This window comes from Talpa europaea (assembly GCF_964194135.1).
Source record: "Talpa europaea genome assembly, chromosome: 4".
Taxonomy (NCBI): domain Eukaryota; kingdom Metazoa; phylum Chordata; class Mammalia; order Eulipotyphla; family Talpidae; genus Talpa; species Talpa europaea.
The window spans coordinates 140,404,409-140,548,587 of record NC_140070.1 but is presented as its reverse complement, the minus strand read 5'-3'; the positions used below and the strand labels follow the sequence as shown (position 1 = coordinate 140,548,587).

General features: G+C 41.6%; 4 protein-coding genes across 9 annotated transcripts; 3 read left to right on the top strand and 1 right to left on the bottom strand.

The window, feature by feature from the left end:
• The first annotated feature begins 35,125 nt into the window (after positions 1 to 35,125).
• On the top strand, positions 35,126 to 60,486 carry CRYZL1 (crystallin zeta like 1). Of its 2 annotated transcripts, XM_084231837.1 has the most exons (12): positions 35,126 to 35,295; positions 37,804 to 37,881; positions 39,932 to 40,004; positions 44,762 to 44,806; positions 45,921 to 45,989; positions 50,625 to 50,758; positions 52,262 to 52,373; positions 54,421 to 54,519; positions 55,859 to 55,980; positions 56,690 to 56,795; positions 59,513 to 59,561; positions 60,044 to 60,486. In XM_084231837.1, the coding sequence occupies exons 1-12, from the start codon at positions 35,230 to 35,232 to the stop codon at positions 60,141 to 60,143; spliced, it is 1,053 nt and encodes a 350-aa protein (XP_084087963.1). In that variant the 5' UTR covers positions 35,126 to 35,229; the 3' UTR covers positions 60,144 to 60,486. The 2 variants fall into 2 exon arrangements, with proteins under 2 accessions (XP_084087963.1, XP_084087964.1); XM_084231838.1 differs by lacking the exon at positions 44,762 to 44,806.
• A 317-nt stretch (positions 60,487 to 60,803) lies between these two features.
• On the top strand, positions 60,804 to 71,706 carry DONSON (DNA replication fork stabilization factor DONSON; the record flags this gene model as incomplete). Its single annotated transcript, XM_084232747.1, has 10 exons — positions 60,804 to 61,067; positions 61,475 to 61,555; positions 62,323 to 62,526; positions 65,274 to 65,452; positions 66,964 to 67,142; positions 67,721 to 67,802; positions 67,920 to 68,024; positions 69,618 to 69,816; positions 70,901 to 71,113; positions 71,569 to 71,706. 10 exons carry the CDS (start codon positions 60,804 to 60,806, stop codon positions 71,704 to 71,706), a joined length of 1,644 nt encoding a protein of 547 aa, XP_084088873.1.
• A 1,652-nt stretch (positions 71,707 to 73,358) lies between these two features.
• On the bottom strand, positions 73,359 to 102,394 carry SON (SON DNA and RNA binding protein; the record flags this gene model as incomplete). Of its 5 annotated transcripts, none has more annotated exons than XM_084231745.1 (12): positions 102,308 to 102,394; positions 99,277 to 99,443; positions 91,734 to 97,637; positions 90,330 to 90,490; positions 88,275 to 88,421; positions 87,911 to 88,099; positions 81,291 to 81,401; positions 80,014 to 80,130; positions 75,849 to 75,996; positions 74,228 to 74,305; positions 74,012 to 74,127; positions 73,359 to 73,517 (listed from the first exon to the last, which is right to left on the bottom strand). In XM_084231745.1, exons 1-12 carry the CDS (start codon positions 102,382 to 102,384, stop codon positions 73,359 to 73,361), a joined length of 7,374 nt encoding a protein of 2,457 aa, XP_084087871.1. In that variant the 5' UTR covers positions 102,385 to 102,394. The 5 variants fall into 5 exon arrangements, with proteins under 5 accessions (XP_084087871.1, XP_084087872.1, XP_084087873.1 ...); XM_084231746.1 differs by having other exon boundaries at positions 74,234 to 74,305; XM_084231747.1 differs by having other exon boundaries at positions 73,511 to 73,570; positions 74,234 to 74,305.
• A 3,672-nt stretch (positions 102,395 to 106,066) lies between these two features.
• Positions 106,067 to 117,092, top strand: GART (phosphoribosylglycinamide formyltransferase, phosphoribosylglycinamide synthetase, phosphoribosylaminoimidazole synthetase; the record flags this gene model as incomplete). The annotated part of the gene is made up of 10 exons (XM_084231750.1): positions 106,067 to 106,514; positions 109,011 to 109,106; positions 109,560 to 109,734; positions 111,056 to 111,167; positions 111,873 to 111,941; positions 112,644 to 112,769; positions 113,856 to 113,943; positions 114,154 to 114,239; positions 115,102 to 115,270; positions 116,857 to 117,092. Exons 1-10 carry the CDS (start codon positions 106,328 to 106,330, stop codon positions 117,090 to 117,092), a joined length of 1,344 nt encoding a protein of 447 aa, XP_084087876.1. The 5' UTR covers positions 106,067 to 106,327.
• Between the last annotated feature and the right edge of the window lie 27,087 nt (positions 117,093 to 144,179).

The window sequence follows — 144,179 nt, the reverse complement described above, 5'->3', positions numbered from 1 at the left end:
ACGAATTTCAACTGCATTCTGGACTATAGAAGTTTGGGAGAACCGAGTATGTTAAGGTGAAGCACATACCCAATAGCATTACTATTGCAAAATGTGTTCAAGTTCTAAAAGATACACTTAACCAATAACAAATCCTTTTCCTATACTGGAGACCGCACTGTCCTAAATCTAACGTGGTTCCAAATCTAGTAACTTCTGAACAGTAAAGATGTAAAATGTCCCAAAGAAAATCATTCAGCTTACTGTTTATTTTTCTTTCTTTTCAAATGTGTAAATCAGGCACTTCATACTTTTTTTTTTAAATTATTATTATAAGTGCATTTAACATTTTCACTAAGGCATTGCAATGTTCTCTAAGTTTCTGGCCTCGGGACTTTTTTATACTCTAAATTTTTTTTTTTTTTTTAAGATTTATTTTTATTTATTTATATAAGCACTGGGTACAGTCAGAAGCACGGGAGGGTGAGAGAATTCACCAGAGCCAGAGTGGGGAGCAGAGCAGGCAGAAGGACCGAAGCACACTGCTGAGGGGAGCAGCGGGCGGCAGGAGAGGTCTGCACACCATGTGGGACCCTCCTCCCGTGGCTGGGGAGCAGCCGGGGATCGAACCGGTGCTGCAGAGGCTGCAGGCAGCTTCGCAACCCAGCGCTTAACCACTGTGCCACCAGGGAGGCCCTACTCTAAAAATTTTTAAGGAGCCCAAATAGCTCACCGTAGAAAATTCTAAAAAAAAAAAAACAACATATATAAGCACTTAAATCATCAGCCACCAAAAAGACTATGTCTTCAGACATCACACAGTCACTGGAAAACTGCACTGCACACTGATAGTGAATGAGAGTAAAAGAGCGAAAAAACATCTTAACTATCATTATGAAAATAATCTGAATTTGCAGATTATTAATCCCCCAGAGAGTCCAGACTGTACTTTGCGACCCTGTGTACTAAGGGAAGTTTACCTTAGAAAATTCTGCTTTGATACTAAGGTATCAAAGTTCTCTTGACTCCTGTTTTCTACCTTTTCTAGATCTGTAAGAGAACAATTATGATACATTTCATTGAAGTACATAGGAACTGAAAATAATCGTATCCTCAAATTGCAGAAATGGCTTAAGAAAATACCTCGCCACTAAGATAAACTAAATGTTGTTTAATTTTCACCCTTATCATAAACTATGGAATAATACATATTTATAGCATTAAATTTAACATTTAACCACTTTAAAGTCTACAATTCAAAGATATTTAATATATCCACAATGCAACTATCACTAATATCTTATTTCAGAATATTTCATTATCCCCCAAAGAATCCATTATCCTGTTCCCAGCAACTATTCAACTGTTTTCTGTCTCTGTAGATTTGCTCTTTCTCAGATTTCATATAAATTAAATCATCACAGAGCCTCACTGGTGGTACAGGGGTTAAAGTCTATCAAGCTATTGGCAGCCACTGCTGTATGAATTTGATCCCCAGCCAGGGAGCTAACCCATATGGTGCAGCAGACCTCTCCAATCTCACCCACTGCTCTCCTCAGCAATGCATTTCAGTGGATCCACCTGGTCTGCTCCCCACTCTGTCTCCAGTGAATCTTCTCACCTCCCGCACCTTTGGCCTACACCCCAGTTCTTATATGCATAAATAAATCTTTAAAGTAAAATAAATTAAATTAAATCATCATATAGGTGGGTCTTTTCTGTCTCGTTTCTTTTATTCACCATAATGTTTTCAAGGTTTACTCATGTTATAGTAACTACCTTTCACTCCTTTTTATGACTGAATAATATTCCATTTATGAATATACCACATCTTGTTTGTCCACTGATAAACAAAAATTGATGGCCATCTGGATTTGTCTACCTGTTGGCTATTGCAGTGTTATTAGGAACAGTCTTGTATAAGTTTTTGTTTGAACACCTGTTTTCAATTCTTTTGGGCCTGTACTAGAAGAGGGAATGCCAGGTCACGGATAATACTGTGTTTTCTACAGCAATGGCACCATTTTACATTTCCACTAGCAATGTACAAGGATTATGGTTTTTGTACCTCTTATCAACACCTGTTATTTTCCTTTTTAAAAAATATCTATTTATTTATTTATTTATACAAGAACTGGGGTACAGGCCAGATGCGCGGGAGGGTGAGAGGATTCACCAGAGACAGAGTGGGGAACAGAACAGGCAGATGGACAAAATACACTGCTGAGGGGAGCAGCGGGCATGACAGGAGAGGTCTGCTGAGCCATGTGGGACCCTCATTCGCCGGCTGGGATCGAACCAGCGCTGCAGAGGCTGCGGACAGCTTCACAGCCTTGCACTCAAATGCCTGCGCCACCAGGGGAGGCCCTATTTTTTTTTTTTTTTTTTTTTTTAATGTAATAGCCATCCTAATAGGTGTGAAGTGGCTTCTCAGTTTTGGTTTTCATTTCTCTAATGACCAAATGCTCTGAGCATCTTTCCATGTGCTGAGTGGCAATTTTAATACTTTCTTTGGAGAAATGGTTATTTGTGTCTTTTCCCCATTTTTAAAATTGGGTTGTTTCTTTCTACTGTTGGACTGTGAAGAGTTTTCCCATCTACTTTTTTTTGTAAGTAAATGAAACATACTACACATTTGGTCCTCTTCTCTATCAAGCTTAAGAAAAATGCCAACTCTCCAGATGATGGAAGAAGCAACTGAGAAGTTAAAAGAAGTCAGAGAAGCAATTGGCAAGAAGACTATTTAATATCTTCATTTTTTGTCTTAAATTATAAATCCAGTTGGGCCATGATGATGAGGCTAAAAATGATGGTCATTTTTTTTATATAAAAATGGTGGCCTATTTTAATGGGCACCATGCTGGGTGCTTTAATAATTTCACAACCCTGTAAGTACTAGAACCTTGATCAGTTCCATCTTATACACAAAGAAATAGGGTTCATAGTTATATGATCAGTAGCTAAGTTTGGCTTCTAAATTTGTGTGCCCTTGGTTATACTGCCTCTCAACCAGAAATAATAACAAACCTTGCCAAGCTGTCAAACTGAGGGCTTTTTTAGAAAATGCTAGTTGCTACATCTTGACATGTCACTTTCAAGTTCCAACTCTACTGTCTACACATATGTTTTAAATAACTCTTGGTTCTAGAACTTGCCTCTTTAATAAGGTCTAGTAATATCACCAAAAAATTAGCCCAAAATCAGATGTGTGTGAATGTTATTTTATCATTCTATTTTAGATCTTTTCTAACCAGTTTTAATGTGGTCAGAGACCATTTAGAATATTTTGACTCAATCGTCTATTTTCATGGACGTCTGGATTGCACAGTGCCTACAATTATGAGGTTACAGTTACCAGCAATGCCAGGCCCTCAAGGCCCATCTAACTCAAACCTGTAATTTACAGTATAATTATACGTCAGTTAATGGCTTTGTAAACTGAATCTCAACTTCAGAAGAAATCTAAAAGGTAATATATTTCATAATAAAACCAACCTGAACACAATGCTAGTTTATAGATTTCATTTTCTGAGCAATCATTATAGGCATAAATTGTCTGATGAATCTAGCACTGATGCAATTGCCAAGAGTTAAGGCACCTTAGAATGTGGAGAAACTTTAGGTCCTATCTAGAACAATCCTTTATAAATGATTATGGCTCTTTCTAGAATTAAAAGATAGGGGCCACCCTGGTGGTGCGTTAAAGCCAGCGTTATCAAGCTATTGCCAGCCACTACAGCACGAGTTCGATCCCTGGCAGGCCAGGGAGCAACCCACATGGTGCAGCAGACCTCTCCTGTCTCACCCGCTGCTCCCCTCAGCAGTGTATTTCAGTATATCTGCCTGTTCTGCTCCCCAGTCTCTGGTGAATCCTCTCACCCACCCATCTCTGGCTTACACCCCAGTTCCTGTATGCATAAATAAATAAACCTTTAAAAAAAAAAAAAAGGTAGACTAAAGCTCAAAAGCTCAAAAATGTGCCTGCTTGACAAATGTTCATTTACACCAAACGTCATTTTATAATGTTATATTATTCCCATTTACTCTTTAGGTAACTCAAGATTTTTTTATTTAAGTTCAGCGACTCCAAATGTCATTTGTAATGTTTTCATTACTACAGATGGTAGGTAGCAAATGTGAAGTTCTTTTTTTTTCATCTGTAACATAAGAGTATTTACCATATATCTCACAGAAATGTGGAAAACAAATTTAAAGAAGAAAATGTGAACATCGCTTACAAAATGACAGAGACATGACAGTACTCAGCAAACATTCCAGTGTAGGCTAATGGCTATGGGTCAGATAGTCCTCTGAGGCCAGGTGACCCCAGAAGTCACCTAAAGTACTCCCCAACTCTGATTGCTGATCTAAAGGTCACTTATCTAATGAACTTAGTCTAGATGATACCAGGAGAGTTTCCAATCAGGAAAGATGATTGTATTGGTGTTGAAGGAAATAAGCTTATTCCTTGGGCCAGACCCAACTAGAACCGCATTTCTGATAGAGGACAAGGCCCCCCAAAAGTAGACCATAACCTATTTGCATGAATGTTTCATTTAATTAGGGTTAAGAAGGTTCAATGTGCAAGATATTAACATTGAATACATTTAAGAGCCAAGAGAGATGGCAAATACTTTCCTGTTAAAATGGAATGTGAAATTAAGGATAAGTGAGAGGGAACTAGAAAATGGAAAATATTCAGTCAAAATTTGGGGTGTAGGGGTCGTCAGAGAGAAAGTAACCAAATAGTAGAGCAAGAGCTTTTACTTCTGTGAGATACAGTTGGTCTAGAAGGATAATAAGCCAGAGACAGACTGAGGGAAGCAGAAAAGGGTAAAGGAACATTATAGGTTGAAGGAAATATGAAAGTGCATGTGGCAAAAAGACCATATTTCTAGGGCCTCCCCGGTGGTGTAATTGGGTTGAACGCAGTGCTGTGAAGCTGTCCGCAGCCTCTGCAGTGTGGGTTCAATCCCAGCCAGCCAGGGAGATACCCACATGGCAGGGCAGACCTATCCTGTCTCGCCCGCTGCTCCCCTCAGCAGTGTACTTTGGTCTGTCTGCCTGTTCTGTTCCCCACTCTGTCTCTGGTGAATCCCCTCACCCCCTGCACCTCTGGCGTGTACCCCAGTTCTTGTATAAAAATAAATAAATCTTTTTTTAAAAAGACCATATTTCTAGGTACAGAGGGTCAGGCTCCAAGAAGGGGGGTATAGACGGAAGAGAGGAAGAGGAAGAAACTAGAGAAGTCCACAGGGACAGATCACCACGCCCTTCATTACAGGTTGGGACTTTATCCTATACAGCAACAACTAATGTGTTCCTCGAATCCCTGGAATTCCTCAGGCCCTTATAGGCCATCAAGAAAGTCAAATGATTATCTTAACAGTAGTCAGACATTATTTCCTCTTTTCACATGTTTATACTGGCACTGATACAAAAACACAGATGGGCACAACCGCTGCCACTTTGGCACTTAACTGTCCTCAAGGTCACAAAATTCTTCACTGCTACACACTCGTGTCCTTGTCGGGTCATTAAAATTTATCACTTTATTAAATCCTGGCCCTGGAGTACATGTCTGAGGATACATTCATGTACCAGTGAGTCACAAGCTGAACTAGCCACTTTTTTCATGGAACATAGTTTTTATTTGGCAGAATGACGACAGAAAAACTATGCTTATTCAGACATAACTATTTGACAGGTGGTTGCTTAAAACTGAAGCAAGCCTGTTGCTCAAGAACAACAACTGGGGCCTCCCTGGTGGCACAAGGGGTTAAGTCTCAGTACTGAGAAGCGAGTTTGATCCCCACCCCGGGAGATGACCCACATGGCACAGCAGACCTCTTCTGCCCTGCCCACTGCTCCCCTCAGCAGTGTATTTCAGTACATTTGCCTGTTCTGCTCCCCACTCTGTCTCTGGTGAATCCTCTCAACCCCCTGCACCTCTGGCCTGAAACCCAGTTCTTATATGCATAAACAAATAAACCTTAAAAAACAACAACAACAACAACAACAACAATTGACCATATCTGCTGCTAATGGTAACATTAGAGTTTTGGGGTGGAAATCAGAACTTTGGAGTACCTGTGTCTACCACTGTGAGCCAGCCTGCTTCCCAACTAGTAGACAATTTTCTAATAAAATGAGTGGTGATATTATAAGTGAGATTTTTGCTTCATGGAACATATCAGCATACCTACAATACTCGGTGATGCAGTATTCGCCAGATGACCGACACAAGAGGTTACCAAAAACCACATGGGAGTAAAATATCCACTCCAACTGCAAGATCATCAATAGATTTTATTGGAAAGAGCATGAGGAGTTCACTGAAATGGTATCACATTCCACAATTCAACTAACTCTTTAGAAACTACCAGAGTCAACTTTGGGTATAGAATCAAAGGAAAAAAACAGCAATTTTCTGGGAAAAAAAAAACATTGAAAATGCTCCCCAACTACATTCTTCCTGAGGTCAGAGTTTCTTCAACCACTTCAAAACATTTCACACCCAGATAACTATGGGAGCAGGTCTGGGAATTCAACTGCCTTCCATTAAGCCAGACATCATAAAGATCTGCCAAAATGTAAAATGATACTACTCTTGATTTTTTGGTTTGTAAAAGTTTTCATAAAGACATGTTATTTATGTAGTCATTGTAATGGACTTATTAGACATTTTCAGTAAATCAATAAGCATTTTTAAAATTTCTCCATTTTAAGTTCTCATCTGGCAAATACTGAGAGATTCCTAAAAACCTACCTACAAAAAGCTCCTTGGGGTCCTCAGTAACTCTTAGAAGAGTATCACCAGTATGGGCCACACAGAACAACAGAGATAACACAAGGGTGATGGCAAAGTCTGCAGGCATCACCGCAGGAGAAGAAACCCCTAGGAAAGACTTCGGGGCAGCACTTGAGCAAGCTCATTCCCCTGGCCACACTGTGTAGGTAACACCAAGTGGGTCAGGGAAGCCAGCCCATTGGAAAGCAGCAGCTGAGAAAAGCAAGGGAGGAAAGTAAAAAAAGATAAAGGTCCACACAAGAGTAGTGAGGCTAGATAAAAGGGGATGAATTCAAAAGGCACTTCAGATGCAGAACTGACACAATCCCGTCACCCACCAGAGAGAAAGCATCCAAGCTGCCATCTTGCACAACTGAATTGTAACTGCCTGTCCACCTACCTGGCTTGTGGGCAGGCACAGTCTACATAGAGCACACACAGGTGATTAGAAACACCACAGCCAGGAGTTCTAACAATGGTTCTTTGTCACCAACTGGGCGATCAAATCACTCTGACACTAACTACCTGAAGTTAGTGCAGCCCTTAAGGCGCAGTTCACAAGACTGTCCTCCTCGATGCAGCCACAAATCTGCCAGGCTGGTGACAAATTCCAGGGGTCCCACAAGTCCTCACGCCCTAGTCCATGAGACTGACTCACAGAACTCAGGAAAGTCCTACCTGCGGCAATGGGGAGGGGCAGCACTTCCATACCTGCTCCTCCTCTGTGGGATACGGGCCCCCTCCTTTACATACCAGTGTTCACCAAACCAGAAGCACTCCAAGCCTCATCATTTTAGGATTTTTATGTGGGGCTTCATCATGCAGACATAATTGATTAAATCATAGGCCACAGGGCTTAAAGTCCAACTTCACTCTGCTCCCTTCCCAGCAGGTGTGGTCCGGGAGCGCTGGAAGTCATTCTATTAGCATACACTCAGCTGAGATCCAAAGAGACACTCCCATCACACAGGAAATTCCAAAGGTTTTAGGAGCTCTATGTTGGAGCCAGGGACAAAGATCAAATGTAATGTTTTATTATCCCAGAGTATTTAACACAGTTACTGATATGTAGTAGGTTCTCAGTAAGCAACTGCTGAATGAATGAGCAGGTACATAACAGTATTGTGAAAATTAACATACAGAGACTATTAAATGCAGCCAGGAGAGCAAAAAAGAGTTCTCAAGCATCTGCGACCAGCAAGCAACAGGAGCCAACCTGCCTTCCACCCCTGATGGGAAGTGAGGTTGCTTCCAGCCCGAAGAAGGAAGGAGGCGCCACTTGGTCCAGCAACAGCGCAGCCAACGAGAGACTGTCATAAACTGAACAGTAAGAGGACCCCACACATCAGAGCCCCGGTTTCCTGCAATGAACAGTCCCTCTAAAATCTACAAAAGTTGGTTCGGGCTTCAGTGCTATGAAGGGGCCACCAGGAAGCTGTACTTTCCAATTTGACTTTGTGTTGTTTCTGAATAAACCCATTTTGTTGGTGAATTGTTTGACAAAATGGTGAATTGACAAAATGGAAAACAAAGGCAGTGAAAAAAGTGTGTCATATGTGTTAAAACAAACTGAGTGGTTTTCCAAGATCTTATTGGCATTAGTCAGTGATTCATGAATCAGGCATTATCCCACCTAGCAAACGGGAAGGAGGCCAGACAGCTGTGCGAAATATAAGACTTGCATAGGCAGAGGGAGCAAGAGCAAGAAGTTATACTAAAAAAGCAGCTTGCACATGGTAAGGTCACCTTCCTTTAGGGGATGTCATGGGAGGGTCTATCTGGCAGATGACCCTACTAATGCTGGTTAGGTGATTCCCAACTGAATGGTTTAAGATTCCACTTCTGGGGGAGCCAACGTGTAATTAAGTTGGGTGGCCTGGGGCTTAACATAAGTGACTCCATTTTAGACATACTGTCTTGTTTTGTCTTTGAGAGAAGAAGGGTGGTGATGAGCTATGTCTTATATACAGTGAATGTAGAGTACTCAAGGCTCTGGCAGGTAGGGAGACGAAGCTGTGTCCTCTGGACATGGCTGCAGGTAAGCACAGATGAGGGGATTTACTCAGGGTAGCTAAAACGAAGAGTAGAGGGCCTCCCCTGGTGGCGCAGAGGTTGAGCGCTGGTTTGCGAAGCTGCCTGCAGCCTCTCCGGCGCAGATTCGATCCCGGGCCGCCAGGCGAGGGTCCCACGTGGCGCGCAGACCTCTCCTGCCACCCGCTGCTCCCCTCAGCAGTGTATTTCATCAGTCTGCCTGCTCTGCTCCCCGCTCTGGCTCTGGTGAATTCTCTCACTCCCCCGTGCTTCTGACTGTACCCAGTGCTTGTATAAATAAATAAATCTTTAAATAAAAAAATAAATAAATAAATAATTAAAACGAGTAGAGATGACTGTCCTATAAGACAGTGCAGAGTCAGAAGAAAGGAGTAAAAACCAGCCTGGGAACAGTAAGTTTAATGATAAGGAGTCCTCAAAGGAGATTTCCAAATCCCCCATGTAACAAAGGAGAGAAAACACAGATCATGAAGGCACAGAATAGAAAGCCAAAGGAGAAAGGAGAGTGTTTCTCTAGGATAAATGTGTCAAATGTCATGGAAAGGTCAAGAAACAATAGTGAAAATGTGCCTGGGAGTCAACATGGAAGGCCAGGGGTGTGCAGAGGCAGCCTGCAGAGGGGAGCGGAGTAAAGTCAAATCAGCCAACAGATGCTCTTCCCAGACACATGGCTGAGATGTAAGAAGCTAATGGCTAAAGGAGGCAGTCGCGTGAGACCAACCTGAGCAGCTGGGAAGGAGGGCGTGGGGGGAAGACCAGGAAGACTCAGGAGAAAAAGAACGAGCACCGTCAGGCTGGGAGCCTTTGGATTGACCACCAATCCCGTTTTTTACATGCCTAACGGGCCCTGGGTGGTCAGCACCAGCGGCCTTCTCAAATACCCTGTACTCCTTGACACTACAAGCCCAGCATGCCAGCGGGCATGCTGGCCCCTTGGCTTGGAAAGCCACCTCTTTCTCTTCACTGATTAACTCCTGCACCACCTTCACATTGCAAGTAGAGCCACATCATCCTGACTCCAGGACTAGGACTTACAACCACTGGGCATCATTTACTTATGTGAATTTGGGGGTGGGGGCATGTGCATCTGCCCCAATAAAATGTAAGAGTGTGGGCTTCCCCGGTGGCGCAACGGTTGAGCGCTGGGTTGCGAAGCTGCCCGCAGCCTCTGCAGTGCCGGTTCGATCCCCGGCTGCTCCCCGGCCATCAGAGGAGGGTCCCACATGGCGCACAGACCTCTCCTGCCGCCCGCTGCTCCCCTCAGCAGTGTACTTCGGTCCTTCTGCCTGCTCTGCTCCCCACTCTGGCTCTGGTGAATTCTCTCACCCTCCCGTGCTTCTGACTATCCAGTGCTTGCATAAATAAATAAATCTTTAAAAATAAATAAATAAAATAAAATAAAATGTAAGAGTGAAGGCAGGACCCGCCCCCTCTGTCCTTGTCACCATCACAGGATTGGCACATGGCAGGCAAGCATAGCTCGTTGCGTAGGAATGGAAAAGAGCATCACACATCGGGAAAGGAAGGACACTCGTCCGTGTCCCTTTCCTCTATGGAGGCGGAGGGAGTGCGAATAAAAGACCTCCAAGTGCCACCTGGAAAGTGGGTGAGAGTCCCAAGCAGCAGTCAGAGTCACTCCTGAGAGGAAGGCTTGGATGCCTCTGGAGGGACAGGGAGGCTGGAGGAAAGGGGCCAAGTGGGGTACAATATCGGTGAGGCCTGGAGAGGAGCCCGAGGGGGCAACTCAGCAGGACACAGCCAAGCGGGTAGGGACGAAGGTGCAAAGTCTGCCTGATCTCCTACAGGCCGCAGGTAGTGGGAGGGCAGACATGACAGAAGGCCAGCAGGGTGAGGAAGTCCCTGAAGTGACCACGCTGAGGTCCCAGCTGCACAGGGAAGGAAATGAACTAGGAGGAAACTGAGAATCTGAGCTAAAAGGAAGAAAGTGCAGGAACTAGAGTTTGGGGTTTGAATTGTAATCAGAATGTGTGAAAGAAATTAAGTTGCAGAACTGTCATTTAAAAAATAAATGTGGGGCCCCTCCGTGGCGCAGCGGTTGAGCGCTGGGTTGCGAAGCTGCCCGCAGCCTCTGCAGCGCCGGTTCAATCCCAGGCTGCTCCCCGGCCACCGGAGGAGGGTCCCACATGGCGCGCAGACCTCTCCTGCCGCCCGCTGCTCCCCTCAGCAGTGTACTTCGGTCCTACTGCCTGCTCTGCTCCCCGCTCTGGCTCTGGTGAATTCTCTCACCCTCCCGCGCTTCTGACTGTACCCAGTGCGTGTATAAATAAATAAATCTTTAAAAAAATTTTTTTAATAATAAATAAATGCGACATTTTTCAATAAGCTCTCCCCACCGCCTGCGGTCAGTCTTTAAAGTAGTAACCAAAACCTCCAATATAGGTCCCGTGCTCTTCTGAGGACGGTCAGGTTGCTGTCTTTCCCGGAGCCTAATTCAAAAAACAAAAACAAAAAACAAGCAGATGGCTGAAGAGAGGCTACCTCCCAACAGCTCTAACTTTTCCATAGTCTACACACGTTCTTCCAGCAGCTCCAGATGAACAGTAAGTTCAAAAGTCTTTAATTATGAGTCAAGAGAGAATGACACTCCTTTGGACACTGCACACCCAAAGTAAGTCTACAATTATGGAAGCAGCCGAACTGGCAAAAATAATGTGCATGGCTCTAAAGGAAAGGGGATGGAGCCAGATCAGAAATCTCCCAAGCTTCACTCTAGCTAGAGCAACGGCAGGACAGTAAAAAAAAAAAAAAAAAAAAATTTTTTTAAGTGACGGAGAAGCAATACAAATTCTACTATGGGTGGCAAGTCAAGGTACTTTGGGCATTTAAATTCAAAAGCAAGCTTAACTGGGAAGAAATGTCATGTGTACTTTGGGTTGCTTTGGTATTTTGTTACAGACTATCACTTGAAGGGAAAAACAATCAGCCCCTTTCTGGTGGTCATATGAGGGATGTGCGGGACATCCCTTTCACCTGCCCAGCATTCCTTTTTCCCATAACTGACCCCACATCTCCCCTCCCCTTCTGTCAGTGCCAAGAGTTTGGTGCCAAATGGTACAAAAGGTGAACCTCAGGCCCTGGACAGCGACAGAGAGTAGCTCCCCCAATGTGCTAATTGGTTCCAGCACGTGATTAAACCAGGCCAATCAGAACCCCTGGGTTCCGGGGGCTTGTAAATCACCCCACCTCCCTCTTCTCTTAAGCCAACCTGTGCTTCCTCCATTTGCAAATGAGAGCGTTCTGAGGAATACAATTATGACTAACAATTATGACTAAGAAAACTGTGGCTCTGGAGGCTGCTTCCTTCACCTTTCTTCTCTCTACTGCAATCCTTTCCACCTCTTCCCATCACTTTTATTTTCCCAACTCCTTCTAGAGACTAGACTACTTAGCACAGAGGCTTTTGAAAAGTGGGGGACTCCAAATGTATGTCACACCGAGGCAGAAAGCTCTAGCCCCACATATATAACATTGGGATTCAAGGTCTTAATAGTCAGCTGTCAGAGTGAGGAGTCTTGTCTCAGTGGTTTCAGTGGTTACACGCTTGAACAGACCTCAGCCTCAACCCCTGCACAGACACACAAGCACTATACACTGTGAATGTCTATAGGACCATTTTTTGCATGAAATCAAAATGTTTTATGTATGTGAAGGGAAATAACACAACTGCAATTCTAGGACATTCGGAAGCAAACCCAAAATCTCCTCCTTCCCATTTTTTCTCAACTAGAGACCTGAACTGGTTTAGAAGAGGTGAAAGGCAGCACTCACATCTGCAAAATGACCTCTCCAATAAACAATGATTACCATAATCTGATTAAATTTGTGTATTTCTAGCTATTCTTGTTTTCTGATGTTCTTATGTGGAGAAAATATTAATAAATTCATAACTTCTTTGACCAATAATGAAGAAATAAAAGAGACAAGGCAGTATTTTAAAAAGAAGATAGGAAGTGGCTTCTCTGGTGGCACAAGGGGTTAAGTCTCAGCACTATCAAGCTATCAGTAGCCACTGCAGCAAGAGTTAGGGCCCAGCAGACCTCTCCTGTCCCGCCTGCTGCTCCCCTCAGCAGTGTTTTTCAGTGGATCTGCCTGTTCTGCTCCCCACTCTGTCTCTGGTGAATCCGCTCACCCCACCCCCCACACCTCTGGCCTACACCCGCTTTCTTGTATGCATAAATAAAAATAAATCTTAAAAAAAATAAAAAGAAAACAAACTTAAACTAAAAGGGCAGGGGGAAAGGTAAGGAAGGGGAAAGGTTAAAGCTACCAGGGGCTCAAGTATTGTTCTCTGTACTGTCTCTCAAGAGAGACATGCTTCGCCCAGAAACCACCTTTCTCTGGCCCCAGACACCACAGCAGAACATAAGCACCTGCAACTCCCAATTTTAAACCTCATAACCCTTAAGCACGCACAGATCAGATTCCTCTCTTGAGCCCAATTTCCAATTTCCAAGAGAGGGACACTGATTGGTTACCTTGGGTCAGGTCCCAACACCTAATTTAATCTTCTGAGCCTTTTATTTGGAGGAAAGCACTGGAGGGAATGGAATGTTTGCTCAGAAAGACACTCCAAAGGTCCCCATATCACAGCCCAGTTTTGTACCTTCATTTTTTCATCATCAAACCAAGGAGCTGCTCATTAATGTCGATTCTAGACTTCTGTTAAGAAATCTAAAGCTTAACAGAATAAGAGAATTAAATTGAAGACATCAAAGGGTAACTAGCATCCATCACTGTTTGGGGTGTATACATCAATAAAGAAATACGACACAAAGTAAATTATAAATTCAAGAAACAAAAATTGCCTTTTATAAATATAGCCTATAGGAAGAACCCAAGAGAAGGGGAAAAGGCAGGTCTTAGGGGGCTGAGATTCTGTCGTGGTTCAAGATTGGATACAAGAGCACAGCCAGGGCCTCCCCGGTGGCGCAGCGGTTGAGCGCTGGGTTGCGAAGCTGCCCGCAGCCTCTGCAGCGCCGGTTCAATTCCCGGCTGCTCCCCGGCCACCAGAGGAGGGTCCCACATGGTGCGCAGACCTCTCCTGCCGCCCGCTGCTCCCCTCAGCAGTGTACTTCGGTCCTTCTGCCTGCTCTGCTCCCTGCTCTGGCTCTGGTGAATTCTCTCACCCTCCCGCGCTTCTGACTGTACCCAGTGCATGTATAAACGAAACAGACGAACAAACAAATAAATAAATAAAACATGCCTCTATAAAAGAAAAAAAAAAAATTAAAAAAAAAAAAAAAGAGCACAGCCATTCACTGATCCACTGACTAAATCAGACCTCCCCACCCACGGTGCTTTCAATGGATCACAGATGTACTCAAGACTCTGCTGCCCTCAGCTCTGCAGGAAGATGCCAGCCACTAGTACGAACATTGCATGACACTGAAAAGGTTGAGAGGCAATGAATTCATAAATGACCCAACACTACTGGAACCAAGAGTTCTAGCATGGTGGCTGGTTACCAAGTCGATCTGTAATAAAGCCAAAAGCATTGCTGAATGTTCAAACTCATTGGTAGTGCCAACAAAGGCAAGTTAAAGCAAACAAAACTGGCTTCAAGTCTACCCTGTACACGTCAGGGAAGAGGAAGGTAACAGGTACACTCCACACTGACACTGTCAGGGGAATGCAAAGGGTAGGGGGAGAAGCAGTGGAGAGACACACACACACACACACACACACAGCCAGACCCAGGAACACAGTGCAAAATGCCACATGGAAACAGGCGACAAAACTGTATGTAGCTGAAATCCTAACTGGCAAAGAAACAGAGTGGGGTTCAGCCCTCAGGGATGCTTTGCTTGAATTCCAGAGTGTTAATAATAAGTGTGGCCCACATAAAAATTGGAAGATCTGATTTTTTTTCCCAAAGATTTATTTACTCATACATACAAGAACTGGGGTACAGGCCAGATGTGCAGGAGGGTGAGAGGATTCACCAGAGACAGAGCAGAGAACAGAACAGGTAGACTGACTGAAATACACTGCTGAGGGGAGCAGCGGGCAAGACAGGAGAGGTCTGCCATGCCATGTGGGTATCTCCGCGGCCAGCCAGGATCGAACTTGCACTGCAGAGGCTGCGCAGACAGCGTTGCGCTCAACCGCCTGCGCCACCAGGGAGGCCTGGGAGATCTGGTATTTAATCCACATTTCTATTGAGTCAATGTTTTTGTGTCCTTTGGGTAGATCCCTAGGAGTGGAATTGCTGGGTCGTATGGTAACTCCATTTTTCGTAGACTGAGGAGCCTCCAGACAGCTTTCCATAGTGGTTGGACCAGTTTGCACCCCACCAGCCATGCAGGAGAGCTCCTTTTTCACCACATCCTCGCCAACATTTGTTACTGCTTGTTTTTTTGATAAGTGCCATTCTTACTGGTGTAAGGTGGTATCTCAATGTGGTTTTAGTTTGCATTTCCCTGATTATAACGGATGTTGAACATTTTTTCATATGCCTGTTGGCCATTTGCATTTCCTCTTTGGAGAAATGTCTTTTAAGTTCTTCTGCTCATTTTGACAAGAACACCTGTACCCCTATGTTTACTGCAGCACTATTTACAATAGGTGAAACCTGGAAACAACCCAAATGCCCAAAAATAGATGACTGGATCAAGATGTGACACATATACACAATGGAATATTATTCAGCAATCAAAAAAGATAAACTCATACCATTCACAGCAACGTGGATGGAACTAGAAGGAATTATGCTCAGTGAAATAAGGAGAAGGAAAAAGAAAAATATCAGATGGTTTCACTTATAGCAGGAATATAGGGAAACCAAATAAGACATCAGTGCGAAAAAATAATAGTACAAAACACAACAAAGCAAAAACGGACAATTATAAACCAGAGACATCCTGCAGGGGAGGAGGCGGGAGAGGGATCAGAGGGAGGGAGGGAGGGAGGGAGGAGCACAGGGGACTGAGGTGATGGTGCACGGGTGCATTGGTGAAGGAAACTCTAGGAGGACTACACCTAAGGGGGTGGGGAGAAGCAAATATTGTTTAAAAATGAACAATGATGTAAAAAAAATAAATAAATAAAGGAGAAAAAAATGATCCACATTTCTAGACTTCCAGCTACCTTCGAAGACTTAGCCATTCTAGTTACACCAGAACGTGCTGCCCAGGGTCAACAGTGTCTGTGCTGACTGGCCCCGGGCTGTCCCATCCATAGGGTCCCCTCTCATCATTAATAAGTGACCCAGGTCACCAGGGCGCCGTAGCCTCCCACACCCAGCCTGCTGGGCACTGTGCTCAGGCCGCCCAGCACCAGACCTGAAAAATCATTATCACTGGACAGTGAGACTCTGGGTTCGCTTTTCCTTCCTTCCTTCTCTATATTTTTAAGAGTGATCTTCAATAAATATGTGCTGCTTCTGTAGTAAGAAAAAACATGCTATTTTTTTAATTACTAAATCACAACTGCAATATCACGTCATCTAATGAGATCAAAACAACTAAAATAACAGATAATGACTGTGGTTTAAAACTAATTGAACTAAGGAAGCAATGTCAGGTTACAATTAGGGCAGTTATCTCCCTCCCTTTGATACTAATTAAAACTAGATTGGACAATAGCAGCATTCTACAAATTAGATCTGCTCAAACTGAGTAGCTTCCATAGATATGTAATTCACAAAACAGTTATTTAAGGATTTGTTTCCATATATTTAAGTTTTTTTGCCAAAAAAATTATAAACAGAAAGTTGCTCCTATCAGAAACCTATATTCATAACCTCAATTAATTTAGTGTTTGAAATGGTAAAACAATTCCCAATTTCATTTTAGTTTGTTAGGTTATTTGACAATAATAAAAGTGGTTTTATGGGAGTCTCTTTCCCTTAGAGAACTTCAAAACATTTGTACATATCCCCATTAGTCAAGCCCTATCTCTGAGCCCTCAAAGAGTGAAACATAATAATCCTGCTAGATGGACAAGACTGGTGCTTTATGTGTCATCATCCACATATAACCAGAAGTGGAGTCAATTCAACATTTCTCTCTTGCTTTCCTCCAACCCAGTCCCATGTTATATCCTGAGTGATCATTTTAAAGAGAAGTAAATCATGACACCCCCCCCATCCCCCGCTTAAACTTATACTCCTACGTCACTGACTCAAAACCCAAGTCCCCCCATCTCCTTTATGCTTCACCTGTTCTCACTCCCTCAATGGCTGGAGTCGAGCTGACTTCCAGACAATGGAGTCCTCAAATACCAGTGTTTCCCAACACGCCACTATGAACGTCCTCTGTGCACCAGGCACGGGGCCAGCTCCTGGGATAAGGTGGGGAACACCAACAAAACTCCCTGCCCTCATGGAGCTTACTTACATCCTAGGAACCTCTATCAAGTTTTCTTCATCCTTAATTTCTCTAATCCTCTAAAGACTATTAAAATGACAACTGTAATGACTATACCGGAAGGTGCCTGAAAATAAACAGTACTACCTAAAATAAAGTTATTATCACTTAGTGACATAGTTTAGTATTATTTATCACAAGAAGAGTAGAAATTGAAGAGGGGAAAACCTTTCACTCATTGAAATCTGCTGTATCCAGAAGCACTAACTTTCTGGCCCATCTTTCAAGTCTTCTGTCACAACTGGCTAAACATCTTTTATATCAGTGACCAAAATACCACACTCCAATTCTGCAAGACTAGAGCAGCTGAATTTCAAATAACTCCAGAAACTGGAAGCCTGCTAGCTTTTAAAATCTATTATCGGGCCTCCCCGGTGGCGCAGCGGTTGAGCGCTGGGTTGCGAAGCTGCCCGCAGCCTCTGCAGCGCCAGTTCGATCCCCGGCTGCTCCCCAGCCACCAGAGGAGGGTCCCACATGGCGCACAGACCTCTTCTGCCACCCGCTGCTCCCCTCAGCAGTGTACTTCGGTCCTTCTGCCTGCTCTGCTCCCCACTCTGGCGAATTCTCTCACCCTCCCGCGTTTCTGACTGTACCCAGTGCTTGTATAAATAAATAAATCAATCTTAAAAAAAAAAACTATTATCTTGGGTTGACAGCAAAAATGAATTAATTTTTATAAACACCGGGTCTGCAACAAAAAGACTCTTACCATAGATAGCATACAGAAATGGTGTGTATGTGCGTTTCTACACTGGCTGGTAATACAACACACCAGCCTGGTGAGAACAATAAAACAGCTCAGGAAATTTGCCTTGGAGAGAATTAGCCTTACACACACACACACACACACAACACAGAGAATGACCCCCATGTCATCTCACATCTCATTTGTATGCTTTCATCATAAGCATCAACGATCCCCTTAATTAGGTTGGTTTAAAGCCTGGCACCAAAGCCAGTTGACTTGTACATTTCCACATGTTGTACCCATGCTTTGCAAATGCATGCCACCAATCACCGGAAGGAGTTGCAGACAAAATTCAAAGATGAACAGATCCATCACTGGCAGAGAAATAAGTTAAAATGTTCACCAAAGCAACAGAGGATCAAAAGCACTGCCCTCCTGTACTGAGAAGATGCTTCATTTTAGCCACTGGGGAGATAAAAAAACTTTGCCCAACTGCTATGACCTTGTTATTTTCACAAGTTCAGCTCCATCCCAGACTCAGTGCAACTCCTGGCTCTACCACTCAACCGAAGATTGAAAGTACTTGGTACCGTCCCCAACTGGCCCAGTGGAGCTCTGCACCACAACCACCAGGTCAGACTTCGGTGGCCCACTTCATCTCACCCAATCTCTGAGGCGGAAGAGTAAACCACAGTAACTTCCTAATAAAGATAAAGCACCAGGCTCAAGAGAAGAGTCAACATCCACATATAACTGAGCCCTAAGTCTTACCTCACTCTGCAGGCAACAGGCGGACAAACTCAGGTCAGTGATCTTAAGTCTGAACAATTTCACCACAGCTCTCTGAGCAGTAAGCTAGTAAGGCAAGACAGCTATCATCAACTCCGCTAGAGGGAGGTTAAGAGAGCAGTGAGGGCCTCCCCGGTGGCGCAGTGGTTGAGCGCTGGGTTGCGAAGCCGCCCGTGGCCTCTGCGGCGCCGGTTCAATCCCCGGCTGCTCCCGGCCACCAGAGGAGGGTCCAGCATGGCGCACAGACCTCTCCTGCCGCCCGCTGCTCCCCTCAGCAGTGTCCTTCGTCAGTCTGCCTGCTCTGCTCCCCGCTCTGGCTCTGGCGAATTCTCTCACCCTCCCGCGCTTCTGACTGTACCCAGTGCTTGTATAAACAAAACAAACAAATAAGTAAGTAAAACATGCCTCTATAAAAAAAAAGGGTATTCTTTAAAAAAAAAAAAAAAAGAAAGCAGTGATTTCACATGGATTAACCTGCTTGAAATTCACTTTATTAGTGGGCTACCAACTCGAGCAACCCAACTTGAGTGTTACTGTACTATCAACCTTCATAAAACAGAAGTTTATTCTTTAATGATCTCCTAACGGATCTGTGACATCTCTCTACACTGAGGCCTTTGAATTCCTGAAGTGACTTCCGTGGGCTGCTTCAAATCTCCAAACTGGCCCCCATGGAAATGCGTGGAGAGATGCCGGTGGCCTTCCTAATCACACTTGTCTACGCAGGCCCATGTTTCTAAGGCAGGTCCACCCCGCCAGCAAAATGCCTTTTCAGCGGCACTAGCCTTCTCCCAGGCTCTACCCTGCTCTTCATGAGGGGCATTTTGGGAAGATCACTTCAGAGTACAGGATAACAGGCTGCTCTAGGGACGAATGCTGGACAGTAGGGAAGCTTATCGGTGAGTTTATGCGACTAAATCCTCGTTAAGGATTCCATTCTGGGCACATATTAAAAAAACTAGCAACAACAAATGTTGGCGAGGGTGTGGAGAAAAAGGAACTCTTCTGCACTGTTGGTGGGAGTGCAAACTGGTCCAACCACTATGGAGAGCTGTGTGGAGATTTCTGGACCTACTAAACATAGAGCTTCCATATGATCCAACAATTCCACTCCTAGGTATTTACCCAAAGGACACAGAAACATTAATTCCAAAGAATACCTGCACCCCTATGTTTATAGCAGCACTGTTTACAGTAGCTAAGCTTTGGAAACAACCCAAATGCCCAAAAATAGATGACTGGATCAAGAAGATGTGGTCCATATACACCATGGAATATTAATCAGCATTCAAAAAAGATAAACACATGCAATTTGCAGCAACATGGATGGTGCTGGAAGGGATCATGCTCAGCGAAATAAGCCAAAAAGAAGAAGAAAAATACCGGATGGTCTCACTCATAGCAGGAATATAGAAAACTTAAATAAGGGACCAGGAAAATGAGTAACTATAAGAAAGTGAAAATCAGAATCAACAAAAAACTATGAAACAGAGACACTTTTGGGGGGTGGGGGGCGGGAGGGGAGGGATTGTGATCAGAAAGGGGGGGTTGCAATTGTATGGGGAATATAAAAATAAAATTTATTATTAAAAAAAAAAAGGATTCCATTCTGTGCCCCACCTCCTTTGTAGATTCACACATATCAGGGTATACACAACTTATTCAAAACAGAATACACAACTTACTCAAAACAGAAATCAGGAGTGGAAAAAGTACCCAAATGCCTATAAAGCAAGTCCAAGAAATTGGCAGCCCAGCCCTATGGCTAGGAGTTTGGGGATGTGGGGTTAAAAATCTGTCCAGGGCCTCCCCAGTGGCGCAGCGGTAGAGCGCTGGGTTGTGAAGCTGCCCGCGGCCTCTGCGGCGCCGGTTCAATCCCCGGCTGCTCCCCCGGCCACCGGAGGAGGGTCCCACATGGTGCGCAGACCTCTCCTGCCGCCCGCTGCTCCCCTCAGCAGTGTACTTCGGTCCTTCTGCCTGCTCTGCTCCCCGCTCTGGCTCTGGTGAATTCTCTCACCCTCCCGCGCCTCTGACTGTACCCAGTGCATGTATAAACAAAAACAAAAACAAACAAGCAAACAAATAAAGAAAAACATGCCTCTAAAAAAAAAAAAAAAAAAATCTGTCCAGCCACTTGCTGGCACTCCATTACTGACCAGTTACCAAGAGTTTTTCTGTGACAACTGAATCAGTGCTGATAAAATGCTGCAGAACAGCTATCACTATTACAGGTGTATGAATTTTCTGATTGTCCGTATCATATCACTACACAGATTACAACATCCCATTCTCCCTGAAAGTAAACTCACTAGGTTTGTCACTGGTTAAGTCAAACAAAAGGAGAGGGATGGGGGCAGGGAAAGGGAACTCTCCTAAGCCAAGGTAAGAGTGTAAAGTGCTACAACCTTTCTAACTGGCAAATTGGAAATAGGTATCAAAAACCTGATAACTTAGTCTGTACATTAATCCTGCCATTCTATCTCTGGAAACATTTCCTAAGAAGAAAAAAAAAACAAAAACCTCAGGAGTATATATAGAGAGGTACATGGGATAATCACTGCAGAGTTATTGATAATAGCAGGGGGCAGGAAGAGAAAAAAGGAAACAAACTAAAGTGTAATAAAAATTAATTGATTGGGCCTCCTTGGTGGCACAAGGGATTAAGCACAGCACTGTGAAGCTATCCACAGCCTCTGCAGCACGAGTTCAATCCCCAGCCAGGGAGCAACCCACATGGTGCAGCAGACCTCTCCTGACTTGCCCACTGCCCCCTCAGCAGTGTATTTCAGTCAGTCTGCCTGTTCTGTTCCCCATTCTATCTCTGGTGAATCCTCTCACCCCCCCCACACCTCTGGCCTGTACCCCAGTTCTTACAGACATAAATAAATCTTTAAAAAATTAATTGGTTAAATTATCACAGATCTATAAAACAAAATATTATCCATTTCTAAAATATTATAACTGACATTACAGATGTGGATTCATGATGTCAAGATAAAAAGTTATAAAACAATTCTATGTATAGCAGAATCTCATTTTTGCTACCAAAATTTTATATAAGAATAGCCACAAGCACACAAAATGTGTTTGGAGATACATCATTTAGGTAGTAGAGTTATGAGTCTTTTCTAGTTTTCACTTTTCTGTATTTCGGTTTTCCTACCACCAACATGCAGTTCTTTAAAATAGAGGGTTATCAGCTGACCATCATAAACTGATTCTCAATCTGAAATCATACAATTATGCTAAAAATAACAAGATTTATCTTTATTTAGAAAAAACATTTATATAACATTTAGTGGTTTACTGAATGCTTTTAATGTTTAGTTATTATCCAATTAAAAATTATACAGGGCCTCCCCGGTGGGGCAGCGGATTCAGCACAGCGCTATGGAGCTGTCCGCAGCATCTGCAGTGCCGGTTCGATCCCAACTGGCCAGGGAGATTCCCACATGGCGCAGCAGACCTCTCCTGCCTCTCCTGCTGCTCCCCTCAGCAGTGTTTCAGTCCTTCTGCCTGTTCTGTTCCTGGCTCTGTCTCTGGTGAATTCTCTCGCCCTCCCGCGCCTCTGGCCAGTACCCCAGTGCTTATATAGATAAATAAATCTTTAAAAAAAAAAATTATACATCTCTGGTACCAAGAAATTAGCAAGAGATTTCTTATTGAAGCAATGATCTCTACCAACCACCACAAAGTAGAGTACCAATTAAATGGGTTGCTTTTGAGTTGAATATATTTTAATATACCCAAATTCTTTATCATCGTCACTACCATTTATGAAAATGATTGTAACTCAAGAACTTATGTAAGTACTGAGAAGTATTTAATCTTGATCTACTGTTATTTCCATTTCATCTGAGAAAAGAAAGGCCCTGAGGGCTAAGTACTAGATCAAAGTCACAGACTAGGTGTGGTCAAACCCAGTCTTCTCTGGAGCTTGTGCTCTTCAGAGCTGTTACATGAGGTGCTATGCTGGACTCTGAAAGGAGTGAAGGTCGTATTTTATCAGTATGAAAAAGGAAATCGGAAAGCATACCAATTCACTTTTGGAAAGCAATTTTTACAGTGTTAGGTCTGGGTTTATCATAGCTTACAAAATGGCATTGTGATACAATGATAACAGTCATTCGCCACTTTACTGTGACTTAAATTTACATTTTAAGTCTCTAAGCGAACACCTTGCCAGGTTCCTCACCCCGGGCATGCTTGAGAAAGGTTCTCGCCTTTCAGACTGAACCAAAGGCACAAAATGACCAAGGCAGAGTACTTGTAGTTCTCAATTTATAAAATCAGTTACTACCAAGTGATAAGATTAACTTTACAAGTAAAGGCTTAAAAATGTGTGCAATGTAGTTCGCTCATAAATTTTGAGTTCCTCCTTATAGTGAAGACACTATAAGGAACCAAAATCTCTTCCTGCCATGTATTATTACAGGTGCATTAACATATCTGAAGGTCACAGTTTTTATTAGCAACCTAATAAGACCTATTCTGTCACTTGAGAAACTTGCTCTCCACTTCAGGAGACGTTCTGTGAAAAGGAAGCCACAATGCCAGAGGTTCTCCAGCTGTAATGTACAGGAAACATTCCTAAAAATATTGATACCAGGACTCCACTCAGGAGATGCATCTGGAGGCAAGGTCACCAAAATAAATAAATAAAATCTGTAAGTGACTTGAGGTTTCAGACTTTGAGAAACCAGTAAGTGGAGTCATTCAGAAGGTACTGATCACACAGAAGGGAAAAGCTCTATGGCAGTGGAATTTGAACTGAGTAATATAAACTGCACGTCATGTAATTAATTCTTGCTAATTCACAAATCCAGCAAATTAAAAAGATGAATAAGAGTAGAGGAATTTACCAGCACCTCTTTCTTCCCCCTTAAAGATCTGCATTTGCCTGCATCTGGGCATTTGGGCAAAAGATGAATTTAAGCAGGGTTCCACCTCCAATATTAGAGATAAGCATTAAGAAAAAGGAAATTGCTAGTCAACAGCAAAAAAAAAAAAAGCTAAGAGGGACAAACATTGCTACCATTCATTTTATGCCCTATTTCACAATGCCTAGTATCTGAACAATCCACCGAGTTCCAAAGTACATCAAAAATTTGTTCATTTCCTCTCTCACTCAGGCAGAATAATAATAGCACATCCCTCAGCAATTTCAACAGATACAATTCTTAGATAAAGAAACCTCTACTTTTTTAATGTTCTCTAGAAATGTTCCTTACTGGGGCTTCTTAAAGTTTTAACTAGTTTTAACACCATCACTAAACGTGTTCCCCTCATGTCTTCATTCGGATTACTGAAAAGTTCTTGGATTACTTCAAAATTCTCCTACAGAAAGACTTCTCTTTAATATTAAATACACAGATGTAGACATATAAGTAAACACCCATCCTAAGATAAATGTCTCCAGTAAATCACTTAAAAACAAAAGCAAAAACGTGGTATGTTGTTCCAGAGCCAGAAATCGTAAATTTGAGGGGGAATCTAAGCCTCTGCACCTTCAGTCACCTACAAAAAAAGGCATCCCAATAAATACACCGCCCCTGTCTGAGGGGTGAAGAGCAGCACTACACACACCCGCTGGCCCGCTGGATCCTGGCCCCGGTACCTGCCCTCAGGTCCTGCCCACCACCTACTCCAGGAGCTTTCAGCCAGTTCCTCGTCCACGCAAAGGGATTAGAGAAACTGCCTCCCCCGTGGACAGAACCGAGATTTTCCAGGTGCATCTGTTTGTACGTGTTGGTTTTTTATTATCCATACTTTTTACTGGACTTGCTTTTATTATTCCTAGCATTCGACCACGCCGACAGCCAAGAGTAAGATGCCCGCAGACAAGCACAAAGAAAACGCATCTAGCCGGAGTCTGCAAAAATCTAAATTTTCAAGCTGGTGTTGCCTCCAAAAACAGCACTGACAATGGCAAAGTTCTAAGGGAAACTTCCACATTGACGACGCACTCCGGAGCCTCCAGCAGCCTCCAGCTCCGCGGAGAAGCCGTTCCTCGGTTTCTTCAAAAGCAAAGCCTCCCGCAGCCCGGCTCCCAACAAAAGATGCCCGCAGGGAACGCAACCCGCGAAGTTGCTCTTCCAGCCCAAGGGCGAACAGGAGTGCAGGAAGGTGCCACCCGCCCCTCGCGGGCCTCCCCTGCCCGGGGACCCCGACTGCCTCGCCGCGTCCCGCAAGCCCCGCCGGCCGCCCGGGCCCCCGCCGGGTCTGCGCGCGGAGCCGGGGCGCACGGGCGGGCGCGGGGACGCGCTCGCGGCCAGGGGCGCCGCTTTCCGCGGAACAGCGCCCGCCGGCCCGGCCGGCGCCCCGGGCCGCAGCTCGGCGCGTCCTCCGCGGACAGGGCGCCGCGGGCGCCGGCGGGGACGGGGCGCGCCGGGACCGCGGCCGGGAGAGGCGGCGGCGCCGGCCCCGCGAGCTCCGTCCCCGGGAGGCGAGGCCGGGCCGGGCCGCCCCGCCCGGCGGCGGAGGGCACCGAGGTCAGCCCGGCCGGGGCCGCTCGCCCCCGCGCCCCCGGCGGAGGGGGCCCCGCGCGGCCACCCGGGCGCGGACGCCCAGCCCGCCCGCGCCCGCCCGCCCCGCGCCGCCGCCCCGCGGCCCGCCGCGCGCCCCGGCCTCCGCCGCCCGGAGGATGGGGACCGGCGGGGACCAGGGGGGAACCGGGCGGGGACCGGCGGGGACCAGCGGGGACCGGGCGGCGGGCGGGCGCCCGGCCTCCGCGGGCGCGGCGGGGGTGAAGGGCGGCCCGAGCGACGCGCGCCGGCCCCGGCCCCGCGCCCGGGCGGCCATCGCGCCGACCCCGCGCCGACCCCGCCAGGCCGCGCCGCGCTCACCTCATCTCCGCGCCGCCCGCCGGGCGCAATCAGGGCCGCGCACTCGCCGCCGCCAGGCACGCAGGGGCCGCGGCCCCGCACACCATCCCCGCCGCCCGCTCGCCGCGCGCCCCGGAGCCGCTCGGGCTGCGCCCTCGCGAGCCGCCGTACTACGGAGCAACCAAGCCGCGCTCCCTCCCGCGCCGCCGCGCCGCTGGGCCTCCCGCCTCCCGCCCTCGGCCCGCACGCCCGCCTCGCCCCTCAGCGCCGCCGGCGGCCGCCTCCGCCCCCCGCAGCCCCGCCAGGCCCGCCCGCGGTGGGCGGGCCCCAGCCGGCAGCCAATGGCAAGAAGGGGCCCGCACCGCCTCCCCGCCCCCTGCCGCCAGCCCCGCCCACCACGGGGACGCAGGGCGAGCGAGCCCAGGGAAAAAGGCTGACGACGGAGTGACGGCCGAGTGAGCCAATCGCCACGCTCGGAGGGGGCGGAGTCGGAGCCCCTCCACCCCGCCCCTTCCCAGAAGGCGTAACCGGAGCCTGCGGGACTGGCCGTTCCGTGGTCGCGCTTGTGGAGGTTTTGTGCCGCCAATCGGTTTCTTCTGTCCGTTGCCGTGCGAGGCGCTAGTGAGAATGCACTCCACTGAGGGACGGGCCGTGCAAAGGAGAAAATGTGGCGGCGAAAAGAGAGGCGGGGCACAACCCAAGAGAGGCGGTGGGGGACACGCTTGGAATGAGGAAGGGTGTGGTCTTTCTTGCAAATTTGCATAAAACGGGCCCCCTCTGGCAACCAAGACTGCGCCCAGTTATTGGCCGCCCGGCAGCGGCGCCTCACAGCTCCGCCCCCCAGAGCATGCCGGGAGTTGTAGTTTCCGATTTCGTTGCTATGGCGTCCCCCACAGCCTCCGGGATTTCAAGAGTGACGGGCGGGCTGGCCAATGGGAGCCGCGCCCAGGCCAGCGGGGCTGCCCGTCGCGGAAGGGCTAAGGTGGCGGAGGCGAAGGCGCAGGCCGTGGGAGCCGCTCGCAGGCAGGTGAGCCCGGGGGGCGCCTGGCGCGTCCTTGGAAACCCCCTGGGGGCGAAAGAGCGGGAGGCGCCCCGAGGAACCGTCGGGTCCTGGGGGCGGAGGGCGGGAGGCGTGTCCCCCTCAAGCCCGGAGCCCGCGGGCCGGGCCTGGCGCCGCGGAGGCCGCCGAGGGGCGGGAGGGACGTGCGCGGCCGGCGGGTCCGGGTCCTGCGGGCTCGGCCCGCGGGGGTCGCCCCTGCTGCGTCTCCCCGCCCTGGGTGGAGGCAGCAGTCTGGGGGTTCCCTTCCGCTGACCTCCGGGCTGGCCCCCAGCCTTCCTTTTGTTCCTCCAGCGGAGCTGCTTGGTTTCCTCCCACCCGGCCACTGTCTCTCCCCCCGCGCTTTCCTTCCTCGGCGAGAGCTGCCTGCAGCGCGGGTGCCGGCCGGGGTGCCCCGAGGCCACCCCCAGGGGTCCCCGTCTGCGGGAAACTGAGCCGCTGGCCGCCCCGGGGCTCGCTGAGCATCGCCCGCGCATCGGGTTGAAGTGCTGTGGGTCAGGGCTAGGACCAGAGAACCTGCATTTCTAGCAAGCGCCCAGCTGCTGCTGTGGTGTCCATCAGCTCTGCCCCAGGCATAGTGAATGCCAGCTGCTTCTGGCATTTTTCTGGCAGCCCCATTAAAAAATAGGAAGACAAACACGTGAAATTAATTTTAAGAGTGTGTTTCGTTTCACCCATTCTATCCAAAATATTCTCAGCTCATCAGATATGAAAAAATGGAAATAATCGCTTTCATATCAAGCCTTCAAAATCCGTGTGCTATATTACACTTACAGCACATTTTGGTTCCCACTAGGCAGTTCAAATGGCCAGTGGCTAGTACTGATGGACAGTGCAAGTGCCGTGATCTGATAACCCACTGCAAAAAATAAAAGGTGCTAAAGCTCAGGTAGCACCTGACCAAAGCCTTTGCTGAGGTGGACTCAAGCATTACTTTCACAAAAATAATAGTACAAATAGCCACCATTTAGTGAATGCTTGTTTTGTGCCAGGTGATATACTGAGTGCTTTGCATACATTATTTAGTACTTACAGCAACACTTTGAAGTAACTACCAATACAGCAATGGAATGGAAGGCCCATCAGTGGCCCAAAAATCAAAGGGCAAATAAGTGGCCGAGCCAGAATTGAAACTAGGGTCAGATATGACTTCTAAATCTCACCCATGCGCCACTTCGGGGTTAATTACTATCTTCTATCACCAATTGTGCTTCATTGATGCCTCTGTACCACTTTATGGCACAAATGGGATGTTTGTTTAGATTTGAAACAGAAAGTGTTCTCCATACAAGATCAGGTTGTCTGTATTTTTTCAGTGAAATATTTTGGTAGTTTTACAATTCTCAATGCATTCAAAATCAAGGTTCTAAATTGAAGAAGAGTGGTTTAAAACCACCAGATAGATGGGCCTCTGGACCAGTACTAATCCTGGACAGTAGTGTGTCTCCATCCCTTTGTATACCTCCTTGCAGGATGGGAAAGCATAGGAATTCTTGAAGTCTCACTATGGAACCACAGTGTCTTTTGGGAGGTTTGTGGTTTAAATCTCTCTTGATTGACAGAAATGAATGTTTTCTTTCTCCTGTTAACCTCATAGAGATTATTTCAAAGACAACTTTACTGATGATTTTTCTAGCCCCAATGAACAGTACTAAATTGAACTAAGGAGAGTTTTTTATGAGTCGAAGAGCAAAAATACATTCTCCACACATGCTAAAATGTGATATTTGGCAAAATCATTTTCTTCCATTTTGTATATTTTAAAAAATATGTCTTTTGAATTATTTTCTCTTGATCATTTATTATTAAATATTTAATGTTAGATTAATAAAATTACAATTCCTGTTTTGCATCTGAAGCAAGAAATTGTCTTTTTAAGATCCCAGAGGGAGCTGGAAAATTAAATAAGCATTTACGAATTGCCATGTTAGTTGGTAAAAGAAAAGATAGATTAAATCAATTGGGGAGGAAAGAGAGCGTGTGGTAGAGATTCTGGCAGGACCCCTCAATTGCTTTTCTCTCTCATCTCCACCTGCATTGTCCCAGTGTCACATGATGAAGCCAGCATACTGGGAGGACTGTCATCACACCATTGGTTCCATTGTTCCCCAGTAGTACATATGGGAAAATATGATGCTAATTCAGAAATATAAATGAAAGTTAAGTTTCTGTCCAATAGTAACTGAACCTAACCTTGTAACCTGCAGTGACTAGTAACTGCGCCAAAGACTTGCCACTTTTAAAATAATCCCCATCTCACCTTCTCATCCCAGCCACTCAAGTGCTAGGTACCAGGTACTACCAGTAAGAAAAGGAAAAGGTATTTTGTGAATCAACAGATAACAGTGAAACACTCTTGAGGCAGGTAAGTTCATTGAAAATTCTTCTGCGATTCAAGAGGTCATTGTTGTGAGCCTCTGGTCTAGGTAGACACTTAGCAGCCAAGTGTATACATAGGTAATGGTTTGATATCTCCAGATGCCCCCCACCTCCTGCCTAAAGTCTATATCAAAAAGAAAATTTGTCCTTTTCCTAATTCATTTATCTTTAGATCTCAGATTGAGCGAGATGTAAAGGTTATGCCACATATATGTAAATTCTGTCATGCATGTCTTGAAAATGGTCATAGAAATCTATCAATAGACTATCATAATTAGAAGAGTCTTTAATATGGTCACATCTCCCTTCACTGAGCCTTGAAAATCCCCTTTATGAAAATCCCCATATTGGGTCTATGTAAATCCCTCTAGTGATAAGGACCATGCAGCTTCATATAGTGCCCCAAGTTTTAAGTTATATACCTCAAGTGTGAATGTAAAAAGATGTTACAGCACATGTTATTAGCTAGAAGTGCTTTCCAGACTTAGCCAGTTTGCGAGTCACTATCAAATGGTCTTCTGTGCCCATTGTGGAATAGGTGCGGGATAGCAGTACTACGTATACAGCAAAACCCTGGTGTGCTCATTTTTTATGCAAAGTGTCCTTGGCGTACACACATTTCTAGAAACTCGTGCCTGCACAGAGTTGGCCTATAGAGCTGCAAAATTGGATACTTGAACTAAACCTCTAGCTGGCCACTTTGCTTGTGCTCACCGTAATTTTCAACCAAATATTTGGGCACATGGTTCACATGCTTCTTTATCTGATATGTGGATATGTATGCAACATCTCACAGATGAGTAAGAACTTAATTAAAACTTACTATAAAGACACCTCTTCTGTCTAACGGAAGATGTGCCCCTGCCATTTTAGCTAGGCTGCTAGTGCTGGCAGGATGAGGGAACGTGGAGGCCACGTTTCAGACTTGATGTCACCTGGTTGTTTTTTTTCTGTAGCCTAACTGCTAGACAGTTTATCTTTGTTTTCCTTAAAATAAAAACAAGGATGGGTTAGAGACATTATAGTTGGATATTCAGCCACAATATTGCAAAGTTTGTGTGGGGAATAATAGAAATTTAAGACGAGTTTGGGCTTTGAGAATGAAGTTGTCCTTAAGGGTAACAAATGGATCGGATGAGAAAAAGAAATGAGGCTATTCAGCAGCCTAAGACCAGAGCCCAGACCTGAGACGTTTCAGTGTTAACCTAAATGATAGTGTGGTGGAACGGAAGATGGCCGCCCCAGAGCACATCTTTTTGGTGAAGGATGGGTCTCTGAAGGCTTGATATTTATTTGCAAACTTCTCTCAGTAGGGCCTCTTCCAGGAAGCCCTACTTTCCTTATCTCTTTTCTAAGAAGGTAGAACTTAAATCTGCATCTTTATCTAATGTGTTTTTCCCAATAAACTTCCTAACTGACCTTCCTGCTTGTTCCCCAACTTCCCTTGTCTCAGCTAAACTTTTCAAGATAGTGTCTGAGTGACACTCAACAGGGGTGAGTTTTTCCCCTGTTGGATATACAAGATATCTATATGTTATTATTAAATTTCCATTTTACTTTCTCTCTTTCTTATCTGTCTAATGCTTATTTGGTTATTTGGCAATCTGGAAGAACCAGGAGGGTGGGGGAAGGCTTCCATTGTGCCCCAAATATATGCTAATCATCAAGACCGAAAAATGAGCAACTGAGCCAGGACACTAGGAAGGAAAAGGAAGAAGCTTCATGGTCAATACAGAAGAATGAATTATGTAGACTCTTAAGCTATCCTTGGTGACCACAGATTGATACAGCAAAATCATATTTGGGTAGAAGATGTGTCCAGTTTTATGCCAGTTGAATTTGAGGTTGAGCTGATGCTTAGAACACTGAAAGTATACATAAGGAATGGTCTGTAAGGTTTTATTTATAACTGTTTATAAATGAGCTCCTTGGGGGGTTAAATGTAGCAGGAGAAAAGGAGTGGAGTTCATGTTGCTTCACAACCAGCCTCAAACCACTTGGTATTTCTTCCTGTAGATTTTTTTAAATCCTTTAAAAGACCAGTACTTTTATTAAACTACTTTATGGAAGTGTTACAGTCAAGTGTTTAATTTATGCAATTACTTAAAATTAGGTACTTTGATTTTTGCTTCTCGTGCTTTTTTAATAAGTCTAATGTATGGCCATTCTAAAACTGTAAAGTATCACATACAATCCTCAATTTGTGGACCTATGTTAAATATATTTAAAATCTCAAGTACCTGGAAAATTATAAAATCATTAAGTTTTTTAGAGGGCTTATCAGCCTACATTTTAAACAGGTTTATTTTCATTTAAACGTTTTTTGCTAGCACTTTTTTGAAAAAGAAAAACTTACAACAGAACATAATTTTGAAGTAATGTGACATTATTCTTGGAAATGACACAATGACTACATAATTTATAGTATTTAATAAAGTATTCACATATTTTAGTTCTTGTGTGCAAATGTCTTTACATTCACTAAAAGTCTTATTAAATAATGGACTGAGTGTTCCATTTCATCTGAACTTGTGGCTGAGAAACCAAGTGGGCCTCGGATTCCATCCATTCTGCCATCTTCTTAGTGTTAAGAACTCAGTATTCCTTTTTAGGGTTTACAAAACAGATGATATTTCCACAATTTTCTTCTGGCCCTTTTTGCAAAAACACCTCATTTTGTAACTTTTAGGGTATTTTCGTCCCTGTATGATTCTTTATTGAGCTAACTAAACATTACTTTTTTCTACCAGCCTGGCCAATTTTTAAACTAATTTGGAAGAGCTCTTGAGGCGGATCTGACTAAAAATATTGGCATGATTATGTATGTAATATTTGCTTTAGAGGATACCAGGACTACAAACGAGTCTTTGGAATTGGTGTGCACATCATATGAGGTCCAGGTGACACTGATCTGGGAAGGTATGCCATGATTTACGATGCAGTGGGCAGGGAAAACAGTGCTTCCAAAATTACAAAGGGAGATGCTTTAAAATCAGGGCATTGCTGGTGCCCCATGGCCGCCGAGCAGGAGCCCGGCGAGCCCGGGAAGGGAAAGGTAGAATTAGAAGATCATGTGATGTTAGAGTAGGAGGATTTTTCTTAGTGACTTTAGGATGCTGGTTCCATTGTAGGTATACCTATGCAAAACAAAGAATCCAGGAAAGAATTGCCAGAGAAGGAATTAAAAATAAGATTTTATATGAATGTACCCACCTTGATCCTGAAAGAAAACAAACCAATGGCAACAGCAGCATCTGAACAATCTCAGGCATAGAACACCCAAATACAACAGAAGTCAGTGTGAAAAAAGCTGAGAGCAACTATTAAAAACCTACCTTTTATGTACCATAAAGCCTTCAATCAAGTAAATAATTTGTGTAAATTGTATTTTATTTACCTACTGCCACTATGTCATATAGTGGACTATGCTTAGAAGTGTTTCCTTAAACTAAATAGTGAGCATACATGACAACATCAAGAAGTAAATCTCTCCCAATTACAATTTAAAAAAAAAAATCAGGGCATTGCTATATAATTGTTCCATTTCTCAAAAAAGGCAACCCTGGTAGCTCCAGACTGAGTCCAAGCAGAGATGAATTTACTAACAATGGACGTTGATTCTCCCAAGCAATAATTGGGGAAAACCCCCAGTTAGTAAGTAAATAAAGCAAGGTCTTATTCATTAATATGTGAGGAAATCTGGAGGCATGGAACAGATGGGGTGGTTTGGGTGTGCTGGGGGTAATATTTCAGAGAATAGGGCTTGAGCTTAGTTCACTTGGCAGAATCTGTGGAGTTAGTGCAGCACAGACTCAGAACAAGCAATGCCTGGGAGCCCTGAGACAAGGGTGACCACATGCTGTGAGATCTGCCTGGGTCAGAGGGGAGATATGTTGGGAAGGTGAGGGGTAAGATAGACTCGGGCCAGTGAGCATGCACCTCAGACTGCCTTGAGACTTAGGAAGAGATTAGATGTAATGTCAGGGGGATGACACAGCTGCTGTATCTATTTAGGTTGTTCCCTCTTTCCTACCACCCCCACCACCCCAACAGACACATTGACACACACACAAAGACCTTCCGCTACCAAAGGGTTCAAATTCATTTAATAATTGAGCCTAGCTCGACTGTTTTATGTACTTTATTGCTACGTACAACATACATAATTTATATGTACACACATATGTAGAATATATTTTTTTATTATTTATTTATTGATACAAGAGCTGGGGTACAGGCCAGAGGCACGGGAGGGTGAGAGAATTCGCCAGAGACAGAGCAGGGAGCAGAACACGCAGTGACCGAAAACACTGCTGAGGGGAGCAGCGGGCGAGACAGGAGAGGTCCACCGTGCCACGTGGGTATCTCCCTGGTTGGCCGGGAATTGAACCCGTGCAGCAGAGGCTGCAGACAGCTTCACAGTGCTGTGCTCAACCCTCTGCGCTACTGGGGAGGCCCTATATGCAGACTATATATTCATTTCTGCTAGTTCCAACATATGATTATCGCATTTTAGAAAGCAGCAACCATTGAAGTGCTCACTAAAAACCCTTGATAAGGATCCATCAGATCCAATGAGATTCGGCACATGGGGAAGGCTTCACAGGCACGGGTCCTGTGCAGACACACTGGGCCTCACACTCAAAATGAATCATGCTTGGTTTAATGTTCTGCACCATCTTGAAATTTTAATAATTTCTGGATAAGATTCTCTACATGTTCATTTTGCACTGGGTCCTACAAATTATATAGCCATTTCTTTCAGTAAGTACTTAATAAAATTGTCAATCCTGTACTAAAGGATATAGTACTCTAGTTTTACGTGATAAAACTCATGTTAGCAGCTCAGTTAAAAAAGCAGCTAAGTAGAATGGTTAAGGGAAATACCTTTGGAACTGGTAGCACCTGCTTTGTCCCAACTCTGAACTGCTGGTGCTGTGAGACTCTAGGTGTGTACCTTTAAAAAGAAAAGATTTATTTATGTATGCATACAAGAACTGGTGGAGTGTACTCCAGAGGTTCAGGGGGTGAGAGGATTCACCAGAGACAGAGTGGGGAGCAGAATAGTGGATTCACTGAAATACAGTGGTGAGGGGAGCAGCAGGCATGACAGGAAAGGTCTGCTGTGCCAAGTGGGTCACCTCACTGTCTGGGGATCGAACTCAGACTTCAATGGCTAGCAATAGCTTGATGGCATTGAGACTTTAACCCCTGCACCACCAGGGAAGCCCTAAATGCATACCTTAACCTCTATAAGACTCAGATTCCATGTCCATAACATAAGTGCAATGATAGTACTTCCACCAGAAGGTATGTGCCAAATTGTGCTTAACAAAATAGTTTGTAAGAGTCTCAAATTGTAAATAACCAAACGTCTATAAAAGAGATAAATTGTAATTCATACAGTGGAATACTATATAGCAGTGAAAGTGAACAAACTACAACTACAAGCAAAAGTGTGTGAAACTCACAGAGAGGAAGCCGGACATGAAGGAGTATGATTTCATTTATAGAGTCAAAAATAGACAACACTAATTTGCTCTAAAAATCAGGATATTGAGTATTCTTAGGAGGGCAGGTAGTGACTGAAAGGGGAATAGAAAGCCTCTGGATTCCTGGTGCTGTGATGTGACTGCGCTTAGTTAAATTCCGTGAGCTGCACACTTGAGCTCTACATGCTCTTCTGTGTGTATTTTCTGCTTCTGTAAAATTTACATTAAAGAAAATAGTCTTGCCATACATTTATTATGGGAATTTAAGAAATGACTGTGGAATCCTTGCAGACTCATGAAGAAATTCCCAGAATACAGGTTTACGTAGTTTCATGAAGTGGTTTATACATTGATACAGAACAGGGCCACAATTTCAAGGAGCATCTTGATGTCTGCTTTTTTACATTTTAGTGTTTTTTTTAAGACTTTGAACACCCTTTATATAACATCTTAGGTAATTAAAATTGTGCTTCTCTAGCCCTGATAAAGTTCGGTCCCCCCTTCCCCAGTACATCTAATAAGTTTTATTGAATAGCAAAATGAAATTAAGCACTTGCTCTCCCTTGTAGTGAAAGGTTGAACTCTAACTCTGTACTCTCAAGAGATGGTTACATAGTCTCTTATTGGATCACTTTCTCGAACTATTTAAATGTATTTGTTTGAAGACTACATTTATAGGTGTTATGTTATCCTTTACCACAGCTGTTTTTCGAGCTTTGCTTTCTTTGGTCTCAAAGACATTTATTGGTTATTTCAGGTATACTAATTTTTGTTGTTCTTTTGTAGGTGACTATGAAAGGCTTATATTTTCAACGAAATTCTACAAATGAAGAAATTACATTTGTATTTCAAGAAAGGGTAAGAAAAAATATTTAATCATTAAGTAAAAGTTTATTTTTGTCTTATTTAGTTGACCTATTTGTTTGAATTCTGTATGTTACATAGGAGTGAAATCAGATGATTTTGTCTTTGACGTACTTCATTAAATATAATAATAACATGAACCCATCTATGTTGTTGGGTTTCATCATTTTTTATAGCTGAGTAGTATTCCATGACTCACACATACACCTTTTTTTTTTTTTTTAAGACTATTGCATCTTTTTTTTTTTTTAAAGATTTTATTTATTTTTGCATGGAAGTGCTGGGGTGCAGACCAGAGGCTGGGGTGTAAGAGGATTCACCAGAGACAGAATGGGGACCAGAACAGGTGGATCTACTGAAATACACTGCTAAGGGGAGCAGCGGGCAAAATAGAAGAGGTCTGCTGCACCATGTGGGTCACCTCCCTGGCCAGGGATCAAACTCATACCGTCGAGGTGGTAGTGTTGAGACTTAATCCCTAGGCTACCAAGGAGGCCCAAATACACCTTTTTTGTCCAATCATCTGCTAATGAGCACTTAATTATAACTACATCTTGAGATGCCACAAAAAGAGTTTTTAGGGTGTGGATATGAAAGATATTAAGGGCCTCCCCGGTGGCGCAGCAGTTGAGAGCTGGGTTGCGAAGCTGCCCGCAGCCTCTGCAGTGCCGGTTTGATCCCCGGCTGCTCCCCGGCCACCCAGTGAGGGTCCCACATGGCGCGCAGACCTCTCCTGCCGCCCGCTGCTCCCCTCAGCAGTGTACTTCGGTCCTTCTGCCTGCTCTGCTCTCCCCTCTGGCTCTGGTGAATTCTCTCACCCTCCTGCACTTCTGACTGTATCCAGTGCTTGTATAAATAAATAAATAAATCTTTAAAAAAAAAAAAAAAAAGAAAAGAAAGATATTAAGAAAATAGAACAACTTTAATATTCTTGTATGTTGCAAAACTAACCCAGATTAACCTGAATACCTCAATAAAATGAGTTTTAAGATTGTAATCATAGTTCAGAAAATATTTCCTCTTCTATTATAAAATGAAAAAGTAGGAAAAGCATTACTTTCCATTCTACTATCTGGGCTTTATACATAATTACCTCATTCACTAAACTTTATGGGGTCTCTAGTTTTAACTGCTTTAATTTCATATATAGATGATTGTTGGCAAGGGGAATTTAGGGATAAAAACTGAGGCTACATATATTTCATCACAGTATACTTCAGAGTAATAATAATAATTTCTAGATTATGAACACAATCCAGTTTTTCTCTGTTACCTTTCATGAGCTCCAAAATCAGTTAGATTGGGAGTTAAATTTCAGGCAGTTAGAGGCCTCCCTGGTGGCGCAGGTGGTTGAGCGCAGTGCTAGGAAGCTGTCCGCAACCTATGCAGTGCCAGTTCTATCCCTGCCGGCTGCAGAGCAACTCACATGGCGGGGCAGACCTCTCCTGTCTTGCCTGTGTATTTCGGTCATTCTGCCTGTTCTGTTCCCCGCTCTGTCCCTCCGTACATATGGCCTGTACTCCCATTCTTATATAAATAAAATAAATCTTAAAAAAGTAAAATAAAAAATAAATTTCAGGCAGCTTGACTTCTACCATCGTGTTCAAGACATTTGATTGGCACTAAATACTCAATCCTGAGTAAAATCCACAAATTCATCAATATTGTTGAGTGTCTTCATAATATCACCAAATATCAAATCTGATTTTAAAAGACATGTTCCCATAATATTGTGTTCCTGTCAGTCAGATAAAGCACAGTGATCCCCTTAATGGGTCCCAGGAGAGACTAGGCAAGTAACTACCCTTAGGTGGTTTTAGACCTAATTTTGGGGGTATATCAGGAATTGAAAAGAGTGTTTTAATTATTGGTGCCAGGATATGGTTGAGGGCAGTGTTGTTATATTTATTAATAAGTGTAGATGACATTGAGTACCTGAATGTGAGAATTTTTGTTGTTGTTGTTGCTGCTGAAGTGACATCTGACTCTGTAGAAAGAGTGAGAGGGGGTGATTTTATGCCTAGGTTTGTGTTTTGACCCTGGAACTCCTTGGAGCTTGCCAGGATATCCACGACGTGTTAAATACGAAGTAAAAGGTGATTCTAAAGAACTTCATTATAACCTTAAGAAAATTTCAGAATCAGTACAGGTTTTATATGTATAGGGTTATTCCTTTGTGAAGGTTCTATGTGTTTAGGTTGAAATAAAATACAGTATTTGTTGCTACTCTTTGTTACAAATATATCCTCTGAGTATCTGAGAACCTTTTCAAAATAGGTACCCTGCATTTCTATAAAGCTTTTAAAGAAACTTTAAAACTTTTACCCCAAAATTCCCTTTATTCTGTTTTTATTATAAACTACTGGTTAATTACTTGTAACTTTTTCAATTAACTGTAAGATTTGGGGTCTGTTTAATTTTGCTCAATTATATATGAAGCCTTTCACAACATAAAGGCATGTACTCAAAAGAATGTGTAATTTTATTTTCTTTGGGTTCTAGGAAAATCTTCCTGTTACAGAGGATCATTATGTGAAACTTCAAGTGAAAGCTTGTGCTCTGAGCCAGATAAATACAAAGGTATTTGTTTTTTATTTTGGCCAAAACTCTATTTCTACATTAAATAAATTTATTAGTGTAATTGAAGTAATATATTTTATATATTATTTGATAGTATTTTGTAAACTAAGGACTATAAAGAAAGAAATTACCTTTATAAGTATAGTAAAAATAAAAGCTAGAAACCTATTTTACTAATTTATTAACCTTCTGGTCTAGACATAGTTCTAGTTAATATTTCTAGATAGGGTTCATATTCTAGTCATTTCTCTTTGTCTTCCTCTCCCATGTACACACATTCCCAACCTCACAGCACCCCACAATCATCTACCATTATTGATCATGGAGTACAAAGAAAGTCTTCAAATATTAAAGTGTGGTTAAATATGCCATGATGAATAAATCAAATCCGTTAACTCATAGTTTTGTGAAGTTTAATGCCATAGTTCCTTTGGGCCATTATATTGGATATAATGTCACCATAATTTCTAAAAATCTGAAAGTTTTCTTCCAAAATGTCACATCTAGGGAAACTGCAGATCAAGGTTATAGACTTCCATTGGGTTACTTTGTAACTGATCATGACCTGAGAAGTGAATCAGTGAGATGCCCTGAAGTCCTTTCCCGGGAATACTAGTACTCCTTGTCTGTAGTAGTTCTGTATTCCAATGTGTTCTTTTTATTTTTTATTTTTTATTTATTTTTTTTTTATAGAGGCATGCTTTATTTATTTAGTTTGTTTGTTTGTTTGTTTGTTTGTTTATACATGCACTGGGTACAGTCAGAAGCGCGGGAGGGTGAGAGAATTCACCAGAGCCAGAGCAGGGAGCAGAACAGGCAGAAGGACGGAAGTACACTGCTGAGGGGAGCAGCGGGCGGCAGGAGAGGTCTGCGCGCCATGTGGGACCCTCCTCCGGTGGCCGGGGAGCAGCCGGGGATCGAACCGGCGCCGCAGAGGCCGCGGGCAGCTTCGCAACCCAGCGCTCAACCACTGCGCCACCAGGGAGGCCCCAATGTGTTCTTTTTAAAAATATGAAAAATCCATTAAAATCCCAGACTAGGAAGTTAACTTCACATCTAACAGAAATCAATGGAAAATCAATTTAATGAAATACCACACAATTTTTAAGCATAGTGGTTGTGAAAACTGCGTAGTTATATTGGCAAATATTTTGGCAAGTGACAGAGACAGGATGGTTACCATGATTACAGGTCTGTATGGGTGTATGTAGAAGAACTGTTAGAGACCCAGTATTTCCAAAAGAATGACATGAACATCTTCGAAAAGTGTGAAGTTCCAAACTGAAAAAGCCTTTTTGGGCAATCAAGTATTCACAGGCAATAAAAAAAATTGAAAAATAAAAAATACATATATGAGAAGTATTTCAATTTTTTTTTACTTACTGTTCCTAAAATACCAATATACCCATAAACATGTTCAAATCAAGTGTTATAAAGCTATAAGTGTAAAAATTTAAACTACAGGTTTATCTGTGTATATTCTGCCCCTCTAAAAATCAGGTACTTCATTTGGTCAGAATCTAACACAGGTGTGCTAATCTCTTAATAATGAATTATTTATCCTTTAAAAGAAGAAACTCCAATCTGAAATTCTGTAGCGGTCTCCCTGTGTGTATCTGTCACATCTTCCTCCTGCTCCCTAACCCAGTACTTTCAAGATGGAAAAGAATATGGGACTGGAGAAGCTCTCTAGTCTCCCCAGATTCTCCTCACCCCACCAGAGAGGTGACGGGTAGTTAGTGTTTAGCCAACCACGTGTTTGGCTGCAATTTCCCTTCAATACTTGGCAGATTAAAGACTTTAAAGTATGTCAGTGGTGATTTGAATAATAATACTCACAACTAAGCCCTACATACCAATTAATTCCTCAGCATAGTCTTGGTTTCATACTCTCTGGAGAAATCTGTTTTGTGAAGTTATATGCTTTGACTTGATTCCAAAAATGGAATTATGTTTGTTTTTTGTGGTTTGATTTTTGTTCTTACTTTCCTCATGTATGAGAAGAGGCCAGAATTTATTCTTGACAGTAAACAGCCTTTGTCCTGATTAGCTTCTAGCAGAAATGAAGATGGAGAAAGATTTCTTTCCTGTTGGGAGAGAAATTGCTGGAATTGTGTTAGATGGTAAGTTTACAGATAAAAATATCTGAATTTGTTTTCTAAGGTAAAGGAAATGATAGCTTTAGTTTACTGACAAAATTATATACACTTCTTCAAATATAAAATTTAATTATATAGAAAATTTTCCTTTTAATTAAAAAGACAAATAGAATTTCATTTGTGTTTTATAACTGAAAAGCTTGTCACAATTTAGTGAATATTTAGAGGTTAGGAACTTGTTTTTAAAGTTTGCCTAAAATTTAGCATTTAAAAGCTAAAAATGGGTTCTGGGAACAAATAACCAGTAAGATTTTATAATTGTCTTAAGTTTAAAAAAATTGTTTTTAGTTTTATTTACTAAAGAATGATTTTTTTTTTAATACAATAATAAGATTTTATTGACTCTTGACCTGGTTGGAAATTGCTTTGGGAAAAGTAATTGTAGCTGTGGTGTCTAGACCTTGGTTATCTAAAAATATGTATATGGAGTAAAGACAGTAATTGGGGAAGGAAAGCAAATACAAAGAAATAAACATACATCTTGGGAAAAATAATTTATGCCCTAATTAAACTATCAGATCATTGCTTATGAGGAACAAAAGACATAAAATTCCTAAATATCATAGAAATCCGTGAAGGAAATGGAAAAAAATACATTTGCAATTTTCAATTATTTTACTAAGCTGAAGTACAAAATTTATTAAGAAATTTAATTGAAATTTGAATAGTTCAGGGAAGTTTTGACTAATCCTTTCAAACTTCTTAAATTTTCATCACTTCCGTTTGATGGTTCATAGTCTGCCTGGAATGATATAAATCCTAAAACTAATTTTTACAGATTTATGTAACTTTTTATTTTGATTCGCCATGAATGCATATTGAAGCAATGCTGTTATTTACTGTGTTAGTATTAGCTTACTTATTATTTTTTAAAGATTTATTTATTTATATAAGAACAGGGGTATAGGCCAGAGGCGTGGGAGGATTAGAGAATTCACCAGAGACACAGCGGGGAGAACAGACAGACGGACGAAATACACTACTGAGGGGAGCAGCGGGTGAGTCAGGAGAGGTCTGCTGTGCCATGTGGGTTGCTCCCTGGCTGGCTGGGGATCAAACTCATGCTGCAGAGGCTGCAGATTGCTTCATAGTGCGGTGCTTAACCCCTTGCACCACCAAGGAGGCTCTTTAAAATTTTAAATACCATAATTTTGAATAGAGAAAATGATATAATGACATTAAAATTAACATCTATTAAAAACTTTCTTTGCTGGTCCAACCACTATGGAAAACTGTGGAGATTCCTCAACCTACTAAAAATAGAGCTTCCATATGATCCAGCAATTCCACTCCTAGGTATTTACCCAAAGGGCACAGAAACATTAATTCCAAAGAACACCTGCACCCCTATGTTTATAGCAGCACTGTTTACAATAGCTAAGCTTTGGAAACAACCCAAATGCCCAAAAATAGATGACTGGATCAAGAAGATGTGGTACATATACACCATGGAATATTACTCAGCATTCAAAAAAGATAAACTCATGCAATTTGCAGCAACATGGATGGAGCTGGAAGGGATCATGCTCAGCAAAATAAGCCAGAAAGAAAAAGAAAAATACTGGATGGTCTCACTCATAGCAGGAATCTAGAAAACCTAAATAAGGGACCAGGAAAAAGAATAGCTATAAGAAAGAAAAAATAAAATCAACAAACAAATATGAACCAGAGACACACTATGGGGGGAGGTGGGGAAAGGAGAGATTGGGGTCAAAATAAGGGGGTTGCAATTGTATGGGAAATATAAAAATAAAATTAAAAAAAAAACTTTCTTTGTTCTAAGTATTTCATGAGTATTATCTCACTTAATCCTTACTGCCCTATGAGTGAGAACTGTCCAGTTCTTTTTTTTAGAAATTGTATGATTAAATCTCGGAGACTTTAATTGACCTGCCCATCACACAACTGGTACATAAGTGGAGGACACAAGATTGAACTCATTCTCTCTGGCTTAGGTGAACAAACATACACTGTATAAGAGTTCAGCACTGTAAAATAGGGAATAACTGAGTTGTTCATCGAAAATAAAACTTTTGAGAGAATGATAATTGAAAACTAAAAACCTGATGTCAGTTTCCTATCTATATTGATTTAGGGGCATCAATTTGCCTAGAGGGTAATTTCAGGCTTTTTAAAATGGTGCACAAGGTATAAAGAATGGTCATAACAGGCATCAGATATATACACTTAAGTGTTTGAGATAATTTGTTTCTAAATAGACCTGCTGTTCATAGTCACTGTTAGCCAGTAGTTTGTGACCAGTCAGTATGCAGTTGTTCTTTCTCATGTAAGTGAAAGAATGGGGGAGTAATAACATAGGTTAGACTATTTGATTTTTATCTGATTTTACTTTATGTGTAATACTCCTCAATGTATAATTTCATTATAACATAATGAAATCCTAATTTCTTTGTCTCTCCTTCCTCTGATCAGACTATAGGAAAATAAAAATGATAATGGCCAGAAGATGGTCAGTCATTCCATATTTAACATATACCTGCTGAGTATTTGGAATACAAAGATAAGTAAGACGAAGTCCTGCCCTCAAAGAGTTTACAGTCTAGGAGAGAGGTATATACCTTTGAGCAGATTATTGTGTAAGCTCCAAGGAGAAGTGCTTGACCCATTCAGGAGAAACAGGAAGGCTTTCTTGGAATAAGACAGCCTGATGGTTGGGCTGCAGGAGGAGATTCACACTCAGCAGAGAGGGTATCATGAGCAAGAAGCGAGTAATAACATACACATCACAGAGTTTGGTGTTGCTAAAGCAACATAAAGCTCTGGCTAGGAGTTGGAGGTATTTGGCAGCAGAGAAACATTTTGTCAAGAAAATTCTCCTTCAAATATAGCAGAATTAAAGTTATTGAACTAAATATTTTCATTCTGATATGAACATTGATTCCTTCACACACGCAACCAACAAAAAATGCAGCAGGAGGGTAGTCGTGGACCAGATCTTAATGTGCCTCATGTGTCTATGGGGATTACTAGAGTGACCATGTGAAGGGCAGCTGTGAAGCACGCCAGGACGTATGCCAAGGGCTAAACGGGTCATGAACCAACATGCAAGGGACAACAAAATCCATTTCCTAGGCATTGCTGGCTGGGTGGAGACAAGGGATGTCTTCAAGAAATAGTGAAGAAGTAAAGTCAGCAGGGCTTAGGAATTGATTGGAATAGGGGAAATAAGACAGTTAAGAACCAGGATTGATTTACAGGATTCTGGTTATGGTATTAATTGAGCAGGGTAGAAAACCAGATTTAGCAGATGATGAGTTTAGATTTACACTTGTTGGGTTCAAAACACCTAAGTGACATTTCACAGAGATATCTAGTAATTGTGTGAGTTTAAGCTCAAAGGTGAGAGATCTGTGCTAGAAATGTCAATATTTGAGAGTTGTCAGCATGTAGGTTATATTTGAAATATTAAGAGTAGTTGTGCTTTCCCAGGGAGAGGGTAGAGATGGAGGAAAAACAGAAAGATCTCATGGAACCCTTGGGAATGGTACTGTTCAAAGCCCAATTAAAGTGAGTGTGAGGGAAGCCAAGAAAACAGGAGCACACTGATTCCCAGGAGGATGAGGATCTTACCTACTACAGAAGGGAAGAGAAATGTGCAATGGCAAGAAGCCAAGTACAGGAGGCTGGTGGCACAGGAGGGACCCAAAGAAGCAGCAGAGTGGGAAGGAGGCCTGGAAAGCAGGACTTTAGAACTACTTGCTGAGTACCAGGGTCATAGTGCCCACTTCTAGTTTTCAGGCTGCCACCTTATGGCATTGCTTCCCTTCAGTTTCCTTGTCTATTAAATAGGAATTATAATGCCTACCACATGGATATACTCTGAAGGGTAAATGATATAATACCCTAAAAATGATGAACACAGTAAGCATTCAGTAATGTTTGGTTTTCTCCTTCCTCTTCCCCTTGTAACTCTCTGTGCAAAAATATTCTAAAGAATTAACTGATGAGGGCCCCTGGTGGCACAGGGGTTAAAGACAGCACTATCAAGTATCACCAGCCACTGCAGCATGAGTTCAATCCCCGGCCAGGTAGCTGACCCACATGATGCAGCAGACCTCTCCTGTTTTGCCTGCTACTCCCCTCAGCAGTGTACTTCAGTCAGTCCACCTGTTCTGTTCCCCGCTCTGTCTCTGGTGAATCCTCTCACCCCCCACACCTCTTGCCTGTACCCCAGTTCCTGTATACATAAATAAATCCTAAAAAAAAAAAAAAGAATTAACTGATGACAGTTAATTTTTGCTTCACATACAGAGAAAATGTGACTGATTTATATATAGCTCAAAAAAATTTCTGGACACCAGTCTGAATTTTTTCCATAATCCCACATTAAAGTAATTTTTATGTGACTCTTAACCAGAATTCCCTGTTAACGTGTCTGAGATTCTGCAACGAAAATAATAATAGAAAAGTGGGCTAGCCTCAGGAGGGCTGGAGAGCAACACACTCATCATAGTAGCCGCACGATGGATTCTTTCCCTCTGTTCCTCACGCTTACCTGAGAACAGAGGCATCCCCTGTGATGTCAGCAGCCACATGGCTCAAATTTCGTGGAGAATTCATATTTGAAATGAATATAACACCATCAAGATATCCTAGAAGTTAGTGATTTTTATAAATCCATGTCTCTTCTGATTTATTTTAACAAGAATTACAGTAAAAAACTTGATAATACTAAATCCTCATTTTTCTCTACTCTCTAGTTGGAAGCAAAGTATCATTCTTTCAACCAGATGATGAAGTAGTCGGTAAGTTACAGTTTATAGTTCTATTTTAAGGCATCTGTTTTAAGTCATTTCTTCCTTTTTCCTATACAATTTTTAGTGTTTATTGTGGCCTTGCTCCATCTATAAGTACTTTTTTGATTTTTGAGATCTGCTCTCAAATAGCCACTGATGAAGAGAATTGGGAATATGATCTCAATGGAGTATTTATTCAAAGCCTCTGCAGTTTGACGGCTGTGTATCAGTATCACAGAGAGGAAGATGGCCACCCTGTGCTTGGTGAGGCCCTTTCCTGGCCATACATCATCTAAGACTAAATCGAAGCCTCTAGACAGAAAAGTCACAGGTCTCTGCTTGAAGACCCTCACTGACCTGGCCACACAGAAGCTCCAATCTCCAAATCAGAGAGGAGTTGTACCTGGCCCCTCCCTTATTCTTATAAAGCTAAAATCTTACTGGACATGTTCAATTTACTGTTCTTTTCAATCCATAATTAGTACTATTTTGCAAATATATATACTGTATCCTAGACAAGCATATAATAAACATAAATATGACTTTAGTTGTCTTTAAAATTGCTATTTCTCAGTGGGCAATAGTCATTGGAAGGTATTCATATAGCTTAGAAGATACTTAGCCTAAAAAGGATTTGTAGAAAAGTTTTCATGAGCTTTCTAAGGTATTGCCTTTGACTCAAGTGTTTCCTGGAGAATTATTATTTCTCTCAGTGACACTGTGTCCTCAAGATTCTTAGGAGAGGTTAAAAATAAAATAAGACTGGCTTAGGGGAAAAAATGGGAGTTATTGGAAGCAAACTGAAGCATATTATGGAACCACACTTGGAGGGTAGCTAAGTGTCAGGGGTAATTTTAATGAGGGAACCTGGGTGCCCCAGCACTCTGACAGGGCTGTACACTTGGCCTCATGTTTAACTTACAAGTGAAACAAGAAAAAGGATAGTTGGTAAAGTGTTCATATCAGGCACCAAGCTGGCTGCTTCCCTTCCCCACACTAGTGACTACTAGAATCTTCTTCAGGATTCCTCTGAACAAAGTTCAGACCAACACTTACCAGTATCTCATTAGACATGGATTCAGTTTTATATTGTTTCCCTTTGACTTGTCATTTAAACTTTCAGGAATTTTACCCCTGGATTCTGAAGACCCTGGGCTTTGTGAAGTTGTTAGAGTACATGAGCATTACTTAGGTACGTAGCGGTTCAGTCTTCCAGAGTTTGTTTAAGTCTTTTCCCATGTGTGGTATTTAATAACATTTGACTTCTTTGCATTGCCATGAGCATACATAACAAATAACTGTTGGCTGATCGTGTGATACTTCTAGTTTACATTTAGTATCCAGAAAGTTCATATTCAGACTAAGTGATATGAAAATTCATATTCATACCAAACAGTATACAGACCTTTAGCTTCACTTAACACTTCTCAGAGATTGAAAAGCAGTTTCTCCCTTGGCTCTGAGATTATGTCTCTAATAAGAATTTTTTTAATTGTTCCTCTATTAATTAATCTAATGTGTAAGAAAAGGATATACTTTTATTGTAAAATGACTTTTAGATTATGGAGCCTAATCTAAAAATGGGATTAGAAATGGAAGAAATTTGTTAAAAACATTCTTTGGGGATAGAGAATATTGTATTTTTTGATATATCTGGCCAAATAGAAGTTGTGGATAATATTCCTTAGGTTTATTTATTTTATCATATTAACTATTCAGACTATTTTTCTTCTTATTTTTGGTCATTAACTGAAATAAAAGTGAATGAAATTTAGGTAGTGCTTGTAGGATTTGAGACAGAATTAAGAAAATTTGTCTTTGGTTTCTGTTGCTTATATCTTTTGGCAAGTGTTCATTTTAATGGAAATGCTAATTTTATATATAAATATATTTATATAATGTTTCTTATTGGCATTTTCTTCTTAGATTTTTAAGTTTAAAAATGTTTATATATATATAAAATATGTTTTATATATATATATATAGCTATGCACAGTTACTTCAGGAAACCATAATGAAAGATGATGTTATCTCCTAAGTAATCAGGGTAAAGCAAATTAAAACCACCTTAATACCATTATGTACCCGTGCGACTAACAGAGTTATAGTCTTACCATTCCAAGCTTGGGCAAAGATATGGAACAGTGGACTCTTTATGCGCTGCAAGTGTAAGTTGGTACAGATGCCTTAGAAAATAAGTTAGTATTACCTTAAAAAAGTAATAAGATATATATATGTATATATGTATGTATGTATATATGTACCCGACAAACTTGATGTGCACCAGTGAACATGCACAAGAGGTCACAGTAGTCCATCCCCAGCAAAACAGATAACTGAAGATACTCCACATTGTAATTCAGCTGAGTAGTGAAAATGAATAACAGGCAAACATATCAAGATGGATGAATATTACAACTTATATTGTGTGAAAAAAGCAAGTTTCAGAAGAAAACATGTAGTATATTTGTTTCTGTAAAGTTAAGATCATACAAAATTAAGCATATCTTATTTCAGAATATAATGAAAAGGTAGAGATGAAAAGCCAGGTGGACGCTGGTTACCTGGTAACCCACGGTAGGGGAGGGGAGGGGAGGATTTGAGAAATCCTAGGTAGGGGAAGAGGATGTGATCAGACTAGATCCATGGCACACGGGTAGAAATGCCACCAGCTACTTCTTGTGCTGGGATTCATGTTCTTCATATCTTATTTATAGAGTGACATATAATTACTGTGTTTGTAAACTAGTTCATTAGAACTTTGCCTGGCTTTTTTCTTCAGTGATAAAATCCCTAATCAGACCTTGTAAAGACAGAAGGCCAATTTGGATTTTGAACTATTAAAAGTGTGTAGGATTATACTATTAAAAGTGAGAAGGATTATACTCCAAAAATCCACCAACATGTAGAGAAAACAACGCCAAATATTCCCTGAGAAGGAAAATGTAATAAAATGTTTCTTTTTAAAAAGTACTTTAAGACAGACCTGGAAGCAAGACCCTGGCACATTTACTTTACATAATAAATGAGGGTACAGAGCTAGAGAACCCCTAAGCTCTGCCACAGCTCTTGGATTTTGTGAAAGAGGAAATAACTTCAGTATGTTCCCTGAGGATTTACAAGGGAAAGTATTCCTTTTTCCAAAGCTCTATTTTAGTTCCTGTTAATTCTTTGCTGATTTTTTTAAAAAAGATTATTTATACAAGCACTGGGATACAGGCCAGATGTGCAGGAGGGTGAGAGGACCCACCAGACAAAGCGGGGAACAGGACAGGCAGATCTACTGAAATACACTGCTGAGGGGAGCAGCGGGCGAGACAGAAGAGGTCTGCTGCGCCATGTGGGTATCTCCCTAGCTGGCCAGGAATCGAACCCTCGCTGCAAAGGCTGTGGACAGCTTCACGGCGCTGCGCTCAACTGCCTGCGCCACTGAGGAGGCCCCTGCTGATTTTTTTATATGAAAGCGCACAATGACCAGTCACCTTCCAGTAAATCTGTTCTTTGACCAAACAGAAAAAAGAGCTTCTAACCAACTCCCCTTCAGATTTTAACAATCCTGTTGTAAAATATTGAGGGTAGATTAAGAAGTTGAGTTATTCTTCCAGTTCTTTTGTGCTTTCAGTTCTCAAGCTATTCTGTCAAGCCTGAGAAATAATTTTACTTTTCATTCGTAATTTGACACATTTTCAGGGTTATTCCTTTGGACCTAGGGTAGAAAGAATTTAAATTCTAATTCCTGGTTTCTGATAACGCTATTGTTATTGACCCATACATGGTTCTCTTTTATTTTTTTCATTAGTTTTTATAACTTAATAAACACTTGTGGATCACCTAATAATACAAAAGCAAGGATTAAACCACATTTAACTCTGTTTTTCAAGCCTTTGTTATCTTAAATGTAGTTTTTATTGTAGCATTTTTTGTTTAAGGACTACATGTTTGACATTCTAATGAAAATATACATGGTTTAAATTCAGAAGATGGAAGAGGTTCCCAGAAAATTCCACATAAGTACGTTGCACACAAACTGGTCACATACACATTAGCATAGATGTGCTGTACAGTCATGCATTCAAACTTGCTAGCTCTGTGGCCTTATACAAGTGAATTAATTATTCTGTAGTCCATTTCATGGCCATTACGATTAGAAGAATAGCTATCTTCAAGAGTTTGTTAAGGAATAAAGTACTGTGTGTAATATCACCTGGTGTTTAGTGTGATTTACTAAAACCTCACTGGTCTCTGAACATTTTCAACAGATATACTTAGATTCTCTCCTTTGCCAGTAGATGGCACTAGTTAGTTGGTAAGTGCGATGTTGACTGTCCTACACTAGCTAAACCATCTGAATCTATTGCTGTTACTGGAAAAATATTTGAAAGAGCTGGTAAAGACTATGAAAACTGTTATAAAACTGGTTTTAGGTAAAATGAGAAAGCATTGCTTCTACTGTGAAAAAATCACATGTGGTTGAACAACATTAAAAAAAACAAAACTTAAACATGTTAAGACACAGTTGAATCAGATCTTATAGAGCTTTAAAACTGTATTAGCAGTTTGCATTTTTGTTCCAAGTGTGTTAGAAAACCATTGATAATTTTTAAGCAGTTTTGGATGCTGTTTATGTTTTTCAAAGATTATTCTGGCACGTCTACTTTTCAAAGACTCTTAGTGAGATTGAAAAGAGAAGCCATAAAGTTGAAAATATTTACAATACATAAACATGACTCATCTAGAATATGGGAATAATTCCTGTAAATCATTAAGGGAAAGATAACACAATAGAAAAATTGATTTTAAAAAAAACATTTGAACAGCCTTCACAAAAGGAATTCCAGATGGCCAAAACCAAAGAAAGATCTCAACTTCAGTAGTCAAGGGAAAAAGCAAATCAAAATCACAGTAAGAATCCACTGCACATGCACATGATTGGCCCAGATGTGTAAATCTGATACTACTGGGGGTGACCAGGCTGTCACAGCCTTCAGAGCTCTCTGCACTGCTGAGGGGATGGAAACTCATCCATCCCCCTTGAAAGTATGCAGTAAAGTGGAAGGTAATAGAAGCTGGGGCCTCAGATTTCCATTCCTCAGTAAGTACCTTGGAGAAAAACACGCATTCATGCGACAGTATCTTTTACACAGAAGCATTAGCCGCATTATTTATAACTGCCCCAACGGGAAACAACACAAATTTCCCAATGGGAGGACAGATCACCTACCAAAGTGTCTCTCACAGCAGAATGCGGTAAGATAACAAGGGGAAGCACTACACCAAGTATGGCAAAGGAGGTCTGAAAAGCGAGAGAAAACAACAAGTGTGGGTTCACCTCCATTTAGATAAAGTTTAAAAACAAGCAAAATTAAATCGTGTTGTTTAGGAATGCACACCTGACTCATTAACTGCAAAGCAAATAAGAATTTAAGTTAGAATGGCAGTGGCTTCTGATGTCAATTGTATGAGGTTTTAAAAAGGGAAGGTGCCCTCCGGTGGGGGAGAGGCAGCTAGTTGGGTGGCGACAGTGTTCTCTCTCAATCAGAACAATGGTTATTTGCATATTTGCGTTTTATTTTTTCACCCAGCAGCAGCTCTACTTTACTTTCATCTTTCATGTACTTCTTTGCATGTGTTTTCTTTCACAAGAAGAAGATTTCAAAAGCGCCCACTGGCTCCTCTGTTGAGAGTGGGTGACACATGGGCAAGACTGGGAACTTGGGAACAGTAATGTAGGTGAAAGAGGAGCTGGGGTGGACACAGACAGAACTAGGTCCAGGAGGAAGACTAAGGGAACTTGTCACAGGTTGTTTCCTCTTGTTCTTTGTGATAGTTCACAAACCAGAAAAAGTAACGTGGACAGAAGCCGCTGGAACGGTTCGGGATGGTGTGCGCGCCTACACGGCTCTGCATTATCTTTCTCATCTTTCTCCTGGGAAGTCGGTGCTGATCATGGACGGAGCAAGTGTAGGTGCTAATCGTTTTGTTAAAGAACCAACCAAACTGTACCCGAATCTTAGGGCATTTAGAAATGGGCCATCCATTTGCTAATGCAATTCTTTGCAGTGAGTTTATTTTGCTCTACCCATTTCATTGAAATAAGCAGTCTTTCTTCGAATGTTGATGTGTTTAGTTTCATATGACACTGGTTCTGCTGGTACATTAAAAAAGCAGACAGACCTTTCTTATCCACACCTGTTCTCCAAAGCCTGAAATAGCTCTTGAAGTCCTTAAAGCCAGACCCATTCATAGACGGTGCACACAAGAAATATGCTAATGTAAACATCATATCTATCATCCAAAAAAGAGAATCCATAAAAATATAACCTAAAAGTGTTAACAAAGCTTTGGGTGAATTTATAGTTTTATTTTCCATCCAGCTGTTGTTTTTCTTTGCGTTTTAAAAAAAGGCATAACTGTCTTTGGCATTGGTTTCAGCCTCCCTGAACCTAGCCCACAGGGTCAGCAAAGGAGTGAAACTTTTGAAATGCTTTGATCTTCAAAGAGAGGTAGCTGGACTAGAAGTGTAGTGTATTATTAGCTTAGACCATGAGGCAGACAAGGCCCTGAAGAGCCCATCTTGCTTCTGCCGAGGCCACAGCTGAATGTGTCCCTCCGTCCTGGAAAGGGTGTGCGGTGGACAGGCTAGGCCGGAGCATGAGGTGTGGCATTGCTCCCACTCCTGGAGGAGAGAGCCAATCAAACATTTCCCCTACTAAACTGGTCCACATTTTCTCTATCAGATAGCACTTTAGAATATACTATGTAGCGGTCCCTGGTGGCGCAGCGGTTGTGCACTGGGTTGCGAAGCTGCGGCGCCGGTTCGATCCCCGGTTGCTCCCCGGCCACCAGAGGAGGGTCCCACATGGTGCGCAGACCTCTCCTGCCGCCCGCTGCTCCCCTCAGCAGTGTACTTCGGTCCTTCTGCCTGCTCTGCTCCCCGCTCTGGCTCTGGTGAATTCTCTCACCCTCCCGCGCTTCTTACTGTACCCAGTGCATGTATAAACAAAACAAACAAACAAGTAAATAAAAATCATAAATAAATAAAAATACATGCCTAATAAAAAAAATTTTAAAAAAAAAAGTTTAGAATATACTATGTAGCGGGCCTCCCCCGTGGCGCAGCGGGTTGAGCACAGTGCTGTGAAGCTGTCAGCAGCCTCTGCAGCGCAAGTTCAATTCCCAGCCAGCCAGGGAGATTCCCACATGGCACAGCAGACCTCTCCTGTTGAGCCTGCTGCTCCCCTCAGGAGTGCTTTCGGTCCATCTGCCTGCTCTGCTCCCCACTCTGTCTCTGGTGAATCCTCTCACCCTCCAGTGCCTCTGGCCTGTACCCCAGTTATTGTATAAATAAAAAATAAAATCTTAAAAAAAAATAGAATATACTATGTAGCACTAAAGTGTTAGAAAGTAAATTGGGTAGGGCTGCTAGGCTCTGTACTCACAAGCCCCATGTGCTTTCTCCCACAGGCACTTGGCACCATAGCCATTCAGCTGGCACAGCACAGAGGAGCGAAAGTGATCACGACGGCACAGAGCCTGGAAGACAAGCAGTGTCTGGACAGACTGCGGTCTTCTGTAGGTGGGTGACTGTCCTCAACACAAACTCTAAAAGTTTGAGGGGTATCACCCTCAAAGCGGCGCTTGAGAAATGAAGGGCAAAATCCCATGAAAATCGCTTTCCAGTGCACTCAGTGTCTGCACTAAGTCCATGTTCACTTAAGTGAGAGTTGTACTTTTTTTAGTGGTTTTCCTTCTTTGCCCTAATGCTGTCAACTTACCCACATTTAAATTAGGCGAACTTGAACACAATTTAGAAATGCCTGATGCATCTTTCACTTAAGTCAATAAGTCAGTTTATTTTTACCTGATAATATAAAGTTGCCCGTTGTCTGTGACACATAAGGAAGAGCGATAAGTCAGTTACCCAGAAACACGGGTCAGGTATAGTCGGAGTGGGAGATAAGTAGAGACAGGAGTTCTTTAAAAGATGGCTCCTTTCCAAACAGCAATAAATATAGAAAGAACTGAAAAAAGAAAAGAAAAGAAAAGAAAAAGGAGAAGAGAAAGATGGGAGTGGCAAAACAGAAAAGAGGATAAACAGTGTGTAAGTGAAGGGCAGGCAGGAAGGACAGGTGGGGGCATTGATGGGAATGTGGATGGTATTTCCATATTTCCTTAACACACCTGTGTGGGCCAGCCAGGACACAGCACCTGAGACAGCTTGACCAGCTTGTCCAAGGATATAAAACTAGAAGGTCTGGACTGGAATGGAATTTGAATCCAGACCTCTCTACCATTAAAGCCCACATTATGTCCTTTGTTACATTATGCTTCAGGCAGAGAAATCAAGAATTAGGAGGAAGTGGGCCTCCCCGGTGGCTCAGGGGGTTGAGCGCAGTGCTGTGAAGTTGTCCGCAGCCTCTGCAGCACGGGTTTGATTCCCGGCCGACCAGGGAGATACCCACATGGTGGGGAAGACCTCTCGTGGTGGGGAAGACCTCTCCTGTCTCGCCTGCTGCTCCCCTCAGCAGTGCTTTCTGTCCGTCTGCCTGTGCTGCTCCCCGCTCTGTCTCTGGTGAATCCTCTCACCATCCCATGCCTCTGACCTGTACCCCAGTTTTTGCATAAAAATAAATCTTTGAAAAGAAAAAAAAAAGAACTAGAAGGAAGGCTAAGACATGACTGGAGAAAGGAGGAAACTAGAAAATAAAGGAGAAAGAAGAGATTGAAAATGGAAGTGGGGAGCATTAATGAAGGTCGAGGTTCTTATTGGTTAATCTGCCCCTCTGAGGTGCTGCAGTCCCCTTTCCCTGCCTTCCCACCCCCTTCCCATCCCCCAAACTCAGATTGCAATTGGCTACATCTCTAATCTCAGCATTCTGAGATTAGAGAAATCTGAGAATTCTCTTTAACAATATGCTAGAAAACACAAAAATGAAATATAAATGTATATCGTTGTTTACCAGTTCAAATTCTCGGGTGTTTTTTAATTCTGTCATTGATTTAGTCTATTCATATAATACTTTAAGGCAACCAGTTTAGAATTATTTTCATTTTCACTAACTGCTAAAAATGATCATCTTTTTTCTTTGCTTTAATTTTTCTTCATTTTGGGGACCAGGTAGTGGAGGTAGAGGGGGATTTCTATAACTAAGAAAGAATTTTTTTAAAGCAACCTCTCACAGAGAAATACCACATTGCACAAATATACTTTGTACTTACTGCTCTAAATGCTATTACATCTAAGCATGCTTAAGAAATTGCTTAATCTTTCAGTCCGTGTCTTAGTATCTCTCGGGTTTTATGTCTCTGAGATTCAGATTCTGACAGTGTGCCTGTAACTCTAGAGAGTGCTCCCCTGTGTCAACAGACCTGCCTTGAAATATACTATCCACACAGTGCTCATATTTTTATATTATTAATATTACCAGTCCTTACTTTTCAAATGATTCTTACCAATATTGAGTTAGGTGAGAAAAAGTATAATTTGGATTCAGTGACTGTTGTAATCACGTAATTCATACAGAGTACAGATATTTATTTGCTTTTCTTGATCTTTTTCTCTGATTTTGTTATGTTGTTCCCTTAGAGAACTGTACCGTTGCCTGCCTTTCTGTCCCTTACAGCCCGAGTCATCGATGTATCTAATGGCAAAGCCCATGTTGCTGAAAGCTGTTTAGAAGAAACAGGTGGACTGGGAGTAGATATTGTCCTAGATGCTGGAGGTGGGTACTTTACTAAAACAGTCGCCTATAATCTCTGGTGTGTGAAGGACAAAATTTCAGGGGGGGAAATGTATAACCAAGGAATAATTAGTAGCATATTTATTAAATTGCTCAGTATTTGTTTTCTAGTTAACTTTTCTAGTTAAATTACAGCTTCTTCATTTTGTTCCCATTGTAAGCACTATCTTGAGTTAAAAAACATGCTTACCTTTCAAGGTACAAGCATTGGAGTTTAAGTGTCTAGAAGAAATCTGTACGCAGGGCCTCCTCAATGACTCACAGTTGACACAGGTTCAGGCCTCAGCCAGATGCCTGTCCATGCAGATCTCCCATGTGGGGCTCCGTTGGGTGGCTGACTCCTGCTGTCACTATTTGGAAAACATACAGGGTTTTGTTCCATTTTCACCATCCTGGAACTTTCTTAGTGTAATATCTATATCTGTACGCAAGGGATTGTGCATCACACCTGAAAGGCAGATTGCACACCTGCAAAGGGCTCTCACTGCCTCTCCGTGCGATGTCTCCCCCTTGTGAGAGTTGTACACGGACACAGCTGTGCTCCTCACATGCTTCTATTTAACTAGTATTTTCAAGATTTGAAATTATCTCAGGAAAGTCTTTCTGTGGAGGTGAATGTATACTGCATCAAAATTTCAAATGGACATTTTATTTTTTAATTTTTTTTTAATAAAGTTTCTTTTTCTTCTTTTTTAAAGATTTATTTATTTATTTATACAAGCACTGGGTACAGTAAGAAGCGAGGGAGGGTGAGAGAATTCACCAGAGCTAGAGTGGGGAGCAGAGCAGGCAGAAGGACTGAAGTACACTGCTGAGGGGAGCAGGCAGAAGGACTGAAGTACACTGCTGAGGGGAGCAGCGGGCGGCAGGAGAGGTCTACGTGCCATGCGGTACCCTCCTCCAGTGACCGGGTTGCAGCCGGGGATTGAACCGGCGCTGCAGAGGCTGCGGGCAGCTTCGCAACCCAGCTCTCAACCGCTGCGCCACCGGGGAGGCCCTCAAATGGACATTTGAAAATTATGGCCAAGTATGACTGAGTCTATGAGTTTCTTCATCAGTAGTCAGCTTTCCGCAGAGTTCTAAACTGTTGGTATGATGTGTTATTTGTTGTTACCTGGCCTGACTGTCAAATGAAAATAGACTTTGTAGCTTTAGTTATTTCACTTATAATTAAATCTAGAGTAAATTCTAAGCCCATTTTAATGCAAAAAAAAGTATATTTTATGGCATCTAAAAAGAACTTGTTTGAAGAATAAATTATTGGCAGCTCACTATAAAATATATCTCTTCTCTCTCTTTTTAAAAATTATTCCCTTATAAGTGAGATTATATAGTAAAGATGATGAACCAGCCGTAAAATTACAGCTGCTGCCACACAAACATGATATCATCACCCTTCTTGGCGTTGGAGGTCATTGGGTTACAACAGAAGAAAACTTGCAGGTATTATCAGAAATAATGAAGCATTATTATTACATCAGAAGGTTAATAAAGAAGAATGACGAAGTTTGGGGGGAATGACATGGCAAAATTAGCATAAATTCTGAACGATAGCCTATTTTTAAAGAAATGTAGCTTATTTTTTTGTTTTAATGACATGTTGGCCAAAATGTTGAAATGGTACTTTGGAAGTAGTGACTTCTGAATTTTTTTATTAGTATTTCAAAAGGGATTTTTTTCTTAGTAACAAACATTATTATTGCCAAATACTTAGCAAAAAATTTCTATATAAGTCAGTGTTCTTATTCAAATTGGAATGTACTATATATGTGTGTGTATGTTTTAGCTCCCAAAGTTACATTTCTAACAGAATAAAAGTTAAATATTTTTATCCTGGTTGATATGCAAACACCATCATTTTCACATTCCAGTCTTCACTGATTTTCCAACATCCTCATGAAGGTGACTAGTAAGTAGCAGCCAGAAATCACATGCATGTACCCCACTTCTGCTCCATCACCAGGATTCAGGTGTGGCCTTGCCTCTGACCTTGTGTGTCAGTATTTTGGACAATGAATTAGAAAATACTGTAGTTTATATATTATCATTAAAGTTTGTGTGCTGATTGATTTGGGTATTTAATTTGTGTAGCAATCATGTCTCCACTGTTAAACTCACAGTAACTGATGAGTCTTTGTGCATTCTACCCAAGTTGGACCCTCCAGATAGCCACTGCCTTTTCCTCAAGGGAGCATCGGTGGCTTTCCTTAATGATGAAGTATGGAATCTGTCCAATGTGCAACAGGGGAAGTATCTTTATATCCTTTTTTCTTGCTGACCTGAGTTTGGGTTTGAATTTACTTGTACTCTAATCATTAAAGTCTTTAATGATGATGACATATATAATAAAATAACATAAAATAAAAAGATAATGTAAATAATGGATAAATAATAATTGCAGCTGACTTTCATTGAGCATGTCAATGCCAATGTTCCAAGTGCTTGACGAGTATTTATTTAAAGGTTAAAACAATCCTATGAGGTGTTAGTACCATTATTTACAGGTGAAAAGACTGAAACATAGAGAGGTTTAACAGAGAAAACACAGCCAGCAAGTGCAGGAGGAGTTACACACAGTCAGTCTCACCCATTTCTGAATGGGAAATAAAATATAAGATACATGGGAGATTTGGAGACCACATAGCACCTTGAAAGATTACATCACTCCTCCATGGGGTCGTGTGCGAAAATGCCAGAGTACTTACCTAAATGGAAGAATGTGTGGGGTGTTTTGTTTTTTTTTTTTAAGATTTATTTATTTATTTATACAAGCACTGGGTACAGTCAGAAGCACGGGAGGGTGAGAGAATTCACCAGAGTCAGAGCAGGGAGCAAAACAGGCAGACGGACGAAGTACACTGTTGAGGGGAACAGCGGACGGCAGGAGAGGTCCGCGCGCCATGTGGGACTCTCGCCCAGTGGCTGGGGATCAAACCGGCGCTGCAGAGGCTGTGGGCAGCTTCGCAACCCAGTGCTCAACTGCTGCAGCACCGGGGAGGCCTTTTGTGGGGTGTTTTTAAAAATATTAATGCTACGAAATCTTCATCAACGAACATGGGTTTGAATTTTTTAAAATGGAAGTTATTCAAAGACAGATCTGGTAAGTGAAGCCAGATCATTCCAGTTTTGGTAAAAGTAATGGAAAAGAGTTCCAGGAAAAAGGTGAGGCCTCTCCAGAGCAGGGCCTACTAGAGAGGAAACCACTGGTTGTAAGATAGCCCTTTTATTTATTTATTTTAAGATTTATTTATGCATACAAGAGCTGGGGTGTAGGCCACAAGTGCAGTACAGGGGATTAAGGGTTGGGGGGAAGGGGAAGGTGAGAGGATTCACCAGAGACAGAGTGGGGAGCAGAACAGGCAGATTGACTGAAATACACTGCTGAGGGGAGACAGGAGAGGTCTGCTGTGCCAGGTGGGTCAGCTCCCTGGCAGGGGGTTGAACTCCTGCTACAGTGGCTGCCATAGCTTCATAGTGCTGAGACTTAACCCCTTGCGCCACCAGGGAGGCCCCAGATGCCCCTTTTAAAGGGAGCTGCATCCAGTAAAATGTGTAATACATTAGATCAAAAATACAGTATCTTTGTACATAAGGAAAGAGACTTGCAGACCCTGGACATCTCACCACGTGTCATACTTTTGTCATGTGTGTAGTTACATATGTGTGATATGTGTGAAGACTAGAGTTCTAAGAATGAGGCCAGACATTTTGGTACTTTCAAATGATAGTATTTCAATAGTATACTGCATGTGTTGAGTTTTAAAGAATAAACTTCAAAACCAGAACATTCCCTTAATGTAAGTTAGAAGTATTTCTGATTGAATATTTTACTACTAAATTTGGAAAATAAACTAAATTATAACTTTCCAAAAGAAAGTTTAAATTGATTTTAACATAAAGCAACTTCAATGTCCAGTAACATTGTAATTATCAAAAGTAGCATAAGGGGGCCTCCCTGGTGGCCCAGGCAGACCCACATGGTGAACAGACCTCTCCTGTCTCACCCACTGCTCCCCTCAGCAGTGGACTTCGTCAGTCTGCCTGTTCTGTTCCCCGTTCTGTCTCTGGTGAATCCTCTCACTCTCCCGCGCATCTGGCCCATACCCCGGTTCTTGTATAAATAAAATAAATCTTTTTTAAAAAAAAAGTTTAAAAAAGAAAGTAGCATATGGGGTCACTTCCCAAGACATACAGATATGGAATCACATTATACACTTGAACAGAATGTTACAGGTTGATCATCACTCAATTTTTAGAAAAAGAACACCATGGAATGGTGACGGTGGAGAACACCCTATATTAACAGCAATGCTAGTAGCATGTTTTGAAAACTAGGTTCAGTCCCCGCCTGTGCAAGCTCCCCTCAATCAGTTCACATAAGTTGATGCTTGTGATTTAACACAAGAGATTGCCTTTTAGTTGTGTGGTCATACGCCAGTACTAACAGGTATATACTCTCAATCCTAATATTGTAATTTCAGTTAAATTTCTCAATTTCTACAATGTACAGTTTTCTGATTCACTCAGTGGCGCATGACACAGCTTAACTTTCTTGCACACAAATTTTGAATCTTTTTGAATCTGTAGCCAGCTTAGTAAATAAGTGTGCACCTATAGAGATGTAAGTGCTAAGCTTATTTTTAATGAAATATCAAACCTAGTGCTGAAATGAACACCTCTCGCCACTCCGTGACCGTCCATCGGGAAGCACTCGGCCTGCTCGGTCCACCTTTTGTCCTCAGAAGTCTAGGTTCCGTTATGTCACCACCTCCCTCAAATGAGTTCCCCAGTTCCCCATTTTTAGAGGTAAACGTGAGGGTTTACAGAAGTTCCATATCAAATTTTGAATTTCTGAGAATGCTAAACTTGAAAAGGTGGGGGGAATGGGGAATGAGGCCTGCCTCACGTCCTCCTTAGCATCCTCGGCTTTATTCAGCCCTCTCTCCTTTGCGTTGCCACCTTAACAGTCCTCCAGCACGCATCTTGAAGGACGTGATGGAGAAGCTGTCAGCCGGCGTGTTCAGGTATGCCCTTCACCAGCCCCTGGCGTGTTTACTTTCCTCTTCTCCACGGGATAGCGCAGGGTCTCCACTTCTGTTCTGCTTTCACCGTGTATCTATTGTGCTCCTGTGTTTTTGTTTACATTAAATGTTGCCTTGCGTACTTTTCTCAAAGCATATCTCGGGATGCACCAGCAAATAAATCTTCCTTAAGATGGAAGGTGCCCCCGAGTTTCTCCTTCCTCGCCAGGGCGCCCTGGGCGGCTCCACCTCACCCTCCAGAGCAGCCTGCAAACCCAAGCTTGAGAAGAGGGGAAGTAACATTTTTGGAAGTTTAGACCTGATTATCAAAAAAGCAGGAGTAGAGAAAGCAGATGTTCTTTTCCTTTGCAATTTAACCTCTTTGACACGGGATGAGTTTGTTTGAATTATTTGAAGTCATAGACTTGAACTGCAGCAACTGTCGCTCCCACCCCCACGTGTCTAATACTCTCCTCCTTCCTCAGGCCTCGGCTGGACGAGCCCATTCCCCTGTATGAGGCGAAAGTCTCCATGGAAGTTGTTCAGAAAAGTCAAGGAAGAAAAAAGCAAGTTGTTCAGTTTTAATTGTGTTCTATCTCCGACCTCGGTTGGATGAACCCGATCCGGTGCCCGAAGCCAGAGTGTCCTTGGAAATTGTTCAGAAAAGTCATGGACGATGAAAGCAAGTTGTTCCGGCTTGGGGTTTTTTTGGGGGTATTTTTGGTTTTTTGTTTTTTTTTTTTAAGCACAACCTTCCTGCCGAGGGGCGAGGCTCAGAGTTACTTGAAGTTTCTGAAAAAGCGCTGCACAGTCGAGACTGTCCCGCGGGGAATATTCTGAAAGTCGTGCGCCTGCGCGGGGCCCGGCTCGGGCGCCCCGGGGTCCCCCAGCGCCCCGGGGTCCCCTCGCGCGTCATCAAGCCGCTGAGACGCTCCTCAGGCTCCGCTGTCGTGATTTGTCGTTTGCGTGTGGGTGCGCGTCGCGCGGCTCGAGCTCACAGACGCCTGAGGTCTCCCAAGTGCGCGTCCGCGCGGGGCTGGCTCGGGGCCCGCGGGAGGCCGGGCGCGCGCCCCGCCGGGCGGCCCCCGGGAGCGCGCCCCGGCCGCCGGCCCTGGGGAGCCCGGGGGGCGGGGCCGCGCGTCGGGGCGGGACGCACGCCGGGGGCGGGGCCACGCCGGGGGCGGGGCCGGCGCGCGCGGGAAGCGCTGGCGGGCAGCGGCCGGCGCCCCCCGGCCTGCGCGCGCCATGGCCGTCTCCGTGCCCGGCTACTCGCCCAGCTTCAAGAAGCCGCCCGAGGTCCTGCGGCTCCGCCGGAAAAGGGCTCGGAGCCTGGGGGCCGCCCTCGAGCCGGCGCCGCGCCGCGCCGCCCTGGCGGCCGGGCTCCCCCTGCGCCCCTTCCCGGCCGCGGCGGCGGGGGGCCCCGGCGGCGGCCGCGCCCCGAGGAACCCCTTCGCGCGTCTGGACAACCGGCCGCGGGCCGCCCCGGAGCCCCCCGACGGGCCGGGCCGGGTGAGTGGGAGCCGGCGGCCTCGGGCTGCCTGGGCTGCAGAGGGGGCCGGTCCTCGGGTCCGGGGAGGAAACGGGGCGCCCCGAGCCCGGCCCCCTCCCCGCGGGGCGGGCCTGCGGGAAGCTGCGGCGGGGGAGGCGGGGCGCCCCGGGGTGCGGGGGGCCGAGGGGGCAGAGATCAGTGGGGAGGGGACCCCGAAAGGCCTGCAACCCCGCCCCCCGCCCCCCCCCCGCCGGGGGCGGAGCCGCGGCCCGGCGCGCGGGCTCTGTCCTCCCGCGGGGCCGTCCGTCCGTCCGTCCGTCCGCCCGCGGGAGGCTCCGGGTCAGGTCTCCCCCGCGCGGCCGCGAAGTTCAGGCACGAAACTGAAGCGAAACACGGGGGGACTCACTCGGCCGCGTGCGCACCTCAGTTTCTAGATTCTCATCAGGAAAACGATTTGCCGCGGGAAGAGACGTTTCCTGAGAGAACAGCCGTTCCCGCACCGCCCCAGGTAACACCGCGTCTTAAAGGCCCTGTAGGCTGAGGTGTAAGGTAACGGGCCTGCCGCGCTTTCCCGGAGTGGCGCCCGCGGCCTGAGGGGCGGGTCTCGAGCCGCTGGGGCGCGGGGGGCGGGGGGGGCGGGGGTCCCGCCGAGGCGGCGATGTCGTCAGAGGCCCCCGTGCCCGCGCAGGCCGGATGGAAACGGCCTCTCCATGGCCTCCTGGAAACGGTTCCCCTTACCTGTCCCCTTTTTGTGATGTCACCTGCAGGAGCTACTGTAATGTCGAGCAGGTTGACTCACATGGTGGGAGAAACTTGTCGAGGTCAGGAATTGCTCAAATGTGGACTCCAAAAACTGCCTCGCCTCGGTTACCTGCAGGTGTTTTTTAAAAGGTGTTTTTTAAAATGCTTGAAATTTTTTTCATTTTGATACCATTGTCAACAGTTTTTTCTTCTAATTATTATGAAAGTGGTACAGTGACTCCTCAACTCACTATATAAACCTGTATCCCCTGAGCTATGAAGTCTGCCCCCCTGCCAGCATCATGCCCAGCAACAAAAATTCCTCCCTCCCAGAGATAAATCACTGTTAACAGTGTGTGAAGTTCCTTGCAGATTTTTGCACAGCGTGTGTAGTGTCGTTTCGGTGTTGTTTATTTATACAGTTCATAAGATGTTGACTTTTCTGTGATCATGAATGTGAGCCGGTAAAAACCTGTAGACCGAGCGTATTTCCTTGGTACTCTGCTTACTTTTGTATTCTTTGTTTTCTGAAAGACTCCACATGTATCATTCTCCGAATCTGATACTCCATCCTCAGAAAGTACTGAATTACCTGTGGACTGGAGTATTAAAACGCGACTCCTGTTCACCTCTTCTCAGCCCTTTACTTGGGCAGATCATTTGAAAGCCCAAGAAGAGGCCCAAGGCCTTGTCCAGCATTGTCGGGCCACAGTGCTTACTCTGCCTCCAAGCATACAGGTAATTCTCCTAAAAAACTGCTGTGCTTCAAAGTAATAAGTGTAAAGTGTGCTTTTCAGCAATGTATCAGAGATATTTCTGTCCATTAAGTCTATCTCCTGACATTTAAAGACACAGCGTCTTAGTAAATTTTGTGTTTCCCAAATGGTGCATTCTCACAAGTTTTTTGTTTGTTTTTTAAAGATTTATTTATTTATTTATTTATTTATTTATACAAGCACTGGGTACAGTCAGAAGCATGGGAGGGTGAGAGAATTCACCAGAGCCAGAGCGGGGAGCAGAGCAGGCAGACTGACGAAATACACTGCTGAGGGGAGCAGCGGGCGTGGCAGGAGAGGTCTGTGCTCCATGTGGGGCCCTCACCATCAGCCAGGGATCGAACTGTTATGCAGCAACCCCGATATAAAACGGGTTGCCTGGCTGTAGGTCCTCACCCGCGCGCTTAAAAGGGACCTGTTAATACTCCACTACAGGCACACACAAAAGGTTAATAAAAGGTTTATTTTACAAGGGAAAAGGAAATAAGGAAAATGGACAACTCAGGGAGAAAATAGGGAAATAAAGTCTTTAATGCATCCTACCCGATCCGCCAACCTGGAAACCCAAAGTCACTCTCAGAGCTGGCCGGACGCTGTAAGCTGGTGGAGAGCCAAAATGGGGGGACCCCCAAAGCCCACGTGTCTGCCTTTTATATCCACCTGGCTGCTTAACCCCACCCTCAGGTCCCAGCTACCTTCCCTTGGGTGGTGATGGGATTTGGAGTTCCCAGTGTCTTTGGCTTTGGCCTGGGGTGGGGGTGGAGTCCACAAAGCCTGTATGGAATTAGCTTTAGGACATCCTGTTCCCCCTAACAGAACCAGCACTGCAGAGGCTGCAGGCGGCTTTGCAGCTCAGTGCTCAGCAGCTGTGCCACTGGGGAGGCACTTTTCTTTTCTTTTCTTTTCTTTAAGATTTATTTATTTATGCATGCAAGAGCTGGGGTACAGGCCAGAGTTGGGGGGGGTGAGAGGATTCACCAGAGACAGAGTGGGGAGCAGAACAGGCAGACTGACTGAAATACACTGCTGAGGGGAGCAGTAGGGAGACAGGAGAGGTCTGCTGTGCCATGTGGTTTTCTCCCTGGCCGGCTGGGGATCGAACTCGTGCTGCAGAGGCTGCCGATTGGTTCGTAGTGCTGTACTTAACCCTTTGCGCCACCCAGGAGGCCCTCTCACAAGTTTTTGATGTTTTTTATCAGATTCAGTTTCTGTCCATTAAAATCCTGAGATTTAGTGTATGTTGTAGGCAGTTGTTTACTAAAGTCTTTTGGGAAAAAATATAAGGAAAAGGAATGAAAGCAATTGAGCAATTGCAAAGCAGATTGGTTATTTCCTTGATCTTTTTTTTTTTTTTTTACATTACCACATGTGTTGTCTGACAGTTTCTGTGAGTCACTTATCGGAAGTGACTTAGATGGGTCCTTAAGGTCTCATAAGGCCACACAAGGTGTCAGTCAGGTCTGTGGTCTCATCTAGTGCTTGACCAGGGAAGACCCACATCTAACCTCACTGATCTTGTTGGCAGAGTTCAGTTCTTTGAGAATTTCCGTTTGTGCTCTCAGTTGGAAGCCGTCGCAGCTCTTGCCATGTGGGATTCTCCAAAAATGATCACTTGGCTTCCTCAAAGCTCAGATTTGATTAATTTGCTAGAGTGACACAAAGGAGACAGGAATCCCGTTTACTCAGTAGACAATATACTGAAGAGACAAATCATCAGCCAGATCAAAGAGAGCATAGTGTTGCGGTATGGGGAAGAGGCGCAGAGCTTCCATGCCCTCTTCAGTGTGCATTCTCACCCAGGTCTTCAAATGTTCAACCTGGAAACTCCTGTCTTCCTGATTTTCTTACACAATGTAAGCTGGGTTTTATTTAGTTTAATGCACTAATTGCTGCCTAGGTTGTAAATTTAGTAGTTAATGAGTTCTAGAATTTTTTTTTTAAGTTTTATTTATTTATGCATACAAGAACTGGGGTACAGGCTGGAGGTGCCAGGGGTGAGAGGATTCACCAGAGACAGAGTGGGGAGCAGAACAGGCAGACAGACCAAAGTACACTGCTGAGGGGAGCAGCGGGCAAGACAGGTGTGGTCTGCTGTGCCGTGTGAGTAGCTCCCTGGCTGTGGGATAGAACTTGTGCTGCAGTGGCTGCAGATTGCTTCATAGTACTGTGCTTAACCCCCCTTGTGCCACCAGGGAGGCCCTCTAGAATGGGTTTAAAGAAATGTTATTGCACTATTTTCAAGCAGCTTATCAACTCAAAAGAGGTTGGAAGGGATTACCTAAAAGAGGCCTTGGTACATCTTTGTCAATAAATAGCTCAGAACAATTTGTGGTTTCACATCGGTTTTTACTTGGCTGTTTTCAAAACAGCATTATGAGGGGAGGCGCGGTGGAACACAGTGTTACCCCGTCACACATACTCGACACAGACACCCTCCTGGTAAGAGTCATTTAATGAAGAAGAAGAATGTTCCATCTGTGTTAAGTGTTCCTTTTGATTGAAATCTGGCTTAACAGACTGTGATTGCTGACAAGAGATTTTCACAGACAACAATGAACTGTATTTTAGCCCTTGTAGCAGTTATTAACACTTTCCAGTAGGAAACATTAAAGATTCTGAGAAAAAGTGTTTAGTGCATTTAGTGTTTAAGTGAAATTCTATATGTGTAATAGGGCAAAAATACCACCTAATCTCATCTCTGGATTTTAGGATCCCAAACTATCTACTGAACTCCGATGCGCCTTCCAGCAGAGCCTTGTCTATTGGGTTCACCCATCCTTTTCTTGGCTCCCACTGTTTCCTCGTATTGGTGCTGACAGAAAAATGGCTGGAAAGACAAGCCCATGGTCACATGATGAAACCCTGCAGCATAACTTAATGAGTGACTGGTAAGATTCTTAAAAACTTCTGTAATTTCATTTTAGAAGTTTTCTCCCATTATTTATTTTTTTAAAGATATATTTATTTATTTATACAAGCACTGGGTACAGTCAGAAGCGTGGGAGGGTGAGAGGATTCACCAGAGCCAGAGCGGGGTGCAGAGCAGGCAGAAGGACCAAAGTACACTGCTGAGGGGAGCAGCGGGCGGCAGGAGAGGTCTGTGCGCCCTGTGGGACCCTCCTCCGGTGGCCGGGGAGCAGCCGGGGATCAAACCGGCACTGCAGAGGCTGTGGGCAGCTTCGCAATCCAGCGGGCAACCCAGCGCTCAACCGCTGCGCCACTGGGGCGGCCCCCATTATTTTATTTGAGATGTGTAACTGTGTAGTGGCATAGGATCTCTATGTCCTTCTGAATTATTTTATCTAAATTGTTAATAACCAGAAGTTAAATTGTTTACTTTCTTAGCTGTCATTTGCTCTTATGCAATTGTAGAATGTATGTGTATGTTTAAATATACACACCACACACACACATCACACACACACATCACACACACACCCCTCCCCTCCCCGGTGGCGCAGCGGTTGAGCGCTGGGTTGCGAAGCTGCCCGCAGCCTCCGCAGTGCCGGTTTGATCCCCGGCTGCTCCCCGGCCACCGGAGGAGGGTCCCACATGGCGCGCAGACCTCTCCTGCCGCCCGCTGCTCCCCTCAGCAGTGTACTTCGGTCCTTCTGCCTGCTCTGCTCCCCGCTCTGGCTCTGGTGAATTCTCTCACCCTCCCATACTTCTGACTGTACCCAGTGCTTGTATGAATAAATAAATAAATAAATAAATAAATAAATAAATCTTTAAAAAAAAAATACACACACACACACATAATTCTTTAATGTTCTTGGCCCTGGCTTTTGTCTCAGAAATTTCTCAGGAAAAAAGCCAGCATGAATTATCAGTTAAATTTTGTTTAAAGAGACAGCAATTTTTAGGTTATAGACACTATTTGTTAAGTATTAGGAAGTTGTTAGTTGCTTGTGACAATTTCAGTCCTTTGAAAGCCAAGTTGTATATAACAGCAAAAAGTTCAAACCATTAATATTTATGTTGTGGGGCCTTCTCGGTGCCACAGCGGTTGAGCGCTGGGTTATGAAGCTGCTCGCACCCTCTGTAGCGCCAGTTCGATCCCCGGCTGCCGGGTGAGTGTCCCACATGGTGCGCAGACCTCTCCTGCCACCTGCTGCTCCCTTCAGCAGTGTACTTTGTCAGTCTGCCTGTTCTGCTCCCAGCTCTGGCTCTGGTGAATTCTCTCACCCTCCCGCGCTTCTGACTGTACCCAGTGCTTGTATAAATAAATAAATCTTTAAATAAATAAATAAAAGAGAATGTCTGATGTTGATTATATTAAAAAAAAAATGTTGTGTTTTAAATCACATAGGTGAATAACAAACTGAATTAAACAAATTTAAATTTTTGGTATTGCATTAAATGTTTAAAAACATCTAAAGAAAAGTCTTTTGTTTCATAGGTCTGTGAGCTTTACTTCTCTATATAATCTGCTGAAGACAAAACTTTGCCCCTATTTCTACGTCTGTACATACCAGTTTACTGTCCTGTTCCGTGCAGCAGGATTAGCAGGAAATAATGTAATCACGGCTCTCATGTCTCCTACAACTAGAGGTATAAGAGAAGCTATGAAAAATGAAGGTAAGACAATAGGTTTACAATGAGAATAACACTATATAAACACTTTTTCCTTAAAAGCTAAAATTTTGTCTTTTACCAGTTTTATCTTTATTATTTTAATGCTTTACTTCTGATTTTCTTCCTGCAATTATTTAAGCTGTCCCTTATACTTAACTTTAAATTAGTGGTGGTCCTTTCTCTGATTTCTAAACACTGGAAAGTCACTATCTGAATATATTCTTCTAGAAATTCTAATATAAATTACCTATACCCTTTAAATAAGTGATTTTCTAACTAGTTGGCTCATATTGGATCATAAAATTTCATAAACTCAAACAGCACTATTTAAAAAACTGACAAGAAAGTAGAATATACTTTATGAAAGAGTATCACACGTTCTGAGAGTATGTATTGTTTCGAAGTGTTGTGTCTATATTGTGTATTATGGGCAGCAATCAGGAAAGCTTAAAAGCTACTGCTTCCATTGATCAAGTGTAAAAATTAATCATTTTCAAATCCCTTATTCTCTAAAAGTAGTACATACCTGTTAAGTTCTCCAAGATTAAAAGCACAGCTACTTTTTTTCTCTTCTCATGAAGGTATTGAATTTTCTCTGCCCTTATTAAAAGAAAATGACCATAAGGAGAAGAAAGCATCTGGAACAAGCTTGGAAGATGGAGAGTATGTGATTCAAGTAACCTATAACATCATCCAGTGACTTGTGGACTTACTGCAGTAGTTTTGTAGAGGAAACAGCTTTGTGGAATGGAACTCTCACTAACTACAGTAATTTCCTAGGGAGCAAGCAATTAGTGATGAAGATGAAGAAGAAAGTTTTTCCTGGCTGGAAGAGATGGGTGTGCAAGATAAAATTAAAAAACCAGACATGCTGTCCATCAAGCTGTATCCTTTGAATTCCTGTTAAACGTGATTAGAATTTCCATTGAACTAATGTAGAAGTAACTACTTAATAGACTACACTCTTTTTTTTTTTTTTTTTACACTACACTCTTAAATTAGGGCCATATTAAAACTAATTATCGTGGACTTAATTTACAAACCCCTGAATACCCATAAGTTATGTACAACTATTATTAAACCTTTTTAAGTTAAAGCACTCATTTTGGTTAAGTTTGTTGGGGGAACCACCTTTTTTTTTTTTTTTTCTTAGAAAAGTTTATTTTAAGAAAAAGAATAAAGACTCCCAGGTATAAGGTACCTGGGAGGGGCCCAGATGAGCCCCCACCTTATTTTTAAAATACTTATTTTGTAGAACTGGGGTGAAGGCCAGAGCTATGGTAGGGTGGGACAGGGTGATGAGAGAATTCACCAGAAACAGAGTGGGGGGCAGAACAGGTGAATTTACTGAAATACACTGCTAAGGGGAGCAGCAGGCAAGACAGGAAAAGTCTGCTACACAATATGTGAGTTAGCAACCTGGCCGGGGATCAAACTTAGACCATAGTGGTGATTTTGCTGAGACTTAAACTCTAGGCCACCAGGAGGCCCCAGAACAGGCAGATTTACTGAAAGACACTGCTAAGGGAAGCACTGGGCGAGACTGGAGAGGTCAGCTCCCTGAGGCTGGGGATAGTGCTGATATTTAACCAATCCCTAGGCCCCAAGGGAGGCCCTCACCTTATTTTTAATTGGAATAACATTGCCTTACAACCTTGTGCTTTAGAGGTGTAGGGTCTCCTCTTTCCGATGGTGTTACTGTCAGTCTACCAAGCCCACCATCATAATCCACTGTGCTTCCTCCTCACTTTGTCCTTGCCCCGCCACCTGTCTGGTAGCCTCAGTTCTACAGTTACAGGTCTAGGATTTATTACTGGTTTAGCTTTATCTGACCCTTTGTTTTTATATTCCACATTAGAATGACTCCATCCTGTATTGTTCTCCTGACTTACTTCAGTTAGTATAATTGCTCCAGTTCCATCCATGTTGTCACAAATGGCAAGTCATATCCCAATGTATAATGAACCATGTATTTCTGACCCACTCATCCGTATTTGGGCATTTAGGTGGTTTCCATAGCTCGGCTATTGTAAGTAGCGCTGCAGTGAACCTAGGAATGCATATTTCCCTTGAAATTAGTGTTCTTGTATTTGAGTAGATACTTAGAAGAAGAATTGCTGGGTCATACAGTAGATTCATTTTCACTGTTTTGAGAAAACTTCCTACTATTGTCCATAGCTGACCGGTCTACATTCCCAACAGTATAGAAGAGTTCCTTTTTCTCTGTATCCTCACCAACAATTGTTGAAACAACCTATTGTTGACTCTAGAAATTGTTAGTTTTTCAATCAGTAAATTCATCAAATAGAAACTATGTTCATTTAGGCATGTGCTTTACAATTGCAGTCACAAGGGGTAGAAAGAGATTTTCCAGTTTGAAATGGGTGGGGTAGGGTCCCAGGAGACTCAGAATCTAGACAATTGCTCTTCCTATTGGTAAGGGATTTGCATTTGCAACTTCCTTGATTGTTATCTCAGGCGAAGAGAGAAACATGAAGTACAAATGGATCACAGACCTGAGTCTGTTGTGTTGGTAAAAGGAATGAACACGCTGACGTTGCTGAATTTTTTGATCAACTGTAAGAGTTTAATTGCTACCTCAGGTGCCCAGGCAGGACTTCCACCAACCCTCCTGTCCCCTGTAGCATTCCGAGGTGCCACCATGCAAATGCTTAAGGTAAAAACAATTCCTAACAAGGCTAATGCACTTTTTTTTTTTTAATAATAAATTTTATTTTTATATTCCCCCATACAATTGCAAATGCCCCATTCTGACCCCAATCCCTCCCCCCTACCCCCCACCCCCCAAAAAGTGTCTCTGGTTCATAGTTTTTTGTTGATTTTGATTTTCACTTTCTTATAGTTATTCATTTTCCTGGTCCCTTATTTAAGTTTTCTAGATTCCTGCTATGAGTGAGACCATCCGGTATTTTTCTTTTTCTTTTTGGCTTATTTCGCTGAGCATGATCCCTTCCAGCGCCATCCATGTTGCTGCAAATTGCATGTGTTTATCTTTTTTGAATGCTGAGTAATATTCCATGGTGTATATGGACCACATCTTCTTGATCCAGTCATCTATTTTTGGGCATTTGGGCTGTTTCCAAAGCTTAAGGCTAATGCACTTTTAAAGTACTTTTCTTTTACATAAGGTCAGATTTGTAAGAACTCTTGGCATCTTCACTTGTTGCACTTTTGCTTTCCTACCTATGAAAATTCTGATTGTTATCAGAGGAATTATATAAAGATATGTGAATTAGTGTTTTACTTGGATTACATGAAAATAATTTTTCTTAGGTAATTTGCAAGCAAAATCGCTTTATTTTCCTTTTGACAGAAGGAAAATTTTCTTAATCTTGTTTCCTATCTTAAGTAATGAAAGAACATAGCCAATAGTGTAATAAGTCTCAAAACCCGGATCATGAGTGAAAAGATTAACTTTACATCCATATTGTTGAGAAAATTATAAATGTAAATATATACTATGTTAATAACAATCAATTTTGTGTTTTCAATATTCTGCATTGAAAGTATGTTACTAAATATTTTAAAAGTTATATTGTGGTACAATGTACTTTAAACAGGCAGTGCCATTATTTGGAGAGGATGCTGGAGAGTTGAGAATTTACTAATGATACATTTACATAATATTCTTTTGATGTCTTAGGAACTAATTTTGATCCATTAACTATTAAAGAGTAGAAAACCCAAATGAAACGTTACTGAACATTTTAGCTAGGTAACCATTTCTTCATTAACTTTAGGCAAGAAGTGTAAATGTGAAGACACAAGCTCTTTCTGGATACAAAGATCAATTTAGTTTGGAGATTACAGGTCCAGTCATGCCTCATTCTCTACATTCTGTGATGACATTACTCAAATCTTCACAGAGTGGGTCATTTTCTGCAGGCCTGTTTACACATGAGCCAACTGCTGTATTTAATATCAGCCCACCAGTAGATGAAGTTCTAAATAAGGTAAGTAAATGATCATAAACAGGTTAGTTGTAACTAGTGTCCTCAAACTAGCTGGAGGAAATGTCTGTAAGATGTCACTGTCCATTGTAAGTACTAAGAGGAAGGGATGATGTGTGTAAACCATTCTATGAGGTTGATCTTATGAATTAAGGATATAGCACTCAACAGTAATTCAAGAACTACTTCCAGAAGAAAAGCCAAGTCATAATTTCATTGTCCTCTCAAATCCTTGATGTTGCCCGATCTCTTTAAGTTATTCGTTTTAACTTTGCACATATTTTTATTTAAAGGTTGTAATTAACTGCTGTCACAAAGCAGAAATTCTTAGGGTCAGCTTCTGCTGATGAGAATTACCACCTCTTACCGTATAAACAGAAAAAAGCCATTTTGCCGGTCTATGTGGAGGTTAGGATCTGTTCAAATGCTTTATTGACTTGTAATACAAATTTTTACAGGAAACTGTTCATGAGGAGCTTGCCAGCTGCGGGTTGCACCCCAAGACTCTAGATCAACTTAGTCAAATACCATCACTGGGGAAATCATCTTTACGACATGTGGAAATGAATGACTACTATTATAGTTGGAGACCCTGAGCACCACAGTAAGCCTAAAAGGAATCTTTGAGGAAAAAAAGCCTTCTAAGCAAGGAAATTCAAGATTCTTATACCTTTGGCTTTAAAGTTCATTTTGGAATTTAAAAAGAACGGAACTTTAAAGTATTCAAATGTTCATAAACTTTTTTGTAACATGCACTGAGCAGGATTAAGATTTTAAATATTTTTACTATTTTGCAGATTAGATGCTAAAATAACTTTCCTTTGAAACCTTCAAATAACTTGGAAAATTCTATATCCCTAGTTATAAACTGCTACAAATTAATGTCCGCATTTCCTTGCCAAATGGGAAATTGAGGCTTAACCTAGTAGCAAGCACCTCACCATATTGTAACTAATGATATCAGGACAAACTATTTACCAGTTTACCAAGGATTAAAGGTTGTAGGCGCTTTTAAACTTTAGTGGCTTTCCTACTGATTTACAGTTCCTCTAGTCGCAAATTTACTAAAATTTGGCTTTATTTATAATTGCATGTTAATTTGGGTAAGGATTTTGTGTTCCGTATAGTAGTGCTGGAGTTATAAAGTATGCTCAGCTGTCATGGTCAAGTATACTTAATGTTCTTGCAGGTATTTGTGTGTGAGTGTGTGTGTGTGAGTGTGTGTGTAACAAAATGTTCTTAAATAAAAGTGCTTAGAAATCTAAAACATTGGGTAAAGAAATACTATCTAGTGAAGAAGTATGTGTTCACTTTGTAATCGAAAAAATAAACCACCACATTTATTCCAGAGAAGTTTATATTTGGGCCTTAAGCTTTTGAAAATAAAGTTTAGAGACATAGCATATGAATACCACTGTAATACACATGAAATTTTCTATTAGACCCTAAAAATTAACATAAACTTAAACTTTCTCATAGTCAACAAAATAGTGGCTGGGTGCCAATTTTATTAGATAAGTTGGTTACAGCATTTTAATTTTACGTCTATCTAGGTGTAGCTGAAATTCAAAATGCACATCAAAGTAGAACTATATCACAACTCAATGCCATACTAAATGTACTTGGCCTCTGCAGTAGAATTCTAGTCAGACTTGATTTTAACTCCCTTCTCATGGCCCAAGTGGCTTTCACGGGAACGCAGGACTTAGTGCTGATCATCACACAACATACCACTTTTTTTTAATAACCTCTACAAAATTTTAAGGGGAGATGGTGGCATAAGCCCTGTGGAACAGATCTTGCTTTATTTCCTCAATAACACTGGCCCAGTATCTGTCCAGCAGAACCCATTGTGAACTAGTACTAGTACAAGGTGCACAGCCCTTCACTGATTACAGGCAAGTGTTACAGCAGCCTAGCCATAAGGAAGGGGAGTTACATCATAGTACAAAATACAGTATAAAAGCGTTATTTAACATTCCACACTGAAGATTACGGATGCCTTCAAACAATCGTTTGGATGTTAGCCACTTAAACAAATACATCACTAAGGTAAACAATATAAACATACCAAAACCCTGTATGGTTAAATACAATTTCCATGGTACAAAAATCAAAGCCTGGAGATGTTTGTACAGATTGCTTTTTTACACAATGTCTTAAATTGCCAAATATTTACAACATTAAAGAGGAAATACATTTTGATGCAGAGTAAAATTATCTGAAATGATTAATATAAAACCTCAATCTATCTACGTGAGGCACTCCTGAAGCAAGTGGCATTAGCCATGAGGTCCTTTGGTACAAGGCCCATTGCTTGAAGAACCACAGTAGCTGCTGTGGCTTTAGCATGCTTCTTATTAGGGCTGGCAAAGCTGGGCTGGTAAGCGCTTCCATTTATCAATACCTATTCAAGAAAAACATACAATTGGGCTGGTAAGGGCTTCCATTTCTCAATACCTATTCAAGAAAAACATACAATAAGAACAGCATCAAACTTTAATATCTATTAGCTTTGTATTTTTTCACTAAAAGCTAGAAAAATAACTTATAAACCCGTACTATAAATTAATCTCAACCCAGGAGCAACTCAATTGGGAAAAGGGACTACAAAAAATCTGATTAAAAGTATGAATTTATTCCCCATTCCACTAGAAGATAACATTGCTCATCAGACTTTTGCCCACATCTTTCTCCAAAATTGTTTAAAAATAAGATACTAACAAGTCACATTAAAGCACACTACAGTGCCTTTTGGTAAACCCCACCACTCTATCCATACATAATAGCCAGCCCCCAGCCCACAATATATACTGTCATCATATAGATGCTTATTCTTCACCCTCTAACATTAAGTCATCAAATTAATATATATAATTAAATGCAGAAATTCATATTTACCCTAAAGAGAAAATGTTTGCGATGATCAGGGCCACTATCATGGACCAAGAGAAATTCAGGTGGTTGCCACCTTCTCTTATTACAGATTTCCATCAAAGCAGACACGGGATGCTTGCCTGCAGAAACAAAATAACCAGTTATAAATTATTTCTACCATCTTTGGCAACAAACTATTAATTCAAAGTGGAAGTGGGACTAGAAGAAATTTGAAAGTACTCTCACCTGACAGATCTTTCATTGCCGCAGAGAAGTTACCAGACCTCTTTTGTGCTCTTTCCCCTACTGCAACAAGACCTTAAAGAAAAAAGGACAATGTTCACTGGGTAAATTTCAAAATATTTTAAATTATAACGCAGCACAACAAAGATACCATGCTTAGGAACCTGAACTTCAATCCATGCCTTAAATAAAATCTCAGCAGCTTGATTTCTGTATCACTATTATGCTGTGTATTTTACAGATACACACTTTCTATTCAAATACCCTGAAGCTCCTAAATATTTGATTTATATGTAAGAATTTAACGCAAGTGATTCCTAAAAATATTCCATCTCTTAAAAATGTTATATTCCCAAAAACATGAAGGTTTTTGGCCACCAAAAAAGAAAAAAGGAGATAGACTATCGCTTAAGGATTAAGGGGTTGGCTTTTCTCCCCAGCAAACAAAACCTTTTGTCAAATGTAAGATTTCAAAAGACAAACATAACATCTCTGCAATACCTCCTTTTGCAAAGGGGTTTAGTAGTATTTTCCTCCAACTTCCCTTTATCCTAAGGGGAATTCTTCAACCAATCCCTTCTTAATTCCTTTAGTATGCTTACCAAACCATGTTTTCCAATTCCAAAGTGTATGTCCCATGGAATTTAAAGCATCCCACAATGCTTTTCTTCTACTATTAACCATGTTTTATGAATAAAGAATCTACTCAACTTGTATAAGAAATATAACTGTGACATAATCACAGCACAAATAATTAGGATTGAATTAATGCTCCATCATAGGATGACTCTCGTGTTATTTCCAGCCTACTTTTGCATATCATTATTGGAATAAATTCTTCCCAATCTGAATAACAGCATTCTATATGAATGACAATATAGAAATTCTGATGCAAAACATTAAAAAAATACTTATTTGGTAGCTCACTGGCTTCCCAATTCACTAAGATAAGAAAATTTAATTGCATTAACTTCAATTTAACTTTATATTTGATTAAAGAAAAAGATTCCAGTTTTACAAGTGGTTACTCAGGCTTAAGCTATTGAAATCAGTGTGCCAAGAACACCAAGTGATTCTACTTAGATTCCAAGGGAAGAGATTACTTAAAAGCTACCAGTTGGCTATTACATGTGGGCAGTAAATATATATATAAACTATAGCAACTAAATGGAAGTTACATAGACTGAGCTTAAAAAAGAGGAACATGCAAAATGGGTATATAAAGATAAAACACTCTAACAGGAAATAAGGAAAATATTTGGGATAAATTATCTGAGGAAGAAAAAATAAATCCAGCAATAAAACCAAACATGTTCCTTGTCAAGAGAAAAAAAAAAAACTAGTTCCATTTTATCAATATGGAAACTTAGAATTTTAATATGTGCACATTTCCACATTTAACAACAAGACCCAAGTTTCCTTTCAAAGGCTCAAAATAACTGTCCATGTAAACTGCTGAAAATGGGTTCAATTCATTTCACTAACAGCTACAGGTATACCAGAGGAAGTACCTTCACTTCAGGATCACTGACATCAAAAGACTTTAGTACAGTAATGAAACCCTAAATGTTGAAGGAGGCTCGATAAACATTCAAAAAAAAAAAAAAAAACCTCTTACCTTTTCGGTCTGTCTTAAAATCAACTAGGATAGGTTCCTTATTTCCTTCTTTGTTTTTTCCTAATCCTTCTCCTTCTCTCCAACCCATTTTTCTCATCAAAACGGCTCCCATTCCTCCAGTTACTGGGGCTGCTCTTAAAAACTGATCCTATCCAAAGAAAGAAAGGTAAAATGTCCCCATTTTACAATTAGAATTTGACCACAAACTCAAGTGTTAACTTTGAAAAAAAAAAAAACACAACTTAATTTACTTCTAAATCTGTTATAATTATTAGAATTAAATTTAAATGCTTCTATACATATATACATATTACACTGTGTGTATTCTGGTTATTTTCACATTAACAAAATGTAGTATTTTGAAAGTCGAATAAGGCAGTTTTAAAACAGTGGCCCTCATGCCCCCCTCCAAAAATAAAAAAATTAGAACACTCCTGTTTTCGTCCACTATTTAGGTTCACTGGTATCTCTTCTTAGCTTGCAAAATAAAAAGAAGGCAATGTTAAAACAGTCAATAATATTGTCCCAGGTGTACCTAGTTAATGAATAAAGCCCAGAAATCATTTAGAAATAGTTTGAACACTGAAGCAGCATAATGTTATCACCCAGTTTTCTTCCCCATTCTGCCATAAAGCAAGTATACTTTACTAAGAAAATCCCTATGAAGCAAAAAAGATAACTCTTTAAAGTTACACAGCCATTAATGGAAGACAATCACACAAAATACCCTATAATTATACCAAACTGAACTTGAATTCTTTTAAAACCTAGCTTGATGTTAAAAGACTTTTAAAAAACTCCTTAAATGTTTACATACCTAGGCCTCGGTAGCAGCAGTGTTGTGAATAGTAGGGCTGGCACTGACCGGGGCAAGAAGACAGCTACAAGGATTTGGCCCTGAAACAAGTTTCCATACAGAGGGGTGAAAGTTCACAGGTTATTCTGTGAACAGTCATCTCTCTTGTATCCAACCCACTGAACCATAATTTCCATCAAAGCAGCAAACCACTTAATGTCATAAGAGGCACAGCTATATAGATGAGCACAAGTCAACAGTCACTTAATTTTACGCTGTAAGATATGGGATACCACTTTTTACAAGGGCATCCATAGATACAACTATTGAATTCTGTTGATCATTATGGCTTTTTTTTTTTTTAATTTGTAAATCTCCAAATCATGCTTTATTTCCCCCTGTTGTTAAATTTCAGATTTACATTCTTTGGCAAACTTCATTAACTTATCAATAGGAAGAGAAAGTAAAAAATTTTGGTAGCTTCTGAGTAGTATGCATTAATTTCCTGTATTGATAAGTTAATGCTTAATTTTTTAAATCTTGTTCTTACATAGCAGTAAAAATGTATCTTATTTCCCAGTATTTTAATTATATGCTGGGGAGAAAACAAGCCAATGATGCGTGGCTAGACATTAAGTTCAACAAGGTGCTCTGATGGAAGGAGGCAGCTGTGGAGGTAAAAACATACCCCTGGTTCAGTTCCTTTTTTGGTGCAGGCCATGCAGTGTAGATGTATAAAGAGAAAAGTTAGCTGATGCTGGGATATCAACTGCCTTGATGCTACACACCTAGAATGACTTTTACTTACTTCCAGGTTCCTCCGCCCCTCTTTTCCAGGCAACACTCCTAAAAAAAAGGGCAACTGTGCAGAGTACAATACAAATCCTCAAGTAACCCAGGTGTCCAACTTTTGTTTTCATTTTCTAGCATCTTCTGTCTCTTTACCCCAGAGTGTATACAGTTCACCAAAAAAGCTAACGAGACTACAATAGTGAACAATATTTATCAGGTCATGTCCAAATCATTTCATTCTAGAAAATAAAGGTCCTTTTAAATCAATTAACTATTTAAAAATGTTTTCCTAACAAGTAATATTGGTAAGACACTTATTCTCTCTCATTTAAGAATATACTACACAACAAACTAAAGTGAACACAGAGAAAGCTGGCATTCAATGTGGTTTTTAATATATATGTTGGACTATGTACTAATTTATCATTTGAAAGTTTTCTAAACACAGGAAGATTTGTGATACTTAACAGTGAAAATCAATGCTCAGTTTTCAGTTACCTAATGACTTTTCCTCATGTGGTGGCTCATTTTTAGAAATAATATCTTCCTTCCTTAATTGATACTAATATTCTTTTGTAATTATTTTCAGATTTGATCTGGCGAACACATCTTTCTCATATAATATCAAAAATTATTTACGTTTAAAATGTGAATTACTCTATAATCTGTGGACTGCCTACAAGGCTAATAATTTTTTTTAAATGTTTATAGGGACACAATTGTATCACTAAGAGATTTGTTTTTAAAAAAAGGGGGGAGTTTACGGACCAACACTATAGAAATGAAGTCCAAAATTGTGTAATGAAACCCCCTTCAGAAATTTCCACCTAATAATTTACATGACTAATTAATTATACGCCAAAACACCCACAAAGCTTCACGTCTAACTCCCTGATAGAGTATTCCCTCAACTTCTAAACAGTATTAAATTGTATTAAAGTATTAATTTCTTCCAAAGGATGCAAGCCATTTTTCAAATAGTACATGAATTCATTTTCATAATCTAAATACTGTAATATAAAATTAGTATAAAATTATTGCAAACCTTAAAAGTATTTTCCTAGATTGCCATCTACTTATATTCAACAACGCCCCCTAGCAAATTACATAAATTGTGTATTTTTAATGAATCTGGCCATATACTTATCTATACATAATTAGTGCAACTATTTCCAAAATCCAAATGGCAAGCAAAGTGAGAATATAGTTTTAATATTAATTTGTTAATAAGAGGATTACCAGAAGTAATGCTATCAAACTGAAATAAATGTTATGAGATTAAAAGGCCCAAAGCAACTAATGTATCTCATTTTTCACAAATTCTATTCAATCACTGGCACTCATGGCATTTCTCTACAAGTAACCATCACATAGTTGATTGCCACCCTGTGAGGCAGTAATAAGAACGTGTCTCCAAAAGACACTCAAAGACTAAAATTCCAAGTAATTACTTGCCCATCACAAAAGGAGTCAGGAGTACAGCAGGATAAAGAAACCTTCCCAAATCCATTAGACCACGCAGCCTCCCAGTTTCAGCACTGCTATGCTGCCAGCACTCCTGAAACAAATCTCCCACCACCCATCCAACCAAACCACATTCCTTCACCAGAATGTATTTCTTCAGAAAGCCCTTCTTAACCACCTAAGACTCCCCCAACAATGAGGCAGCCGTAGGTGGATTTCACAGGTATCACTGCAGGAATCTGAAAGCAGGTGCACCTACATCTTCACAGCACAAGATGTCCGTCCTCTCCCTTGAATTCAGGTCTTATAATAACCTGGTTTTCCATGAAGTCAGTGGTTCTCAAATTGAGCCTGTGGATCACCAGAGGCCACCAGGCCTGAATGATGGTCCACAGATAGTATTCTCCATTCCCAACCCACCCATTTCACCACCCTTCACCACCCCCAATCAGTGCTCCAGTAATCCCCCGCCCCACTCCAACCCTTGCAGTCCGTACCACGGGAAGATCACCACATGCGGGGATAATACTGGGGTCTCCCAACAACTTGCTGTAAGCACAGCTGACAACCACAGGGACTCTGGGGCTGGAGATGACAAGAGGGATCGGGAACGGGGCCTAGGAACTTACAGGAGGGCACAGGCATTAAGGAAGGGAAAAGGGCAGAGGAATGGAAAATTAGGATGGTAAAGGGGTCTTGGGGGTAGTGAGCCACCAAAAATAAACCTGTAATAAAGCATCCCATGAGAAAAAATTTGAGAACCACTGCTTTGAAATCATTAGATTAGTAGGTCAACTGGAGTTGTGGCCATGTTCTGAACAGCACCTGAGATATACACTGTTAACATCCAAAGCACAGTTTAAAAAAGACCACCCCCCACAAAAACCAGCAATAGTAATAACAAAAATAACCCAGGATATAAACTGACTGGCTCTTGAGCCATATTTCTACATTTGCCATTGTCCCATGAATCAGGTCCATCTTCAGTGTCCATCCTGGAGTACATACACACAGCAAATTTACTCAAAACTGGTTAGACGTTCTTAGTGCATTTTTAATAAACATTTTCTAAAAAAATTTCACTAAGACAATTTTGTATTTGCATATGTGTACCTTTTTAATCCAGGCTTGGGCACCAGTATTGGCCAACTGTTCTTGTGTCAGAACTTGTACTCCTGTACTTCCTGTGAACTGGCCAGGAATAGAGTTCAACTGAGCCCAGGCATCAATCTGAAGGAAAAAGAAAGTTCAGGAGTAGCTCCCACTAACTAAAATTACTTATCTAGTTAAAACACCATTGGTATTAACAACTTAATTCACTAAATGTAATCGGTTTACCTAGTTCTGAAAAGTCTGAATAGACTTAAATATTCAACTTTTAAAATACTGAATTTATACATATTTTAAGTTTTCCTGAACATTCTGAACAAAAGTTTAACGACATTCAGCAGATCCAATTAATAAAACAAAATCTTAAATATATCCCTAACAACTAAAAAGCATAATGATAATAATATTCATTCTTGAAAGTATCACATGATCCATAAAAACTACAGAACAGAGTGCATAAAGCAAAGGATGCCCACCAACTCATAAAGTAGGGAGAAGACTCAAAGCCTTGAAAAGTATCTCACATAAATGCATCCTAATAAATGTCATGACTGTCTGACATTAGTTTTTAATTACTTCCTTCCTCTGAGGTATTATAAATCCAGAATAAATTCAAAATATATGCCTAAAGAGTAACAAAAACAGCAAATTGTTCAAACATATAAAACAGCTTTCCTTCAAAAGTACACTACCATCAATCACCATCATTTACTGTGACAGTTAAGTATCAGTTGTTAAAGTGTATTTTCTCATTCAAAGTGCTGAAAACATGGTATTATCAAACAATGTATTCTCCTATCTGTCTGAACATGTACTATTTGTTCCTTATAGCTCCACCAACAGAAAGAAAGGAGAAAAGGAGATGCCCATTGTTAACAATGTAGACTCTGGACTCAGACTGCCTGGGATTAAAGCCCAGCACCCCAACTTAAGTTTTGTGACTTCATCCCTCCGTTTCCTTGGTTGGAAAGTAGGAACTAATAAGAGTACCTGTACTTCAATAGGGTTAAGTGGGAGCACTTAGGATATTTTTATACATCAAATTACAAACTCTTACAGGAGCAGGAAATTTTCTTATTCTTTCAAGAAACAGTTCCTGCCACCCAAGACATCAACATTTAAAGAATGATCAAGACCCAAATCAGTTTTATTTAAAATAAGCGTAGCTAAATTATTTCCTTAGTTTTCAAGGACCTAAATTTCAACAATTTGTCATAGACTTTATGTCACAACCATCCAGTTAGTGAAAATTTCAAGTAGACATTCAAATTGCTACATACCCGTTCCTGAGCTCGATTTAACATGCTCATGGCTTCAAGATCAAATGCATTCTCACTGAGTCTTTTCTGAGCAAGTGCCCGCTCACTCATTGCTGTAGAGATGTCCACAGGCTAAGAAAGAAAACATAGATAATTTTCTCAAATTACAATAGAAACCCTAAATCCCAAAATGTACTCTCTCTTCCATTGCCACATCAAAAAAAAAAAAAGTAAAGGTCACATATTAATAATCTTGTGGAGAGAAGACTCAAAAAGGTTAACCTTGAAAAGTAGATAAGGTTTAAGGTAAACTAAAAGTTATTAAAAGGCAATAGTTAAATTCAAACCACAACCTCATTCTATTTTCTACTATAAAATTACGATTATACGAAGTTCTACTGAGAAGTATCCGTAGCCTACCACTAATGAAATCATTGATAGTAAACTGGTTAAGTTTTTCAATTTTTTTGACTATTAATTTTTCATACTTATTGGCAGTTTTCATTTTTTCCTGATTAACATAAACTTCCAAAACAATACGGTTCTTGTTTAAGCGAGCAGAAAACCATTACCATTAATTATCTCTGCTTTACTCATCTGCACATCTTTACTTCTGGTGGTTGTTCACTGATTTAGTTTGATGTTATAAACTCAAATCTCTTCAATTAATATGCTCACTATATAAATGCATCTTCAGTTTATACACATTTTAATTTAAGGCAATCTTTAACCTTAACTCCCAAATTGTCAGATTTGTGAAGGCTCAACTACAGAAGGAAAACTGATCAAGTAAGTATTTGATACTTTTATTTTTAACATTAAGAGCTCTGGCTGATTTTTATCAGTTCACAAACTCTTGATATTTTTCTTCTAATGACTTAAGCCTAAGATTTTCTAGTTATTTCACCCAAGAAAATTCATTTTTGGCTTTCCCTTTGTTCATATACCTAGAATGATTAGTAGGTACTGCATGGATATATAAGTCCAGAAGTTAACAGCTGAGAATTTTTCTTAAAAGACTATGCAATTTAACTATGTACAACATATGAAATAACTTCTTTTAAAACAGAGAAAGGTATATGGCTGAGAGAATAATTAAGTCTTTTATGTAAAGATTACTAATCTTCCTTTACATACCTTAACTGCATCATTGTTAACTTGCTGAATCACCTAATACCCCTTTAGCTAAACACTTTCATATAAATATGTTTTTATATACCGCCTTTTGAAAATGAAGAGAAAATAAACTCAATTCATTCTGTAATTTTATTAGAATGTTTATAGATCTTGTGAAATGAAAGATCTTCATTTCTTATGCAACTTAGTAAATTGTGCATGCTCATTAGAACATTTTTGGGGTATAGCTAAGTCAGACTCAAAACACTAAAAAAGTACTATATTCAATTTTGACTGAAAATTCTGCTTGAATGCTAGAAATTTAAATGGGGCCACAGATTTAAGGCTGAAATTTCCATTCCTTTAGCCTACCACAGATGTTTCCTGAAACTGTCAGAATTATAGATGTAGTTTTTGAAGGCCTATGAACCTCAAGTACTGTCACATTAACCTTGCCAGAATTACTCTACGTTTCATAGCAATCTATAAATTTTAGGATATCTAGGTTCAATGAATTTATTCTAAAAATTCTAAACTCATAGGAGATATTTTGAGCCATAAAAATGTACTTAAGATGGCTCTGAAAACACCAACTTTTCTAGAATAAAATTGTCCCAATTGAAAAGCAAATGAATATACACACATCTGTGAGTTCATTCTTCTGAAGACATTTTGTATTTTCATACTTTTCTCTTTAAGCCTTCAATGAGTAAGCAGACAACCTAAATGCCTCATCCTATATCCCCACTATGAAACTTCATTCCAATTTTGTTAATTTTACCTTAAATTCACATCTCACTCTGAAAAGAATTTTAATATAGTTGGCAACCTTGATATAAACTTACTTTTTAGCTAAAACTACTAATTTTTTTCCTGAGGTAATACAACTTCATGTATTCCTCAGCAGACTTACCAAGTGAGCTGCAAGTTCATGTCAGAACTGTATTACCAAATAGGAAAAAGACTTAATTTTGTATTAATTTCTTAAACCTGAATATACTCAAAATAGAATCAGGATTACCTTAACCTCTTAAGGATCCTCAGAGGTTTGCATCAAAAAGCATATTGCTAGCCTTTCAAGGAAACTCAGGATGTGCAATAATGCATGAGAAGTCAACTATAATCCCCAAAGCAATTAAGGACTGAACCAAATGTTATATTATTAAAATATCACAGCTACCCTTCAGAGGTAACACAACACTGTTTAATACAGTTTTCTTTAGTGACAGCTAATGAATGCTTGAAAAATGCCTAGTGCAATTAAGACGCGATTTTTCAGTGGTTACTAACTACTATATTGGACTACAGGGTGTACGTGTATTTAGTGTGTATTACACTATACAATACAGTGGAGCGTTTGTCTTTTAAATATTGCTCAGAAACAGGAATGTGTGAAAGGTATCAATGACACTAAAAAGCCCTTCTAAAAAAAATGGGAAAATGAGAATCTTAAATCCCATAAAATATTGTTACTGAGTTGTGATCAACATGCCAATTATATACACTAATATACTATAGACTGTTTATCTAATGTATAAAGTTTAATTATGATTGCTAATAATATTCTAAGTACTATAGTGGGGGGGAATTTAATTTCCCTTTCCCTGAGAACTGTTCTAAAAGGTGACATCTATACAAAAGTGTCTTAATAAAAGTCTATCCGAGTTATTTTAAATTTCTACTTCAGCAATAGACTACTACTTCCTTTATAACCAAAAAAGATGTCAGGGATAATAAAATGCATAAATCAACTGACAACACATAACATACAAATCATGACCTAAGTTATAATAATGTAGCATCTGTATTCTGGGTGTATTTCTCACTCAAAAAAATCCTAAATTAATTTGCTTCACCCTTTTAATGACGCCAACTGTTAACACATATAGAACAAGTAGTTAAGTACTTCTTTGAAAACTAATAAAATGATTTTTAAATGAGCTTAAGAAAATTGTTAGATGGGGGTTATTCAAGATAAGAAAAGCTCCTATAACATAAAAATTATTCTTTTCTACTTAAGAAATTGCAGACACCCTAAATTAGAAAATATAAAATTTTTAGTCATAAGAAGTTTGACCTGTACATAAAACATTTAAAAATATTTAGCAAAATCATATAAAAGTAACAAACTACAAAAACAAAAGCCACACTAAATACAGAATGTTTTCTTTTAAAGTGATTATTCTTTTTATGATACATAAAGTTATCTAGAGCAACTATTAATACATACTTAGTCTAAATAAAATGTAACAGTGAAATAAAAGTATAAAGTAGAAAAAAGTAATCTATTAAAATTGTCAGTGAAATCTGGTGTTTATCACCTGGGAGAATCTAAGAATGACTATCAGTGCTCTAGGTACAGATTCTAGCACTGCCAAACACTGTATGTTTAATTTCCAATTAAAAAGTTTATCTTTCCCTGAGGACTTAGCTTTCCTAAACTTTATAAATTCAGAGAATTTTATAAGAGAATTGTATTTCCATGGACATGTGGACATATTTTCAATAATATAAACCAAGCACACTGCTGGAGACAAAAATCATCTTAACATGTAGGCAAATCACCTTGCACAAGACCTTAAAAGAAGTCTTTCTGAAAATCTAAAACATTTATGATTGAGAGTAAACCCATGGAAATTTTATGCCAAAGATTACATTTAAATCTTCCACCCAATGTGCCTTTGCTAATGACTTTATTACCAAGAATGAATGACCCCAGGACAATTTTTTAAACTTTAGTTTTCCAGCATTGTTGATTTGTTTATAAATCACATTCACAGAAACATGGTCAAAATTCTGCAGTCATTGCTTTCTTACTGAGGATGCTGCTGCCTGGTTGCTGAGTAGGAAGACGATGCTATGACAGTAAGGCACGGTCTGGTGAGTTGGTGCTCCGTGAGATATGGATTTATGCTGATCCAGCCACGTCTATCCCCTCATACTTATGTCAGTTAGCACGCATGTGCGAGAGAACTGTTGGTGTTAAGGATTATACCAAAGCTGATTTGGTCCTCAGAGATACCAAATCTGTGATCTTTGTGTATTTCATAAAATAATCATAAATTCCATTTTTTTAAAAAAAAGATTGATAGGTCAAAAAATACTTTCCCTTTATTCTAGAAAACCTTTATTTCACAACCCCTTATAGGGAATTGAAAGGGTCAATACACCCGTAATTTCACCAATAGTGATCCACAGTAAACACTGGTATATAGAGAACATTCAGTAAGTACTCAACTGCCACAGTATATATTGTGAACATTTCCTCTAGGTGTTTTAATATTATTGCTAGATAAAAAAGTACAGAGATGTGAAAGCAAAACATAATCCTGTCCATTTTCCTAAAATCTTGGACTGTTTTGTTTAGCATTAAAATTAACCTATATATCTTTTGAATCTACTCTAAGAAACTAGAGTTTGGACATCAAATAGTTGTACGCTCCAACAGGAGATACCTACTTCACTTGGTCTTCTGAATATGATTTTTTTTCTCCTGCTGTAATAAAAAGACTTTTTTTTTTTTTGTAAAATTTGAGTACTGACCTCCCCCCATGGAATTTCTTTGGAATAATTCCAACTTTTAATTAAAATCTGACATTCATCTTTTATGCAGACAAGGCTAAAAGACCAGTGTTAGGAATTAAAATGGCTGAATTTCAAATACATAAATTCCATCAAAAAGCATAACCAGGATTCACTAAGCACTTTCCTCATTTTCAACTTTAAATAGTTATGGCCACTTATCTTCTCGGGAAAATTCCTTTGAACTCTGCAATAGGGCTCCATTCCACTGGAAAATTTTTCTTATATATAGACTCTCCCTTTGTCTTGTTCCAGCCCTTTGTTAAACATCTACACTGAAATTACTAAAAGTACATGTATCAAAACTTCTTAGTTTTGTTCTATTCTCACCATGGTTTATAGTCAGCTACCTCAATATTTAAGTCAGTGGCAAATGTCAATTTAAGCTTTATCTCTTGAAATGTGCAGATAGCCTAATTTTGGGAACAGCAACTGAGCTATTCATTTCACTGAAATACTGCCCAAACCAGCTCTCCCCCCACCACTGGTGATGGTATAATTTGCTTCAATTGTTGAACCCCCTGTAATTACAGAACACTACCATGTCTGTAAGTTGCACTGGCTAGTTACCATGTCCAGCTTCATTATACAGAACTTGCTCCCTTTTATGCCGCGCGGGTCATCAAAAAAAAAAATAAAAGTGAAAATGTTGCCCATGAATAGCTCAGGGGGATGAGGGGAAGCTATCAACAGGTTTCTGATTTGGGTTCTGTTCACTTTCTGATTTTATAATAGGATTTGTAATATTGAAGGTGTTTAGTGGAAGATGATTTGGCCAATGAACCTGAAGGTGAAGAGTACAGGTCTCTCTGACCTACGCATCCCAGAACTACAAGAGAAGTGGGAAAGCAGCCCCACACTGCTAGGGCATCAATTATCTAGTCCAGTCCTTGGACAAGTATCTGGGATTTGGAAACCAAGGGCAAGAGGTGATCACTAGTCTACGATTCAATAAAACTCCCACCCCCCCTAGTAAGTCTCCACCCTCCCAGATCCCCCAAGCGTGATTTTGCACAACAAGTTAAATAAAAGTAAACTGTTTATTAAAAGATACAGCAAAGGTACAGATACAGAGATACATACAAAGATACAGATATATATATATATATTTACATATATATACAGTCTTGCTGTTTTCATGTGCACTATATTTAGCAGCACATTACTTAATCAGGCGGCATTTTAATGGGGTTGTTTTGACACTTGGTGTTATTACTGCGTCATTTTGACAAGATACAACTAAAGCCTCTTGGAAATTTCAGGGTGTGAATTCCACTTCTCCAACTTTTAACAGTAGCAAAAGGGGAAGGAGAAGGGAACTGGAGTACCAAGGCTGAACATTAGGTTAAACACAAGAATTCAAAAGGGCCAAGGTAGCAGGAGGGAAAATTATTAAAATTGAAGGCTATCTGACAAACAACCCAGTATATAATAATATTAATAATAATAAAACAACATTATTTAAGGGCAATGGGCTATATATCCAAGATGATCACAACAGCCTACAATGACCTTTTCCAATCCAGTTCTTGTGTTGAACCTGAGGATCTGCCTCTCTCCACTCAATCCCTCCACCCGGTAATTTTGCTACCACCAAAATCTAGAGCTATAGAGCCTTGAAGCAAAACGTGATGCTAAATAGTTGTACCTTGGGCTACCTTCCCACAAGTGCAAGGAGGGCCCAATGTCGGGTAGGGATGTGATAACACTGTTCTCTGCAATTCGATGCTTTTCACTTTGTGGCTTGGTTCCACAAAGTGAATTGCATCGAGTTACTGTCAAATGAGAAGCTGCGGGTTGTTTCATCTGTCGTCTAACCCGGCCCTGCCGTTTAACCCGGCCCTAAGAAGAGTGAAACAGAATCCAAATCAGATATAAAATAACAATAAAATGGCAGATTCAGGTATAAAAAAGGAGAAATAAGTAATAGACCTCTTACTTACCTCAGAGGGCAAATTGCTGCTGAAAACATTATCATCATCTTTGTTTTCTTCACCATTTTTCTCCACAGGAACCCACTCTCCATAAACACTATCTGCTTCTTTTTTTCGATGTTGAGATCCAGATGACACAGGAAATTCTTTTGTTAATGTCACCTGGCTTTTTGGTGGAGTGGGCTTTGCTGCAGCAATCTAAAAAATAAAGTGTTTCTTAATTAAAAATCAGTATTTTTAATGTAACCTGAAATACTTCATTACTTCCCACAGTACTTAATCCAAAAATTAAACAACTAAATTCTACTCGAATTTTGTTTAAACAGTTCTGTAAGTTGTGCTGTTTCATCAGTCCATAAACACTGATACTCACATTCAGATTGAAAAAAATGGGTTTGGGTTCACTGAGTTTAAAGGGATGATGATAAAAAGGAGGCTCTTCTTCCTCTTCATCTGAGACATGAGGCTTGTTCACTATTACATCATCATCTTCTTTGCTTTGTGCGATCTGTTTACATTTCTTAAAAAGTAAAAACAAACAAAAGATAAATCTTACACTTATGTAGAACAATTTTTTGAAAGAAAAAAAACCACATTAACACTGATTTTCAAAAATTAAGAGTAATGATAGGTTATAAATAGGTTAACCGAGCTTATTAGCTACTATTTAAACACACTAACTGGTCAGTCAGTCAACAACATTTATTGAGCACCTACTATGTGCAGAGCACTGTACTGGGCACTGTCCAGGAAATACAAAAAAAAAAAAAAGTAGAAGACATGGTCCCTGCTCCCAAGGAGCTTACAATCTAGTTTGAGACGGAATTCATACACGTGAAATTTTTGAAGAACGCTTTTACAGAGCAACACAATTAACAAGTGCAAACTGATATAATACAAACTGAATATATAAGTGCTGAGGGAACAAAAGCTTAAGACAGAACAGAATCAGGCAGAATCTAATAATCAAGGGATAGTCCTTCAAGAGTTCTAAGCCAGATTTTCATGGTAAAGGACAAAGACTGGCAAAGAAAGGGGGAAAAAAAAGCCATCCTAGTCAAGTGGTGGTAAAAAGGTTGAAAAGAAACTTAGTATAAGGGACAAAAAGGGCTAAAGATAAAAGCTAAGAACATACAAGAAAACACTAAGTGTTCACAAATTTTTTTTTTAGATAAGGAGCTTGAATTTGATAAGTGAGCAAGTAAAAGTCTTTAACAGGTCCTTTCATTTTAAGAGAAGTTGCAATTCATATTGTAATAAGTCTAAGTGAAGAAACGGATTAAGAAACTATGTGATACCAAAATGTATGGCAAAATAAAAGATTTCAAACATTTGTAATTGGGTTAGTAACATGTCTCTCCATAAATGTTTTGTAGTTTTAGTCTCTAAAGCAACAGATCTCAAGAATGGAAAATAAGGCATGATGGAGAGGGTGCAACTAATGAGGTCTGACACATAAAGCAAAATCAATTCCTTCTTGAGATGCAAAGGAACAGACTCCATTACCTGGTTTTATAAAAGGCCAGAATAAATCTGGGTAGGACTTGCCTCTATACAAGCAATAGAATTTGCCACATCCATTATCAATTGAAAATATTACAACAGGATAAAAAGCTCATTTAGCCAAAAACACAGAGTATATCAAGCTGTAATCAAGGGGGAAGAGAATATATTGACAATTGCAGGCTGGCATAAGGCTAGCCAATAACAAGTTTCAATATACGAAACATTGTGGTATTTCTGGATCCTAGCAGCAATATTTGAGCATCCACCCCCCCCCAAAAAATAATAATAAAACAAAGCCAAGAAAAGCCTCAATTGAAAAGATCAAATTTTTTTTAAAACAAAAGTGTGTTTAAAATATATGTTACTGCCAAAACCCGAACCGCAGGAAGAACTGATAATGGCCGGCCATTATCACCAATGGCTGGTACCAAACAGCCAAAACCCGAAATGTTGATGCGAAAGAAGTTCCTTTCAGGCAATGGCCAGCTATTCTCATTAATTTCCAAGCTCCGGTGGCAAAAGATCATTTCTGAAGATTGTCTGTGTCTTTGCGTATATGCAGTACACTCGTGGCGATCAGTGAACACGTCGTGAATGGAAACGAAACTGTAGGCGAGCTTCTGCGTGTTGCTCACTCAACACCTCCTCCATTCAAACGAACCGTCCCACTCCTCAGTCAGTTTGGCTTCTAAAACTGGAAAGCAAAAGTAATGGGAAGTAACTTTTAGCTAGCGGAGCTTAGCCATCCCGGATAATGGCCTGCTAAACAGAGCTTCTGCCGCTGCCACATCTGTATTTCGGGTTTTGGCCACTCGGTGCCAGCCATTATCAGTTCAGCCCACAATTCGGGTTTTGGCACGCTCCAGAGTCAACATCACTGGAATAACCATTTAAAAATGAAAACAAATTCTGTCTCGCTTACCTCAGTTAGTTCTTCTATTGTAGCTCCTCCTGACTTTTTAGCAACTTTTTCTTCTATTGAAGGTGGAGGTGCAGGCTTTAGGTTTGGTGGTAAAGGTACACCAGCCTTAGCACACATGGCAGCTGCATTAGCTTTGGCTATTTCAAGTAACTGAGCCTTATCTGTAAGAGGAAAAAAAACAAGACGCAGTTTTCCTAAACGGCCAAACATTTTGTCTTACCAAAAGTTTTATACACTAATAAGATTAAAGTCATCAATTTCCTGGCCAAATCACAAGTGTGATCAAATCACTCTAGGCACAAAATTTTTAAGTAGATACCCACTACTTAAATCAATGTTGAACTTTCCATTCAATTATACAAAATAGCTACCTTAAACAACTATAATAATCACTTTGCCAAAATTTAATACACATATCTGCCCAAGTCCACTTTATTTCTCAAAATTACCAAGTCCTTAAATTACTTTCATTCTAATCTGACATTTTAAATCATTCTAAGATCCACTACTAGTGCCAACTCTTCTAACAAACCTTAAGACAAAACAGAACATTCTACTCCTCTGTGCTTTCTAAACACCTTATCCATACCACAGTACTTGGAACAATTATCACGTTCTGCTCATTTTTTAGCAACTTTACTATTTGGTCAAAAAAGGAACTTATTCACATGACTCCTCTGCTGACTTATAATCAATCAAGAATTAAGAACTTTCCCCCTATTTTGAACAAAAAACAAACTCAAAAGTCTTTTGTTGAAATGAATGCCAGAACGCATTCTTCCCTGTTCCCTTAGGGTCTTTAAACAATCCAGTGTGTAAATGTCAAATCTACTGAAATAAGTTATTATTATTGCTGATATTCTTGCATAAGTTATCCATCAGCTTTAATCATTTCTACATGCTTTTAGAAATCAGAATACAGGAAGCTTTAAAGATTATTGCAATCATTTAAATCTAAGAAATTTCACTTACTTTGCTAACATCCCCCAAGTTAAACATACAAAATTGCCTGTCACCTCCCTTATCCATTATACAATAAAAATTACCTTCAAACATATGACAGTACTACACTGCCATTTTAAGACTTGTACCTCATTAAAACAAACCCAGTTTAGTACTAGTCTGCCTTTATACTGGACTTCTGCTTTTCATTTTTAATTATGGAAGATGGTTTGCACAAAATATAACATTCAAGTATTAGAGACTTTGTTTCTAATGTACTCCAAAGCACATCTTTTCAACTCAAATTACAAATGTACCTATCCCCACATTTTGTTAACACAAGCTAAGTACCAAAACAGAGGATCTACCCTGAACAAATAAACCAAAATATACCACTTGACGGAAAAAAACAGATTTAAATCATTCTCTATTACAACACCATTAAATTTTAAAGGAACTCACCCAAGTCTGTCAGACGTTTAGGTGATCTGCCTCTTTCAGAAGACCTGGATCGTTTACGGCGGATGGGAGATCTGCTAAACCTTCTTCTCAAGGGTGTCCGTGATCGTCTTAATCTCACTGGTGAGATACTAAAGCTCCGTCTTCTTACAACAGATCTTGATCTTCTCCGACGACTAGGGGTGCGGCTCCTTCGGCTGGGGGTACGGCTCCTTCGGCTAGGGGTGCGGCTCCTTCGGCTGGGGGTGCGGCTCCTTCGGCTGGGGGTGCGGCTCCTTCGGCTGGGGGTGCGGCTCCTTCGGCTGGGGGAAACACTAAAGCTCCTCCTCCTGCCCACAGATCTAGATCTTCTTCGACGACTGGGAGTGTGACTGCGACTCCGGCGACTTGGGGTGCGACTTCGAGCTCTAGCTGTTTTCCGGTTATCCCTAGAGCTTGACCTTTTTCTTTTTCTTTCCCTGGACTTAGATCTGTGCTTTGGAGATCGTTTGCGCTTCTCTTTTGATACAGACCGCCTTCCTCTAGACTTTGACCTTGACCTGCTGCTCCTCCGCCTGCGCCTTGACCGTGACCTTGACCGTGTTTGAGAGCGTTGTGACTTTGACTTAGATGATCTCTTTCTTGCTCTAGAACGAGATTCACTGGTACGTTTCCGCGATTTGTGTTCAGAAGATTTAGAACGCTTACTTCGAGATCTTAATGAAGAGTCTCTTTTCTTCTCTTTCTCACCTTTGTCACGGTTCTTATTTTTCTTGCTTTTTTCATGTGGGTCCTTAACTTTCACAAAAATTTCATAATCATCTTTTTCCTCTGAAGAGGATTCTGAAGCTCTTTCTGGTATATTAATGGCAACTGGACTGGCAGCAGATTTGTCACGTTCAACTTCACCTGCAAGTAAAGGTCCTTCAATACCAGCTCTAAGACTTGCAAGGCGCTCCATGTCTTTAGGAAGTAATGGTCTCACTAAATCTGCTTCATTGATCTCATCAATATTGGCAGAAAATCCTGAATCACCCAAGGTCTCTTTACTAGGGAGAGGTACTTCCTTATCTTCTCCACTTTCTTTAGGGCTGACAGCAACTGTTAAAGTCTGGTCACTCTCTTTCATAGGTAATGGTCCTTCTGCTTCTTTACTAACAAAGTCATTAGCTGGCAAGTCAAGATGAATATCTTTAGCAGGCAAAGGTCCCTCTATGTCAGCGTCACTACCACCACTGGGGCTGGTGGAAATTACCATGTCATGTTCAGTATCTTGAGCAGTTAAAGATACTTCAGCATCATATTTACTAACTGAACTAAGAGCAGATGTTGTTGCAAATTCAAAACCCTTACTAGTTCCTAGGACATCAGGTGCAAGAGGAAGGGGACCAGCAGAAAAGAGAGTTCCTCCTACATCAGCTTCACTAACACTAGGGCAGGTATCCAATACTGTGCATTGTTTAGTCTCATCAATAGGCAAAATTTTCCCTTCACCAATTTCATCAACAGCATCAGTGCTAGCAGAAGACACTGTATTGTGTTCCATCTCTTTAGCAACTGAATGATTATTTATACTTAGGTCTGTATTTACACCTTGTTCAATTTCATAAAAGTCATTTTTCAGGTGTCCCTCAGCATGAGGTGCTTCAGAATGCCTCGGAATCTCTTGCATGCCAATCTCTGGGGCAAGGTTTTGATCACCAGACAATAAATTCATTCCTTTCGTAACACTAGATTCCAGCATCACTGGTGTAGCTTCTACAATCATCTCAGTTGCTATTACTTGAGTCTGCGCTGAGACACTGACAGCAGGCTCTGAAATTGCCACGGTAGATTCCTGGACGGAAACAGATGGTTCTGAAACAATCAGGGCAGGTTGAAGGACAGACACTGCTGGTTCCAGGATAGGCACAGTAGGCTCCAGGGTAGAAACAGCTGGTACAGGAACAGTAACATGCTCTGGCTCAGCCATGGCCAGGGGCTCCGAGACAGTCTCAGCTGGAGGGTCCAGGGCAGCCACAGCTGGCAGATCCGGGACAGTTACAGGCAGTGGTTCCGGGACACTCATGGTTGGGGGCTCTGGAACAGCCCCAGCTGATGGCTCTGGGGTAGCCCCAGCTGGTGGCTCTGACGCAGCCACAACTGGCAGCTCTAGAGTACTCTGTGATTGTTCTGGAACAGTTACTGCTGACTCTGGCAGGGACATAGATACCTCTGAAGCAACATGTCCTGAAGCTCTTATGGTATCAAAGTTTTCTGCTGTCTCTGATATAACAGAAGACTCTGATGTTAGCATAGCGGGTTCGGCTGACATTACCGGAGTTTCAGACACCATATAAATTACCGGACTTTCTGGAACAATCACATGCCCTTCTGTTACTACAGCAGATTCTATAGGTGTTGATGTAACTGAAGACTCTGGTTCTAGTGGTGGTTCTGGAACAGTCACAGTACCCTCTGATGCTAGCACTGAAGGCTCTGATGCTGACACTGAATAGTCAGCAGGCACCGCTGAAGGTTCTGAAATCTCACTTTGACTTACAAGAGGTTCAGGGAGGGTTGCAGAGTCTTCAGGAGGTAATGCTGGCACCTCAGTAGGCCAAGTGTTTTCAGCTGTTAATGCTGACTGCTCACTGGGTAATGCTGTACCCTCAGGCGGCTCCTCAGGAGGCAATGGTGGTGTCATTGGTGGCTCCTCTGGCGGCAATGGTGGCATTGTTGGAGGCTCTTCAGGAGGCAAAGGCGGTACCATATATGCCTCTGTATAAGTATCAGTGTAAGAGTCGGTGTAAGAATCAGCTGTCATAGACATCATTGAACGATCAGCAGTGTAAGATGACATCATAGACCGGTCAGCTGCAGAGTACGATGACATCATAGACCGGTCAGCAGCAGAGTACGATGACATCATAGACCGGTCGGCACCCATGGACATCATAGATCGGTCAGCCATTGGGGACATCATGGAGCGCTCATAAGCTGACATCATAGAACGTTCATAAGCTGACATCATAGAACGCTCAGCCATAGGGGACATCATGGAGCGCTCATAGGCTGACATCATAGAGCGCTCATAGGCTGACATCATAGAGCGCTCAGCCATAGGGGACATCATGGACCGCTCATAAGACATCATAGAACGTTCGTAAGATGACATCATGGAACGTTCTGCAGCATAGGACATCATCATAGAACGTCTAGAAGCTAACATCAGGGGTCTAGGTGCTAACCTGTAGGGCCTGGGTGCTATCCTATAGGACCTGGGTGTTATCCTATAGGGTCTAGGTGACATCCTATAGGGATCAGGAGTTAGCCTGTAAGGATCATGGCCTAATCTATAGGGATCCTGCCCTAACCTATAAGCATCATGACCTAATCTGTAAGGGTCATGACCTAACCTGTAAGGATCCTGAGCTAACCTGTAAGGATCCTGAGCTAACCTGTAGGGATCAGGAGATTTTGAACCCAACATAGCAGAATCCTGGGTACTGGAAGCTAACATCTGGGCATCCATAGTACCAGACGCTAACATCTGAGCATCCATGGTGCCGGAAGCTAACATCTGAGAGTCCATAGTGCCAGATGCTAACATCTGGGAATCCATAGAGCTAGTCGCTAACATCTGGGAGTCCATGGTGCTGGTCGCTAACATCTGGGAGTCCATGGTGCTGGTCGCTAACATCTGGGAGTCCATGGAGCTGGTCGCTAACATCTGGGAGTCCATGGAGCTGGTCGCTAACATCTGGGAGTCCATGGAGCTGGTCGCTAACATCTGGGAGTCCATGGTGCTGGTCGCTAACATCTGGGAGTCCATGGAGCTGGTCGCTAACATCTGGGAGTCCATGGAACTGGTCGCTAACATCTGGGAGTCCATGGAACTGGTTGCTAACATCTGGGAGTCCATGGCGCTAGAGGCTAACATCTGGGAGTCCATGGTGTTGGACGCTAGCATCTGGGAGTCCATGGTGTTGGACGCTAGCATTTGGGAGTCCATGGTGTTGGACGCTAACATATGGGTCTCCATGGTGTTAGAAGCTAACATATGGGATTCTTGGGCCATCAAGGGATCCACTCCTACTGTTACAGAAGTCTCCCCCACTAATGTAGTAGGCAGCTCCTGTGCTACCGTATTATAGGATTCCAGCGCTGTCGTCGAGGGCACCTCCAGGGACTGCGACACGGTCATCGTTGACAGCTCCGTTGTCACCACAGACTGAACAGAGATCTCCAGCGCCACAGTTGCCACAGGCTGCCCAGGCAACTCTGGCGCCCCGGGCTGCCCTGGCAACTCTAACACCCCTGTTGCCAGAGGCTGCCCCAAAAGCTCCAGTGCTCCAGCTGCCCCAGACTGCCCCGAGAACTCCAGTGCCCCAGTTGCCATGAGCTGCCCAGACAACTCTAGTGCCCCAGTTGCCACAGACTGCCCCGACAACTCCAGTGCCCTAGTTACCGAAGGCAGCCCTGGCAACTCCGGCACCCCAGTCACCGAAGGCTGCCCTGGCAACTCCAGCGCTGTCGTTGCCATTGACTGTCCTGGCAACTCCAGCACCATCGCTGCCTCAGGCTGCCCCAGCAACCCTGTGGCCGTGGTCACCTCAGGCTGCCCAGGATGTTCCACCGTTGTCATCCCCACAGGCTGCTCCAATTCTGTTGTCGTCACAGGTTGTTCGGTCAACTCCATTGCTACTGTTACCGCAGGCTGCCCTGGCAACTCTACTGTAGATGCAGTCACCGCAGGCAGCCCTGGCAACTCCTGTGCCATCACAGGTGGCTCTGGTACCTCCTGTGGTGGCTCCAACCCCATGGATGATGCTGGAAGCCCTGGCAATTCCTGCGACAACTGTGGCACTGATGTCACAGAGGGCCCCGGCAACTCAGGCACTGCTGTCGCAGGGGGCCCTAGTAACTCAGGCATTGGGGTAGAAAGGGGCCCTGGCAACTCTGACACCGGGGTAGCAGAGGGCCCGGGTAACTCCAGCACTGGAGTCACAGGGGGCACCTGCAGCTCCGGCATGGAGGTCGCAGGTGGCCCCGGCAACTCCATCGCTGAGGCCACCGACGACTCCTGCAGCTCCAACGCTGTGGTCTTGGGCAGCTCCAGCAACTCCTGTGGTCTTGTCGAGGATGAATCTGCAATCTCCGGTGGTACTTCTACAGGCTGCTCTGGCAATCTTAGCACTTCAGTTGCAGATGACTCTGGAAAATCCATTATTGTTGATGTGCTTGGCTCAGAATACACCTCAGTAGGTGTCTCTGATGATGTAAGGGTTTCTGATGGCTCTAGCACTTTTGCTATGGGAGGATCTAACATGATCTTTGATGGCTCTGGAGGTGTGCTCTCCAAAGATTTCAACACAGACTTCATCTGATACTCCACTGACATTGTTACAACTGGCTCAGATGACTTCAGGACTACTGTTGTAGTCACTGGTGCTGTGGCAAAGGAATCCAGAATCTTTGTCATGGATGGTTCCTGTGTTACTGCCTCAGACTGCTCTGACTGCACTGAGACTACTGATGTAGATGCTACAGACAGTTCTGCACTTTTTGTAGTTGGCGCCAGAGTTTCTAAGGTGTGTGGCTCCAATACCTCCACAGATACTGTAGGAGGTTCTAGCACAACTGCAGAAGACTCAGTGGTCTCAGATAGGTCAAATGCTCTTACGGGATGCTCCAGTGCCATCGGTGAAGGTTCAGAATCAAACTTCAAAAAGGAATCTGATTCTAACTCTATGTTCCCATCATGATGTGATTTCGCCTTTGATTCAGATTCTTCTGGCTGTCTTTTATACTTTTTTTCCTTTTCTTTCTTCTTTTTCTTCTTTTTATTTTTGTGCTTTTTATGCTTCTTTGACTTTTTGGTAGGAATTTCATCAGTAGGATCTGTTTGTACAGACACACATCTTTTTCTGGAGGCCTCCTTCATGTCTGAAATTAAGGGAAATGAATTGGAATTTGTCTAACATTCTCCCAAAGTACATTTAGGTAAGTCATACAAGTGAAGATTTACATTCCCAATTAAAGCACCAAAGTGTAACAGTTCTTGTTAAATAGAAGATTACCAAAGAAACTACTACTCATCAATCAATTATATGAAAACTGATTATCTTTCCAATACTTACTTCATCCTACTTTACGTAAAGCCTGGGTTAAAGATAGTTTTTAGTTTATCACAAAAATGTTTGCCATTATATTAAGAGGCATTTTACTATATTCACCTAAGTATCCTCAGTCTCAAATCACTTTTAAACTACTTAGAAACGTCATATTACCGTCACTACAATTTCTATTAAAAATATTCCCTGTATGTGATTTTAATAATTATTTGTTATATAACCTTATTTATAGATGACACACAACACACTAGTTTTGGAACAGACTGCCTGCTTTTGAATCCTGAATCAACCACCACTCACTAGAGGAATGAACTTGGCCAAATTACTAACACTGTTCTCCTACAGTTAGAGTTAAATATGCAAAATATAAAATTAAAATTTCTTTAAGTTTTCAAAAAAAAAAAAAACCCAGTAAACAATGCCTGACACACAGTAAACACTGAGTAATTGCTAGTTATTGCTTTTCTATGGTATACAAAGGTCTAATCAAAGCATCAATAAGGAACTTCAACTTTATCTTATCACACCCATGCTACATTGTAATAAAAATGACATCTTCCAGCAGTCTTCTAGAATTACTGAAACTTTTATGTTTCATTTAAGAAAAGATTCTTACAGTCTTTAACATGAACATTTCAACTTGCCTACATGAAAAATAAAGTGGTTTATATCTACTTTAATGCCATGCTCAAATTAGATAAATCTTAGTGATCACAGAAAAAGCTTATCAGAAATCCAGGTCTTTAAGATCATGGGGGGAAAAAGTAACACATATGATAAGACCTATGTCATATACCATACGTTAGCTAAATTCTATTTCAAGTAAGAGTTGATAGTCAGGAGTCTAAGCACGGCTAATGTTATTTTAACCATGTACCAAAAATAATTAAAAATACTTCACCCCTCATTTCCAAAACTAAATGAAGACATTTTTGTAGTTAACCATAGTGCCTTCATTTCCAAACACTTAATCGAGTTTTAAAAAGCTAAATAGCCAAGCAATGATTCCTCTTCATTCATTGCTCTTTTAAAAAGATTCAAAAACAAGGTAATTTTCTACACGTGGGCCTTAAAATAAAACTTCAAGGGTTTTAAAATCATTACTGATTTGACCCAGACACCTGTATCTTCCAAACCCGATGTTTACACAATGGTTCAATGAAAACTCGGCATACGAAATCCAGTAGTGAGGCACTACAAGACTTAATCAAATGAAGCCATATTCCACCAGCAAAACAAACAAGTGTACACTGCGCACATTTCAATATAACTCTATTTTTAAAGAAGGATTTAAACAGGAAAACCTTTGGTAAATTAACTGAAATTTAAATTTACTCATGTTTTAAATCCAACAAACATTTTAATTATCCTGCAGTCAAGAAACAATACTATTAACTATTTAAAAAAAATTAAAGCGTAATTTTTGAGACAGCTAATTATCTCCCACTTACCTGGTTTATACCGTAGCTCTGTATCTAAGACCCCAGAAAGTACTTCCTCTATCTTCTGAACTATTTCTTCATTTGGTAGATTCCTGGCAGAGGCAGCTGCATCACCTGCCTGGTTTCCTTCAATAGGTGTATTTGTTTCACCATTAAGCTGGCCTTCACTCCTTCCACTTGACAAGAAAAGTTATCAAAAATGATTAGTATTTTGATGGCTCTACGTGATAAATTTGTATCTGTAACTCATTAAGATCTTATATTGCACATACACGTCACCATTTCTGTACTTCTTTCAGACTACAACCCCCATAAATAGGACTTCCTTAACATTTTCTCCTGATAGTACGATTTCATTTTTACACATTTTCAAAAATATAAAAGAATTTTTTGTTTTAAAAGTAAGTTTTAAATAAAATACTCGCAGGAATCTAAATTGAGACTTTTGGATTTCTTGCATATATTACAGGAGAAAAATTAAGCTTACATCACAAATCCAAAAAGATGTAAGACTTAACATTATGGCAAAAACATTAACCACAATGAAGCTGCACTTGTGTATAGATCACACTATCCATCAACGGTGTCAAGGAACATAAAAGTTAGCCTCAAACGCATTAAGTAAAAAGAGTAACTTGTAGCCTCTACTCAGGGTTAGACCAATCAGTTAATGAAGTGCCATAAAATTTAAAAAGAAAAATACATACATATAACTTATATCATCAGAAGTTCCGTTATTTAAAAATCTGTTCAAAAAAATTCATGTGAAAAAAGTGAAAATTCATTTATACAAACAGCAAACGAATACATGGCTTAACAAATTTTCAATTCATGAGGTCAGACCAATCTTGACAGAACATGTCACTTACCTAGCTATTTTTACTATTTTCGCATAAATTTACAACGTTTTGAAAAACATAAGCATGATCAACTTTAACCTAACTTCAATTTTAGCTAACAAAACAAACCAAAGTTTTGCTCCACTATCTGATAAAAGTCTGAATGGTGAAAAAACAGCAACCAAAAAAATCAGTATTAACTAAATGTTACTAAAGAACATTTGCTTTTCAAATACGATGAATCATATAATTATCATTTGTTGACTAACAACTAATGTCACATATTAAACTCATTTAATGCTAACAAAACTAAGGCCTGCACTACTATTGAATTTATAAATGAGCAAAAAAAGACACAGACAGAAACCTAGCTGAAGGTCACAACTATTAGCAGGTAAATGCTATTCAAAACCAGAGCCCATACTTAAAGGACACATTTATAAAGTAACTTAACTAAGATCTAAACACCAGTTTCCTTGCCAAAACAAATGTTCGTGAAAAACAGGGGAAAAGGAAATAATCAAAAATTTGTTTTTAGACTGATACTGTATTACACATTTGAAAACAGCTGATTTTAACTCCAGTTATAGATCAGTGTGTAGTGTTTTTTAAACTTTCTGTAATTACTTCACCTTTTTCTAAACATACCATACATAATCACATTACCAAAAGTCATCCATTTTAATATCAGAAAACTACGACCAAGAAAAAAAAGCCAGTTGGTGAAAGAGTAACCACCTCAAAACTAACAAGCTGTTTATCACAATGAAAACCAGTAAACAAATCACCCAAAAAACCATCAAGACATTACTACAATCAAATCCTATAAAACCGTAAGATATGTGGCAAAAAACTGATGAAAAATGAATTCAAGGTAAAAAAGGCGAAAAACGAACACAAACTTCCTATTTCACAAAATACGTGTGTGCATCTTTATACACAGGAAAAACGTGAATATCAGTAACTAGTGGGACTCCCACTTGCCCCCCAAGTTTCCAAAAAGGAATAGCACAAAAATTGCTTTTAAAATACTTAAGCAGAAAAACGACTGCACGCAAACACAGCTGCTCATTAGCCCACGAGACGACTCACGCTATTTACTAGTTTTTAGGAAAATTGTGTTCCCTCAGCTCAGGTCTTTCCCCATCATCTTAAAACTGCAGCAAAGTGCAGAAAGCAACGAGTGCGCGGATTTATTCCCCACTTAAAAAAAAAAAAAAAAAAAACAACAACCCGCAAAATCAGCCCCTCGAGCTCCACCCCCGCCACCTCCCCCGCGGTTAACTGGGGCGCTTCACGGACAGGGAAGTTTTCGGCCGACTCCGCTCCACGCCGCCGCTCCCGCTCCCCACTTCTCAGCCCCCAGCGCGCTCACACCCCTCAACTGGGAACCCGGATTCTCGCCACACAAAGCCGGCGCCGCAGCCCGGCCGCGCCGCCCTCGCTCGCTCCCGGCGGCCGCGGCCTCGCCCCGCCTGGGGCCGGGAGGAGCCCGGCGGCCTCGCCGAGCGGCGCCGTGGAGGGTGTCAGCGGGGAAACCCAGACCTCCTCGCCGGCCCACGCCGCACGCGCCCCGGCGAGAGACGCCCACGAACGCCCAACTCCCGGCCGCCTTCGCCCGCATCTCCCGTGCCCGGCGGGAGCAGCCCTCGGAGCCGCCGGACACCGCGCCTCGCCCCGGGGCGCCTCGCCGGGAGCCACGGGCCACCGCGGCCCCAGCGAGCTCTCCAGGGCCCCCGAGTCGCCAACGGCCCGAAACGTGCAGGAGCAGAGCGGGCCCAGGCGGGCCGGGAACGGCCGTTGGAGACCCTTCCGGGCCCGGGACCCGGCGGCGGGGCCGCGCGGGGGGAGGGGAGAGGCGGCGGCGGAGGAGGAGCCGCGGGGGCCAGGCCCGGCCCCGGCGGGCGAGCCGGCCCACGGGCGGCGAAGGGCAGGGTGACCAGGCGGGGAGGGAGAAGGCGCATCCCGGCGCGCTTCTAGAGGAGTCCCGGGCTGCCCTCGAGAGGGCGAAGTTGCTCGCGGCGACGGGAGGGCGCGGATGGGGGAGTGGGGGGGCAGGCCGGAAAATGGATCCCAGGCCCAGGCGGGGCGGTAGCGGGCCTCGGGCGAGGGACGACGGCGCCTCGGAAAAAGGAGGCCGTGGGCGGCTACCTGGGGCGCTAACGGTCCCTGGGGGGCAGAAGCGTCTGGGAAGCGGTTACCTGGAAAGCTCCTGTTGAATTTCCCGGAATTTACTGACCACGAAAGACCTAAAAATCTGCTCGATGTTGGTCGCCATGGCGTCCGCTCCGTTCTCTCAACTCCTCCTCGCTAGTCCTCCAGGCTCCCAGCATGCCTCGGGAGGAGGCGCAGCGGCCAATTCCGTCTCTCGCCGTCCTGATTGGCTCGTGTGGGAGCGTCCTGCCCGGCACGCTCCGCCGCTAAGCCAATCAGAGGGCACGCCCCTTCTCTCCTCCGCTGTTTCTGAGCGGCTGGGGTAGAGCTGCTGACGTTTGCGCCGCGCACGACTCTGTCCGCCATGTTAGTGACACTGACGCAGACGCCGCCATTACAGGAATAGTCTCGCTTGAGGCGATTATGTCTGCTTAAGTTGCCGGGTCTCCACAATGTGTGGGAGAATTAAGAGGCTAACTTTCGCCACTACGCGCCTGACATTAAAAGGGAGCAAGAGGGGCAATCTGGTGTTAGGCAAGGGGCTTCCAACATTCCCGGGTGGCGCCGTTTCCTCGGGGAGGTGCATCCGGGAAAGCAATCACCAGCACCCGCCCCTCGTGTGGGGCGAGTACGAAGGACACGTTTACCCCCTTCCGTCGCCTAGGCAACGTACTAGCAGCCTCATTTCGCTTTTTAGCAATAGGCTGGAGGGCCTAAGCGGCCCGCGTCCCACGCCTGTTTTCTAGTCTCGTTTGGAGCCGGGCGTTATCGCGAGACTTCAGAGCGGTGGCTGCTCAGTGCAGACCCAGCAGCATAACAATAGCTACAAGCGCATGAGCGTTTGTGGCTTCCTCCTCCTCGGTGCTGAGGAGGCGCGCGGGGAAGAATAGAGCCGATATTTGGAATCTACAGTGTGCGCCGCAATGAAAAAGCCTTGCAAGGAAGCTTCTGCGCCACTGCGCGGGAGGCCGCGCTCGAGGAGGCGGGCCGATGGCCGCGTCGGCCAATGGGAGGCCGAGGCGCGGGGCGGGGGGCGGGACTTCCTGAAGCTTTGAAGGGCGCGCTGTGGGCCTTGAGGCGCCTCGTGTCGGTGCGTAACCCGTTTTATCTTCTCCGCAATGCCCGTTTCTGCTGGGGTCGGGGGAGCTAATGTCGGAAATTGGATGAAAGCGTGGAACCGGTTGGGCGGTGGGGAGTTTCATCTTATTTGGAAACGCCATGGTGGGGCTGGCCATGTGCTTGTAACTTGTAACTGAAGTTTGGGGGGGGCCCTCCCTGCCTTCCAAGATGTCCGCCCTGCACCCGCGCGCCCCGGGCCAGGCCGCCCGCCGGAGGGGCGCCCACCTCACCGCGTTTGCTCGTTGTGCACCCAGGGACTCTAGCAGGTTCTGTTCACTTTTGTAATTGGTAGTATGCAGTTGTGCCTACTACTCGATAGTGTGCACCAAACCGCTTGAAATGCCTACCTGGCTCTCATTCTCTCTTCATTTTTCTCAAGTTGGATTTATTTTTTCGGTCGTTTACGTAACTCGTGTATGGTCACATTTCACCCTCTCCACGTACCTGCACAGTGCAAAGGTCGGCTGTCCCTTGTCCCCCCTCCTCCTCCCCCTTGCCTCTGGTAACTAGAATTGTTAGGGGGAAAGGATGTCCTAAAGCTAATTCCATACAGGCTTTGTGGATGTAACAGAATGTCTCTCAGAGTCTGAGAATTATTTTTGCTCTGTTTTGCCGTTTATTCTTGTAAGTTACTTGGGTGCATGGCTTAGACCTAATAAGGTTAAGTTCCGAAGGTCAACCCAAAGCAAGGTGCTTTGGCTGGACCACGGCTGCTGACTACCGCAGGGGCAAAGTTCCTTTAGGTTGGGTCTTAATGCTGCCTCAGTGATCCAGTATAGTAACCTGCACAGCCTGCTTCATTCCCTTCTCAAATTAAATGCAGTGTTTCTTCTAAAGATCTGTTTATTTCAGGAACACGTTGTGATTTCAATATGTAAGGAGACATTTTGAGTCTTTTTCCAGTAAACTAAAATAGCTTTTTTCTCTCCCTAAGACTAAAATTTAGTAATTCTTATTCTTACTCAAATATTTAGTAATCACCATCTTTATTGTTAGAATTTTCCAGTTGTAATCCAGGCACCACCTCCTCTTAATAGTGTTTATTTACCTCATAGACTTCTTATGAAGATTAAGTGATGCAATTCATGAAAATCTTTTAGAATAGCACCTGGCACAAAGTACTCAAAAAGGAGCATTAGTCCATCAACTTAGCTTTCTTTATTCATTTGTAATCCTAGCATCTCACAGGAACAGATTTTCTTCTTCCTGTTAATCATTGGCCATCTACATAATTAAATGTCTTCTGAAAACTAGTAAATGAAAATTATTTGGCTTTTCTCCTATTAAAACTACTTTCTATCTCTAAAATAGTTTAATTTAAATTGATGAAATATAACAAGTTAGCATTTACTACTGATGCGTGTTAGAAATTGTACTAATTGTGTCGGTTCAGTTAATCCTTTTATGGCCTCCTAAAGCAAATATTCTTGCTCTTAATTCAAGTGAAGACATAAAATTACCTGTAGTAAAAGCTTAGCTTAGGTCATGCCGCTAATTTGATTCCAGAGATAGCTGCTGTACTTGTGTTGGTCAGAATAAAATTCAAGAACTAAAATGAGTCATGTCCATATTTTATTTTTGCGTTCTCTGTGGATTTTTTTTTTAATATATTGCATAAACTTCTTAAACCAGGAGTAAGGAAACTATGACCATTGTGCCAGATTTTTCATGTCACATATTTTTTCCACATCTTGACAAATGAGTAACTTTTGCATAGTTAAATGGTTGGGAAAAAAATAAAACTTTTATGACATGAAAATTACAAAACTTAATGTTTTATTGAAACAACTGTGCTTATTCTTTACAAACCTCTGGTAACTTCCTACTGCTTAGAGCAGAGATGGGCAAATTATGATCTGTACCCATCACCTGGTTATGTAAGTTTTTACTAGATTTACCTGTATTCATCTACTTACATTCATACCACAATGAGTACCCTTTCCAGAACCCCATCTTAACTCTGTTTTAAGTTTAAAGTCTAAGATTTTAGGCATTTAAATTTGGAGTCTAAATTTAAAATATCAGGATTATATTTAACCAAGATTTGATTACTGTTAAACCTTATAAAGGCGAAGCCCAAAGAAGAGTGAATGTTCATTAGAGCTAAATCACCATTTCCGTCCTTAAACTAACTTGTTAGGCTAGCCTGCCTCTTTTTTGTTGTTGGTTTGTTTTTTTTTTTTTTTGTTTTTTGTTTCTGAGATTGATTTATTTATTTATTTATTTATTTATTTATTTATTTATGCAAGAACCGGGGTACAGGCCAGATGTGCGGGAGGATGAGAGGATTCACCAGAAACAGAGTGGAGAACAGAACAGGCAGACTGATGAAATACACTGCTGAGGGGAGCAGCGGGCGAGATAGGAGAGGTCCGCTGCACCATGTGGGACCCTCGCTGGCCGGCTGGGATTGAACCGGCACTGCAGAGGTAGCCTGCCTCATTTTTAAACACCTCCCTAATCTTTATGAGTAGTTATTTTTCTCAAATTATGAATCTTTTTTCACAAGTGAGTAATTGATTTAAAATGTCATTTGCATGATTACAAATGCCTCCTTAAATCATTTAAAAATTGTCATATCTAGGGCCTCCCCGGTGGCGCAGCGGTTGAGCGCTGGGTTGTGAAGCTGCCCTCAGCCTCTGGGGTGCCGGTTCGATCCCGGCTGCTCCCCGGCCACCAGAGGAGGGTCCCACATGGCGCGCAGACCTCTCCTGCCGCCCGCTGCTCCCCTCAGCAGTGTACTTCGGTCCTTCTGCCTGCTCTGCTCCCCGCTCTGGCTCTGGTGAATTCTCTCACCCTCCCGCGCTTCTGACTGTACCCAGTGCATGTATAAACAAACAAACAAACAAATAAACATGCCTCTATAAAAAAAATAAATTAAAAAAAAATAAAAAATTGTCATATCTAAAGTAAGTACATTCTAAGATATTGACTGCAGTTTTCTTTCCATGGCTCTTATTTTCCTTTTGAATTCCTTTGCAGACAAAGCAATGACAGCCCGAGTGCTTGTAATTGGCAATGGAGGAAGAGAACATACACTGGCCTGGAAACTTGCACAGTCTTACCATGTCAAGCAAGTGTTGGTTGCTCCAGGAAATGCAGGCACAGCCTTCTGTGAAAAGATTTCAAATACTGGTAATTCATGTTTTAAAGAGGTTGTGGGGGAGGGGTTGCAATAATTATTACCTACTCAAGCAGCTGACCTTGTAAAAACCTATCTTTATATGGTCAACTGCTATTCAGTGCTTTTCTTAACCTTAGAATTCATGGTCATTTGCATATTTAACCTCCAAATGATGTGTATTTAACCCATTCAGTTCACTATGGCATTTATCTTAATAACTTATAACCTTATAAAGAGATTGAAAAGGGGAGCCTCCCTGATGGTATAAGGATTAAGTCTCAGTGCTATCACCTCTGCAGCCTGAGCTCAGTCCCTGGCCAGGGAGCTGACCCACATGACGCAGCAGACCTCTCCTGTCTCACCCACTATTTCCCTTGTTACAGGGTAGGGAGAGGGCCACCCCAGACCCCGCAGACCTGCCTGCCCTAAATAGATTCTGCCATCCGCTGCATCAACGCAAAACGTATGAAACTTTAATGGGAAGGAACTTTAATACAATTAGAAAACAATACAGGAAAGGCAAACAATATAGTTTCTAAATCAAGTACCCAAAGTTACCCATTCCCGTCGTGGGTAAAAGTCCACCCGAGCGGGATTGGCCCAGAGCAAGGCCCCAAAGCCTGCCACAAGTCTTAAAGCATCTTCCAGTGGGGACCCACAGAAAAGGATCAGAAACAACCAGACAAGACTGAAAGGAAAAGAGAAAAATCAAAATCAAGAGAAAAACCACCATTGTCACCTCCCCATGGGTCTCTCACCCACATCTGTGTCAACCAGTCCACGACCAAAAAGCAAGCGCAGTTTCTTCATGTGTCTCGGCTCCTTGTGCCTCCTCAGGGTCTCCTGGCTCCATCATGCTTCCTTCCTTCCTCAGTCTCCTCTACAACTTCTCTCCCTGCTCGACTCCACCCTCCTTTTGGGTAGGGCAGGAAACCTGGAACCTCCCCCTTTCCTGGGAACGACCCTGTTACACCCTCAGCAGTATATTTGAGTAGATTCATCTGTTTTGCTCCCCAGTCTGCTCCCCAGTGAATCCTGTAGCAGCCTCCCCAACACCCTTGGCCTACAACCCAGTTCTTCTATGTATAAATAGGTAGGTAGGTAGATAGATAAAAATAAATCTTTTAAATAAATAGATTAAAAAGTCATAAGTGTGGGGCCTCCCTGGTGGCGCAAGGGGTTAAGACGCAACCCATGAAGCTATCTGCAGCCACTGCAGCACAAGTTCAATCCCTGGCCAGGGAGCTACCCACGTGGCGCAGCAGACCTCTCCTGGCTCGCCCACTGCTCCCCTCAGCAGTGTATTTCAGTCTGTCTGCCTGTTCCCCACTCTGTCTCTGGTGAATTCTTTCACCACCACCACCCCCAACACCTCTGGCCTGTACCCCAATTCTTGTATGCATAAATAAATCTTTCTTTTAAAAAAAGTCATAAATGCATAATACAACTTAACAGCATTTGATAGGTATTTTCAGGAATGAGAAATGTCAGGATATTAAATTCTGACAGTAAATCAGTAAATTCTGACAATTCTAACCCCATAATAAATCTCAACCCTTTTCTCTTCCACTGGTACAAAAAAATGGAGGGGAGAGGGATGTTCAACACATATGCTGCATTAACCACTTCAGTGACTTTCCACAGTACCTAGAATAAAACTGAAACTTGCATAACATTCCTTGTAAACCCCTTTGACCTGACCTCTGCCTACCCTTCCACCCTGATTTTTCCATGTCCTTTGTTTTCTTTTCTCTGTCCATGCAGTTCTGCCAGTTTCCCAGACAGCTGCCCTAGACTTTGTATTTATTCCCATGCCTAGCTTGACTGCCTCTTCCTCCTTCAGGTTTCAGCTTGTACTTTAGGAAAGATAACTTTCCTAGACTTTCTAAATAAATTGTGTTCGCTCCTATTTCATTTGATTAGGATCATGAACCAACCATTGTATTTTTGCTTTTGTGTTGTCTGTCTTCTATATTTCCCCCACCACCAAACATCAACTCTAATCGGGAAGCTACATGAGGGCAAATAACTCATCTGTCTGTGTTTTCCGTTGTATGTACTTCACCTACAATATTCTCACAAGCATCCTAAGTGTATAGACCCAAATATTATAGCAGTAGCTTAATCATGGACACCAGGACAGATTCTGGCTTCTGAACTTCAGAGTAAATTTTGATGACTGATATTAAAAGATAAATTTCTGAATATATTCTGATTTTTTTTGTTGGTTTGCTTACAGTCACCACTAGTGACCATAGTCAAAGTACTTTGTAGCTCTTTGCAAAAGTTACTGCAATTTTCATCTAAGTTACTTTAGCAATAGCAAAGAACTTGGTTGATGAGTCTGATAGACTCTGCTCTGGATTTTTCCAGTTGGAGACAGGTTCAATAAAGGAAACCAAGAGTTAACCAACATACCAGAATATAGTGATTCGTTTTTAGCATAACATTTAGTTAACTTAAAAAGTGTTTTATAAGTGAAGTGGGTTTGTTTCTTCTGTTCACAGCTGTTTCCACCAGTGATCACACTGCCCTCGCTCAATTCTGCAAAGATAACAACATTGATATGGTGGTTGTTGGACCAGAAGCACCTCTGGCTGCGGGTAAAGTTCATTTACGTTATTGCAGTAAATGCAGTACCAGCAGAAGCTTAAAGATCATCTACTGCAGGTTGTTTACAGATGAAAATTCTGATATTGGGGAAAAAAACCTCGCCATCTTATATTAGAAAAAAATCTTTGACACTCAGAATTTATGGACTCTAGATTATTTTTCCCCAAGCATCATAATGTGATGGCAAGACCATGTTTGCAGTGTGGGAAACATGTTTTTTTTTATTCTGCTCTATTCTGGTGTCTTTAATAACCCAAAACTTGCTGGATTTGAATCACATGTTAGTAGCATTTATTTATAGATCTTGTGGCTAACATGTGAAAAACATTGTTCTCTGCCACCAGTCATTGCCTTTTCTCAATGTAGATTTGGTCTAATTCTTCAGAATGAGAAGCTCCCACAGAGATCTTGGCTCACCTAAGGTTGCTTGTCTCTGTCCATAGGAATTGTTGGGAACCTGACATCTGCAGGGGTGCGATGCTTTGGCCCCACAGCTGAAGCAGCTCAGTTAGAGTCCAGCAAAAGATTTGCTAAAGAGTTTATGGATCGACATGGGATCCCAACTGCAAGATGGAAAGCTTTCACCAGAGCTGAAGAGGCCTGCCGCTTCATTATGAGGTAAGTAGAAGGGCAGTTTTTTTGTATGATACTTAAACACATCAGTGACTTTTATGCCTTTATAGTAAGGTAATTATGAAAATAAGTCAGACCGTGTAGTTTGCCTTTATCCAACATGAAAATAAAATGGGAGTCTGTATATACACATTACGCAATCTTGTGGCCTTGGAGAAAGAGCAGAAAGATTAATTTTTAACACTACAGAATAGTGTCTGAGGAAAAGATACACTAGGTTCTGCAGTTATGTGCTCTTTTCACAACCAAATTGACAACTACAGTGGCATCTTACAGCATGAAACTGATTTTTTTTTTTCCCCATAAATAACCAGAGTAAAGAATCACTTGAGGGCCTCCCTGGTGGCACATCGGTTGAGCGCTGGGTTGCGAAGCTGCCCGCAGCCTCTGCAGCGCTGGTTCAATCCCCGGCTGCTCCCCGGCCACTGGAGGAGGGTCCCACATGGCGCACAGACCTCTCATGCTGCCCGCTGCTCCCCTCAGCAGTGTGCTTCGGTCCTTCTGCCTGCTCTGCTCCCCCCTCTGGCTCTTGTGAATTCTCTCACCCTCCCGCGTTTCTGACTGTACCCAGTGCTTGTATAAATAAATAAAAATAAATCTTTAAAAAAAAAAAAAATCACTTGATCCTCTGCCACCACTGTTGGATTCTAAATCTCAAACATCCTTTCTTTTCTATTATATGAAAAACACTGAGTAGTTAAGGAACATTGGTAGGTGTGTGCCTTTATCCTTTTTGTTGTTGACACTTCATTTCTTTTAGTTGGGTTAGTTTTGTTCTTTTTTTTTTTTTTTTTTTTTTTTTTAGTTTTGTTCTTTATTCATTCTTTATCCTACAGGATTTCTTAAACATTGATTATTATTTCCTAGTGGCCAGATGCTTTCGGTAAGTAACAAGTTTGTTATTTAAGTCTCCCTTGAGGTAACCAGTCTTACTCAGTAGAAGGAATTATCAGCAACAGTTTCTCGTGTGTACTTCAGAAATGGGCTGTGTGTCACTACCTATATTGGTCTCATCCAGTCACATCTTTATCTTAAAGATCATTCCACATCTGCTTTGTACGACTGGTTTATTCTTTCAAAGCTTTTACCTATATGATCTCATAATAAATGAAAAGAGCAAAATTGTATGTATTCTGTAATCACAGCTATCAAAGAAAACGGGGGAAATACATCATAATTTTATTATCAACAAATTTTTTTTCTTTCCACTTCTCAGTTGTTATAGCATATCACAAAATCCCAAAACATTTAAAACTTTTGAGTTGTGTGGGTTTATTGGGTGCTGAAGTTTACTCTGTCTTCACAGTGCAGACTTCCCTGCTTTGGTTGTGAAAGCCAGTGGTCTTGCAGCTGGGAAAGGGGTGATTGTTGCAAAGAGCAAAGAGGAGGCCTGCAAAGCAGTGCAGGACATCATGCAAGTAGGTTGGCTCATTGGAAAAAGTTAATCATTTTCTAGTCACATTGACTAAATACTCTGAAGTTTATGAAACATTCCTCAAGATAAGGAAAACATCCAGCAAAGACAAGCTATTTTTACAATACTATATTGTTTTTTATATATATGTATACACATACATATATAGAGGGAGAGAGAGTCATCTATGAAAGGTGATTACAGATCTACATTGCTGGCTAAACCATGTTCTGTTGAAATAATTTCTAGCATCCTTTCTTATCTGCTACTTGAGATAGATAGATATATATATAGAGAGAGAGAGAGACACATATCTGTCTATATATGACCTATTCATGAGAACAAAAGTATTTAACCTGTATGTCCCTGGTCTACCCTTTGTGTGTCCCGCCTTGTAGAAATCTACTTTGTCAGACATTCTTTAATATAGTTATTCAAACATGATATTATAGTCAGAAATGAGAATTAAATGGTGATGATGAAAATAACTTTTATTATCCTATCTGAAAGTAGAGCATCAGAAGCTAGGAGTGTTACATCACTTATACCATACTGAATCTACATAATTGCCACTGAAAGATAGGAAACATTCATGAGTTCCTTCGACATTTTCAGAAAGGGAAATATCAGTGTGTTGTTAAATATCAGCCGATTATGTACATACTAAAAGCAAACAGTTTACCTCTTTTCATTTTTTTTAATCTATAAGGATAAAGCTTTTGGAGCAGCTGGAGAAACAGTTGTCATTGAAGAACTTCTTGAAGGAGAAGAAGTGTCTGTACGTATATAGAGTATAAGATACTGTTACCTGACCTAATCATCCCTCTTTATTCTTTTATTTTTTTAAAGATTTATTTATGCATACAAGAAATGGGGTACAGTCCAGAAGTGCAGGGGGTGGAAGGATTCATCAGAGACAGAGTGGGGAACAGGAGGATTGATTGAGATATGCTGCTGAGGGGAGCAGCAGGCGAGTCAGGAGGTCTGTGCCATATGGATAGCTCCCTGGCTGGCCAGGGATCGAACTCATGCTGCAGTGGCTGTGCATGCTTCATAGTGCTGCATCGTAACCCCTTGCTTCATCAGGGAGGCCCTTGTCCCTTTTTAAAAAAAAAGACTGACAGTTGTTGCTTCCTCTATAAACAGACCCAGCATTGACAATGAATGTGTGTACGTTTACACAAAAGTGTATTTGGTATGCAATGAGAAAAAAGAATTCATCCTGCAGATCAGCAGGACTCACAGCACTTACTATGGTGGGGAAGGAAAGTAACTTGATTACTCCCACTTAGCTCAGAAATGACAGTTTCTTTGGAAACTGAGTACAGAAGGTCTTCTGATTCTTGATTTGGTGACTTAAGGATATTTATGTTTCAAGTCATTTTATTTAAAAAACAAAACTTTTCCTCTAAGAATTTCTCTCTCTTTTTTATACTTTCTCGGCATGTGAGGAAAGTATACGGTTTGCTTCTCTCTCCAGTGTCTGTGTTTCACTGACGGGAGGACCGTGGCTCCAATGCCCCCAGCCCAGGACCATAAGCGACTGCTGGACGGAGACCAGGGCCCCAACACAGGGGGGATGGGGGCCTACTGTCCGGCACCTCAGGTACTCCCAGAGCCCAGCTAAAGTTGAGAAGTAGCTGGTATTCTCAAAGAACTCTGAGATGACACATTTATGTTTGTTTTTTTATGTAAAGGATTACTGATTGGCAATTTGGTTTTCCTTTTAATTGAAAAGTATCTCTTCTAGTCTCACTCTTTTAACTCACCTTTTTTTAAAAGTCTTTGAAGACTAGAGTTAAGTTATAGGTTGAACAAATCCTTCTGGCCCCTCTCTATACCCATTTTTCACTCAGAAAAGCCAGTTAGAGTTTATTCATTCTTTGACTCTTCAGAGCCCAGGATATAAATGCCCAGTAAGAGTGTGATGAATTGAGAACCAGGTCAGACCATGGTTTTTCATGACTTTCTGCTTCATAATGGATAGTGTGTTTCCAAATAATATCTAGGCAGCTTTTATAAGAAATATGTTTTGTTTGACAGTGTAATATATAGATTAGCACTTCAAAAACTCACCCATTCTTTTCACTGGTAATAATGTTGATGCTAATAATATAGTGCTTTAATTAAAAGATTAAAATCCAACTCAAGCAGAATTTACTTTGTAAGTATTGAAACCACCAATTGGTGGAAATGATTTTAACATGTCTAGATTTAATTTTCATAAATTTATAAACTTGGGTTTTTTTTTAATTATAGGCAATAAAATGTACATTAGTGAGCTTTAAGGGTTTCTGTGTTTGAAATCTATGTTTAGTAATAGAAGGTGACTTAACAGTCACCAGGTTCTGATGCTGATCAAAAAATGCATAATCCAGCATCTGCTTGTGATAACTTTTACTTCTTAACTTTTACTTTTTTTTAAGAAAGCAAAGAAAGGTAAGTTTCTACTTAAAAGTGTCAATGTGAGGATTTTTAAAGTTTATGAATTACTTTTTAATGTTTTTTATTGAACTGTTATTTTGTATCCTTGTTCATCTTTTTCACAATAAAGAATTAAAGTTTATGAATTTAAAGTGCTCAACCTATCTCAAGAAGCCAGTAAATGATAGTTTTCATGGTCCGGGTGGTATCGCTTACAAGATATTTTCTAAATGCCAGTTACATTTAAATAGTTCTCTGTGTCCCCTAGATTTCTAAGGATTTGTTATTAGAGATTAAAAATACCATACTTCAGAAGACAGTGGATGGCATGCAGCAGGAGGGTGTGCCATACACAGGTAAGCACAAGGTGGTGTTGTGGGCATTGTTCATAGAGTAAGTCAGCACCTGCCACAGAACTTCATTCCTGTTTTGTTTTACCACCTTTTAAGTAACTACCATTATAATATTATAGTTATTTGAGAACTTTGAGTATTAGAACTTTATCGTTCTAATTTTCATAGTCACAATGTGATGTCCTTACCCTTTTTTCCCCCTTTTTTATGAAGGTATTCTCTATGCGGGTATTATGCTGACCAAGTGTGGCCCGAAGGTTCTAGAATTTAATTGCCGTTTTGGTGATCCAGAATGCCAAGTGGGTAATAATTAAAGATAATACAAAGTGTTAATTTGTATAAAATGTGGTTTGGGTTTTTTTGTTGTTGTTGTTGTTTTTAAGATTTATTTATTTATTTATACCAGCATTGGGTACAGTCAGAAGCGCGGGAGGGTGAGGGAATTCATCAGAGCCAGAGCAGGGAGCAGAACAGACAGACTAACGAGGTACACTGCTGAGGGGAGCAGCGGGCGCAGCAGGAGAGGTCTGCGCGCCATGCGGGACCCTCACCCAGTGGCCGGAGATCTAACCGGTACTGCAGAGGCTGCGAGCAGCTTCGCAGCCCAGTGCTTAACCGCTGCGCCACCGGGGAGGCCCTGTAGAAAATGTGTTTTAACCTCAGAATTTATCAGCCTTGATATAATGTTCACCCTATGTATCCTACAGGTCTGTGTGCAGCTTCAGCCAATGAAAATGCACGCAGTATAGACAGGCCTACAATGGGTGCATCTGTACTAAACATGTACATGAACATAACCTTTTTTTTAATAGTCATCTAGTTCTGACCAGTACTGGTCATTACTCACTAAACAATATAGCATAACAACCGTATACATAGCATTTGTACTGTATACTTACAAGTAACAGAGAAATGACTTAGCGTCTACTGGAGGATTGTGCATAGGTTATAAGAAATACTACACATTTCATATAAGGGACTTGAGCATCCCCCACCCTTGGCCAGTGGTGCCTGGATGCCAAGGGACAATTTTAATTGCCTTTGAGAAATATAAACTAGTTCTCCCACTGTCTTGTCATAGTAAATAAAATGCCTAAAGAGAACTAAAATTTCTCTCAGTTGCCTTGATATTTCTCTCAATTGCTTTGATGTTTTTTCCAGGTGATCCTCCCTCTTCTTAAAAGTGATCTTTATGAAGTGATTCAGTCCACCTTAGATGGTCAGCTCTACACATCTCCACCTCTTTGGCTTGAAAACCGCACTGCAGTAACTGTTGTCATGGCAAGTAAAGGTTACCCTGGAGACTACACCAAGGGTGTGGAGATAACAGGTAAATATCAGAGAACAGAAGGTTGCATTACAGTGTGACACTGACCAGAGGCATCTCGGGCCTCCATCTCTTGCTAATATTCTGCTCTTTTTAAGTACATAAGGCCACCAGAAACCTTTCAGGGGTTCTTACCATAACCGTGTTGCTTTTTGGATGTTTGTGTTTCATTGTTCAAAATTACTGTGTTTAAAGAACTGCCACCTGTGTCCCTTCCTACACAAGGAAGACTGATGTGGATCTCACCAAGTTCCAGAGTATTTCCAAGAACGACCTCTCATTGCCACCCTCCGGGAGCCAGAAAGATGATGTGGATGTTTAAGAGTCAGAAACATCAGAATAAACCGTGTAAAGGCATGATCACAAATGGGACAGCTGGTTTGCAATGCACATGTGGTCACTTGGGTGGCAGAATTAAGAGTTTCAAAGGACAGTTGACCCTTGAATAACATGGTTTTGAAGTGTACAGGTCCACTTAAATGCAGATTTTTTTCAACAAATATTTAAATGTGTATGTGATATTCCTAACATTTTTTTCTAGCTTTATTGTGAGACTGCAGTATATGTGTTCGTCAGCTGTTACCAGTAAAACAGTAGGTTCTTTGGGGGAGCTTAAGGTTGTAATCAGATCTTTGATGCCTGGGGCAGGGGCCAGCACCTCTAGTAGTCCCCCTGGCAGTTGCTTAAGGTCAATTATCTACCTTCTCTTTACATCTAGTTCAATGATGTTAAATCCAACAATATTTTAAAATACCATACAAGTTCCAGTGTCATAAGCCCAAAGGTAGACCTCTGTGACCCCCTAGGAGGCTATATAGTTTGGCTTTCTTGGTGCCCCAATAGTGCGTTGATTTATACACTCTATTTAAATTAAGTGCTTGTATTTGTATAAATTGTTCCTGTTGGTCATTTTAGAATTTAAAAAATACAGTCTAATAATAATTTAAGCATGAAATGATATCTGAGAGCTTAAAAATAACCCAAAAAAAAATGAAGCCATGGATTTTAGATTGAGCCCAAATGTGTATTTAAATTTGTCTCAAGATTATAAAATTCTTAATGTGAGGGAGATGATTAAGAATGTTTTTATCCCACAGAAACCCTATTAGCTATTTTAAAAAGAAAACAACTTTACTTGGATGACTACGATAAAAAAGTTAATTTACTCTTAAAGTAAAAGATAAGACCAAATACAGGATTTTTATTCATTGACTTTTGTATGGGGGGCTGGGGGTACAGTTTTTTAAGTTTTTAACTTGTGAGGAAGAAAAACCTTGCACATTGAAGTCAAACTTCATGGCTTAGCTATTTTTCCTTCCATGATTAAAGGAATATTTCTTTATAGGAGATTTGTGATACCACAAGGACTTTGGAACACAGTTGCCACCCTAATGCAGAACAGACTATTCTTAAAGAAAGTGTTTACTGTTAATGTTGCATTAATTCCTGCCTGATAGAAGTCTTGTGAAGATGCACTGGAGGTGGTTTTTTTATTTTTTTTTTAGTGTATTAACATGGAAATTATAAATCACCTCACAAATGTAAGTGTTTGTTAGTGCAAATAATATGTCAAATGTGCTCTCTTACAGGGTTTTCAGAGGCTCAGACTTTAGGATTGGAGGTGTTCCAAGCAGGCACTGCCCTAAAAGATGGCAAGGTGGTTACTAGTGGAGGGAGAGTCCTTACGGTGACAGCCATTCAGGAAAATCTCATCTCAGCCCTTGAAGAAGCCAAGAAAGGATTAGCTGCTATAAAGTTTGAGGGAGCCATTTATAGGAAGGACATTGGCTATCGCGCCATAGCTTTCCTCCAGCAGCCCAGGTAAATTTCTCTTACCTGGGTATGATAGCCCAGTTTTAGAACTGGCATCAATGACTGTATATACAATCGTTGATCAATTACTCTTTAACAAAAATGGGGAGAGGGCCTCCCCAGTGGTGCAGCGGTTGAGCGCTGGGTTGCGAAGCTGCCCGCGGCCTCTGCGGCGCTGGTTCGATCCCCGGCTGCTCCCCTCAGCAGTGTACTTCAGTCCTTCTGCCTGCTCTGCTCCCCGCTCTGGCTCTGGTGAATTCTCTCACCCTCCTTCGCTTCTGACTGTACCCAGTGCATGTATAAACAAAACAAACAAACAAATAAATAAATAAAACATGCCTCTATTAAAAAAAAATGGGGAGAATTTGTATTCCTTGAGTTAGCCTTATATTTGCATATTTTATCTTAGTTCCTGGTTTTGTCCAAATTCAAGATGAAATTATTGGTTACTAACTTTATAACTTGATTATATTGTAAGTTTTGGCAGTATCATTTTGTCACTGCATTTATAACTGTTACTGAAATGTGGGTTTTTTGACCTCTTAGTCATTTATTGGCATGTACAATTATTCCTTTGAAAAATCAATAAACTATTTCTTGCAGATGTGGGGATTTTGATTTCTTCAGTACCTGTCACAGTTAATATTGTGAAATGAAATTTAATACTGTGATGAAATATTTACTGTACATTGAGTTCATCTGAATTAAAATTTTTTAGGGCAGTAAGAACTTTTCAGCAAATTAATTCAAGCTAGACTATTACTGATCAGCGGTTTTAAGTATAAGCATTAGAATTAGTTAGGAATATTGCTCTGCTCACCTCTCTGGCTCGGGTGAATTCTCTCACCCTCCCGCGCTTCTACCTGTATCCAGTGCTTGTATAAACGAATAAATAAATCTTTAAAAAGAAAAAAAAATAATTAGGAATATTAATATACTGAACTAAAAAATTATTTTTCACTTTTTAAAATGACTAATTCCCAGTGAAATCACCTAGTTCAAAAGAACATAATCTTAATATTAATTTGGTCTTTAAAGGTGAAAATGAATAGCCATAATACCAACTGCTACCTGAGAAAAGGTTTTAAACTAGTAGAACATTGTTTCCCATCTAAGCTTGAGCCCAGGTTGCTGACTTTATTGGCATTAATTGCCGAAGTGTTCCACCCTATAGTACCCTGGCACTTGTTTCTAATAAAACCTCACATATCTTCTCATGTGTCTCTGCCTCCCATTAGGCCAGAGCTCTTGTTTTTTACAAGGCATGATTACTGAATTCATAGTGCAATTCACAAACCTCATTTCTAAATGTACTGCTCCAACATGTTCCCCATATAGAAGGAAATGATTTGGCCTCCCTGTGGCACAGGGGGTTGGGACACAGCATATGAAGCTGTCCACAGCCATTGCAGCACTAGTTCCATCCCCGGCCGGGGGGATGCCCACATGGCACAGCAGACCTCTCCTGACTTGCCCGCTGCTCCTCTCAGCAGTGTGTTTCAGTCAATCTGCCTATTCTGTTACCCACTCTGTCTCTGGCGACTTCTCTCACCACCCTGCGCCTCTGCCCTAGTTCTTGTGTCCATGAATGAATAAAAAAGAAAAAGGAAATGATTTACTGAATGGCATGATTTCGCTTTTTCAGTCTGTTACCTTGTTTCCTACTGTCTTTAGCTATAAGGAAACCAATAAAATCTTATTTCAGTAAGAGCCCAGTTTTGTTATGTAGGGATTTCTTTGTATGGAGTTTTTTATAATTCTAGTTGACAGTTTCAGTATTCCTTCCCATACCAAAGTTGAACACAGAATGGTTGTTGCAAAATATCACTGTATTTAACTGGCTGCGAGAAGTACTTCTCAAAGAAATAATTAAGTTAGAGCAGTAGTTCTCAATAGAGATACTACAATTAAATTATAGGTTGTCTAAACACATACCTATTCCCTAGACCAGTTAATTCAGAATCTGTAGCTGGGGCCTAGCACAGTAAGGATTATATAAATCATTAGAGATAGCTTTGCTTTAAATAATATTTTAATTACTTTTAATATTTTAATTTACTTGCCATTTAGGTAATATCTTCATTGCTTTCTTAATTGTTTAGGGGCCTGACTTACAAGGACTCTGGGGTAAACATTGCAGCTGGAAATATGTTAGTCAACAGGATTAAGCCTTTGGCAAAAGCCACCTCCAGACCAGGTAAGTCAGATCCTGACTTTGCTAGTTCATTTACTTTGACAGACTGTGAATTGATTTTCACTTTGTAGTTTATTGAGAAAAATGTTACAAACTAATGCTTTAAGGTTCCTGTATATCTTTAGTCCTCAACTTTCTTGTCTTCATCTATAACCATGATGTCAAACTCAAAAGGATATCTGCACCTTTAATTTTTAATTACTTTTTTGGTCAATTTTTTGATCACATGGTGTTCTCTCCTGTTTTCAGGAATGGCAACTCTTGTAGCCATTCTTAGTGGTTTATGTATTCATGTTTAATCTTTTGAAATGTAGCAAGTAATTCCTTTCCAACAGGCTGTGATGTTAGTCTTGGAGATTTTGCTGGTCTTTTTGACATGAAAGCAGCCGGTTTCAAGAATCCTCTTCTGGCTTGTGGAACGGATGGTGTTGGGACTAAACTAAAGGTAATCCGATCCTATTGTGAATTACTGTATATCAAATACATATTTTTCCCATCTTGATATATACACACTAAAGAGAACCAAACTGAATAACTATATAATATAACTAAAACATCTCCATTTCTAGCTACTTGATACTCTTAAGTCTACATCTTAAAGGATTACTGTAGAGGAAAAAGGGATACTTTTAGCTATCCAAATTTAATCTTCGTCTAAGTGTTCAGAGTAGCCAAGTGTCTGTATTTGTTAGCCTCCATTGATGAATAGACAAGGTATCATTTGAGGCTTACCCTCCTATGTGGATTTTTATATTATTCTACAGATTGCCCAGCAGTGCAACAGACATGATACCATTGGCCAAGATTTGGTTGCAATGTGTGTAAATGATATTCTGGCACAAGGAGCAGAGCCCCTCATCTTCCTCGATTACTTTGCCTGTGGAAAACTTGACCTTAATATTGCCGAAGCTGTTGTTAAGGGAATCGCTCAAGCTTGTCAAGATTGTCAATGTGCTCTGCTTGGTATGATCATCCCTTTTACTCTAACGTGCTTACTGTATTTTGATCTTACGTATAAATGTGGTGAGTACCAATATAGCTTCACGAACAGCTATCACAAGATGAGACAAATGATCCATAGAGGATGCTCACTAAAGAAACTCTAGTGACCTCAAATTCCTTCAAGGGTGTGTCCCAGAATTATACTCCTTAAACTCTCCACCAAACTTTATTTTTCTCCTTTTACGTTTGGCCACCATTTCCTTCCTCATCTTTCTCAACAATCCTCAAAAGACAGCTTAGGTATTGTTTCTTCCTTACTGGTCCTACGGCAAAAGTAGATGGGATCCTACATGTTATAGCTTGATTTATATTTTCTCATAAAACATGTTAAGGATAAAATCCATGCTGTATACATATAGTGCATATAGGGCCTCCCTATATTGCATATAGGTGGCACAGGGGTTAAAGACAGTGCTATGAAGCAGTCCATAGCCATTGCAGCAGGAATTTGATCCCTAGCCAGGGAGGTGACCCACATGGTGCAGCAGACTCCTCTTGTCTTGCCTGTTGCTCCCCTAAGCAGTGTGTTTCAGTAGATATGCCTGCTCTGCTCCCCACTCTCTCAGGTGAATCCTCTCACCCCCCTCCCCACAACTCTGGCTTATACCCCAGTTCTTGTATAAAATAAATATTAAATATAAATGAGAATAAGGAATGAAACTTCCTCTTTATATTACATTTCTGTGGGCAAGTCTGTCCAGGAGCCAAAAATTCTTTTTCTGCAGGTCAGATAACCACTACCAAACCTTACTACACAGGAGGGTTGTATTTACATAATTTTTTAAAATTTCATTAGCTCTTTTATTTTTTATTTTAAAGATATATTTATGCATACAAGAGCTGGAGCATAGGCCAGAGATGCGGAGGGTGAGAGGACTCACCAGAGACAGAGTGGGGAACAGAGCAGGCAGACTGACTGAAATACACTGCTGAAGGAAGCAGCAGGCGAGACAGGAGAGGTCTGCTTCACCATATGGGTTGCTCCCTGGCCAACTGGGGATCAAATTCATGCTGCAGAGGCTGTGGATTGCTTCATAGTGCAGTGCTTAACCCCTTGCACCACCAGGGAGGCCCTGTTTTCATTGTTTTAAAAAATGGTCATTCGAGTTGTTTGCCTCGATGTAAAGAACTGTCCAGATATATTTGTTCCTGTGCTGTTTCCAGTTAATTACTGACAAAATAAGTTTTGTTTTTAAAAGATGATTATTACAAGTTTTATAGAAACAAAAGAGAAAAACCATGTGGCCCTAAACAAGGATGCATTCACAGCATAAAACCATGAACAAGACTGCTTGCCAGCCACAAACACTTCAGTCTGTTCAGCAAATAAGAAAGCCTATCCGTATGTTTCACTGTTAAAGAAACCAGAAGAATTCACAGGAGCTATTCCTCATCATGATCAGACAAAGACCAGTAAAGGAAGTGTGTGCTGAGCTAACTGTGACTGCCATTTGCTTTGTTCACTAGTGTTACTCAGATTGCAAATGAAGATTCATGTCAACAGATAAAACACTGGTAAATAATTGGTATATTACAAAGAATATTTTCTCTTTACATCATGCTAAAACTACATTTCATATTAGTGTTTTATGTACTTTTTAAATTGTCTTCTCAACCATAATTTAAAAGTCTAATTTGGACTTTGCCTAAATGTGGTATCTTTTGACAATGCAATTATTTTATTTTTTAAAGATTTATTTATTTGTTTATACAAGCACTGGGTACAGTCAGAAGCACGGGAGGGTGAGAGAATTCACCAGAGCCAGAGCAGGGAACAGAACAGGCAGACTGATGAAATTCACTGCTGAGGGGAGCAGCGGGCCAGACAGGAGAGGTCTGTCAAGCCATGTGGGACCCTCACCAGCAGCCGTGCAGCTGCGGAGGCGGCGTTCAGCTTCGCAGCCCAGCGCTCAACCACTACGCCACCAGGGGAGGCCCTTTTCACAATGCAATTATTAAGTGAACTATGATATGCTTTATAGGCCAGGGCACTTGGGCTTTGGTAGGCATGGTCAAATCACTTCCCACATACCCCTGTACCATCATCTTAGAAACAGTAATTCAAAGGATCAAATGTGGAGACTCAAAGAGTTCCAAAGAAAATAATACTGACCGACATATACCAAGACACATTATGGTAATGTTGAAAGCCAACAACAATGACAGAATATTTAAAACCTCAAGGGAAAAAAGGGTAACACGTAAGAACATCAGCTAGATTATTAGACATTCAGTAGAAACATTACAGCACAGAGATACTGGAAAGAGGTATTAAACTATTTAATTAAAAAGACCTCCAGTCATAATCCTTCACCCAGCAAGATTAGTGTTCAAAACAAAGTCCAAACTTCAGTTTCACAAGAAACTAGTCTTACCAACAAAGGAGACTTAAAGACTAGAAGACAAGCAAATGGCCACCAAAAAAAGGGCAGGAACAGCTATAGTTACATCTGATAAAACAGATTTCCAATTAAGGAAGGTGATAAAAGGTAGAGAGGGACATTATTATGATTAAGGGCCTACTATAAGGAGAAATAACACATATATATGTGACAATTATAGCTCACAGAGATACATAAGATAATAGAGATACTGATATGCAGTAATACTAGGGGACTTTGATACCCCACTATAACAATGGACAGATCAAGATAAAGCATAAATAAGGAAGCAATATGTTTAAGAGGTAGACCAAATAGGTCTAACAGACATCTACCAAACATTCCACCCAGAAGCTGCTTTTTACACCTTTTTTCAAAGGCACATGGAATATTTTCAAGAACAGACCATATCGTGAGACACAAGTCAGCTGTCAATAAGACTATGAAGACTGAAATGATACTAGTACTTTTTTCTGACCATAGTGCCATACAGTTAGAAATTAACTGTAAGAAAAATACAGGAAAGACTAAATATGTGGAGACTAAAGAGCATATTTCTTAGTAGGAACTGGACAAAAAAGGAAATCAAAGAAATTAGAAATACCTTCAGACAAATGAAAATGATGTGGACACTAACAGAACCGATGAGACAGCAAAACCAGTCTGAAGGGAGAAGACAATTGCAATCGGCCCACATTTAGAAGCATGGAAACTCAGTCACCTAAAGCAACCTGAATAAGAGGAACAATCAAGACCCAAAGTTAGTAGAAGAAAGAAAAGCATAAAATGAAGAGCTGAATAAAATGAAATGTGTGAAATAGATCAAAAAGCATATACAGAAAATGAAAGATCCCCTTCATCAAGAAAATTAGATAAACCTCTAGCAAGGCTAACAGGAAAAAAAAAGAAAACAATCACAAATGAAAGAAGAAATCAAATAAATTTGATGACCTTGAAGAAATGGGTAAATTGCTAGGTGGGTACTATGTTACATCCGTGTAATGGGATACTACTCAGAAATAAAAAGAGTGGGTGAAAAAAACAATCATGTGCAAGCGTTTCTAAACTAAACTATAGAAATAACATTCAGCCAAGTGTTCATCCTGTGAAGTCATGTTTAGCGGTTACACAACACATTTGCAAAGATAATGTCTGCCTTTACTCTTGTGCAGGTGGACGCCATTTCCTCTGAAGTCGTACTTGTTAGGCTGCTAATACATTTTAATTGTTTACGTTTTATTGAATATTGGTGGAATATAGTCACAGTTATAACAATTGCTTGTATTGAGAGTAGTAGGCAGGTTTATAGTATGATGCGATTTCTCTGCTCATATTCCATCTTCCTGCCAGGTGGAGAAACAGCAGAAATGCCTGATATGTATCCCCCTGGAGAATATGACTTAGCCGGTTTTGCTGTGGGTGCCATGGAGCGGGAGCAGAAACTCCCTCAGCTGGACAGAATCACTGAAGGGGACAACGTCATTGGAATAGCTTCATCTGGTCTTCACAGCAATGGATTTAGCCTTGTGAGGAAAATCGTAGAGAAATCTTCCCTGCAGTATTCCTCTCCAGCACCTTGTGGTTGTGGTGACCAGACCTTAGGTAAACGCACTCACGTTTAAACTTGCCTGCTTTGAAATGTCTGAGCAGCCACTTAGTGAGGTTAGTCCATCACTACTCACAGTTAGAGTGGACCAGTCACATCATCCTTAGCTTTGCTGTTTGGACACTATTGTTCAACAGATGTGTCTGTGCGGCATCCCCATCATTCTACTTTGAGAATGCTTTTATTTGTACTTTAGTTTTATATTTGCAAGCTAAGTTTTTGTCTTTATCTCTCAAAATACAGGGGATTTACTTCTGACACCAACCAGACTCTACAGCCGCTCACTGTTACCTATCCTGCGCTTGGGACACGTCAAGGCATTTGCCCATATTACTGGTGGAGGACTCCTAGAAAACATTCCCAGGGTCCTCCCTCAGAAATTTGGGGTAGATTTAGGTAAGCTTAACAAAAGGAACTTTTTGTTCAGAAAACCTTTAGGAAAAATACATTATGGGAGAAAGCTATTGGTGCACATTTGATTATACATGGAAAATTCTTAATCACTGAAGGTTTATGGGGGAGAATTGAGCTGACTCTTTTCTGCCTCTTTTTCCTTCCTTAGCAATGTTTATAAGACATAACAACTTCACATAACTGACTTGTAGAAAATGAAGTGCTCTCAGCAGATCCTCCAAGGGAGTTGGTAATTTCAAGCTCTATCCAAATGGAACTAGGAACAGGCTAGCAGGGAACTGGTAGAAGGAAATAAAGAGGCCCCAAACAAACCAAGGTATAGAGAAGGGAGGCAGGGTTGAGAATCACTTTATACTTAGAAGGAAAAAGAAGTTCCAGGTTTTCTATTAAGCAGGTGAGTGGATTGTAATGTCTGTAATAAGAGGAAGGGTACGTTTGGAATATGAAGTGGAAAGACAGTATTTTCAATAGTCACTGTGTTCATTACAAGATGTTTGTAAGCTGAATTTGAGAGAGATCAGCCTGAAGAGACTTGGGTACTCATGTGCAGATAGTAGTAGTTATAACCAAAAGACAGGGGTAACAAAAGGTTGTTCCTCAGTGTTCTGCCCATCTTAAAGGTTGACAGAGGTAAAATTAATGCAAAGAATAGTCAGAAGCAAAGAGTAAACCATGTCAAACTATCATTAACAATCCAAGGAAGGATTTTGGTTGGTGGTTTTTAACATTTTGAAAAGATAGGTTTATTAGGGAAAGCCACAGGCAGGCAGGGAAGAGAGCTGCCCAAGGAAGGATTTGACTATGATGCTGGTCAATAGTCAGATGCAGGACATATATCTAGGATGAGGACCAGAACAAGGCCAATATATTTTAGGGTTGGCTTAAAAGCATTTTGGCTTGAGGGTAGATAACCCTCACGCAGTGGTGTTGGGGGGACTGATTGGCAGAGATACAAGACAGTGAATGGAGATTTCTATCTCAGGAAACCCACTGGCAAAAGAGAATGGGGTATAATAGCTTAGATACATGGCAGAAGTAAGAAACAAGTTTCTAACCCACCCTCCTGTTTTTATAGAGTAAAAGTCAGAGGCACTGTACCAACCAGATAATATAGTCAGTTAACATACATTGTTTGAGGGAATGAAAACTAAAGAAGTTCTCACAGAATAATGCCTTTTCTCATGAAGTAATAAGAGCTTGGTGAGATGAGCAGACCTGAGTGGCAGCCTGAGGAAGAATAAATTAATAAAGCACTCAAGGTCAGAAACAGCAATGAGGTAGTATATAGCACTGAAGGTAAAACTGAAGCTGTTTAATTTTTCCACCAAAGTAGGCATGGGAAGCCTTGAAACAAACACAGAAAAGTTGATTGTGTTGATCCAGTTGGGCTAGGCAAGTAGAGAGATGGGTTGTGTGGGGAGGCACCTGTGGTTAGTTTTGCTGAGCTAACCCAGAGTCTGAGAGTGAAGCTAGTGAAGAAACAGTGAGGTGTGCTGGAAGAGTGGTCTAGTAGTGGGGTTCAGCCTTGCCAGGGATACCAGAGACAACCTGGGCTAAATGGATCCCTCCTTAGAATAGTAAGGACTTGAAGGGCACATGGGATTAAATTCAAGGTTTAAGACTTTGCAGGGATTCCTATCCTTTCCAATGTAGTAACAAAATCTTAACCAGTTATTTCCTTCATCATGCCCTTCACATCAGTAAAAACACTGACTTGCTGATAAGTGGGAAAAGAAGACAGGCATAATTTATACCTGTGCCACTTTCTATCCTGGCAAATTTTTACATAACCAATTCTATTTGATGGCCTCTGCTGCCTGTTACACACAGTGGAACATCCCAAAGTTCAGTTTATACAGCCATATTCTTAAACTTCTGTTTTGAATTACTCATCCCGGTAGAAATGAAACTCAGTCCCTTGAGCCTTAGCCTAGGAAGTTTCTTCCAGGAATCAAACCTTGAGAGCAGATTAAGTCTCAAAGTTATCATTTGTTATACTACTTATAAAGTACTGGGTCATTTATAGAAACTAAACTGCTAGCCTGTTGGTGTCTTTTTTTTTTTTTCCCCCCTATAAGTACTTTGTAGAAGTTTTACTAAAATGAGATTGTATTTTTATGGCTTGGCCACTCCTTGGTTTTATATTGCTCTTGACTTGACTATTGATAACATAGTGAATGTCATAGTAGCCAAAGCTTTGATCTCAACTTTGAAAAATGGACATTTCCCAGCTGGTAAAAATGAACGGAACTGCTAGAGAAGGTTCCTAGACACATGACACATTCTAGAAACTGTATTAACTCTAGAACATTAAAAAATTGATTATCATACAGATATATCAAATAAGGGGGACTGATAGCCTCATTATTTAATTAAAAGATGTATCCACAGTGACTTTATTAAATGCTTAATTCAATTTAACTTTCATAAATCAGAATCCATAATTGTGGATTCCCAAGAACTATGCAGATTATTTTATTCAAGAATTTCGTATGTTTTATATATAGGCTTTTACCTGTATTTATTCATTAGTAACCTTTGGTGTATTATATGTGAAAATAGAGGATATCTTCTTATAACAGACCTAACAGTATAATTTTAATGTATGCATCACCTGAATCTGTGTATACTCACCCTAGTTTTGCATCATATTTAGGGTGCATTTTAAATCCCAGCTCAACATGTTCTTAATGTCTAAGGTACAAATTTGGATCCCAATTTGTATCTCAAGAAGACTTCTAAAAGGCCAGTTTTGCCCTACATATAATTGTAATTTCCATAGTAATTTCCACATGCACACTTTTTATACTTAATGTGAGGTGACAGCTTGATCAAACAATTTGCCTATTTTCAGATGCCCAGACCTGGAGGATCCCCAGGATCTTTTCATGGTTACAGAAGGAAGGACACCTCTCTGAAGAAGAGATGGCCAGGACATTTAACTGTGGGGTTGGCGCTGCCCTGATAGTATCAAAGGATCAGACAAAGCAAATTCTAAGGGATATTGAGCAGCACAAGGAAGAAGCCTGGGTGATTGGCAAGGTGGTTGCATGTCCTAAAGGTAATCTCTCCTTACTTAGTTCTTAAGTATATCATCTTAAATATAGCTCTGCCCTGGCTCATAAGGTCTCTGCCCACCTTTTTTCCCCAGCCACTGCTATGATAACTGTTTTACACAGGTGTGACATGACAGCTCCCACCACCTAGCTCTTCCTTTGTACTCTATGTTGCAAACTAGCAGGTGTACCCCTCAGGACAGCCCTTGACCACTGGGGAGAGAACTAATACATAAATAACCACTTATAAAACAGGAGTGGTTCCAAGGCGCAGTCTAACTGGCTTCTTGGGGGATCCCAATGAAATTGGCCCCTGTTACTGGTGGTGACCAATTTAATAACACACTTTTGGACTTCCCTGGTGGCACAAGGGGTTAAGCACCACACTAAGAAGCCTCTGCAGCACAAGTTCGATCCCGGCCAGCCAGGGAGAAACCCACATGGCGCAGCAGACCTCTCCTGCCTCGCCCGCTGCTTCCCTCCGCAGTGTATTTCAGTCAATCTGCCTGTTCTGTTCCCTGCTTTGTCTCTGGTGGATCCTCTCACCCACTGCATGTCTGGCCTGTGCCCCAGCTCTTGTATGTATAAATAAATAAATCTTTAAAAAAAAAAAAAAAAAACACACACACACACACACACACTTTTCTTGGCTCTCCCCATATCACTGTTCCCAGAGTTGACTCTGGTTTCCTGGGATCACTTTCCAAAGTAATCTTGTGAAAACAAGACCCTGTCTTAAGCTCTGCTTTGTGGTTTGGCTCTCTTCATGGATAGTGAACAAGCACCCTGTCCCATACTGTCACTCGGTCAAAAGTACTAGAAATTGATGTGGCAGAACAGCCACTTAGATTAGCTAACAGAGATGTCAGAGCTTGTTGAATGTGTATCTGCTTTTTTTTCCTTTATTGTGTAAGTTTCATTTTCAGGCAGGTTCCCCAAATACCGGAAAGGTCTTGAGCCCACATCCTTCAGCTCATGTTGCAATAAGAAAAAGAGGCCCTCTCTTACTCAACACCCTATATCAAATCTTTGAATGCCTCACTTGGGTCACATGCCTACCCTTGAGACCAGGAAGTCAGAGCACTATTGTGGGTGCAAGATTAAGGGTGGGGCTGGGTAGGAGGGGCCTAGAGAACACTAACAGGCAGTAATGAGTCCACTATTCATATTAACTTGGTTGAAGTAAATAATGACATGTTCACCCTTCAGAAAGTTTTTATGAATGAGTAATGTTAATACAAACCTATTCATTTTAATCCTTCATACTTTATTTTCTTTTTTTTTTTTTTTTTTTTTTTTTTTTAGAGGCATGTTTTATTTATTTATTTGTTTGTTTGTTTGTTTTTGTTTATACATGCACTGGGTACAGTCAGAAGCGCGGGAGGGTGAGAGAATTCACCAGAGCCAGAGCGGGGAGCAGAGCAGGCAGAAGGACCAAAGTACACTGCTGAGGGGAGCAGCGGGCGGCAGGAGAGGTCTGCGCGCCATGTGGGACCCTCCTCCGGTGGCCGGGGAGCAGCCGGGGATCGAACCGGCGCCGCAGAGGCCGCGGGCAGCTTCGCAACCCAGCGCTCAACCGCTGCGCCACCGGGGAGGCCCCCTTCATACTTTATTTTCATCATAAAGTACAATAACCTAAAGTATATAAAACAACTTTTATCTGTATCATTACTGTTAATTCATGATTTTTCTTTATTGGGCGTATTTGAAATGAAGGTTCTCCTCGTGTGAAAATCAAGCATCTGATTGAAACTATAAAAGAAAATGGATCAGTGCTGGAGAATGGCACCCAGCTGGGGAACGGCACCCTGCTGGGGAACGGCACCCGGCTGGGGAACGGCACCCGGCTGGGGAACGGCACCCGGCTGGGGAATGGTACACATTTGGGGAATGGCACTCTGCTAGAGAATGGCACCTCACTACGGAACAGCATCCAGGTAGAGAATGGTTCCCAGCTGGGGAACGGCACCCTGAAAAATCATTTGTCTCTCCAGTCAGAAAAAGCAAGAGTGGCTGTCTTAATATCTGGAACAGGTGAGATGTGACTTTCTCTTTACTGTAGAGTTATAGAAACACTCTTCCCTTCCTCCCAGCCCCCCAAAAGTATCTTCAGATGGTGAGGACACTCAGTAGAGTGGGGCGAATTGAGGGAATCATTCAGGACTGTTATCTAGTCTGTAGTCTTGGTCTTTCCTCTTTCTCAAGGCATTTATGGGTCAGCTCCCAACGGAAAAGGTCAAGGATGTAGGAAAGATATCTGAAGAAAAGACAGATGAGAATTCCAGCTTGTGTGTCATAGCTTTATAGTTGAGGTCTGTGAACAACCTATAAACAATTGAGGGTTGGTTTTATTTTTCCACCATTATATTTAATAGAGTTATGAAAATTCTTTTAAATATGCAGTATGTTCCTAAGTACGTATCTAATTGTTTCTTTAGGATACATTTCAAAGAGTGTAATTACTTTATGAGTTTCTTTTGTTTGGGTTTGTTTTTTGTTGATTAGATGAGGTGGGTGGGGTGGTTTTTTTAAGAGCTTTATTTACTGAGATATAATTCACGTATCATACAGTTACAATTCAGTGATTTTGGGCATAGTCACAGAGTTGTACAAACAAACTTAGAAGTCCATTTTAAGATTTTGGTATGCTTTGGCGCCAAGATGGGCTATAGTTGATGATAGAGTAGAGAAACTGTTGTCAAGGCCATAGTGTGAGATTACTTGTGTTATTTCTCGTTTTTCAGGATCAAACCTTCAAGCGCTCATAAAGAGTACTCAGGAGCCAAGTAGCTCTGCACACATTGTTGTTGTTATCTCCAACAAAGCTGCAGTGGCCGGGTTAGATAAAGCAAAAAGAGCTGGAATTCCCACCAGAGTAAGTCATGTTGAAAAGTATCTTTCCTGTAGCTTATATTTAAAGTCCTGCTATGTCCTCCTAGAACCTGGGTGAATGTATCTTCCAAAAAGAATTAAGCATGATATGTAAAGGTTAATTAAGTGTGATATGTAAAGGTTATTTAAAGGTTGAGCCTTAAATAATTTTTGGTAATTTGTTGAAAAAGACTTTGCTTATCTTTTTCATTTACAGGTAATTAATCATAAATTGTATAAAAGTCGTGAAGAATTTGACAGTGCAATTGACCAAGTCCTTAAAGAGTTCTCCACAGACATAGTCTGTCTTGCAGGATTCATGAGAATCTTATCTGGCCCCTTTGTCCAAAAATGGAATGGTAAGCAAAATTGTTTGATATTTTGATACCACATCAAGAAATCAACTGAGGGCCTCCCCCATGGCGCAGCAGTTGAGCAGTGGCTTGCAAAGCTACCCACAGCCTCTGCAGCACTGGTTCATTCCCCAGCCACCGGGCGAGGGTCCCACATGGCGTGCAGACCTCTCCTGCCGCCCGCTGCTCCCCTCAGCAGTGTACTTCGTCAGTCTGCCTGCTCTGCTCTCCGCACTGGCTCTGGTGAATTCTCTCACCCTCCCGCGCTTCTGACTGTACCCAGTGCTTGTACAAATAAATAAATCTTTAAAAAAAAAAAAAAGAAAGAATCAACTGAAATTGACTTAAAAAAGGATGCCTGATTTGCCATACAGTTCCACTCATGAAATATTTACTGTGATTTTTTTTTTAAAGATTTATTGATTGGGTAGTCAGAAGCGCGGGAGGCTGAGAGGATTCACCAGAGTCAGAGTGGAGAACAGAACAGGCAGGTGGAGCAAAATACACTGCTGAGGGGAGCAGTGGGCGCAGCAGGAGAGGTCTGTCGCGCCATGTGTGACCCTCGCCGGCGGCCAGGGATCAAACCGGCGCTGCAGAGGCTGCGGGCAGTTTCGCAGCCCAGTGCTCAACTGCTGCACCAGCAGAGGAGGCCCTGTGATTTTTTTTTTTTTTTAGTTATTTATGCGTAGAAGAACTGGGATGCAGGCCAGAGGTGTGCAGGGGGTGAGAGGATTCAACAGAGACAGAGTGGGGAGCAGAACAGGCAGATCTACTGAAATACACTACTGAGGGGAGCAGTAGGCGAGGCGGGAGAGGTCTGCTGTGCCATGTGGGTCAGCTCCCTGGCTAGGGATTGAATTCATGCTGCAGTAGCTGCTGATAGCTTCATAGTGCTGAGACTCAATCCCTTGCGCCACCAGGGAGGCCCTCATTTCTTATCTTTGATTTAAAAAGAAATGTATTCCGGTGAAATCCTGCTCCTGTTGACGCCAGATTCTAAACAAAATAGTGTATATCCCTTTGACGGAAACACAGGATTTTTAAATTCTAACTAACCATTATGATTTTATTAATTTCCAGGGAAAATGCTCAACATCCACCCATCCTTGCTCCCTTCTTTTAAGGGTTCAAATGCCCATGAACAGGCCCTGGATGCCGGAGTCACAATCACTGGGTGCACTGTGCACTTTGTAGCTGTGAGTATGTCTGTACCAAAATACTGTCAGTGTTTAGATGTACATTGCTCTGGCTAGAAGGTAATGTTCAAACTTCTTCATCCTTTTCCAGGAAGACGTAGATGCTGGACAGATTATTTTACAAGAAGCTGTTCAAGTGAAGAGGACTGATACTGTTGCAACACTGTCTGAAAGAGTAAAATTAGCAGAACATAAGATCTTTCCCAGAGCTCTCGAATTGGTGGCCAGTGGAACGGTACAGCTTGGAGAAAATGGCAAGATCTGTTGGGTCCAAAAGGGCCAGCTTTGAAAGAAGAATGTTTACATAGTAGCTTTTTATCATGGATTCAGCTCTCAAAAAAAATTTCTAAACAGGAGAGTGTATTCAAACATTGTAAAAAAGAGGATTTTCCGAGAGCAAATGTCAGCAATGCCAGAATCTCCTGGTTTTGCTATTGTTTTTGTGTTACAGTGAATTTAGGCATCGTCTCTGTGTTGTCTTACCTGTACTCCTGGTTAGGAGATCAGAGGTAGTCAAAGGTCCATGGGCATGTAAATTCCCGCTGGTAGATGCTGTCAGTAATTGCAAAGTTCTTGCCACCCGAAAGGCTGAGGCACTTCTAACTTTCTACAGTAGTTGTCGCCATTGCTCCATAATCTTTATGAAGTGTCATGTATTTGTAGCTTCTTAGTTTATTTTCATTTCTAAGGTAGTGGTAAAATGAGTCTTTAAAAAAAAACCTGCCAAGGGCTTCCCCTGGTGGTGCAGGTGGTTGAGCATCATGCAGCCTCTGTTGTTGTCCGCAGCCTCTGCAGTGCGGGGTTTCCCGGCCAGCCGGCGAGGGTCCCACATGGCACAGCAGACTTCTCCTGTCACACCCGCTGCTCCCCTCAGCAGTGTATTTCCTCAGTCTGCTTGTTATGTTCCCCGCTCCGTGTCTGGTGAGTCCTCTTTCCCTCCCCTGCATCTGGCCTGTGCCCAGGTTCTTATATAAATAAGTAAATCTTTGGAAAACAAAAAACCTGCTAAAAACCTCACCCTTCTTTGGCATTGTAATGATAGACATGCATTTAAACAAAACTGGCACAGCATGTCTAGGACATGGGTGTCATCTCTGGTGGTCTGTCAGGTTTTACTTGTCAAGAATGTTCTCAGTCATCATCAGCTTAGTTATTCAGAATTCCTTTCACTTTCAGCCAAACAAGATAACCAAAATTCTTAGTCCTTAACATTTTTCTGACCATGGCCACCTCCATTTTTTTTAGCTGCATGTTCTCTAACCTTTGAAAAGCTCGCCAACTAACAAGTTAATATCTCTTTCCCATGTTGTGCACTAGCGTCAGACATAGAGCTTTAGGTACGTTATTCATCCTGTCTCTGATTCCTTATCTACTAACATAGGCAACTGCCTGTCATATAGTTGTTTTGATAATTAAATTTAATACATATATGCTAAGAACAGTTTTTGGCATGGAGTAGACACAAAAGATCCGCATCTATTTCTGAGTTCCTCCTCCCTGTTTTGATGTGTTATTCATTCAATAACTACATCTTGAACATAATATACATCAAGGATGGTGATGCTGGAATGTTAGAAGTGTGGCAGCAATGGGGCATTCAGGTACAGCACTTCACATAGGTCCCTTTGTTGTAAAAGCAGTTGACTCATTTCTTCTAGAGACTTCAGTCTACCTGATTAAGCACCTGTTACATATGTGTCAGACATTGCCTTATGAAGTCTAGAGAAAGGAAAATGTTACTGGTTAATAAAATCACATACTATAATAAAAATAGAGGCTGGTACCAAGATGTAATTGGGGGGGGAAATCAATGAGAATTTATACAAGAAATAAAATTCCTAGGCCTTACTTTAATGCTAATCTCTACCTAAAGGAATGTGAACTCCATGTAAATTAGTTGACTCCATATCTTGGGATAGGGAAAATCAAAAATGTGCCTGAAATTAATTACCAGAAGCCAAAAAACAGTTGACAATAACCGGAGTAAGAGGACAAAGGAGTTGGCTTAAAGGAAGTCCCCTGCCAGCCAGTTTGTGATGAATTGAGTCTTATTTAGAAATGTTGGGTTTATGGATGGTTAGTTTGTGGTACTCAAAAATGAAAAGTCATTTAAGTTATGCAGAAACAGTCATAACGCAAAAAAGAACAAGATGCTAATATTTTCTTAATGCAGTCAGTATGGATATTTGTCTTTCATGGTAGATATCTGTTTCTTTGTATAAGTAGGAATAAAACAATCCCTTCATCACAGTTCAGCCAGAAAGATGTGGGTTGTGACTGTTACTCAGCCTTGCTGGATACACAACAGTTGTAAATGACTTGAGTGTGAGTCCAAAATAAGCCAAATGTTCTTAAGAGGAAAGTTACAATTTCTAAGAGTTCATGGCCTCTACATGTTTATTCTCAAATTTTTTACTTACGTCTTTACAAACATTTTTAACTCTCAAGTACAATAGCATTTAATTGTAATAAAGCATAATCGCTGACATACAACTAGTCTTTTCTTGTTTTGTTTTTTTTTCTTCTTCTTCAAGAATTTCCTTGGGGCCTCCCCCGGTGGCACAGTGGTTGAGCGCTGGGCTGCGAAGCTGCCCGCAGCCTCTGCAGCGCCGGTTCGATCCCCAGCCACAGGCAAGGGTCCCACATGGAGCGACAGACCTCCCCTGCCTTGCCCGCTGCTCCCCTTCAGCAGTGTCTTCGCTCCATCTGCCTGTTCTGTTCCCCACTCTGGCTCTGGTGAATTCTCTCACCCTCCTGTGCTTCTGACTGTACCCAGTGCTTGTATAAAAAAAAAATTTTCCTTGGCTATTCTCCCCCATGCTAGGCAGCCAAAATCATGCCCCAGAGACACCAGCAAGGACACTGTTATTGTGGCCAAGTCAGGCTCTGTTAGCCCCGCTTCCAGTGGCCACTGCCCCCACAACTCAAAACAGTCTTACTGCCAGTGTTTCTGGGTCTCCCATCCTGCTCTCATGGCCAGGGGTCAGTGAGCTGCATTTTGTCAATTCGCTAACACATGAATTTTGCCACCTCCACCACTGTTTAAAATAGTCACCAGCAGTCATTCTTCCACAAGGCCCGCTCACCGTATTTACCACAACACAAGGCCGTTTGCCTTATGGAGACAGTTGCTAATAAACATTGAAAATTAGTTCAAGAATAGAAACAATTCAAGTGCCCATCAGCTAATGGAATTGCTAACAAGTGGTGTAGCCATGCAATATAGCTCTTCAGTGAGAAAGAAGAGCAATCTAGGGAACACAACTTCATAACTAAACACAGGCACATGGGTCATAAGCCTTCCATGAACCCTTTAGTGCCAAGACCTTACACCTGTACGCCATAAGCTTCATATTTTCAGTTACTTTTGTTGTGTTTTGACTGTTCTTTGGTTATTTATATTCCCACAGATAAGTGAAAGTGATTTGGGCCTGGGCGTCCAGGAGCCTAAGCCGGCCGGTGAGGTGCTCTCAGTCTCAGTCCTTGGTCTCAGCGAGGAAAGAATTCAACGTAGACAGAAAAGCAAGCAGTTTTTGGACAGATAGGACAGGAAAGCTCTCTGAGCAGAGAGGGGTCCCGAGTGGGCTGCCGCTGAGGGAACAAGAACCAGTGGGTGTAGCAGACAAGGAGTGGGGGCTCAGACTCTGGGTGTCTTGGCATTCTATCTGTTGATTGGTTGGGAGTGGGTCTCCCAGGGTCCTTGGTCTGTTTCCCGGGGATGAACTTGAGTCTGTTGCAGCATTGTGTGAGATTCTTCCCTGGGTTGGGGCACCCTGGCTCCGGCTGACTGCTTCTCAATCTATTTGATAAATGGGCTTGGGGCACACTAACCCTAACTGCCTACCTGTGCCCAGCCTAAATTCCTCCTTCAAAGCCATCCAGTAATTGTCTTTCATTTTCAGACTTAATTCACTTGGCATGATCATCCTAAGATCCATTCATACTGTCCTGAAAAGCAGTATTTCATCTTTTTAATTTTGATTTTATTGAGGTAATACCGGTTTACAACATTGTGAATGATTCAGAAGCCTGGGATCACACCCCTGCAGATGTGTTACCAGGCCACACCCACCTCCAAGGCACCCATAGTCCACCATGTGCACTGAGCCCCACCCCCTTTACTCCCCATCCCTTCCAGCAGCCTCAATTCTGCAGTGAAATTCTACAGTTTGTTTCGGTTTAATTTTGTCTGTTCCTTTGTTTTTGTTTCTATTGACATAGTCCACATGGGTAAAACCATGTAGTATTTGTCTCTCATTCTGACTTATTTGACTTAGCATAATCCCCCCCAAAGCATAGAACGCTTCATGAATTTGCCTGTCATACTCGTGCAGTGGCCATGCTAATGTCTGTCATTCCAGTTTCTGTGTGATGTGCTGCTGAAGTAAGCACAGTATTTCATCTTTTTAAATAGCTGAGTCATATGTCACTGAGTACATATACCACGATTTTTTTTTAACCTTTTTTTGTTGTACATTTTATTTTATTTTTTTTAATAGAGGCATTTGTTTGTTTGTTTGTTTGTTTTTGTTTATACATGCACTGGGTACAGTCAGAAATGCAGGAGGGTGAGAGGTGAGAGAATTCACCAGAGCCAGAGCGGGGAGCAGAGCAGGCAGAAGGACCAAAGTACACTGCTGAGGGGAGCAGCGGGCGGCAGAAGAGGTCTGCGCGCCATGTGGGACCCTCCTCCAGTGGCCGGGGCGCAGCCGGGGATCGAACCGGTGCCGCAGAGGCCGCAGGCAGCTTCGCAACCCAGCGCTCAACCACTGCGCCACAGGGGAGGCCCTTTTTGTTGTACATTTTAAAGGACAGTTATATTAGGAAAAGGAAGCCAGAGGCACTGCATAGTCACAGGCGGGCAGGAGAGCTGCCATATATCACAATTTCTTTGTCCACTTGTCTGTCGATGCGGTTAGGTTGGCTCCATGTCTTGGCTTTAGTGAGCAAAGCTGCTATGAACATAGGAGTGCATAAATCTTATTAAATTAGTGTTTTCATAGTATTTGGATAAAAACCTAAAAGTGGTATTGCTGGAACATACGGTATTTCCATTTTTTCATTTTTAAGGACTCTCCATGCTGTTTCCATAGAGGCTGCACCAATTTACATTGCCCCTAATATGATCTGCACTTTTAACTTGCAGAACTGAAGGAAATAATTTCTGTTGTTTTGGTCTCCAGGTCTGTGGTATTTTGTTACAGCAGCCCTAGCAGACCAATACAGTGAGTTTCTTTGATCCTCCTATATTTCTCCTGTGGAACCCAGGAATTTGTATTATCTAAACTGTTTCCCCCAGAGGGAAAACTTTAAAGACAAGTTGAAGCTTTAGCCCCCTCACTTACCTTTTGCTGGGCATGCTCTGTCCTGTGGGTCTAGTTTCAGGGTTACTGCTGCCCCCCACAATACACACACACCTCCTCAAGGGCCAGCAAGCCACTTTGGGTGTTCTGGGTGGGTATGTGTATGGACCCAAAGCCTCCTGTGCAAAGACTAAACTGAAGATCCTGGGATTTCCGGCAGGCTGACAGGTGCCACTGGGGGAAGAGCTGTTTCTCCCTCATTCTACTTGACTTCCAAGAGAAAGGAACCGTAAGCTCATTCCCAGTGGAAATGTTATGTTAGTTAAGGCCGCCATAACAAAATACCACAGATAGGAGTGGAGAGGGGATAGGGTAGGGAAGAGAGAGGAAGCTTAAACACTAGAAATTATTTTCTTAGTTCTGGAGGTTTGAAATCAGAGGTGAAGGTGTCAGCTGGTTTGGCTTCTGAGGCCTCTTTGCCTCTCTCTGTGGCCTCACGGAGTCTCCTGTGCGTCCACCTTCTCAGTGTGCCTCTTACACAGACACCAGTGGGACTGGATTGGGGTCCCCCAAACACTGCGAGACAGCCCCCTCCTGGGCGCCCTCCTGCACTGTTCACTGCTGTTCTGTGTCCACTGCGGGCTCCTCTTCCCACTGGGTGCTTCATGCTCTCCTGCCGCCGTGCCCTCCAGCCCACACACGCAGATGACCTGCCTCAGCTACACTCAAACCCCGCTCAGTTCTCATTTTAACTTAATCATCTCTTTTTGCGGGGAGAATAAGTAGGGTTGGGAACAAAGGGGTGAGGGGCCAATAGCCTGAGGTAAGGTAAAGGCTATGGGTACTTTGGTGTGTGTGTGGGGTGGGGGGTGGTAACATGCTTCTGAGGAGGTGGGAACTTTATTTCCTTAAATCATATACAGGTTTGTACACCAAAGTTACCTCAATAAAGAAGATAAATAACTTCCTTAAGCATTGAGTTATCTACTCCACTTTTCATGCCCAGACTAGCTTTCAGAAACGAAACAGATGATATGAAAAAATTTCTAAGGTTATAGAATAGGTTAATTTTCAACATATGTTCTCTGATTTCAAAATTATTGGGCAAATACTCTGTTCACATTTAGGAGAACTTATGCTTGACAACAACTGTTTCCATTGTGGAGCAGGATACATTTAAATATTTCTCTCATTAAAAGGATTCAAGATTAGGGGCCTCCCGGGTGGCACAAAGTGTTAAGATTCAGCACTATGAAGCTATTGGCAGCCACTAAAGCATGAGTTCAATCCCTGGCCAGGGAGGTGACCCACATGGCACAGCAGACCTCTCCTGCCTCGCCCGCTACTCTCCCCAGCAGTGTATTTCAGTGGATCTGGCTGTTCTGCTCCCCACTGTGTCTCTGGTGAATCCTCTCAGCCCCCACCCCTGCACCTCTGGCCTGCACCCTAGCTCTTGTATGCATAAATAAATAAAATAAATCTTTTTAAAAAAGGATTCAAGATTAAATTATGTACCTCAAATTATAATGGCTAAGTTTAATCTGAAGTTGTCATTTGCAAAAGAAAAAAATACTAGTTTTCTAGTTTCAAATCAAAGACATTTAGAAGTGTAAAATATAATCTAATGTTAAACATTCCTCATTTTGAGTTTACATTTTTAATGAATTTAAAATAGTGCCTCAATATCAATTGTAGTATGTATTCAGTTCAATAAAGCTTAAATATGTTGTATAAAAATAAACAATATAAACGCCCTCTTCCCTATCTGTCACATTCAGAGATACTGGAGGTTAGGACTTACCAAAGGAACTTGGGGAAGGGCCTCGGCAAGTCAGCCCCCAATATCTGTATGGTCAAACCCATGGGACACGTTTCCAGGTGGTCAGTCTGAGCCACCGAGAGCTGTCCCTGCAGTGACATCTTCTGGCTGCTGGGACCACAGGGCCAGTCCAACCGCCATCCAGGCTGCCTGCTGAGTGATGACATTTTTTAAGAAGTGAGAGAATAAAAAGTAGTGAATAAACCCAAGAAGCCCTCTGTAAATATGATTATCTTGGAAAGAAGGGTGGGGTTTCTTTCTAACCAATCAATGTATACTCTTAAATGAAAAGGAAGTATATATATCACACTACTATTTATATATACAAAGAGGATTTTGGCAGTACAGGCGATCTTGGAAAGAACACCCAGCACTGGGTACCAGCACTCAACAAGGTGGGGGGCAGGGATGAGGTTTTTCTAGCATCTTTTGCTTTTTAAAACTAACATCAACTTTCAAGTTACAAATTCAAGACTCAGCTTACATTTCTTACCATTTTGTTGATAAGTTTAGCAAACATGAGCCATAATTGTTAAGGAGACTTTGGTTAATGGTTGATTCCATTTGTAACCGGAAGTCCAGCAGTAGGGCCTATAACCACAAATGTCAATAAAGCAGAGACAGGAACTTAATCTTTAAGCTACGCTTGAATCAGAACCGGCTATCTGGAAGACGAGGGGGTTAACACCCTAAAGAAACTGCCTTCCCATTTCACTTCCAGCTGTTTTTTTATAGTGAGTTAAACAAAGACAGTTACTCAGCAGTAAGCTGGCCTTCACTGCCTGGAGTTCGTGATGTCCAGCCCCGGAGGTCCTTATCACCCTCCTGGACATCTGGCCCCAAGCCCGTCCCAGTGTGCTGAGTCTGGTCTCCTGCCAGTGCTCATTCCCAGCACTCCTCCAGATGTGTCCTTGGCTGGAAAACCAACTCAGACAGACAGGCCATAAGCAATGTGCCTGCAGATTTCCAGCTTTACCATGCACAGTGCCACACCTGGTCACCTCCCCCGCAGCCCCCATCACTTTGACAGATGAAAACATTTGAGACTGAATTTTAAGTTCTATATTTTTTTTCCTTTCCCAACCCTTCTATTATCTGACTAAGAAAATAAAAAGTCTGGTTATTACTCTGATACAAACTATATTTTTTAAAGATTTATTGGGCCTCCCCTGGTGGCGCAGCGGTTGAGTGCTTGGCTGCCAGGCTGCCCATAGCCTCCGCAGCACCGGTTCATTCCCCGGCCGCAGGCGAGGGTCCCACAAAAAAATAAATAAATAAAAAAGATTTATTTATGCATACAAGAGCTGGAGTACAGGCCAGAGGTGGGGGGGCAGATGAGAGGACTCACCAGAGACAGAGTGGGGAACAGAACAGGCAGACTGACTGACATACACTGCTGAGGGGAGCAGCGGGCAAGACAGGAGAGGTCTACTTCGCCATGTGGGTTGCTCCCTGACCGGCCAGGGATCGAACTCATGCTGCAGAGGCTGTGGATTGCTTCACAGTGTGGTGCTTAACCCCTTGTGCCACCAGGGAGGCCCTCCAAACTTTTTTTTAATGGTGATTTTTTAAAAAAGATTTTATTTATTTTTGTGTAGTACTGGGGTGCAGGCCATATGTGCAGGGGGAGAAAGGATTCACCAAAGACAGAATGGGAGGAGCAGAACAGGTTGATCTACTGAGATATACTGCTATGGGGAGCAGCGGGCGAGACAGGAGAGGTCTACCGCGCCATGTGGGTCAGCTCCCTGGCTGGGGATTGAACTCAGGCCATAGAGGTGATAGCACTGAGACTTAAACTCTAGACCACCAGTGAGGCCTCCATCTTGTCATTTTTTTAATTGGCTATTTGTATACCTTCTTTGGAGAAATGTCTATTCAAATTCTCTGCTCATTGTCTTCTTATTGATGACTTGACCCTTATCAGATATGTCATTTGCAAAAATTGTCTTCCATTATATAGATTTTCTTCTCATTTTCCTAATGGCATTCTTTGCAGTACAAATGTTTTTACTTTTGGTAAAGTCCAATTTCTCTATATTTTTTCCTTTGTGACTTGTTCTGGGTATCAGAGCTAAAATGTTGTTACCAAATATAAGATTGCTGCACCTCCCCCTGCAGTGACCCTCAGGGCTAATGGCTGTTGCCATGGTCCCTGAGGTCCGGCGTGGGCAAGGAACCATGCGCGCAGGGGGAGAACAGCAAACTCCCTAAGATGCAGAGAAGCCGAATGCCTGTCAAGAAATAATGACCACCAGAAGCTGCCACAAAGATGATTAAAAAAAATGCTGACCACTTGGAACCTTATCTCGCTTTCTCAAGGCCCATAAACTTTATTCTGCTACAACTGTCTCTCTAAAAACTTTCCTTTTTCTGGTCATTGATTGCTAATTAAAAAACATACCTAATTTAATAATTAGGCTAATGCAAATGAAACATTACTAAACACTGTGTTATAATAGAATTGTTAGTTTAATAATCTTTCTATTATATGCTTAACTTTAGTACCTTTTGATATTAACTGCATTATAAAATAAATTCACCCATGACAATTAATTATGATAGTTAGTGCAACTAGAAAATAATTATATAGAATAGTAAAAAGAATTTATAGCCTATCCAATTAGGAATGAGGATAGATGTAACTTCGGACATAAATCACTGCCCTGTCAATTAAGCTAAGCCTATGAGCAAACTGATCTCTTTGATGTTCACTGTTCCTATGCTTTTAGAAAAACATATATATACTGACCACTAGCTTAATAAAGACGCACTCAGATTTTCACTCTCTTGAAGTGTGTCTGTGTGTCATTTATTCATCGAATCCCTGACCACCCTGCGCAGTCTCTCAACCCTGAGACGGCCTCATCGTCCATCGCTGTGCTGGTCCGCGGCATAAGATGGCACAGATTTATGCCTATGTTTCCTTCAGAGTTTTAAAATAGTTTCAGCTCTTACATTTAGGTCTTTGATCCATTTTTTACTTTTTCTTTGTACATGGTGTGAGGTAGGGGTACAAATTAATTCATTGGCATATGGCTATCCAGTCAATCATAAGACTATTTTTTGAAAACACTTTTCCTTCCTGCATTAAATTGTGTTGGCATCACTGTCAAAAAATGATTGACTTCCACTGTATGGGTTTATTTTCTGGACTTTCAAATTTATTCCATTGATCCAAATGTCTAGCCTTATGCCAATATCACAAAGTCTTGATTACCATAGCTTTGAACTGTATGTTGAAATCAGGAAGTATGATGTCTCCAATTTTGTTTTTTTTTTAAAATATTTATTTATGTATGCATACAAGAACTGGGGCATAGGCCAGAGGTATGGGGGGTAAGAGGATTCACCAGAGACAGAGTACGGAGCAGAACAGGCGGATTGACTTCAGTACACTGTTGAGGGGAGCAGCAGAGGAGTCAGGAGAGATCTCTCCCACTGCTCCCCTCAGCAGTGTATTTCAGTCAATCCACCTGTTCTGTTCCCCACTCTGTCTCTGGTGAATCCTCTCATCCCCACATACCTCTGGCCTGTACCCCAGTTCTTGTATGCATACATAAATAAATCTTAAAAATAAAAAATAACTCATCATCCCAACTGGGAATAGAGAAAAGGGAAAAATATCCAAATGAGTGTGAATCTTCTCTTTTCCATGCTACCTGTCCCAGCTCCCCACCCCTAAGATTTCAGAGTATTTTTGTACTATTAATCTCTCTCTTTCCTTTAAGGTCAATATTCCCTGTATAAATTCTTCCTTGACAAAATATAGTGACAAATGGAGATAGAGCCAAGAGAAGAAAGCATATTCAGGGTAGTTCTAGGAATTTAGCTTCAGAAAATGCCATTTGCAAACATCATTGAACCATGTGGTTTTAGGATGCAGATTAAACTAAATCCTTTTCAGAGAAGTGTGATTTTAGTTACTATGGCACCACAACTTATTGGAAATAAAGCAACTTCCCTGCAGTTGTCACAAATAGCAAAGAAAAAGCCCGCAGATGGATTAAAACAGAGTACTCACTTGCTTTTGCAAAAGTGTGAAATTTCATCTGAAAATGCACAGAGAAAAGAGATTGCTTTGGCCAAGCTTTTCTTGCAGTCACTCAGTAAATATTTAATATATCTATAAAGTATGGGAATTTGTTTATTAGCAACTTTTAAAAATATTGTTTATCTATTTTTCACCTACTCAGTAGCACAATTAATCATTAGATTTTAGTGTGCTAATGAAATTCTTGTGAACCGTCTACTCTCCTCCTTATGGGGAAATCTGTTTCAAAGTGCTCCACTGTCTTGCATAACAGAGAATCATGAAAAAGATGTTCTAAACTAGGAGACATCCATCCAACATACTTTCATTTAAAACCAGTCCTATGTGTAAGATTATACGGCATCCCAGCCAATAAGCCTTAGGTCATAATTAGATTTAATGGAAAATGATATATCAAGGTTCAAACATGTTGGTTTTATTTTTTATTTTTTTAAGATTTATTTATTTATGTATATAAGAACTGGGGTGCAGGGGATGAGAGGATTCACCCCCTGTGCAGGGGGTGAGAGGATTCACCAGAGACAGAGTGGGGAGCAGTACAGTGTTACTTTGTTTTTGTTGATGTGTGAACTTTGAGGCTAAAGATGCATCTCTGTATCCTGTCACACTCAACTCTGGCTGGATAATTTACAGAAGGGTGGCAGAAACAATTTATCTTGCCAAGACCCACTGTTGAAGGGAGCAGCGGGTGAGTCAGGAGAGATCTGCTGTGCCATGTGGGTCACCTCCCTGGCTGGGCATCAAACTTGTGTTTCAGTGGCTGCATATAGCTTTATAGTCTGCGTCTTAACCCCTTGCGCCACCAGGTAGTCCCCCAAATATGTTGATTTTAATCATCACATATGCTTAAG

What these genes read in the sequence shown, in the direction of transcription:
- CRYZL1 (XM_084231837.1), top strand. Translation starts at nt 35,230, where the DNA reads ATGAAAGGCTTATATTTTCAACGAAATTCTACAAATGAAGAAATTACA. An exon ending in CAACAGAAGAAAACTTGCAG is followed by an intron (nt 55,981 to 56,689) that starts GTATTATCAGAA and finishes ATTCTACCCAAG; the next exon opens with TTGGACCCTCCAGATAGCCA. An exon ending in CTGTCAGCCGGCGTGTTCAG is followed by an intron (nt 59,562 to 60,043) that starts GTATGCCCTTCA and finishes CTCCTTCCTCAG; the next exon opens with GCCTCGGCTGGACGAGCCCA.